General features: G+C 39.8%; 14 protein-coding genes and 1 long non-coding RNA gene across 24 annotated transcripts; 7 read left to right on the top strand and 8 right to left on the bottom strand.

Moving 5' to 3' along the window:
* The first annotated feature begins 7,520 nt into the window (after positions 1-7,520).
* Positions 7,521-10,090, top strand: LOC142371309 (perforin-1-like). Its single transcript, XM_075453956.1, has 4 exons — positions 7,521-8,053; positions 8,156-8,294; positions 8,379-8,590; positions 8,850-10,090. The coding sequence occupies exons 1-4, from the start codon at positions 7,521-7,523 to the stop codon at positions 9,661-9,663; spliced, it is 1,698 nt and encodes a 565-aa protein (XP_075310071.1). The 3' UTR covers positions 9,664-10,090.
* A 4,997-nt stretch (positions 10,091-15,087) lies between these two features.
* On the top strand, positions 15,088-20,099 carry LOC142371280 (perforin-1-like). The gene is made up of 5 exons (XM_075453921.1): positions 15,088-15,132; positions 16,710-17,246; positions 17,349-17,487; positions 17,572-17,783; positions 18,787-20,099. The coding sequence occupies exons 1-5, from the start codon at positions 15,104-15,106 to the stop codon at positions 19,598-19,600; spliced, it is 1,731 nt and encodes a 576-aa protein (XP_075310036.1). The 5' UTR covers positions 15,088-15,103; the 3' UTR covers positions 19,601-20,099.
* Positions 20,100-20,600: 501 nt separating this feature from the next.
* Positions 20,601-25,735, top strand: LOC142371601 (perforin-1-like). Its single transcript, XM_075454298.1, has 5 exons — positions 20,601-20,700; positions 22,827-23,385; positions 23,504-23,642; positions 24,018-24,229; positions 24,374-25,735. The coding sequence occupies exons 1-5, from the start codon at positions 20,646-20,648 to the stop codon at positions 25,233-25,235; spliced, it is 1,827 nt and encodes a 608-aa protein (XP_075310413.1). The 5' UTR covers positions 20,601-20,645; the 3' UTR covers positions 25,236-25,735.
* Positions 25,345-38,834, bottom strand: LOC142371602 (uncharacterized). 7 transcript variants are annotated; one of them, XM_075454304.1, is made up of 24 exons: positions 38,683-38,834; positions 37,614-37,661; positions 37,440-37,463; positions 36,938-36,997; positions 36,812-36,844; positions 36,493-36,567; positions 36,315-36,398; positions 35,901-35,930; positions 35,630-35,674; positions 30,419-30,481; positions 30,257-30,304; positions 30,095-30,157; positions 29,398-29,451; positions 29,108-29,140; positions 28,988-29,023; positions 28,819-28,878; positions 28,461-28,505; positions 28,144-28,185; positions 27,942-27,968; positions 27,594-27,668; positions 27,288-27,320; positions 26,990-27,028; positions 26,506-26,562; positions 25,345-26,270 (listed from the first exon to the last, which is right to left on the bottom strand). In XM_075454304.1, exons 1-24 carry the CDS (start codon positions 38,747-38,749, stop codon positions 26,266-26,268), a joined length of 1,146 nt encoding a protein of 381 aa, XP_075310419.1. In that variant the 5' UTR covers positions 38,750-38,834; the 3' UTR covers positions 25,345-26,265. The 7 variants fall into 7 exon arrangements, with proteins under 7 accessions (XP_075310419.1, XP_075310420.1, XP_075310414.1 ...); XM_075454305.1 differs by having other exon boundaries at positions 36,938-36,991; XM_075454299.1 differs by lacking the exons at positions 35,630-35,674; positions 35,901-35,930; positions 36,315-36,398; ... (4 more) ...; positions 37,614-37,661; positions 38,683-38,834 and adding an exon at positions 32,519-33,353.
* An 8,948-nt stretch (positions 38,835-47,782) lies between these two features.
* cox6a2 (cytochrome c oxidase subunit 6A2) lies at positions 47,783-49,104 on the top strand. Its single transcript, XM_075453495.1, has 4 exons — positions 47,783-47,910; positions 48,292-48,367; positions 48,621-48,763; positions 48,861-49,104. Exons 2-4 carry the CDS (start codon positions 48,292-48,294, stop codon positions 48,948-48,950), a joined length of 309 nt encoding a protein of 102 aa, XP_075309610.1. The 5' UTR covers positions 47,783-47,910; the 3' UTR covers positions 48,951-49,104.
* An 818-nt stretch (positions 49,105-49,922) lies between these two features.
* armc5 (armadillo repeat containing 5) lies at positions 49,923-55,751 on the bottom strand. 2 transcript variants are annotated; one of them, XM_075453494.1, is made up of 8 exons: positions 55,499-55,751; positions 54,846-55,237; positions 54,727-54,757; positions 54,519-54,629; positions 53,191-54,076; positions 52,321-53,093; positions 52,035-52,167; positions 49,923-51,855 (listed from the first exon to the last, which is right to left on the bottom strand). In XM_075453494.1, the coding sequence occupies exons 2-8, from the start codon at positions 55,224-55,226 to the stop codon at positions 50,403-50,405; spliced, it is 3,768 nt and encodes a 1,255-aa protein (XP_075309609.1). In that variant the 5' UTR covers positions 55,227-55,237; positions 55,499-55,751; the 3' UTR covers positions 49,923-50,402. The 2 variants fall into 2 exon arrangements, with proteins under 2 accessions (XP_075309609.1, XP_075309608.1); XM_075453493.1 differs by having other exon boundaries at positions 54,846-55,751.
* Positions 55,752-56,063: 312 nt separating this feature from the next.
* LOC142371335 (uncharacterized) lies at positions 56,064-57,705 on the top strand. The gene is made up of 2 exons (XM_075453986.1): positions 56,064-56,252; positions 56,530-57,705. Exons 1-2 carry the CDS (start codon positions 56,159-56,161, stop codon positions 57,132-57,134), a joined length of 699 nt encoding a protein of 232 aa, XP_075310101.1. The 5' UTR covers positions 56,064-56,158; the 3' UTR covers positions 57,135-57,705.
* A 306-nt stretch (positions 57,706-58,011) lies between these two features.
* LOC142371879 (putative nuclease HARBI1) lies at positions 58,012-60,612 on the bottom strand. Its single transcript, XM_075454620.1, has 3 exons — positions 60,186-60,612; positions 59,476-59,707; positions 58,012-58,721 (listed from the first exon to the last, which is right to left on the bottom strand). Exons 1-3 carry the CDS (start codon positions 60,498-60,500, stop codon positions 58,012-58,014), a joined length of 1,257 nt encoding a protein of 418 aa, XP_075310735.1. The 5' UTR covers positions 60,501-60,612.
* Positions 60,613-60,970: 358 nt separating this feature from the next.
* Positions 60,971-64,871, bottom strand: elob (elongin B). Its single transcript, XM_075454468.1, has 4 exons — positions 64,782-64,871; positions 63,482-63,616; positions 62,390-62,498; positions 60,971-62,243 (listed from the first exon to the last, which is right to left on the bottom strand). The coding sequence occupies exons 1-4, from the start codon at positions 64,782-64,784 to the stop codon at positions 62,131-62,133; spliced, it is 360 nt and encodes a 119-aa protein (XP_075310583.1). The 5' UTR covers positions 64,785-64,871; the 3' UTR covers positions 60,971-62,130.
* A 379-nt stretch (positions 64,872-65,250) lies between these two features.
* LOC142371147 (uncharacterized) lies at positions 65,251-70,911 on the bottom strand. The gene is made up of 12 exons (XM_075453758.1): positions 70,759-70,911; positions 69,444-69,645; positions 69,260-69,292; positions 69,052-69,170; positions 68,650-68,758; positions 68,389-68,421; positions 68,259-68,291; positions 67,920-68,153; positions 67,380-67,483; positions 67,009-67,174; positions 66,881-66,916; positions 65,251-66,710 (listed from the first exon to the last, which is right to left on the bottom strand). The coding sequence occupies exons 1-12, from the start codon at positions 70,821-70,823 to the stop codon at positions 66,702-66,704; spliced, it is 1,143 nt and encodes a 380-aa protein (XP_075309873.1). The 5' UTR covers positions 70,824-70,911; the 3' UTR covers positions 65,251-66,701.
* Positions 70,912-71,313: 402 nt separating this feature from the next.
* rusf1 (RUS family member 1) lies at positions 71,314-75,347 on the bottom strand. The gene is made up of 14 exons (XM_075453664.1): positions 75,023-75,347; positions 74,860-74,937; positions 74,660-74,774; positions 74,509-74,554; positions 74,371-74,403; positions 74,179-74,284; positions 72,952-73,053; positions 72,657-72,727; positions 72,370-72,554; positions 72,188-72,245; positions 72,047-72,111; positions 71,850-71,960; positions 71,690-71,755; positions 71,314-71,590 (listed from the first exon to the last, which is right to left on the bottom strand). The coding sequence occupies exons 1-14, from the start codon at positions 75,170-75,172 to the stop codon at positions 71,505-71,507; spliced, it is 1,272 nt and encodes a 423-aa protein (XP_075309779.1). The 5' UTR covers positions 75,173-75,347; the 3' UTR covers positions 71,314-71,504.
* Positions 75,348-78,455: 3,108 nt separating this feature from the next.
* LOC142372151 (uncharacterized) lies at positions 78,456-81,884 on the top strand. The gene is made up of 3 exons (XR_012768191.1): positions 78,456-79,067; positions 80,326-80,558; positions 80,858-81,884. It is a non-coding gene; the product is annotated as an uncharacterized LOC142372151 (long non-coding RNA).
* Positions 81,215-93,836, bottom strand: prr14 (proline rich 14). 2 transcript variants are annotated; one of them, XM_075454986.1, is made up of 10 exons: positions 93,572-93,836; positions 92,238-92,425; positions 91,392-91,554; positions 91,236-91,295; positions 90,548-90,588; positions 87,452-90,358; positions 87,229-87,370; positions 86,926-87,035; positions 85,077-85,145; positions 81,215-83,183 (listed from the first exon to the last, which is right to left on the bottom strand). In XM_075454986.1, the coding sequence occupies exons 2-10, from the start codon at positions 92,378-92,380 to the stop codon at positions 82,892-82,894; spliced, it is 3,927 nt and encodes a 1,308-aa protein (XP_075311101.1). In that variant the 5' UTR covers positions 92,381-92,425; positions 93,572-93,836; the 3' UTR covers positions 81,215-82,891. The 2 variants fall into 2 exon arrangements, with proteins under 2 accessions (XP_075311101.1, XP_075311102.1); XM_075454987.1 differs by having other exon boundaries at positions 92,238-92,347.
* Positions 93,837-94,388: 552 nt separating this feature from the next.
* Positions 94,389-97,898, bottom strand: cd2bp2 (CD2 (cytoplasmic tail) binding protein 2). Its single transcript, XM_075454363.1, has 7 exons — positions 97,807-97,898; positions 97,441-97,519; positions 96,100-96,232; positions 95,655-95,812; positions 95,006-95,573; positions 94,836-94,921; positions 94,389-94,725 (listed from the first exon to the last, which is right to left on the bottom strand). The coding sequence occupies exons 2-7, from the start codon at positions 97,513-97,515 to the stop codon at positions 94,615-94,617; spliced, it is 1,131 nt and encodes a 376-aa protein (XP_075310478.1). The 5' UTR covers positions 97,516-97,519; positions 97,807-97,898; the 3' UTR covers positions 94,389-94,614.
* Positions 97,899-99,332: 1,434 nt separating this feature from the next.
* Positions 99,333-103,205, top strand: pheta2 (PH domain containing endocytic trafficking adaptor 2). Of its 2 annotated transcripts, XM_075453864.1 has the most exons (5): positions 99,333-99,689; positions 100,264-100,340; positions 100,875-100,963; positions 101,063-101,363; positions 101,846-103,205. In XM_075453864.1, the coding sequence occupies exons 3-5, from the start codon at positions 100,883-100,885 to the stop codon at positions 102,247-102,249; spliced, it is 786 nt and encodes a 261-aa protein (XP_075309979.1). In that variant the 5' UTR covers positions 99,333-99,689; positions 100,264-100,340; positions 100,875-100,882; the 3' UTR covers positions 102,250-103,205. The 2 variants fall into 2 exon arrangements, with proteins under 2 accessions (XP_075309979.1, XP_075309980.1); XM_075453865.1 differs by lacking the exon at positions 100,264-100,340.
* The last annotated feature ends 355 nt before the right edge of the window (positions 103,206-103,560 follow it).

The following is a 103,560-nucleotide window of genomic DNA, read 5'->3' as shown; positions in this document are numbered from 1 at the left end:
TTCAGGAGTTTGCCAGGTTCAGATATGAGAATTTGGGTTCTCATGTGTTATTGCTGCTTGCTCCTTGGTGTCTAACTCTAAATAGCCTTTGGCAAAGTATATTAAATAAGCAAGCAAGTGAGTAGAAGCGATAGATGATGTTGGTGCATGGTTAATGTTAACTTAGCTGCTGACACACTTTCCCGCAAAGCTGACTAAAGCATGTTGTTGTTTCAATAAAAGTTGTAATGGTTACTTTTCCTAGAATTTAGATTTATTAGTATACGAAATAGACAGTGAGTTAAAGTATCAGATCAAACCCTTTGTCTGTGGAAACGTCCACCTTTCCAATCGATGGACATACTTTTTTTAAGTAAACCATGAGGTTCAGTTGAGAGAGTACACTCAAAGTAATTCTACCACACTGGTAATTACAATAAACTAAGAATTCAATTAGAATATTTTGTTGTCATGGAAATCAAACCCCAATCCCAGAGAAGACAACGAAACAGAGCAGGAAATCCAACATGTTTTCTGCGTTATTTGAGCATCTATCTCATCTGGAGTGTTTTTACACTATCAAGGCATGACGGTGATAAGAGCTGAAGAAGAAATAAAGAAGCAGTTGTCCATGCTGCCTGCGTACAGCTTGCTACGTACTTCAGTTTGGTGCCAAAAACAAGATAAAGTAAGGAACCAAGAACATTACCAACTGTTAGAACAAAGCAACACAGCAAAGTAACACAGAACATTTTGCTTTCATTTTTTTTGCAAACTTTTGTGCCTCTGTTCTTTTAAGTGTTCAAAATGTTTATGTTTATGCATTTAGCAGACGCTTTGATCCAAAGCGATTACTGCATGTTAAAATATTGTTTTCATAAAGATCTCTGGCCTACATTTTTACCTCTACCAGAGGTTACATTTTGAGCAGCAGCAACATAAATGGAGGGATTAGTCTCTTTTCCGAGTCACATGTTTGACTACAGTCCAAAAATAATAGTCCTATAATCTTTCCCTTGAATTTCAAACAACCACAAACAGTGTCATCAACGGGTTAATTTAGCTGCTATTACTCAAAAATAATGCACTCGAAGTTACAAGTTGCAGAGGAGCATTGGCAGGCAGCAGGTGATGACTTGTAATCCTCTTATAATGAGCCACAGGGCACATCTGGAGGATCTGTGAACATCTGTCTCTCTCATTTTTCCAATGTGCAAAGCACTGTTAGCATCGTCAGACTCTGTCAATGTTATTTTTTGGCCAATTTAACATGCCCAATCGGTGTCAGGTCTGTCAGTGAGAGAGATCAATCTCATCTTAAGAGGGGAGAGGGCAGCAACAGAAAGCTAGCGGATCATTTAACACGTCACACAGGCTCTTCAGATGACTCAAGAGAGACCTGCTCTGTGCTAAATAGCAGTGCTCATCTCAGTTTGTTTGGCAAACAGGGATGTCAAGGCAGTTAACTCCACATGTGTTGAGGGTCTCTCCTTCAGTCATGAGTGAGGGTTAACTCACCAGTTAAGTCACTTTTTCAGCTCTGAATGTCTTTTTTAGCCCTCTTGCTTGTGTTGTGAGCACATGCAGTCTGTTCAGCCCCAGTTAGTTTCAGGCTAACTGCGCTTACAGAACATGCTTACATGGCTCGCTGGCTTTCCCTGCCTGCAGCTGACATGGGCCGCAGCTTTAAGCTATATGGCAAAACATGCAGATGAACGGCAAGAATGAATCTGTGGAGTGAATGAAGTGGTGAAGAGTGTGGAGTTCCTTTGAGTTTAGTTTGCTTCACACAACATGTTTTCAGATGGAACAGTGGTATGTAGAACAGTGAGGGTTTTACATTTAAAGTTTCGCCTTACCTTGCAAATCAGTATGCAGATGTATGAAAAATAAAGAGTGAGGTCTCTGCTTAATGTGGCCATAAGGCACATCAACAGAAAGCAATGAGGCCACAGTGGAAAGAGTTAAGCGATCTACAAATCTTTTGTTTCAGGACTGGTTGCTGTGGTTATTTATCTACCAATCTCAACCTGCTCTTTGTTTCCTTTGATAGATGTTACAGATAGCTGTGTGAATATTCATAAAAGCAACCACCAGATTTAATGTTGCTTCACTTGTTTTTATTAAACAGATTGTACTGCATTGAGTTTTAAAGCCATTTCATTTTCATATGTTTTAAAAAAAAAAATCATACAAACATGAAACAAGGAGTCCTTTTCAGCTCCAGTTGGCTGATCTACACACTGTTCTCATTTTCAGTCTAACTACTCTCCACTACTGGGAATGGCTGTTTGTAGACTAATTCCAAGAGTCTGTATGATGTGAAAATATTTAAAATGTTTGAATTATAGATTAGGTTGGGACCTAAGACCCCTCTTCAAGTTTGTAACTTGGTTGTATTCTTGCCTCCTCATCTTGAAATAACCAGAGTCCTTTGGAGTGGTTATTTTCTTTGGTGTCTGAACACAGAAACATAATGCTTAAAGATGCCAGTCAATCGTTAATCTATTCATTAATTCAGCAGTTAACCGTTTTATCCCTTTCAGATAAAAAACAATGAACATTACGCTCTCTCTCGGTTATGATAAAGTTCTTGACCTTGTTAACAAGTTCATGTTGTGTTTTTTATACACCAGAAGATATCATCAGCAAAACAAGATCAAATTAAGCCAATTTTCACCATGAAACTTTTGTGTACCATAACAGTCTTAAAATAAAAACGTGATTCAAACGGGCAGGACTTCATATGCAGCTAAACTAAGTGAATTTAATTGATATGGATATTAATTTGATGCAGTGTTAATGAGAAATCTGTCCTAAACCCCTCTCTTAGTACAGAGGGTAAGTGTAAAAAGTTCTTGCAGTTGACAGTAATGACTCTAACGGTCTTTGTTGCAGCAGAGGAGAAGAAACTTCGGTCTAAACACGCTGTGTTGTGTAGAGGATGTGTAGGACTGTAAATAAATAACGGAAATAGCTTTTGGTTAATGCATACTTAATCTAAAATACACAATCAGCTGTTTTGTCTTATTCACATTAAAGACAATGGGATTTTTTTTTTCTCGGACACAACTTCCTGTCTATCAACGACTCTCACTGCAACAGCAGAGTCATCTGAATATTTCTGTTGGTGACAGGACCACAAGTTTTTACAGGAAGTCGGTATGTATCACGTAAAGAAAAAAAGCACCCTGCAGTGCTCGTATGCCCCTAAATATTCTCTTAGATACCATGTCACGAACTGGTGTGTTTGTCAGGCATTCAGTAATCAAGGGGGATTCAATTCAATTCAATTCAGTTTTATTAATATAAAACAAATTACAACGAATGTCATCTCAAAGCACTTAAATTATCCAATTGGAGTTCAGTTCATTGTAATCATAATCCAATCGAATCCAATGTGTTAAGAGGCATGTTAGAGGCATTGACTAGATTTTTCAGAAGCAGCTTCATTGTGGTGTTTTCAATTCCAACACCAGCGCCACAAGCAATATGCAGTAAATCCTGCAGGTGCTTATTTGGCTGAGCACGCTGCCACAGAATCCTGACATCGTCTCATATTCGTTAGACTCTCTGCATGAATTATTTCCTAAAAACACAAGCGAGAACCTGCGCTCAGACATCAGTCATTACATCTTGGAGAAAGGTCTGTGGAAGTTGTGCAGGGAAAGTTATTGGGCAGGCATCAAAGGATCACTGCATCTGCCAGCAGCACAATGACTAATTTTCCTCTTTAAAAAATAACACAAAGAACTTGTGAGAGAAGTGATTCACAGATGAAGAGATCAGTTCTGGCTCTCTAGACACGGGTTCCCCGTCAAAGATCCTCGTTCTCCTTTTTAACGCTGAGACAGCAATAACCGGGAAAAAACAAAAAAAAACTAAAACTGTTAATGATGACATACGTACTGCAATCAATTTAGCTTCACTCTGTTCCTGTTGATGCACTGGTGTTAAAGTGTGAAAATAATCAAATCAAATCATCAAAATCAAATCAAATTTATTTATATAGCACATTTCATGTACAAACAATTCAAAGTGCTTTACATAAAATAAAAGCATTGCAGCAGGGAGTGTAAGAAGCATTAAAAATACATAAAAGAATATAAAGAGAAACAAATAAAATCATTTAAATGAATTTAAAAACAAGCAACAGTCTAGATAAGTTAAAAGATATTTCATGCATAGACACATGAGAACAGAAATGTTTTTAACCTGGATTTAAAAATGTCTACATTTGGTGAAAGTTTAATCTCCACTGGCAGTTTGTTCCACTTGTTAGCAGCATAACAGCTAAATGCTGCTTCTCCATGTTTAGTCTGGACTCTGGACTGGACCAGCTGACCTGAGTCCTTGGATCTAAGAGCTCTGCTGGGTTTATATTCTCTGAACAGATCACAGATTGTAAACCATCAGCAGGCTTTTAAAATCTATTCTGTGACTGACTGGAAGCCAGTGTAAAGATTTCAAAACTGGTGTGATGTGTTCAGATCTCTTAGTCCGGGTTAAAACTCGAGCAGCAGCGTTCTGGATGAGCTGCAGATGTTTAATGCTCTTTTTGGGAAGTCCAGTTAAAAGAGCGTTACAGTAATCGAGTCTACTGGAGATGAATGCATGGATGAGTTTCTCCTGGTCTTTTTGGGAGAGGAAAACTTTAATTCTGTTGATGTTTCTGAGGTGGTAAAAAGCTGCCTTGGTGACAGCTTTGATGTGGCTGCTGAAAGTCAGATCTGAGTCTATCAACACTCCGAGGTTACCAACTTGCTCAGTGATTGTAAGGTCCCGAGTCTCAATATATTTACCAACGCTGACCCTCTTCTCTTTGCTACCAAACAGAATGATCTCAGTTTGGTCTTCATTTAATCGTAGACAATTCTCTCTCATCCAGGTGTTTATTTCCTCCAGACACTGACACAGTACGTCTGCTGGGCTGCAGTCGTCCGGTGACAGAGACACATAAAGTTGTGTATTGTCTGCATAACTGTGATAATTGATGTTAAAATTCTGCAATATCTGACCCAAAGGGAGCATATACAAGTTAAACAGAAGAGGTCCAAGAATTGACCCCTGGGGGACTCCACAAGTCATGGCCACTCGCTCAGATTCATAGCTGCCAATTGTAACAAAATAACTCCGGCCTTCTAAGTAGGACCTGAACCAGTTAAGGACCGCTCCAGAAAGTCCAACCCAGTTTTCCAGCCTGTGCAATAATCACATTACCTTTATTACTTTTTAGCTAGCAAGCTGAAGAGCATTACCTCAAAGTTCTTACCTAGCCTTGAAGTTTATAGACGTACCATGTAAAAACAAAGTATTTAAAAAAACATTACTACTGTTCTCTAGGTACAACAGGTATGCTTCAACCTGGAACTATCGCGAAAGTCGATGTAATGTAATGTTGTACGCACAGGGCGTGAGTCCCAATTGATGCCAGTGTATAAAAAGGAATGACATTTTCACAGTAGAGAGCAAATTGTGGCCCAGCTATACGATTAGTTTTCAAACGTTGTTCCATCTAACTCAGGGGCACTTTACACGGAAACGAAAATGGGTTTAAAACGCAAAACCTTTTTGCGGATGCACTATATAGTTTAGATGGTAACGGCGTTTTGGGGGCATGAAAACGCAAAAAAGTGAAACCGCCCTCCAGAGTGGAATTTTTGAAAACGCTCCACTGTCGCGCCACCGTGTAAAGGATGAAAAACGCAAAACTGCATTTCTCGTCACATAAAACTGACGTGACAAGCATAATAAAGCGCCAGAAAACCGTGGGAAACACATCAGTAGGCTATCAACATGTCCGTCCCTGCGGACTTTCAACTCGCCTTAGGCGCGGTAATTGACGTTCAAGAGTCATTTCATCAGATAACAGCAATGATGTGCGAGAGTAGTAAAGGACAGACCAAAAATATGAACTACGTTCTCGAAATTCTTGAAGTTCATAGCAGGGGACCTAGCCATCTGGCGTGTTTACTGCATCGATAAATATGAAACGTCACACACTTTTGCGTTTTGGTTTCAGATCGTTTCCATGTAAAGTTAGCCTCAAGTAAAGAAATACACGTCGCAGATGTGGTTTCACACTTAGGGTGATAGACTGAACCCACGTGTGATCAAAAACAGGTTGATTTCCCATCAATCAACCAATGAAAAAGGAGTTTCAACTTTACCGCTGTGACCTTCCCCACACCCTGTCCTTGAACTTGTGCTTAAAACATAAACGAGCGCTACTTGTGCACGCAGTCTGATTAATGCATGCATCAGGCACACATCAAGCAAGGTGAGTCCAATTTTGCTAATTTTCAAATATTCTCGTCTAACTAACAATGCTACTTACAATTATCTTTTCATATAACACTCCAGCTACGGTGCGCTTTACAGGGAATTTAATAATTAAAAGCAAATGAGATAAAGAATAATATTCACAGTTTTAAAAAAAAACATAAGCTATATAACTGTGTTTACAAACAGAATTATAAAAAAGCTAATTTGTTAACATCCAAATCAGGATCCACCTTAGTGACCTGGTCCGATTTTAGAACAGAATTAGAGGTAGCTGCTCAAAATTGTAAATACAAGAGGCCTCGGGACAGACCCCTGGGGCTCTCTGAAAGGAACATGGGCTGTCTACAGGGTCTCAGCTGTTTTTCTGAGTTGCCCGTCTGTTTCACACTGATTTTAAATGTATCCATATGTTTTAAAGACTGATATAAGAGTAAATACAAAGTACAACTGTCCATTGCCAGGAGAAAACTCTGATCCCAACCTCATTCCAAGTGTATCAGATGCGACTGTAAAAACCAGCGCTGCATCAAAGCAACACAGATGAAAACTCTGTTTAATCTAATCATCACATTAGATCGGGTTGCCCCATATTGTTAAATTTTAACAATAGGATTTCATGATATTTATCTGGCAAGTCAGAGACGTTTAAAACAACTTGGTTTAGCTGAGGTAAAACATCAGGTCTTATATGGATTCTTGTCCCAAATTACCAGGTGACAACTGCCGCTCCTATGCTTCCCCAGTTCATGACTTTGAAAGTGTTTGATAGCAGGAAAAAATAGTGAATTTCTGACCGTGTGTGTAACATTTTGTTTCTATGACAGTTTTATATTTGGCTGTGGAGCTAAAAGAAATGATCATTATCAAACATGAATACGTGGTTTGTAGACACTGCTTCGAAAGCGGTCGTTCATCTCAGATTACTCAGAGCCGATGGGATCAGTGAGTGAAGTTTAAAACTGGAGAAAGAGAACATCTGTAAAAAGCGAGCGGTTGATAACGACTAAAATATCAGAGACAACTCCTCCAACCATACTTAAAATCCTAGTACAATTGCATGTCAGGTGGACAGTTTCAAAAGTGCAACAGCGTTGTTAAGTGCCAAAAAACAACCTCAAGTGGGGTGAATATTTGGAAAAATATATATACATTGGAAACTGAAATATTTTTGTCCTGTATTAAGTCATGTCCAACCAGCAAAGGCATCTCTTGCTCAACTAAGAATGTTTCTTTCGATCGTCTCTTTTGACAGGAGCATGATCCTTTTGAAAGTGTGCATCTACGCTGGCCTTCTGCTCTATTTCCTCCCGTGTACATGTCAGTCATGTACAGAGGGAACAGCCAAACAGTGCCAAGATGCACAATTTGCTCCAGGTTCCAATTTGGCTGGGGAGGGCTTTGACATAACCAAAATGGAACGTAAAGGGGCTTTTGTGCTCAACATGGACGAGTGGAAACGCAAAGATAGAAAATGCACGCTGTGCAGCAACCCATATCTGGAGAACACACAACAGAAGTTACCCCTTTCTGTGGTGGACTGGAGGGCCAAACAGTCCTGCAGCGCCAAAGTGTCCTCTAAACTTCACAAGTCCAGTGAGTCTCTGGTCACTTCCAGCTCCTCTTCTGTTGAAAACAACTGGAAGGCAGGTTTAGATTTTAGTGTAGCAAAACTAGGTGCCTCACTGATGCTGGCTGGAACCAATTCTAAGCTGGCTGATTACTGCATGGAGAAAACAAAGAACGACAAATTCAGCTTCACAAGCCTCAGCATGTCCTGTGAGTACTACAGGTAAGAACATAAGGACCTGGATGAAATCTTTTTCCACACACTTGAATGTTTAGAGAAAAAAGCTCTACTGTTAAACTCTCTTTGCTGTCTCCACGAAAACAGCTACAGAGTTTCCAACACTCCCAAGTTGCACAACGAATTCAAAAAAGCGGTGAAACAGCTTCCTAAAGTCTACAGCCCAGAATCCAAGCAACGCTTTTACAAACTCATTGACAACTTCGGCACCCATTACATCACCAAGGTAAAGGAAATAAATGACATGCTTGGATTTAACCACTTAAACTTTGCAACTGATGGAAAAATGTGTTTGTATTTATCATTCCAGGTGAAATTGGGAGGAAGTGTTCAATCTGTCACCAGCGTCCGTCAGTGTCAGGCCAGTCTGCAGGGGCTCAGTGCGGAAGAGGTGCAGACGTGCCTCAAAGTTGAGGCATCTGCTACCATCAAAGTAACAGTATCAACTGAGACTAATCACTGCAAGAAGGACATAGAGAAGTCTGATAGTAAGTCAGCGTTCTCCAGCCTCTTCAGCGACAGGTACGCAACATTTTTCTCACAGTCTTTGTCATGTTTTCAAATCATTTGTACCTCTAACAAATGAAAATACATCATACTACAAAATGGCAAAATCCTTCATTTTCAGTCTCTGTGCATATCAGTTCAGAAAGATTAAGTTATTGCATCTACTCCCCTGCATCAGACGATTTCAAAGTTAGACCCCTGAAAGACACTGGCCTGTCTGCTCTTGTATGAATTATTTCTGGCTCAGTTGCTGAAACAACTCTTTCTTCAAAAGATTCACAGAAATAAAGGGGGGCCACACCACAGAGCCAGACCTCCTCTTCTCTGCTAACAAAAACCCATCAGCCTACAAGGAATGGCTGCGCTCCCTGCCGCGGAATCCTGACATAGTTTCATATTCCTTAGACTCTCTGCATGAATTATTTCCTAAAAACACATCAGAGAGCGAGAACCTGCGCTCGGCCATCACTCATTACATCTTGGAGAAAGGTCTGTGGAAGAATTGCAGTGAAAGTTGTCGGGCAGGCATTAAGAGCGACTCAAAGGATCACTGCGTCTGCCAGTGCCACAATGACCCCGCTGTTAACCTTGATTGCTGCCCAAAGCAAAAGGGGATGGCACGGATCATTATAACAGTACAGCGGGCCTCTGGTCTGTGGGGAGACCGCACCACGGCTACAGATGGTTATGTGAAGGTGTTTTTCGACAAAAAAGTTCATCGTTCTCCGGTCATTAAAAACAACAATAACCCTCAATGGGCTTTTGTTGTTGACCTGGGCTCCCAGGTTCTGTCTCCAGAAAACAAATTGAAATTTGAGGTTTGGGATCAGGATAATAACTGGGATGACGACCTGTTGGGAAGATGTGAGCAAGTTTTGACTGCAGGAAACCAGACAGATTTCTGTAATCTAAATCATGGCCAGCTGTTCTTCAAATGGGAAGTGACTTGTGCTCCAAGTCTGAGCGGCAGTTCATGCATGCAATACAAACCATCTCCTATGAATCAGAGCCTGAAGAAGTTTTACGTCTCCCGTCATGCCCATCCTATTCCAAAGGCCATCCTGCAGGAAATGGGTGTGTTATTTTGAGTAAAAGCCATAATCCATGATGCCTATCAGCATTAAAATTGCAAAAGGCTACAACTTGATATCAGAAAACATCTATCACAGCTTTTAAGTTGACTTAATATGTAAGTTTTACCTTATTTGATTGCAAGAAAAATATAAACGGTTTTCAATATAAGTTAGATTGATTTTTATTAAGAGTTTATCTGATTCAATAGGTTCTGTGGGTCAGAGCAACTTTTACTTTCTAATTGATTTCTGCATTATGATCAAATGCTATTGCTTGCCTTTTTTAAGCTTTTAGTCTTGTGTTTTCATATTGTTGCCTTCTGGTTTAAATGATATGTGATTCTCAAGAGAGACGCCAAATCGAATAATGTGGTTTTATGCCCTTGCATTTGGGTTAGGGTTATTACTGTCAGTATTACTGCTGTATATTTCCCCTTAATGCTGATGCACATGCTTAAATGTATGTTAAGCTTTCATTTATTACTCCTCTTACTTTGTAAGATTCATGCTTCGTTCACTGTCAATTTTCACAAGTTAACAAAAAATAAAATGTGTTTAGCATCTTAAGATGTTCTGGTACTCATGAATGTTGTTCTTTTTTCTGAATGTGTCTCACTTTAGACCTCTCACTGTCAGTATTTAAAGCTAAAATGGCCTCGACCTTTGCCTCCAAAAAGGCTAACTTAAGTTTTAAGTGTCCAGCTACTTTGGATTGGGAGATTTTATTTGATATTTTATTAAACCTTGATCTAACCTGGAGATAAAGTTAACAAACTGACTATTAGAGTGTGACAGTTTCTTATCTTCACTCAGTATGGTTCAAGCCCACCGCCACTTCAGAGAAATAAGAGGTTTGTGGTCTCCGTTTCGTTCCTGACTGGAAAGCCGGCCTTCACTTCATATTTTACTTTGAGTTTGTCTGTGTAGGAAGGATGTCAAGGCAGTTAACTCTACCAGTCACCAAAAGAGCTGGATGAAAATTGTTAAATACTCCAATGGGATCACATCCCTTTGCTGAATGCAGATTTAAAACTGTGGATCCAGACTAGAAAAGAGGACACAAAGTATCCAAGGATACATATAAATGCAGATTTTTCATTGCAGGATAACTGGTCGTCTCAGTTACTCCCTTTTGTTGTCAGGAGATCTGTTTTAGACTAAGCTAGCTGTCACTAAAGTCTCATGATGGCTGGTTGTATATTCTGTGTTAATATTCACCGGACCGGCGTTACCATTTCCTTTTGTTTGATTCCTTTCACTTCAAATATTTGTTGAGATTAATTCACCCACTTGTTCATTTCTCATTCCCATGAATAATGATAATCAGTATTCCTCACATGTGTTGAGGGTCTCTCCTTCAGTCATGAGTGAGGGTTAACTCACCAGTTAAGTCACTCTTTCAGCTCTGAATGTCTTTTTTAGCCCTCTTGCTTGTGTTGTGAGCACATGCAGTCTGTTCAGCCCCAGTTAGTTTCAGGCTAACTGCGCTTACAGAACATGCTTACATGGCTCGCTGGCTTTCCCTGCCTGCAGCTGACATGGGCCGCAGCTTTAAGCTATATGGCAAAACATGCAGATGAACGGCAAGAATGAATCTGTGGAGTGAATGAAGTGGTGAAGAGTGTGGAGTTCCTGTGAGTTTAGTTTGCTTCACACAACATGTTTTAAGATGGAACAGTGGTATGTAGACCAGTGAGGGTTTTACATTTAAAGTTTCGCCTTACCTTGCAAATCAGTATGCAGATGTATGAAAAATAAAGAGTGAGGTCTCTGCTTAATGTGGCCATAAGGCACATCAACAGAAAGCAATGAGGCCACAGTGGAAAGAGTTAAGCGACTTTTCAGAAGTATTCACACAAGATCTGCAGTGAGGCAACTTTCTGGATGATTATGTAGATTGTTGCACCCCCTGTATCCAAACACCTGGTTGCTTTATTTACAGCCTCTCTTTCTTTTATTGGTAGCCCATTGATCAAAGCTGCCAATTCTGAGACTTTCCTCCAGCCGACAGTTTGGTGACATGAAATGCAGATTTTTATATGTATTGAGCAACCAGCTCATGAACTGATAATTAAAAAAAACATGACTGTACACAGACAGACATCATGTGGAAAACAAGTAACAAGTTATCTACAAATCTTTTGTTTCAGGACTGGTTGCTGTGGTTATTTATCTACCAATCTCAACCTGCTCTTTGTTTCCTTTGATAGATGTTACAGATAGCTGTGTGAATATTCATAAAAGCAACCACCAGATTTAACCTGTTTTGATTATTACAGATTGTGCTGCATTGAGTTTTAAAGCCATTTTATTTTCATATGTTTAAAAAAAAATGTCATACAAACATGAAACAGGGAGTCATTTTCAGCTCCAGTTGGCTGATCTACACACTGTTCTCATTTTCAGTCTAACTACTCTCCATACTGGGAATGGCTGTTTGTAGACTAATTCCAAGAGTCTGTATGATGTGAAAATATTTAAAATGTTTGAATTATAGATTAGGTTGGGACCTAAGACCCCTCTTCAAGTTTGTAACTTGGTTGTATTCTTGCCTCCTCATCTTGAAATAACCAGAGTCCTTTGGAGTGGTTATTTTCTTTGGTGTCTGAACACAGAAACATAATGCTTAAAGATGCCAGTCAATCGTTAATCTGGGTTATTTGAGAGTCAGTCCAAAGTAAAAATGTTGGCTGAAACATATCTTTAAAGGCCAACATTCAATGATATCCTGTTCAGCAGTTAACCGTTTTATCCCTTTCAGATAAAAAACAATGAACATTACGCTCTCTCTCGGTTATGATAAAGTTCTTGACCTTGTTAACAAGTTCACGTTGTGTTTTTTATACACCAGAAGATATCATCAGCAAAACAAGATAAAATTAAGCCAATTTTCACCATGAAACTTTTGTGTACCATAACAGTCTTAAAATAAAAACGTGATTCAAACGGGCAGGACTTCATATGCAGCTAAACTAAGTGAATTTAATTGATATGGATATTAATTTGATGCAGTGTTAATGAGAAATCTGTCCTAAACCCCTCTCTTAGTACAGAGGGTAAGTGTAAAAAGTTCTTGCAGTTGACAGTAATGACTCTAACGGTCTTTGTTGCAGCAGAGGAGAAGAAACTTCGGTCTAAACACGCTGTGTTGTGTAGAGGATGTGTAGGACTGTAAATAAATAACGGAAATAGCTTTTGGTTAATGCATACTTAATCTAAAATACACAATCAGCTGTTTTGTCTTATTCACATTAAAGACAATGGGATTTTTTTTTTCTCGGACACAACTTCCTGTCTATCAACGACTCTCACTGCAACAGCAGAGTCATCTGAATATTTCTGTTGGTGACAGGACCACAAGTTTTTACAGGAAGTCGGTATGTATCACGTAAAGAAAAAAAGCACCCTGCAGTGCTCGTATGCCCCTAAATATTCTCTTAGATACCATGTCACGAACTGGTGTGTTTGTCAGGCATTCAGTAATCAAGGAGATTCAATTCAGTTTTATTAATATAAAACAAATTACAACAAATGTCATCTCAAGGCACTTAAATTGTCCAATTGGAGTTCAATTCATTGTAATCATAATCCAATCGAATCCAATGTGTTAAGAGGCATGTTAGAGGCATTGACTGGATTTTTCTTTTCTGACATAACTGTAGGATGAACATCAGAACACATTGCTGGCTGCTTTGTCCAAATAACAGAGGGTTCACAGAAGCAGCTTCATTGTGGTGTTTTCAATTCCAACACCAGCGCCACAAGCAATATGCAGTAAATCCTGCAGGTGCTTATTTGGCTGAGCACGCTGCCACAGAATCCTGACATCGTCTCATATTCGTTAGACTCTGCATGAATTATTTCCTAAAATCACATCAACAAGCGAGAACCAGCGCTCAGACATCAGTCATTACATCTTGGAGAAAGGTCTGTGGAAGCAGAGGCGCACCTTGTCAACAGGCAAGGCAGGCAACTGCTTGGAGCCCCGAGCCACTAGGGGGCCCCCGAGAGCTGAGGTGCATTCAATCAAAGATTGCCTAGTTACTTTATAAACTGTCTCAAACAGTGGCGAACGTTCGTGGTGAACATGTTTTCTTTGAACAGTTAAATTTAAATTATTTAGTCAAAGATTGTCTAGTTAACATGCCATTCTATAATTCCAGAATTGCATTGTTGACTTCGTCAAACTCGCGTCAAGTTCCACTGCAGGCTATGTTCGCGGAGAACTAGCCCCTCAGAGTGTTTGCCAGAAATTCAAGGCTAGTGGAAAATAAAAACCATACTTATGAAATCGATATCATGAACAGCTTTACTTGTCACAAAGAATCTTTAAATGAACACAATTATGATTGGATGGCCAGCTACACCCGGTAGATAAAAAGCAACAGGCGAATATCAAGTGCCAACGTAGACAACATAGTCTTTTTTAGTTATTTATTTATTCTTTACATGTATATTGTAAAAAATAACAATAAAATGAGGTTTTATTTCATATATTTTTCGTTGGTGTCAGATGTTTTGGTGACGAACACTGGTCGGTAGGGCCCCCTAGGATTTTTTTGCTTGGGGCCCCCACAGACTCTAGAATCGCCCCTGTGTGGAAGTTGTGCAGGGAAAGTTATTGGGCAGGCATCAAAGGATCACTGCATCTGCCAGCGCCACAATGACTCATTTTCCTCTTTAAAAAATAACACAAAGAACTTGTGAGAGAAGTGATTCACAGATGGAGAGATCAGTTCTGGCTCTCTAAACACGGGTTCCCCGTCAAAGATCCTCGTTCTCCTTTCTAACGCTGAGACAGCAATAACCGGAAAAAATAAATAAAAATAAAACTGTTAATGATGACTTACGTACTGCAATCAATTTAGCTTCACTCTGTTCCTGTTGATGCACTGGTGTTAAAGTGTGAAAATAATCACATACCTTTATTACTTTTTAGCTAGCAAGCTGAAGAGCATTACCTCAAAGTTCTTACCTAGCCTTGAAGTTTACAGACGTACCATGTAAAAACAAAGTATTTAAAAAAAACATTACTACTGTTCTCTAGGTACAACATTTATGCTTCAACCTGGAACTATCGTGAAAGTCGATGTAATGTAATGTTGTACGCACAGGGCGTGAGTCCCAATTGATGCCAGTGTATAAAAAGGAAATTACATTTTCACAGTAGAGAGCAAATTGTCTGTCCTGGGACAAAGTGACCACATGTGGCCCAGCTATATTTAGTTTTCAAACGTTGTTCCATCTAACTCGAGTAAAGAAATAGGTGTTGCAGTTGTGTTTTCACACTTAGGGTGATAGACCGAACCCACGTGTGATCAAAAACAGGTTGATTTCCATCAATCAACCAATGAAAAAAGAGTTTCGCCTTTACTGCTGTGACCTTCCCCACACCCTGTCCTTGAACTTGTGCTTAAAACATAAACGAGCGCTACTTGTGCACGCAGTCTGATTAATGCATGCATCAGGCACACATCAAGCAAGGTGAGTTCAATTTAGCTCACTTTCAAATATTCTCATGTCTAACTAACAATGCTACTTACAATTTTCTTTTTATATAACACTCCAGCTACGGTGCGCTTTACAGGGAATTTAATAATTAAAAGCAAATAAGATAAAGAATAATATTCACAGTTTAAAAAAAAAAAAAAGCTATATAGCTGTGTTTACAAACAGAATTATAAAAAAAGTTAATTTGTTAAAGGAGAACTGCGATATTTTCAACATTAAGCCTCTTTTATGAGTCGTCTGCAATGTTTTAGAACCTCCCTCACCGCTTTTTTGATGTTTACTGCTGTCTCCGGTATTTGCCTAATTTTGATTCTTCTCAACCTGCTTCAGAATGGCAATTATGGTGCATGTCCTAAAAGGTCCGAAAAGTTGCTTCTGTCGTGTTTTATTTGACATTTTGTACTGGATGTTCGTTGATATTACTCCGCCACCGCTAAGAAAATAGTGCGAGCATGAACGAGCTGCCAAATAAAACACGACAGAAGCAACTTTTCGCAACGAAATTTGATATGGATTACCAGTGCACACCAGTAACCACTCCGGTGAGTTGATGATTTTGAAAACTGACGTTTATGGTGCTTTTACGGTACTTTTAGGACATGCACCATGATTGCCATTCTGAAGCAGGTTGAGAAGAATCAAAATTAGGCAAATACCGGAGACAGCAGTAAACATCAAAAAAGCGGTGAGGGGGGTTCTAAAACATTGCAGACGACTCAGAAAAGAGGCTTAATGTTGAAAATACCGCAGTTCTCCTTTAACATCCAAATCAGGATCCACCTTAGTGACCTGGTCCGATTTTAGAACAGAATTAGAGGTAGCTGCTCAAAATTGTAAATACAAGAGGCCTCGGGACAGACCCCTGGGGCTCTCTGAAAGGAACATGGGCTGTCTACAGGTTCTCAGCTGTTATTCTGTTGCCCGTCTGTTGATCGGGTTGCCCCATATTGTTAAATTGTAACAATAGGATTTCATGATATTTATCTGGCAAGTCAGAGACGTTTAAAACAACTTGGTTTAGCTGAGGTAAAACATCAGGTTTTATATGGATTCTTTTCCCAAATTACGAGGTGACAACTGCCGCTCCTACGCTTCCCCAGTTCATTGGCTGTGGAGCTGAAAGAAATGATCATTATCAAACATGAATACGTGGTTTGTAGACACTGCTTCGAAAGTGGTCGTTCATCTCAGATTACTCAGAGCCGATGGGATCAGTGAGTGAAGTTTAAAACTGGAGAAAGAGAACATCTGTAAAAAGCGAGCGGTTGATAACGACTAAAATATCAGAGACAACTCCTCCAACCATACTTAAAATCCAAGTACAATTGCATGTCAGGTGGACAGTTTCAAAAGTGCAACAGCGTTGTTAAGTGCCAAAAAACAACCTCAAGTGGGGTGAATATTTGGAAAAAAAAAATATATATATATATATATATATACGGTATATATAGGAAACTGAAATATTTTTGTCCAGTATTAAGTCATGTCCAACCAGCAAAGGCATCTCTTGCTCAACTAAGAATGTTTCTTTCGATCGTCTCTTTTGACAGGAGCATGATCCTTTTGAAAGTGTGCATCTACGCTGGCCTTCTGCTCTATTTCCCCCCGTGTACATGTCAGTCATGTACAGAGGGAACAGCCAAACAGTGCCGAGATGCACAATTTGCTCCAGGTTCCAATTTGGCTGGGGAGGGCTTTGACATAACCAAAATGGAACAGAAGGGGGCTTTTGTGCTCAACATGAACGAGTGGAAACGCAAAGATAGAAAATGCACGCTGTGCAGCAACCCATATCTGGAGAACACACAACAGAAGTTACCCCTTTCTGTGGTGGACTGGAGGGCCAAACAGTCCTGCAGCGCCAAAGTGTCCTCTAAACTTCACAAGTCCAGTGAGTCTCTGGTCACTTCCAGCTCCTCTTCTGTTGAAAACAACTGGAAGGCAGGTTTAGATTTTAGTGTAGGAAAACTAGGTGCCTCACTGATGCTGGCTGGAACCAATTCTAAGCTGGCTGATTACTCCATGGAGAAAACAAAGAATGACAAATTCAGCTTCACAAGCCTCAGCATGTCCTGCGGGTACTACAGGTAAGAACATAAGGACCTGGATGAAATCTTTTTCCACACACTGGAATGTTTAGAGAAAAAAGCTCTACTGTTAAACTCTCTTTGCTGTCTCCACGAAAACAGCTACAGAGTTTCCAACACTCCCAAGTTGCACAACGAATTCAAAAAAGCGGTGAAACAGCTTCCTAAAGTCTACAGCCCAGAATCCAAGCAACGCTTTTATAAACTCATTGACAACTTCGGCACCCATTACATCACCAAGGTAAAGGAAATAAATGACATGCTTGGATTTAACCACTTAACCTTTGCAACTGATGGAAAAATGTGTTTGTATTTATCATTCCAGGTGAAATTGGGAGGAAGTGTTCAATCTGTCACCAGCGTCCGTCAGTGTCAGGCCAGTCTGCAGGGGCTCAGTGCGGAAGAGGTGCAGACGTGCCTCAAAGTTGAGGCATCTGCTACCATCAAAGTAACAGTGTCAACTGAGACTAATCACTGCAAGAAGGACATAGAGAAGTCTGATAGTAAGTCAGCGTTCTCCAGCCTCTTCAGCGACAGGTACGCAACATTTTTCTCACAGTCTTTGTCATGTTTTCAAATCATTTGTACCTCTAACAAATGAAAATACATCATACTACAAAATGGCAAAATCCTTCATTTTCAGTCTCTGTGCATATCAGTTCAGAAAGATTAAAGGAGAACTGCGGTATTTTCAACATTAAGCCTCTTTTATGAGTCGTCTGCAATGTTTTAGAACCCCCCTCCCCGCTTTTTTGAATTTTACTGCTGTCTCCGGTATTTGCCTAATTTTGATTCTTCTCAACCTGCTTCAGAATGGCAAGTATTGTGCATGTCCTAAAAGGTCCGAAAAAGCACCATAAACGTCCGTTTTCAAAATGATCAACTCACCGGAGTGGTTACTGGTGTGCACTGGTAATCCATATCAAATTTCGTTGCGAAAAGTTGCTTCTGTCGTGTTTTATTTGACATTTTGTAAATCCCATTGAGTTCTCTTGAAGACTGGATGTTCGTTGATATTACTCCGCCACCGGTGTGGAGTATAGCAAGTCAGATTCAACTGCTGAGCGGAAGTTTATCCACGGCTGTGAGGTGGTTAAGAAAATAGTTCGAGCATGAACGAGCTGCCAAATAAAACACGACAGAAGCAACTTTTCGCAACGAAATTTGATATGGATTACCAGTGCACACCAGTAACCACTCCGGTGAGTTGATGATTTTGAAAACGTTTATGGTGCTTTTACGGACCTTTTAGGACATGTGCCATGATTGCCATTCTGAAGCAGGTTGAGATGAATCAAAATTAGGAAAATACCGGAGACAGCAGTAAAATTCAAAAAAGCGGTGAGGGGGGTTCTAAAACATTGCAGACGACTCATAAAAGAGGCTTAATGTTGAAAATACCGCAGTTCCCCTTTAAGTTATTGCATCTACTCCCCTGCATCAGATGATTTCAAAGTTAGACCCCTGAAAGACACTGGCCTGTCTGCTCTTGTATGAATTATTTCTGGCTCAGTTGCTGAAACAACTCTTTCTTCAAAAGATTCACAGAAATAAAGGGGGGCCACACCACAGAGCCAGACCTCCTCTTCTCTGCTAACAAAAACCCATCAGCCTACAAGGAATGGCTGCGCTCCCTGCCGCAGAATCCTGACATAGTTTCATATTCCTTAGACTCTCTGCATGAATTATTTCCTAAAAACACATCAGCGAGCGAGAACCTGCGCTCGGCCATCACTCATTACATCTTGGAGAAAGGTCTGTGGAAGAATTGCAGTGAAAGTTGTCGGGCAGGCATTAAGAGCGACTCAAAGGATCACTGCGTCTGCCAGTGCCACAATGACCCCGCTGTTAACCTTGATTGCTGCCCAAAGCAAAAGGGGATGGCACGGATCATTATAACAGTACAGCGGGCCTCTGGTCTGTGGGGAGACTACTTCACGGCTACAGATGGTTACGTGAAGGTGTTTTTCAACAAACAAGTTCATCGTTCTCCGGTCATTTGGAACAACAATTACCCTCAATGGGCTTTTGTTGTTGACCTGGGCTCCCAGGTTCTGTCTCCAGAAAACAAATTGAAATTTGAGGTTTGGGATCAGGATAATAACTGGGATGACGACCTGTTGGGAAGATGTGAGCAAGTTTTGACTGCAGGAAACCAGACAGATTTCTGTAATCTAAATCATGGCCAGCTGTTCTTCAAATGGGAAGTGACTTGTGCTCCAAGTCTGAGCGGCAGCTCATGCATGCAATACAAACCATCTCCTATGAATCAGAGCCTGAAGAAGTTTTACGTCTCCCGTCATGCCCATCCTATTCCAAAGGCCGTCCTGCAGGAAATGGGTGTGTTATTTTGAGTAAAAGGCATAATCCATGATGCCTATCAGCATTAAAATTGCAAAAGGCTACAACTTGATATCAGAAAACATCTATCACAGCTTTTAAGTTGACTTAATATGTAAGTTTTACCTTATTTGATTGCAAGAAAAATATAAACGGTTTTCAATATAAGTTAGATTGATTTTTATTAAGAGTTTATCTGATTCAATAGGTTCTGTGGGTCAGAGCAACTTTTACTTTCTAATTGATTTCTGCATTATGATCAAATGCTATTGCTTGCCTTTTTTAAGCTTTTAGTCTTGTGTTTTCATATTGTTGCCTTCTGGTTTAAATGATATGTGATTCTCAAGAGAGACGCCAAATCGAATAATGTGGTTTTATGCCCTTGCATTTGGGTTAGGGTTATTACTGTCAGTATTACTGCTGTATATTTCCCCTTAATGCTGATGCACATGCTTAAATGTATGTTAAGCTTTCATTTATTACTCCTCTTACTTTGTAAGTTTCATGCTTCGTTCACTGTCAATTTTCACAAGTTAACAAAAAATAAAATGTGTTTAGCATCTTAAGATGTTCTGGTACTCATGAATGTTGTTCTTTTTTCTGAATGTGTCTCACTTTAGACCTCTCACTGTCAGTATTTAAAGCGAAAATGGCCTCGACCTTTGCCTACAACAAGGCTAACTTTAGTTTTAAGTGTCCAGCTACTTTGGATTGGTAGATTTTATTTGATATTTTATTTAACCTTGATCTAACCTGGAGATAAAGTTAACAAACTGACTATTAGAGTGTGACAGTTTCTTATCTTCACTCAGTATGGTTCAAGCCCACCGCCACTTCAGAGAAATGAGAGGTTTGTGGTCTTCGTTTCGTTTCTGACTGGAAAGCCGGCCTTCACTTCATATTTTACTTTGAGTTTGTCTGTGTAGGAAGCCGGCTCATCCAACTCATCTTAATTCAAACTGTCAAACCTACTCGCCCCCCCTGCTCTCAGAGACCACTGTCACCTCACCCCCTCACCACCTCCTGCTCCGCTTTTCTGATTGCTAAACCTTACCACCGATGTTCATGCAAGGCAGACAGTTTCCCTCACGTAGCTCGGACTGTCAAGACATCGGTGAGTAGTTTCTGAAGTGCTCAGTAATATATTCTTTATCTATGAATATACAATGTCAGCTATGTTGACTACTGATAATATTTTAGTAATGTCGCAGTTGTAAAAGGAAGACTTTTACCTGGATAAAACTTTCCACTTACAAGACCTGAACTAAAAATAGTTCAGACTAATTTAATGTGTTTTACATAAACAATTATCTCCTGCTAACATTTATTAAGGCTTTAAATGTTAGGGAAGGTACTATCTAATAACACTGAAGGGTTAAGGAAGATTCTGATCAATATGTGTGTTGTGAATATATTTATCTCAGGATAATGATTGAAAACTCTCTCTGTCAGCTTCTAACTTTCTACTCAAGCACCCCCTTTTGGTAAATGCTGAGATCAGCATCTTGATGTGCAAGTTAGCTTTTACAAGATTTTCCTGAACTTAATGCTCATACAGTGTGTTGCACTGGATAGATATTACTTGTGTTTACCGCCAATCAATGTTCTTTGTGTGCCTTTTTTTGCTCTTCCTTTTTCTGAAATAGTCATTTTTAACCACAAGTGACCAGTGTAATTTGAAACATTCATAAAACACTGCATGGTCTGATATTAAACAAGATAGCATTATTTTCCAACTCCAAATCATTAAAACTTGATGCTTATCAGATCTGATTATAGCTCATGTGGTAAGTCTCAAAGTGAGGGCGGATGTGGTTGATGAGCTCATTTTATCTGGAAAGTGTAACTTGAACAGAAAAGCCAAAAATTGCGAAACACCTGTAAGAAACTCGTAAACTCCACAGATGAAAGGCAGCAGTCAATAAAATAAAGGGTGGTTGTATTGGTCCCTGACATTTTGTGCGCATATTCTGCTGTGAACGATAAAACTCAAACTTAAACTTAACGGCTTGAGTTTCAATACAACTTCAGATTGACTGAGAACATCGAATTTGCAGTAATATTAAGCCCGAAGAATCCAATTTGCCTTAATTGGGAACAGTGTCTAAACATTTTTAAGACATCTTTAACTGAAAATGTTTATTTTTGTTTATTTAAAATTAATTGCCAGAGAAGTAACTGTAAGTTGATGCTTATCGCTGATGTCGTCCCTAATATTCAATAAAAGTTCCTTTACTGTCAAGTGCTACAAAAACCAGAAATATAAACTTGTGCCAAACCATGGGCTGTTTCAAAATGTGTAAAGAATCAGGGAATTAACTATTATTTATCAGAAAGCTCCCTCGTTCTTTGCATGTTGAGGGACACTTAAGAAACAAAGGCATGTTGTTTGAAGCACTGATAGAAAATGAGGACGGACGTCGTGGTCACGTTTAGCTGGAGAAAGTTTTTGGTCATGAAGAACTTGAGGCCCTGACAATCTCTGTGGTGTAACGTGTTAAAAGCATTTATTTTTCTTCAAACACAGAATGGGATGATTCTTTTTAAAACTAGAAAATATAAACGCTAGCTCTGTCGCTCACAACTGAGACTGATACAAGATAAGATACAAACCACCACTGGATTGCCAAACGTTGACTTTGGCAGCCAGTGTTTCTTTTAACCACAGTTCTGTTTTAAACTACACTTATGGGTGCCATACTCGGGCCCAGGTCCGAGTCCCGGCCTGAGGCCCTTTGCTGCATGTCTTCCTCCACTCACTCTGTCCTCCAGCTTTCAAATAAAGGCCTCTCATGCCCAGAAAAGCTTTTAAAAAATCAATCCAATTACACTTGGCTAATTACTGTAGCCACAACAACAAACATCCTCTGCTTCAACTAAAGTAGAAGTCTTTATTGTCGCTATACAAATACAGCGAGATATCGTCTGGAGCAAGCCAACCAATGAGCAGAGGAGAAAACAGTAGATAAAAGCAGTTAAATATATACTTAAAAGATTATAGAAATGTACAACACATATGTAAAACTAACTAATATATCAATCAAATATACAAACATACCTAAATATTTACAATCACAAGGTGCAAGGTATAAATAAAGTCATCTGTACTTAAACTTAATCTGACACTCATATTGACTGTATTGAACAGGCAACTTATATAAGTTGTGGATTTATTGTGTGCTAATGAATTGCCTCGTTCACATTTTTACAGCTGAAAAATATGCGTTTTCTTTTTTTCAGTTTGCATCGTCCAACTTAACAGCAGCATGTTCCTGGTAAATGTATGGCTCTGTGCAGGCTTCCTCCTGTACTTCCCTCAGTGCACATACGCGTCCTGCACACCGGGGACACCCCGACAGTGCCAAGAGGCAGAGTTTGCTCCAGGTTCCACTTTGGCTGGGGAGGGTTTTGATATTACCAAAATGGAACGTAAAGGGGCTTTTCTGCTTGACATGAATCAGTGGAAACACAAGGATAAAACCTGTACACTGTGTAGCAACCCCTATCTGGAGAGCAAAAAGCAAAAACTTCCTCTCTCAGTCGTGGACTGGAGGGCAAAGCAGTCCTGCAGCGCCAAAGTGTCCTCCAAACTTCACAAGTCCAGTGAGTCTCTGGTAAGTTCCAGCTCGTTTTCTGTGGAAAATGACTGGAAGGCAAGTTTAGATGTTGCAGTGGGTGATAAAAGTGGATCGCTGATGCTGGCCGGAACCAATTCTAGGCTGGCTGATTACTCCATGGAGAAAACAAAGAACGACAAATTCAGCTTCACAAGCAACGGCATGTCCTGCGAGTACTACAGGTAAGAACATAAAGACTCAAATTAAACTTTATCCCACACACTCCCACGTTTACAAATAAGTAAATAGAATACTGTTACATACTAATTTCATACTGGTTTCCTTTTTCCATGTAAACAGCTACAGAGTCTCCAGCACACCAAAGTTGCACAAGGAATTCCGCAAAGCAGTGAAACAGCTTCCCAAAGTCTACAGCCCAGAGTACAAGCAACGGTTTCACAAACTCATTGACAACTTCGGCACCCATTACATCACCAAGGTGAATTAAAGCAGCAATGCTATCAAAAACATTAGCTCATCTGTGATTCAATGGCAGCAACATGTCTCATAAAGTTAGAATAGGACCATGATAACAAGTCAGATTTAGCTAACAACAGAGCAGTTTCAGACCAGATTTTGAATGAGCTGTGGCCCAGAAGATGGTGGTTCTTCGAGGTAATGTTCACATATGGCTTCATCTTTGCATGATAGAGCTTTAACCTGCATTTGTGGATGGCACAGTAACCTGTGTTCAGTGATTTCTGGAAGTGTTCCTGAGCCCATGCAGTGATTTTAACTGAGTGTCTTGGAAGTTTCATTACGTCAGAAAGTAACACTTTTGGTAAACAGGATCCGTTCAAATGTGCCATTATAGGTGAAGCTGGGGGGAAGTCTTAAGTCTGTGACCAGCATCAGGCAGTGTGAGGCCAGTCTGCAGGGCCTCAGTGTGGAGGAGGTCCAAATGTGTCTGGAAGCTGAGGCCTCGGTGAGCACCAAAGTCAATGCAAAAGCAGAAGCCAAGCACTGCCAAAGGGACAGTGAGAAGAGGGATGATAAGAAAGATTTTTCTGATCTCTTCAATGACAGGTACAGAAAATTTTCATTCATATTTTATAACATCTTTGTCATACTCTACGGATAATCTTCCTGAAACAATAGACAATATTCACTTCTTTTAACTCAAGAAAAGCCCAGTTGGCTCAGCTGTTAAAGCACTGCTCTCCTCAACAGGTTTACAGAAATAAAGGGGGGGCACACCACAGAGCCAGACCTTCTCTTCTCTGCTAACAAAGATCCATCAGCCTACAAGGAATGGTTGACTACAGTACCACAGAATCCAGAAATAATCTCGTACTCCCTGGATTCACTTCATGAGTTACTGCCTGCTAACACCCCTGTCAGGAAAAACCTACGCTCAGCCATCAGCCACTACATCCTGGAGAGAGGCCTGTGGAGGAACTGTAGTGATCGTTGTCAGGTTGGTATCAAGAGCGACTCAAGAGATTCCTGCGTCTGCCAGTGCCACAATGAACCCACTGTGAACCAAGACTGCTGCCCAACCCGTAAAGGTATGGCACGGGTCATTATAACGGTACAGCGGGCCACTGGTCTGTGGGGAGATCACACCACGGCTACAGATGGTTATGTGAAAGTGTCCTTTGGTGGAAATTTTGTTCAACGCACTCGTGTTATTGTAAATTCCAATGACCCACACTGGAGCACGGTTGTCGACCTGGGTCTCCAGGATCTTTCTTCAAAAAAAACTGTGCGGTTTGAAGTTTGGGATCAGGACAGTAACTATGATGATGACTTGCTGGGAGAATGTGAGAAGGTTGTGTCCGCTGGAGTTAGGGTGGATGTGTGCCCTCTGCAGCATGGCCGGCTGTACTACAAATGGGAGGTGGAATGTGTTCCAAGTCTGACCGGAGATTCATGCACGACCTACAAGCCCTCACCCATGAGTCAAAGTCTGAGGGGGCTGTACGTGTCCCGTCACGCTCATCCTATCCCAAAGTCCATTTTGGTAAAGATGGGTGTGTTTGTGGATGAAACGACCTCAGTGAGGAACCAGAGTGTGACAGCTGAGATTTAAAAGGGATGTAAATCACATATCTGTTTGACTGACGCTTACACAGCACCACATTTCATTTAATTAAGTTTGTCAACTTTAATCCAAGCAAAATCTTTACCAATCAACTCTCAACTGACCATGAACTGATTTTGTTTGAGTTTAATCTGGATTTAAATCTTGAAGCGTTTGGCTGTCAGTAATGATGTCAATAATAACCAATTTAAAGAGAAAAACCAATGTATGTGTGTTATCATATTAAAGAGTAAGTTAAAGATATATGTGTAGTATATTCTGGTCTTTAAGAACATGGTAAATTAGTATGCTTTGGATGAAGTTTCTGCAACTGAGTTGCCTACAGTTTGCCTTTAATTATAAACTTATATATCTCTTGTAACTGTTATATTTAAAAATACTTTCAAGCATTTTATTGTGTCTGCAGACACGTGTTTTTTTGTGTGTATTTTAACCATCATATGATATCATGCTGTGTCTATTGTTTATTTATCCAGAATAAAAGCAAAACTTCTGAACTTTTGTGGCATTTAATCTTTCATCTCAATACTTTTGCTTTTGGTTTGACTAGTAATGTTCAGTTTGAAATACACAGTGTGAGACCACATGAGACAGGAAGTGAAAAGCTTCCTGTGCAACGAAAAGGTTTCATTGTGTGTATTTAAGAGAACAGTGTGTTCAGGGAAATATGAGATCAATTGTTTTGACTCTGAAGCTTCCGTATAACCTAAGTTGACAATATAATTTATTGGATAAATACAGTAAAATCATAATGCTAATCTTGATTTTGACACATAGACACACATCTCTTGCTCTTTATCTCCCTTTATGTTCAACAGTCTCCACCTGCTGAGGCAGAAATTAACTGTTTGGGTACAGCTGGTTTTGGTAACAAATATTCACTTACAGAGAAATACGAAAAGACAAAGAGCACAACAGGACAAATAGAGTAAAACACACACACACAAAAAAGCACTAAATACGCATTACACTGAAATCATTATGGAGATGGTCCACTTGAAGCTGAACATCATCTTATTTAGCCTGGTTAAAGACAGAAGCACAGAAAAAGGGTGTGAAACACACAGATGCTGAATCACAACCAAATTTGCACAAATGGAGAGGAAATTACACAACAGTCAATCCTTATACACCACCGGCTGTTATATTCAGTTTACCTCGTCTCTTGTGATACATGTTTTGGTTAATCAGCTCAAAAAACCTGCATACTGGCTCTTTAAGTTCTACTGAAAATAAATAAAACTTCCTTTATTCTCACCTTTGTATCCGTTACCAAGGCCGGCGTTAACTCCACCATATTTGCCTGTCTGCTCTCCTGTGAGAGTTAAAAACAACCCAGTTCAGTGTTATAAGGAAGGAAATGGAGGGAATATGAAAACTAGGTTTGACAGACACATTAAAACTTCCAGGAAAAGAGTTCTGGCTTGTATTAGAGGACTCGGCTAATTCACAACGCACGCTACATACCCATAAGTGGGAAATAATCCATAATTCATTTAGCATGGAAGCCGTGTAAGTAGAAGAACATGAGCACATAGCGCATGTTACAACAACAAATTGTGAGTTTATTTTCCTTTGTTTTTTTTGCTCAGGATGTCCCTTTAATATATGAAGAAAACTGGAGCAAATCATGCAAGACAAAGCAATATTACGCAAGAAAACAAATCTAATGAAATCCCCAGAAACAACAAAGCAAGAGGAAGTTGATCATGAAGCAGGAAGTCTCCGGTTTTCTGGCTTACCCAAAGCATCATGAGTTAGACCAAGCTGTGCACCATAACCTAAACAAGAGATAAGACTTTAAAAACCAAGACAGGAGGCAAATGTGTAAAATATGTAAACGTTATGATTTGGTGCATTAAGTGTAACTAATGTTTGCAGCCAATAGGTGAGTTATGCAAAGCTTGACAGTAATAAAGTATAATTATTTCTGTCAGGCTCATGCATCCACCTCAGTGAATTGTAATGTGACATGCTGGTGGGATAAAAGACATTCAGTGTGACTGTTCATGCATGCAAAAAAAGTGTGCATGCATCCACCTGGTTGCGGAGCTCCATAACCTGTTGGAGTTCCTGAAACAACACAAAACATGGAGATATTACAACTGGGTGAAGGGTCATACCAGAAACACACAAACACACGAAATATTCATTTTATCTTAGATCACCAGACACAGTTGATTTTACTTTGTTTTTCTTATCTGTTCACATTCACATATGTTATGGTTATCACTTCAGAGGGCGTGTGCTGGTTAAAGAACAACCGCCCAACACCCCACAGCTGTGCCGTTTTCCATCGCAGGCAGCTTGTCACACGTTTGCTCATGCGATTTCACACATTCTCACCATATTTGTTGGCGGCTTTGGTGCCTTGAGCACCAAGGTTGAGCTGCTGAGCAGCATACGGGTAGCCACCATCACCTACAGAAATGACAAACAGTTGAATATGTTTTAGTTTTGTACCATTCAAACAAGGACTACAACATTAAACTAACATGACGGCATTTCAGTTTACAAGTATGGTTTAAATTATTCACAACAAAGTCTATTAATGTTTCTGTCCACTTTATAAACTGGGTCACTTGAAATTGTGCTCATAAGCTCATTTCACAGGCACTCTAGTTAAGTTGGTTTTCATGCTTTTATAACCCCATTTTACAAAGATTATGGCAGCGGGAATCACGGGAGCATTACCATAAGGAACCTGAGCAGCTCCTCCTCCTGCAGGAAAAAAGGAATCAAATATCACTCATATCAGTCATATTTCTCTCTTGAGAACCTGCCAGTTTTCTGCTATCGCGTGTGGTTCAAGTCTGACTCATGTGCGAGAAGCCACATTGATAAAAGTCTGACTAATAGTGTGACAGAAGGACGTGGTCATGTCAATGGCACTCACCGTATTTACCGCCATTTGATTCCAGTCCTGCATCAAGTGCTCCTGAAATAAGATCAGAGGTTGAGAATTTATAAAAGACAGTGTTTGCTGTTTGTGAAATGAAGATTATGTTCTCATCGGCCCATATGCTGGCTTACTCCAAACATCTCTAAAACATTTACATGTGACTACATGGGACTGACACATGGGTAATAGATAATTGTAATTTGAATCCTTTACTTTTTAGTCTTTACTTATAAACCTGATTGTGTCTTTCCCTCTGTTGGTTTATTTTTGAGAAGTGTGTTAACTTTGTCCTTCACTTTATCCATCCTTACCATACACCCCCTGAACTTGTCCAGTATAGCCTCCTGTACCAAGGCCTGAAAATATCACAAAAAATGATCAAATGTAAGTTAAAGCCCGTTCGAGCAGTGAGCTGGTTAATAAGATACCTTCAAATCAAACTGAATTCAAGCGTCTACAAGAGCAGGAAATCAGAAACCACCAGATTAAACTGGCCAGCTTCTTTGAATCAGATACGATAGCTACACCCAGTGGACAGACCACCACAGTAGCTATATCAAGCAGACAGACTCTCATTTTTCAAGGTGTCATACATATTGTATGCCGCAGGTTAAGCAGCTATGGGTTAGTGCCATCCCCTGACAGAGTTTTTCAGCAGGTTACTGTTACCTTCACTCTTTCCTGCTTTGTTCTGTGCACCATCAGCTAACTCTGCAGGGTAATCAAGCCCTGAAACATAGTTCTGATTAGCACTAATTATGCTTTTGATCTGATGGGTCATTAAGTACATTGAGTTTCCAATTTTGCCCCAATTGATTTTGTTTCAGAAGACACTCACCGGCTCCATAACCGTCACCATATCCATTCCCGTAACCTGTTGAGAGAAGGTGCTATATGGTGAAACAAGACTATAGATGAAGGGAATATTCATGAGTGCTGTGCATGCATGCTACAAAACCTGTTGACAAAGCTTTTGCACCAGCATCTCCACCTACAATGAGAAGAGAACAAAGTCTGTCAACACAAAGCCTCTTTTCCTGAATAAGACAGTGACGGCTTTGATGCAGGCTGTGTTTGACAGCAGTCAGAATGAAGAAAGACCTCCTGTCATTGCAAATTGACAATTGCTTTTCAAGGCCAAAGCTTTAGTTTTTCAAAATAAACAGTCTTTGTTTTTTTTCCACCGTACACAATCATATTGCGGGAATCTCAACTTCTCTGTGCGCGTTGTGATGAGCTGCCACTTACCGAAGCCATTACCTGCTGCAGCACCATGGTATCCTGTTACTCCATCACCATATCCTGTGATAACACATGTTCAAAACATAAAGTATGATCCACACACTGAGTTCAATGCAGATAAACACTATTTTTCTTTGGACAAATATGAAACTATATCATAGGAGAATATTTCCTCCTGTTCTGAGATTTCAGTTTCTGTTTAAAGATGAATAAAGTGATTCCTGAGTAATCACTTGTGAGTGTTGTGTTTTTATTTTTTGTTATTACTCACACTAAGGAAAAGGGAGTGACAGCAGCCGTTTCTGCCGTGACTTTCAACGGAAGCAGAGGAGGAGCTCAGGCAGTGCTTGCTGTTGCACAGGCAAATGATTCGTTTACAAGGCAAAGTAGGAGTAGTAACCCATTTTTCTGCTCTCTGGCTGTGAGTCCATGGCCCAGTTCATGTTCTGAACAACAAAAGTCTCCTAACAAGTGTCTTACAAAGGGTTTTCTGACCAGCTCCTGATTTTGCAATGGATCTCGGGATCTGTGAAAGGGGTCCTTAAAGGCAGCAGCCAGTTACCTGAGAACATAGACTGGAAATGCTGGGAAATATCCATTTTGTACATGAGTTTTTAGCTTTGCCCAAATACGCTTAACTGGTATCAAAAGTGGGGAGGATGGAGACAGAAATATAATTCCTCAGCCTCACCATTTGACTTACCTGCAACACCTTGAGGATATCCACCCTGTCCAAGAGCAGCGCCAGCTGGGACTTGAAATTTATCTTGAGGAAAAAGAGAAATGGAGGTTTAAATATAAAACACCTTCTTGCACGTGGACCATCATTCTCATTTCCAGTGAGAGGGAAAAGCTGCACAAATACCTCCAACTTTTCCAGCTGCACCACCCAGATATGTTCCCTGACCCGGACCTGTGGGCAGAACAGTGGAGATATTTATCAAAGATACTGTTCATCTACAAAGTGCGTCCATCTTCTGAAAGTACTGTTGCTGTCAAAGTGTCATGTCTGACTGCCAAACATTACCCGCTCCATAGCCCCCAGTGCCCATGCCTGCTCCCAGGTAGTTTCCTGCTCCACCCATGTAACCTGTGGAGAAATCCAGCAGAAAGCCGGCAAGTTACTGCAGGCTATTCCATACTTTAGATTTTTTTGTCTGATTCTTAGTCTTTTTGTGCATCATTGCTTGTTGGTATTGTTTAGGTCTCTTTTCATTCTCTGCACTGGGCAGTAACTTTTCTGGAGTGGATCCTCAAATTCACAAAAGCAAATGTGAAACCATTTGAAATACACTCCATGAGTTGGAGGTCACCCACACAGATAAACAGTGAGATCTGTGTGACAACACAAGGATGAATGCAAAGTAAACAGAAGCAGATTAACCAACACAGATTGGATGAGGCCTTCATTTCCTCTGATTCCAACTTCTTTGGCCTGATAGCTAAACCAGTTATGAAGAGATCAGCTGCATCAAACAAAAGCAAGAATGAACCATTTAATGCGCAGCTTAAGATATGAATATTGAAAAATCCTTTGTGCACTAACAATCACTGCACTGTGTCACCGTTTCTATATTTGCAACGTTGAACACTCAAAGCATAAAGAATTCAGAAACTGTACCACATATGATAAATGTGTTGCAAATAAAGGCATGCATGAAAGAGGATCTCACGTTCGAATGAAAAAAAACACGTGGCATAGCAGGTTCTGAGACATAATAAAGCATTTGATGTCAATCAGCTATCCTACAGGACCACAGGTCACTACAGCTGCCGGTCCAAAATGGATCGGTCACTTCAGGTATTAAAGTTTCAAGGAATCGAGCAGCTGTTTCATGGTTGTCACCACCAGCTTCATCTTCAGCATGTCCTGAAGACATTTGACTGGCTCTAACTCGATCAGCTGCGTGTCACAGCTTACAAACTCTCCAAGAAACAGTGAAAGATTACCATCTTTTTTGGCTTTTTCAGCAGTATACTGCTTGAGTCACACTCGTAAAACATTTGAGAAGTATGAAAACAAAAGTCAAGGCATGACAGTTAGGATAAATACGCTACAATGTTGAGTGTCACCTCGCATTGTTCCTGTTGATCATTTATCAAGTAATAAAAACATCACAAAATAACTCATCCATTGATGAGCAAGTCAACTAATGTAAAACGATGTAGTTTTTGAACAAGCCATGTTAGTATTTGGGGGCGGGGTTTCAGGTTTTTGCGTATTATTACGATTAAATGCAGCTCATATCTAGATCCTGATAATAAACTTTAATGCACATTTTCTTTTAGTTCATGCTTCATTCAGAAAACAGTCCATTTGTGTTTGAGCTGCTTTGACCAAACAAACATACAAACCTGCGTCAGACCGTCCACATACCAGCCCAGACAGGGTTGGTGAAGAGTTTGCTATCCAAGCCTTCCCTTGTCAGATAATCTTTTATTTAATCACCACAACACGACCATACCTGAGTCTATTTCCAAATAAAATGGCTGTAATGCTTGATGTAGTTGTAATGGGATTTCAGTCTGTACACCTTGTGTGGTGCTTGGGTAAACTTGAGCTGAGGATACAACATATTGTTTCTTTCAACCTGAGACTGATTAGCATTTCCTCATTATTAGTGAAGACAGCACAACAAATACTAACTTTTCTTAAGGCTCCTTATCATAATCTATCAATATGGTAAAAAGATTCCCTGCTCAGATATGATTTTGAAATGATTTTAGAAAAACAACACGTTTTGAAGATGAAAAACACATGGAAATGACTTATTCCAGCCATGTTTAGACTGAAAGTACTTTCATGAATTAATAAGCAATGGTGCATTGCAAATGGTAATAGATACTCTAAGTCAGCATCTGTATTTGTATCTGTATCTGAATTACTTTGGTTCTATTGTTTTTAAAACCCAATAATGTTGTGGGTTAATTGGAAACACAACGTTGGGTGAGTAAAGGGCTCCATATAAAGACTGACAACGCTGTTATCTCACATAAAGGTAAAAATTCAACACCTGAGAAGAAAAATTCCTTTGAGACCCTTTTAGCTTTTGCAAAGTAAAACATTTCTTAAAGTAGAGAGTAGCAAAAAAATATGGTGGTGAATAAGACAAAGCTTTGCTCTTACTTGCTGTGTTTGCATCCCTCCCAGTCTGCCCTGGGATACGGGAAGCTACTGACTTTTTTTCATTATGCTCAGCTTGAGAAAGATGTTTTGCATCTTGACCCTCGGCAGTGAAGCCTTGAGCCTCCTGCTCCAGTCCAACTGATGCGATGCTCATACTTTGGGTCCCACTTGCACCGGGAATCACTGGTTCATTGCGCCGCCCTCCATCTTCAGCAGCAACAGGCGTACGCATTTTATGCACATGGGAGAAGGCACTGCTTCGGACATCTTGACCTTGTGAAAGAGGAAGTTGGTAGGTTCTCACTCCTTGTGCTGGTGGATTTGTTCGGCCAATATGCAGTTCAGGCACTAATCTTTGTGTCCTTTGGGTTCCTGATCTTGAAAGCTCATAACGAGTTCCACAGTTTTTTGGTTTTTCAAATTGATGGAGAGAGGAGTCATAGTCTCTGGCACCGTGTACCTGAGATGTGGCAGGACCCAGATTTCTGTCTTTATCAACAGGCAGTTGTTTTCTTACTGCTCCTGCTGCCAGTGTGGCTTCATGACTTGAGACCGCAGGGTTATTGCGCTCTCCCCCTTGAGCTTGTGAAACAATCAGATCGAGGACTTTATTCTGTTTATTTAGAGGCATCGTGGGTTGAAGCCTTGGTGACTGAATGATTGGATCGAGGCTTTTGACCTCAGTTCCAGCATGTAACTCTGGAGCAGTGGGACCAAGCACACTGCTTCTCCTAATGTCGGGCGTTTCGGGTCCAAGAGTTCTGTCTTGTTTTCCGTACAAGTGACCTAGAGCTCTGCTCTTTTCTCTCATAAGATCTGGAACAGGTTGACCCAGACTGGCCACCTCAGGTCCACCCAAATCTGCTGCAGGCACACCTGGCAGAAAAATATCATCATGCATTCACAACTTCCTGGCTCAGAAAGAACAGTGTTTTTTTTTGTTTTTGTTTTAGGTTAAACATCACACTTACTTTTCTGTATCTTTGTATTACGGCTACTTTGAATTGGCTGAGGCGTGCATCACAACATGCAAATTTATAGAATTCATCATCCACAGAATAATCACTGCCTAAACGCATGTAACTCAAAAACCCAACAGAGACAAGTCCAAAATCTTTGTGGTCTAGAGTTAGTCCAGTTACAAAAGGCAGAGTTATAACCTTAATTAGGAACTGAGACAACAGAGCCTAACCCAAAAACAAACTTTGGAAGTAGCCTACAGCAAACAGTCCTTCTCATTCAGTCAGTGCAACAACAACGAGATGACAACACAAACTGCCATTAAACGCGTAAGTGTTAAAGTAGACACAGACAACACCAGTGTGTGTGATGGACAACTGATACACAAAACACAGTCACTCACAGTTGAGGTAGAAGTTTCAAGAGCAGCTCACAAATTTAAAATGTGAAAACTATTTGCCAGAAACTACTAAATTACAGTTTTTCAAACATAGTTTCTTTCATCATCATACACTCATCATACACTACATGTATTGTTCATATTATATATACTGAGAGGCAGACCAGGAACAACACACTGAGCGTATCATCTTAATTTAACTGGGATATTCCATGTCAATTCAACCGTTTCGTTTGTAGTTTCAACTCTAATTTTTTTTTATTTCTTGCTTATGTTTTTCTGGTGAAAGGTGATGTCAGAGCTGTTGGAAAATATCTATCTTGCTATAGCCACCTTTGCAGATATAAAAATGTCACTTAAATGACAAAGCAAGGGCTTTGGAAAGCTTTCTGTACTTATATCTGTTTTACTCGTGGGAACACAAAAGTACTTTGTCTCCAACACTCTGATCAGTTTTGTACAACTTGGATTTTTGTCAGAAAAAAGAACACAAAAACACGTCAGAACACACTTGTTTAAACTCAGATGTGTGAGTGAATTGTTTTTATAGTAAATAAATAGATTATTCAAAGATATTCAAACTTTTTAGAATTTCCCTTTAATTTTCATTGCCAGGGGTTGTTTATGGTGGCAGAAGCTATACTGGCTCTAAAATGAAAAGTTCACATCTGGCAAAATTTCAACAGCAACAAAATATTGCATGTGGAATACAACATCTGTACGTTTTGTCACTTGATGCTAATCTAACTGAATAAAACCTCATTTTCGCACATCTAAATATAACATTTCAGATCACTTGAATAACTCTAAAACGTATAAACTGTTTCATGGAGATATCTGTAACTTCTGTGGCGTCTCGTGTTTTACGTTGTGTTCCTGGTGTTTATTGTTTGTTTCCCTCCCTTTGTTAAAGTGGCTGCGATAAATAATTCACCTTTCACTAGAATATAGAGGAGAACAAAGTCGCAGTTTTTAGGTGGGAGTTCCCAGTTGGCCTGACATATAATGTCACTCCTAACCTTTTTTTTTTCTATGTGTATTTTGTTGGGTTTTTCAGTAGCTGCATTCAGTTCTTTAAAACCACGATCAGCACTTTTAACTCTAGAAAAATCGACCCAGATTCATTCACAGGCCAAAGATGAAGCACAAAGAGCTGGGATCTCATGCAATGTGCAACACTGACAAACACACAAAAAAATATCATCATTTGAGCGCACACAATGAAATAATAACGCTGATGATTATATTATAGTAGACAGATGTGAATCCATGCATATAAAACAAATGTGAATATACGTCAGTGAATCACATGACGGCAGTTTTTTTTATAGGTTGCAGACAAACAAAGACAGACTGTGACACACAAAGACCACAGGCGGAGCTGGTGATGACTTGAAATTAGTTATTGTTGCTTGGATGCCTGATCAGATATCAAGTAAACCCTCTGTCACTAATTTAACTAAACATGCAAACTCACAGAGAAGACCAACACTGACAAGATGGCCAGAGTATTACAGACAGTAGGAAGCAATTCTAAGATAAAAAAGACCCTGAATTCAGTGGAGCAGGATGTTAAATGACAGAGGTAGAAAGATACTGGGCATGGTTCTGCACGGGTACCCAATTACCATAACATGTGATAAGCAATCCCCTCGGTGCAAGGTTTGTGTTTGTGGCAAAAGCTATGGTACAGAATATCCAGAATAATCTAAGTGACGGGTCCTGAGATCAAGACATGATTCATCACTCACCTGGTCGTACTGCAGGATAGTTCATGCCTCCATAAGGAACATATCCTGTGAAGCAGACAAAGAGGCTGATTAGTCTCTAAACCAACCAAGCACACACTGTTTTATTAGAACACTGAGATTCAACCTGTCTGACATGCTAAAACAGAGCAAGATTCAGAGTTGAGATTTATCAACAATGTTCCAAACAGGCAGAGGTTCAGAAAGTATTCACTTTCATTTGTAAGAACAATTTATGGAACAACATCATGGAAAAAGCTAGATGATTACTAACCTGGAACAGGGCCAAGGCCAGCACCATAAGCTAGAAAGTGACAAAAAGACAGGGTCAATTTGCATTCTAAAAGCATTTATTTGACTGATCATGAAAACTGTGTCTGTGTTAACTAAATCGTTGCCAGGGTTTCTAAAAAAATACTTTAAAGAGAGAACAGAACGCTTTGCACAGAAGAAATGAAAGACGTAAGTTTCAGTGGTTCAGCACCTTTTACCAATCAGACTGCAATCAGCAGCAAAACACTCAACTGGTCCTCCATTCGTCTACATACAAATTTTCATTCTTCCAAATGCCTGGGGAAATTATGTAGATGAAGAGCTTTTCTGCTTTTTTTTTTTTTTTTTACTAATCTGACCCAGATCTATACTTCCCGGACATGTTTATGTCTGTATGAGATATCAAGCGTCTTACCACGCTTCCCTCCCTGACCCAAACCTAGTCCCAGGCCATTTGTAAGTCCTGGCCCCATTGAAATTCCTGTGCCCAAATTGGCCCCTGCAACCACAAGAAAGAGGTTTGAATCAATTCAAATGGTTTAAAAACAGTGATTCGTGAATTAATTTGTTACTGTGAGGGTAAAGGGATGTACCATAGGGTCCCTGGGCTCCATATCCACCTTGCTTCAGGCCTGTTTTCCCTCCTAATCCAAGAGATCTGTACCCTCCTGTGAAAGCAAAGAAGAACACAGTTCACCTGAACAGCCAACGAACATGCTTCAGAATTAAGAGCAGTTGACTCTCTGCAGAACCTCATCCCAAATGGCTCCGAATAATATTCTAATATTAACCTTTTTAAGCAACATACATTATCATGAATGAGGCATGAAACTAGTCCTTTGTATCATATTTGCTCTTTGCCAGTTTCAAATACTGCAACATTTAAAACATTAGGATTTGATCATAGCTTACCGACACCAAGGGCAGCCGCGGGGTAACGTCCAACTGAGAAGGGAAAAAAAAGAAAGAACACAAACCTGACTCATCTGTGGTTAAAGTTTTATGAGATGATGTTGTCATCAGAAAAGTTTGACATACTTCCAGTCTTCATTGCTTTGGTGCCGTAGCGACTCCCCAGTGCTCCAAGGGCACCTGCAACTAAGAAGAAAGTGAAACTGTGAACTTTATCACTCTTTTCAGACGTGCATTTGTACTCAAGAGCCTAAAATATGCAAAAATAAGAAATATACACATCCCTCACATTCATCAAGTGTATTACATGTGAGCCGTATGGTATAGGTCCATCTAATGTATTAACATTTCATTTGAATCATGAAGACATACAGAATTTTAACACATAATTAATTCATGGACAGGTTTATGAATCTGCCAACACCTGATCATATGCACATCGTATATGAAAGAATAAACACTTCATCCGTATTCATCCACAAGCCTCTGAAATAGTCAAAAATGGAGCTGCTGCTATAAAGCTTTATTTGTCTGTTTGTGAATGTTTGGAGTCATTTTTTGGTGGCATTTGTTTTTAAATGAGCTATATGAATAGATTTGACTTTCTAATGCTTGGAGAAAGACTGACCTCCAGGTTTCATTCCAACGCCACCTGAAGAAAAAACAGAAACCGACACAGAAATGAGAAATGCAGCCACCTGTGCAAAATGCACAGTGAATACTTCAGAGCTACTCAGCAGTATGTCTATGGGGAAATAACATTGTTTCCTTTTGAGAAGATTAAATAGAACAATATTGATACCTCTAGCTGGCAGCATTCTTCCATAGGCCACGCCCTGAGGTCTGACCCCTGAAAAAATAAAAATAAATACTTGGTGGTGTCAATTTCACAGCTTTATTCTAACACTCTAAAATACAGTGTGTACAAGCAATGCAAGAAGGAGCAAGAAGTTTAACATTTCAAGAGGGATTGTTACATTATTGGTGCAGATTTAACTTTAAGATTTAACATTATTTTCTCAATCAATTTGCTCCATCTCCATCTTCGGGTTTCACACCAAAACCATTGTATATTATTCTCCACAAGTAGTCAAGAGACGCTATAAATTACTTGAAATGTTTGCCAGTTACAGAGGAAATGCCTTTTGAGGGTCTCCTCATCACTGTATCCTGACTCAGCAGCAGGATTATGGAGAGACAGGCAACCATTGATGGAGACCAGCGTGCAGTGACAGTATGGAGCCTGTTAGTTCTTCTCACGATCCGCTGTCAGATTTTACCTGCATCTGCCACCCTTTCATCACATCCTTTGATTCAGTGAAATTAAAGAATATACTGTAAACCGCAGTGTCTTGGCAGGGATGCCTAATTTTGGAGCCAACTGCCCTCATAGTGCAGTGCTTTCTCTCTCTCTCAGTCTCACGGACATGATATCTAACAAGTAAGTGGGAGAGAGTCACCAAAGACGCTGAGCCATCAAAGCTTTGACGGAGAGATTGGACTGCTGTTGACAGATGTGATGTATACTCTGTGATCTACTTATTTTATCAATCAAAGTCACAAACAGTAATAGTTCAAAGTTTGGTCGCATAAAAAGTTTAGCAAAGTTTAATATTGTTCCTTTTATACCAACATGTGTCCTTTTCATCCAACAGAATTAATTTAATTCCTACATACAAAAGTGAGAATTGCATCAATCAGATCAGATAAACTTATTTCTTTAAGTGATTAAATATCATGTGCAACAGCACATGATCTTAAACCAGACAATCCAAAAATCAAACATAAAAAATATCAAGTCCCACAACCATTTCATCATCATTTCAAACTTAAGTTTTAAACCTGTGCTTATTTTCATCTGTATTTCTTACCGCCTTGCAGAGTTTCCTCAGCCAACCAGAGAACCAACAAGGTCTGCAGCAGAGCTTGAAGCAGCATGATGGAGCAGTCTGGGTATTTTAAAATGACTGGGAGAGAACCAGCTGACGGATAGATAGACAGTGACAAAACTGGTACTCAAAGTATCACCGCCTCTAATGTCTTATATATTTCTGGTTTTTTTTTTCTTTTTTCTATCTGATACACTCCCACTGACCAGTCCTGCCCTCTTAACACACACATTGGTCTGACTGGTCAGTGTGTTTCCATTAGCTGAGAATGCACGCACACACACACACACACACACACACACACACACAAGGGAACTGTGTATTCGTATTTTCTCCGAAAATTTAGTTTATCCCCAAAAATCTCAATACTTGGCACGTTGGAATGCAGAAAATATGATCTAGTACTCCCCACCAACTAGTTCAGGACTGAAGAAGCCTTTTGGATGAGATGTGAAACATCTTCAAGATCCAAAAAGAAGTCCAGTTGTCCTTATTCAAGCTCTTATGATTACCATGACCTGGATGACTGAGAATCTTCATCAACATCTTTTTGGGTTGCAAACTAACTTTGAGCTATGATATCTTACCATCGAAAATATGTTTGAGGCAGCAGAAATCATTAAAGTATCTGATCATTCAAAGCAGTCTGTCCAGGATTGTTTTGTGAGTATATATTGAAAGATTTCTGACGTATAGGGGATTGAATAAAGGAAACAAAACAACATTGCTAAAAACAAAACTAATTATTTTCTATATTTCTAGAATATACGTTTAATGTGCAGAATTACAGTGTGAAGATCAGAGAATAATATGCCAGATAAAGCTGAGGATATGCATCAGTGGACTGAGTTTGCAATCTTGATGGTGAAAAGCTTTCTCAAAGTTTGAATTTGTCTAAACACAGAGGCTACAGACCGTTGTTGGGCTGGTGAGGATGATTCATAATTTGAACAATCCCTTCAAAGATGCTTCGTGTTGAAAAAAAAAAGTTTAAAACGTATAAGCTATTAACAGAATTAGAAAAAACAATAGTTATTAACTGAAATATACAGCTCAGTAACCTTCGAGACGGACCGCATTTTACTGTAGTTCCACTTTGTACCACTAGATGGGATGTGAGTCATCGTAGTCTCTAATCTTCCCTTAAATAAACAGAAGAAAAAGAAGAAGAAGCTTTGAAACTTCACTACCAAACCCAGTGTTTCCCAACCCTGGTCCTCAAGGCACACTGCCCTGCATGTTTTCCATGTTTCCCTGCTCCAGCACACCTGATTCAAATGAATGGGTCGTCCTCAGCTTTCTGGAGAGCTTTAAGACCTGACCCAATTATTTGAATCAGGTGTGCTGGAGCAGGGAAACATGGAAAACATGCAGGGCAGTGTGCCTTGAGGACCAGGGTTGGGAAACACTGACCAAACCCCACACAAAGAACTGACATTCAAAAGCAAAGATACAAAAAGTGACCAAAAAAAGAGCCAAATCAAGAGTAAATACTGTTGTTGCTTTTCTTTTTCATCATTTGGACGTTAAAGGACTTGTATTTAATGCAGAAATTGCACTTTTAATTTGAAAAGGCTGCGTTGTAAATGTTGTGGATGCAGCTTATGTTGTAACTATAACTTTTCTCACAACAGTACTTGATATGCAAAGCTGTTTTGGAAGGGAAATCGAGTTACTGACTGAATGTACGAATCTTCGGTGCTCTCTGGCAGATCATCGAACATGTTAGTGTAGCAGAATTCACTGCTCAGATTTTGTCTTTGATATACTTGAAAGGTGATTTTGGTTGATGGGGTTGTGGTAATAAAATCTGGATTTTATTAAAGCAGAGTGACTGTTCGACTGCATTAACATACAGTTTTGCTTTCTGTTTTAACAAAAAAAAAAAAACAATGCACGCCATCTCTTGTGGTTATATGTTGTTATTGGCTTCTTCCTCCAATGTGTACTAGATGTGAACTGTGAAGCACCTCATTTGACTATAGTTTAGCATATAAATGCAGGAGTGATTTGACTCCCAACTGCATCATGGGTGTGTTAGTCCAGCTTAGAGAGCTTTGATTTCACACAATTTCAGTTTGACTAACATGCTGACATGCATTGTAAAAGTCTTGTTTTGTTCTGACTAACTCTGAGCAGTTAGATGAGGTCCTTTGGATAAATGTTAATCATTAAGCTATCATACTTAAAACCAGCTTAATGGCTATCACAAACAGAGTTTCCATTGTAGTTTAGTGGAAAGATATACTACACATTTATCAGGTGATTCTGATGTCCCTCTATTAGGATTCCTTTAGCAACACTCCAGTGAAACATCAGAGGAACACATGCAAGTGTTTTTTCATCCTAATGATTCTGTTCACATGATGGAAAGCAGCAGGAACAACTGTTTGCAGCTTCATAAAGAAAAAAGACTTGAACACACACTCAGTCAGACTCTAAATTCTCACTCAAAGATTTTTTTTACGAATGCAAACACGGCGTCATTGTTTTGGGATACAAAGAAAGTGAAGACAGAGTAATTATAAAACGCTTTTTCCAAGATAATTAGCTCACGACAGATGAGTTTCAGATGTTTTTTCTCCAAACATACTCACTCGCTTTAAGTGCTTTACACCGCTATGCCTGTTTTTTCGTTAAATGAGCAAACATCCCAGCTGTTAGAGAGAAAATGTGGAAATGAATGGGAGCATGCAAGCTGAAAGTGTTTATGTTGTTAGAATATCCTCATTAGAAAAAATGAAAATTGCAAAGCAAATATGACATCATTATTATTTTTCTATGTAAATGTGTGTGCTGTGGGAGCATTTGCATAAGGTCCTGCATAAATAAGGGAAAATTACGCCACAATAAATGTTTAATGTACGAACATGCACGCTCCATACTGCTGTAGAAATAATCATCAAGGCTGTGACTTCAATCAAAATGTCATTTTGAGGTATTTTCATTTAGTTTTCTACAGAAGAGCATTGTAATCTCTTTGAGTTGTCTGGGGAAACATGGCGTGTTTCTGCAGTCTGCTGATATTGTGTATAAAAGTATTTGGTCATGGTTGCATCGCCAGTCTTTAGGGTCATCTTTATATTGAATACTGTGGGAGGTCCTTTGTATGTCAGCCATTTTTTAATGCAAAGTTTATGTCTTATCCTCGGGCACGACATCGCTCAATGCAAACGTCTGCCGAGAAAACCACATATTATGATTAAACTTTGAAAGGAGCCACTTGTTTTTATGCCACCTTAGGAAAACCGTAGTCACAGGTGAGGACCACCAGATCGTCTTCCCTGGTGGTATTGAGCATAAAACAATAACATAATCCCTGTCTGACTCATGACTCCTTCGCCCATGATTCACCGCTAAACATTTATCTGTCACGCATCTGTCTCATCTATAAGGAGCGTGTCAGTTCTTCAAAAGATGTCAAAGCTTTGGTTGTCAGAGGTAAGAAAGAGTTGGTGGTACAGATTGTTGTTTCATTTATGTAGAGAAGAGTAATATATCATTGGTATGTGGCGACACATCTGGATGGCCCTCTCACTGTGGTCCTCCATATTACAAACCCTTTGCACCCCAGATTACACATAAATAAATGAGACTGTGTGTGGACTTGTGTGTTACCCATTTATGTTTTTTAAGGACAAGAGAGGAGTCCTAAAGTTGGCCTCCAGGTTGCTTGTTGGTTGAAGGCGGACGACAAGATTAAGCATTTTGTTTTGTTTGTCAGACTTACCAGAAAGGCTTAACAGAATTATAAAGATATGCTTTATTATGGTTTTAGACATGAGGGAATGTGCGGAATAAACAGATGGTTCTTTTCTGGAGTCAGTACAGGCCAGTTGTTTGGTTAAATGTTATCTAAAGTGTTAGTGTTGAGTAATGAGGCAACTGGCCTGCTATGAGCTGATCAGTAATTTGATCTCTGTGGTCATAAAAGCCAAAATAGCGCCTGTCCTCTATAGAAAAAACTGTAGCTGTCATAAAACCTTTCAATGAAATGCTCAGTCAAATGTTAGAAATGCAGTAAACCACGAGCTGTTCCTGTACCGGTCGTTATTTCATTTGCATAATGAGTGCACTAAACTTGAGCAGTTTCATGGTGAATAAACACCTAAAATCTGATAGTTTTATTTTCTTTGCCAGGGGACTGGAACAGCAGTGTTTATCGGAGGTTTTATGCTTTTCTTCTTCCAGTTGGGAAACATAGTGGGCCACCTCCAGGGGGCTTAATATTAGTGTTCAGCTCCATGTAGCATACAGACCAAGGGGAGACGACAAAGACCTACAGAGCTTTTCTAGGCAGGTGTTCAAGCTGGAAGTTACAGAACAGAACATGTTGAGGGCTGAAATCTGTTAACATTAGTTCAGCCTCCCAGACAAAACAGTACATTGTTGCTGCTGAAGACATTACAGACACTTTGAGACTTTTGAAAATATTCTCCTTGCCAGAACAAAAAATTGGTTGTTTAGTCAAATCTAGCCATGAGAGTGATAAAGAGGAGGTTGTTGTGTGGGGAACCTTCTTCAAGTCAAATGTAGAAAATTATTTAAGGGGGAAATTTAAAATATGTGGCGTTTGATCACTTTAAAGACAAGCTGGTTGATGGGAGCTTCTATTATTTTCACACAGCTGGCAGCAGTCTTTCAGCGCTATACAACATTTACACTGACACGAAGAGTTAAATATCAAACTATGTCTCATATTAAGTTGCATACTGTAAAACTCGGGAGTTGCACTTACATTAAGCACAGTTTCTGTGTCAGATGGTGAGTAAAATTCCAGTGTGTGACAGCCCCTGCACTTTCTCTGTCTGCACGATGTCGGATTGTGTGGTGGATAGTTTCCACTGTAGAGAAACAACACTAAATCAATTGTTGTCCTATTAAATGTTTAAGTGTCTGCAGCCTGAGTCACTCCACAAGTGACTCACCATTCCACTGTACAACCCTTAACATCAGCAAATTAGCTCATATTAGACTCAGTTCTGCTCTGTTGTATTGTATCATCTCATATCTTCACTTCCATCTTTCCTTTAACGATAGCAAAAAAAAATTATCTATATGAATTAATATTTTAGGTTCTGTATATTTCTAAGATGTTTTTAATGATAATGTGTCTGTTTTAGGGTCTCTGCCTGCCTATAACTTCTTCAGAGGATCTGCATAACACACATCGGAGAAATTATTACCATGGCATTGTGAATTCAGTAAAGAGCTCAAATGTGAGCCTCTCTCAAGTGTCTCCAAAAAAAGAGAGAGCTCCGACTTTACGTGGGAAAGACGGGACAGGACCTCTGAAACTGGCAGACGCTGCTTTCCTGTGGTCTGACATCACACACACTTACTGCATGGCTGTCTTTTTCCTGGCATGAAATATGCACAGACTGTAAAGGTATGAGGGGATGTTTTGAAGGGCATAACCAACTGAATTCCATTGAAAGTCTTTTTATTAGCAAAGCATTTACCCACATGATTTTGATTCATTTTTTCTAAGGATGGTAAACACTATGTTCTATTGTGAATCAATTAGTTTGTGGGATTTGCATATCATTGCATTCTGTTTTTATTTATATGTTTCTCACTAAGCAAACCTGTTGGAATTGGCGTCGTATGTAGAAGCAAAGTTTGCCCACATTTATATTTCCACATCATTCAGTTTGTGTCTGTCGTGCAGACTTTGCTGTGTTGAGTCTGCAGCGTTTCCTCCTTCTGCTGTGTGTAAACGGCTCAGACAGAAAAACAGTTGAATTGGTTCATTCTGTACATGGCTGTCAACCATCCTGCAATAAAAAGCAGAGGGATTAATCATAACTAACAAAGTTTATAAAGCAAGAACTTGAGTTACTTGAATTTAGGCCTTCTTAGTTCTAGCAACACATGCAAACTTCTGTGTGCCTATTTGTCAGTGCACCAAGTCTTAAAGCTGAGATGGCGTTTCACCTCTCCCCCACAAAAACACACACAAAAAAGTGCTAGACGTTCAGGCAGGCTGCTTGCATGACTGGCTGACATCACTGTTGGCGCTTGCTACTGTTTGCACATCTGCCTGAAGCTGTCCAGGCAGAGATGACAAAACCCAGTGTGAAAATTGACCTCAGGAGAAGAGAAAAACACAGAAAAAAGTGGGGGGGAAATCTTATTGTGAGGAGATTTAACTGATAAAAAATCAAACAAATGTGCTTTTTTAACCTTTTAAAGTTTCACAAGAAACTCGACCAAAATTCAAACATGTCATATACAGTCACTGCAGCGGTCCATATTAATAAACTCAAATCTAGAGGAAGGAGCCGCTCTGCAGATATAAACATATACAACTCAGATGACAAAGAACAAGGCTCTTAAAGGTATGTGTCAGAGTAATATTTCCTCATAGCAACACTACCCCATCTGGTGGACAGCCTGTCTTCATCCACGTATCACAGCTGTGCTTCATGTACCACTGACAGCCCCAAAGCTGAATTTTTCCACCTCCCATATTACCAAGATGTCCTTTTCCACAAGCATGTCTCTTTTTTTTTTTATTTCTCCAAATTATCTTTGAATGTGGACAAAGAACTTTGTTTTAGCTCCATTTGTTGAAAAGACTAAAAAAAAAAAACTGCTTTCCTATAGATTGTTTTTATTCATCAAAAATGCAACAGTGAACCTCCACCCCAGCTAAACCCACTTTGGTGATTTTCTTTGTTTTTCCACAGTTTTGTTTTTACTTTTCTGTCCTCAAAAATCAGCATAATATGCACGTTCCCCTGACTTTTGCACACATCTGTATGTATATATAAATTGAGTTGTTGGTGTCTTGTTCTCCATAAATCTCCCTAAATCACATAATTAAGTTTTTTATATTAAAATATTCCATCATAATAAAACATCTTCTATTTCCATCATATGTACTGTCCTCTTATGACATTAACTGTTAGAATCAAACATACTTTTAAAAGACCTATATTAGGCATCAGTGGGTCTTGTCTGGACAAAAAAAAATAGACCAAAAATGGCATTTAGCAACTAATCTTGAAGATAAACTGGATACCAGTAAACTAATAACCAGTAAAATCAACACTAATAAGTCTTATTTGATCAAGGGTGTTCTTGACTGGTTTAATTTCACTTTGTACATTTAAATTATGTGTCCTCTTCCATTGTCAGAGTCAGTTATGGTGTTCCACAGGGTTCTGGATTGGGACCAATTCTGTTGACTCTATACAGCATGTATAGATCATAAGGGAGCATCCCTTTGGGCAATATCATCACAAAACATGGTATTCATTTCCACTGTTACGTTGTTGACATTTCATTTATTCACATTCTATTTATATATGCAGCCTGGCTCGTCTTGGTACTACAAAAGCTTGGATATCCTTTAATTTTCTACATCTGAACCCAGACTAAACTGAAGTCATTGTTCCAAGAAACCTCATATATTCACTTTTAAGACTTATAGTTACACTGAATGGCATTACTTTGGCCTCCAGTTCTCGTTTATTTTCATATTTTTTCAAAATGAGGATTTGTGTTTTATCACACACATCAAATAAGTCTCTAAAGTGGCTTTCTCTCATTCTCTCTCAAAGTGATGCGGAAAAACTGGTCCATGCATTTATTTAATCTAGGCTAGACAACTGCATTGCCATTTTAGCTGGACGTCCAAATAATCAAAAGAACATAGTGCGAATTACGGGGGGGGGGTTGACTCCGCAATTACGACTTCACGAAAAGAGGTACAAATAACAGATTGTGGGGGTTGAAACATTTATCTTTCTTATCTGTAATCATAAATATTACAATACATAGTATATTCCATATTGATGCCAGGAAGATGCTTGTAATAAAATGTCACACACCACCCCTGAAGCGGACTATACCATTTCATTGTCCGTCTGCATGTGACTGGCACGAGTCCAACTCGGCGCGTACACGAAAAAAAATTCGCGCCAGAGTGTTAGCAAGTGGGCAAGTGTAGATGAATGTAAGTAGCTATCTAATTAGTTTAATACACTTAAGTTTCTCAGTTTCAGAATTATATTGTGTCAGGTGACTTCAGACAAATGCTAATGTGGCTTTTCGTCATGTAAAATGGCATAATGTGAATGTTAGCTTACTTGTTATTAAATGTTAGCTTACAGGTTTCACAGTTGCCCTCTTTTCGAAACCACATCAACTTGAATTGACAGTAGAAATATAAAACTGATGTTTGCGTGTTATTTGTGTATTAGCGTAGTACATCATATTATATTAAACTACTATATAATATTGTTTAATAGGCTTTTGAGTGGTGTTTTAGATAGGCTGGGTGACAGGGAGGAAAGGTCAAGGTCACGTTTATTTATAGAGCACCTTATAACAACCTAGGTTGACCATGAAACATCAACAGCATCTCTATTTCTAAGACTAAACTTAAAACTTACCTCTTTGAAAAAGCTTTTGTTTAATTCACTTAACTTTTGCGCACTACTTCATATGATTTTAACCTTTTTCTTGTTTTATTGCTGTTTTACTGTTATTTATTGTTAATTGCCTTATCAGAGTGGTCTTTTGCAGTAAAGCGGCCGTGGCTCAGTGGTTAGAGTCCAATAACCCGGAAGGTTTGGCAGGTTTGATTCCCACTCTCGCCACTCAGTAAAGATTGGTGGAATTGACAGCTGGAGGGGTGTCAGTCCACCTCCTTGTCATGGCCGAGGTGCCCTTGAGCAAGGCACCGTACCCCCATGCTCACCGGGCGCTGTGAATGGCCGCTCCAGGTTGGCATCTGTCTCTGAGTGTGTGACCATGTGCCAACCTGGATGGGTTAAATGCAGAGGACAAATTTCATTTGTATGCATGTGTGCATGACCAATAAATCTGATCTTAAAGTGTTCTTATATTTTGTTTTATTCATTGCTTGTGTTCTTTTTTGCATTATAAAGCTTGAAAAAGTGCAATATGAATAATATATAGATAAAGATTGACTGGTTGATTCCTGACTTTCTCTTTTCTCATTGTAATGCGGGCTAAATGTCCTCTACAGCACCTCCTTCCTCATCAACACCGTCACATATCTGCCCGCCTTTGCACTTGACCAAATATAAACTAACTTTCTTGGCTGAGCGACAGATTGAAATAGGGAGGAGTCTGATACTGAGAGTTCAGCTTAGGACAGACTGAAGGACAAACACTCGGAAAGGAGGATTTGTCGAAAAATAAGAGAACAACAAAGCTCACTGCCTGCCTGAAAAAGTAAGTTTTTACCAGAATTGACCATTTTCAACAGGTGTAGGGCTGATAATTCCACAGATAAACTGCTAAACTTGTAGACCTTGCTTCAATCTGGGTTTACTCCAGTTTCCTTTGTTGACGGACAAATGCTCAATCAAAAATATCTAAATAACTTTATACAGATATTTCAGTTTTCATGTTATCATTTTTGCTATTTAAGCGTTCATTTTTGTGACACCGAGTAAGCATGGGTCAATTTTTGATTCATGTTGCACCTCGCTTTCAAATGTGTTGACATTGTCTTATCGCACTCAGCGGGTCAAAAAGCGTGTCAAGTTGTGAAAGCTGTATTTATATCCTCAACTCCTTTAAAACTCTTTGAATTCTCCTACTCTTGTGCAGATGTTTGTGTCTCCTGCCACCATGGCCGCTCGTCGGGTGCTTGCTGCTGCGTCACATTCAAGCCACGAAGGAGGAGGTGAGAGAGTCTTTACTGACCCTTTGAACCAAAACACCAACCATGTTTCGAAGCCTCCAGATTAAAGCGTATGTACACTAAAGCACCGCTAAAAGGCATAGGTTGATTCTTGTTAAACATTAACTGAACTGTCTGCAGAGCTGGCAGTCAGCCTGCACATCTATACCCTGACGAATCACCAGGAAGTTAAACAAGTGCCCATGCTCCATGAAGTGCTTCAGTCACATTCTTTTATTTGTTGTATTTTCCACAGCGAGGACCTGGAAGATACTGACAATTGTTTTGGCTTTTCCTGGCGTGGCCGTCTGCATGGCCAATGCATATATGAAGATGCAGGCACACTCACACGAACAACCAGAGTTTGTGCCATATCCTCACCTGCGTATCCGTACCAAGGTGAATCTCAGCGCCATTGAATTAAAGTCCTTTTTGCAACTCCTTTAAATTATTCCTTTGAAATTAAATAATAATACACTGACATTAATCTTTCCAGAGATTTCCCTGGGGTGATGGAAACCACTCTCTGTTCCACAACTCTCACACCAATGCTCTTCCTGATGGCTTCGAGGGTGCCGATCACTGAAAGGATCGGTCATTTCTCTCCGATGTGTCCAGCTGCATGCTTCAAACGCCAATCTGCAGTGTACTTGTTTTAATTATTTCGACCGAATGGAAAGGCAGTACCACCATAAAGCAGAAGCACCAGGAATAAAAAAACACTTTGTGTTGTATTACAATGAGAGCCACTTCATTTTTTATTTCAGAGAAGCATTTCATGTCATCAATACTCAAAATGTTCGGGTGCCTGTGGGCACTTGCTGTTGGGATGACTGCTTTACAAGTGTTAGTGTTAAACCTCAACCTTTTCTATTTAACTACCGGGGTTACCAAAATCTATATGTTACATATATATGGATATGTGTTTGTATGTGTAAAGGTGAGAGCTCTATTTTCCTTTAGGACAATTTCTTCTATTGAGTTACAACCATTAGCAATATAGCCTATACCGCCACCCTCTGGCACACTTTGAAGCAGGTTTACTCACTTCTAACAAGCCAATGCATGTCCGACTCGTTTCTTTTTTGTGGCTTTTCAAAACAACCCCTTCAGATTTGCTTCACTAGTAAACGGAAACCTGATAAATGTATCTATCTCTGTGCTGGAGAAGGAAAAAAAGGAGACAAAACTGTCAGCTATTTCAGAGGAATGTCAGATCATTTAAGCTCTCAGCTGAGCTGTCCAAGCTTAGCTGCAAATGCAACGGCAGCACTTCAGCCTTGTGCCATGTTGAGCGTGAACATCACTACGTCCAACCGAGTGAGATTACCATCAAAAACTGTTTTAGACGAAGCACCAGGGTGCAAGGTGGTAATTCAGATATGATGCCGAAACGTTCAGTTACTAGTAGCTTAATGGGAAGCAAAAACAAATAAAAAATGTAAACACTACCAGTAGAGGAAACTCGTAGATTGTTCTTGATGTCCACACAAAATGGTCTGAGTTGACATTTTTTGTCCCTTTTGGGGTGGCAAAAACAGAAAACTGAGAGCAGAGGGATGTTCCAACAATATATTTAGTGGCATAAATCTATATTGGACAAGTGAAACTTATACTGCGTATATCTGCTATTCCATATCATCTCTTATGTACAATTTAAACAACTTGTCTTCTAGACCAACCCTGAAAAATCCAGCTACATGACATTTCTCAAAACAACTGGTGTTATTCATTTTAACTGAAAATGAAAATAAAAATGCCATTAGAAAAGAATTAAATGAAACAAAAATATAACAAAAGTATGCCGTGACAGGACAGGCTGAAATTACCTCATAACTCAACTGAAAGCTTAAAAAAATCTGAAAATAATCCAACGCCTCTGTAAGACCTGAAGAAATTCATCGTTTTACAGGAATTCATGCGGTTTTTTGTAAAGGTAAAACAATGGCAACTCTAGAAGCTCACTAAGTCGGCTCTGCCCCACACTGGCCTATGAACTTAATTCACCAATCACTTCAGTCAAAAATGTCCCTGCTGTTCAGCTCAGGGCTGCGGAGGCCACGCTTAGCAGATCCTGTTTCAGAGTCTCTGTACAGTCCGCCTCTCTGGCTAGTCTGCGAAGGCAATCCCCAGCAACGGAGGAGGACAAAAATGGTTTCGGATAGTCCACACTGCTCAGCAACAAAGACAGGCAGGTCCGACCCAATGCTGGATAGTTGTATCGCTGGGAAAACCAGTACAACTGGGGGAGCAAAGCAGCCAGGGCCTCAACTGCAGCAACAGCTTGAGAGGAAGGACGAGAGCCCTCAGCAGGAGATTTCAGAAGCTGCGCTGCACCTTTCATCACGTTCTTTGGTCCTAATGTCAACTCTTCTGGATAAAGTGACTTGTAAATTGTTGCAGGGACCGATTTAGAAATAGAGGCGACTCTTTTGATTATGTTTTTGTCTAAAGCTGCTTTAACTTTCTGAACCGTTCCACCAGAAGAAGCTTTCTTACTCTTTGTTTGCTGTTGGGAACTGTTCAGTTTCTTTATCTGTCCAGTCAGCTCAAGCTCCAATGTTCGAATAGCCAGGTTCTCCTCAGCAGACTCGGGGCACTCGAGCTCCATTTTAGAAACAGTCTTTTCGGCGCCGTCATCTGTGGGAGCCGGCGCACCTTTACAAGGAGGTTTTGTCAAGCAGGAAAGGAGAAGCGACACACAAAGATCTTCCAACTCTCTTTGTAGGTCATTTACCAAGAAACGGCAAGCTCCAATCATCATCTCACCTAAAGGTGTTTTCTGGAAAATGAACTCTTGCGTTGAGAGCTTTGTCTCATTCTGGCAGATACTCAGCCCGTCAAGGACCAATGTGTCCAAAATCTGACACCGCCTCCTGCTCCCTCCATCCTCTTCGCTCGCTGTTTCTGTGGCCTTGCCGAGGCGACATCCATGCAGGTAATGCACCACTGGTAGCAGCATACCTACACTAACATCTTTGATATGAATGGCTTCTTCTGCATTGGCTTGAGCTTCTCCAAAGCCTCCTCTCAAAAGAGCCCTGAAGTATTCAGAGCCAACTCCATCGGAGCCCTCCAGCCCAGCCACAGCCTCCCTATTGGCTGGGACCCGGGTCCCGTCATCCAGCAGCAAGACCAGGTCAAAGTTTGAGATGCCATAAGGACATATGTCAGCAAGGCGAAGCTTTTTCGAGGGAGGGGGTGAATCTCTGTCACTGATCGACTGAATCATAGCTGAATTTGTCATTTTATGGGAGAACTGTGTTTTAGCAGTCAGAGCAGACAGGCTTCCGATCAAGAGAGAGGAGTACAGAGAATGGGGCTGAGCGATCAAACCTGAGTGTTGGGAATTAAGCAAGTCAAGAAGCAGTCGTTCACACTCTGCAGAGTGCTCTTCATCCACCTCATCCTCAGCATCACAGCCAAGGGGCTGCAGAGCTAAGAGCAGCCCACCACTATCCAGAAGAAGCTTCTTCAACAGGGCTTTGTTGCTGTTGAGAATAAGAAACTTTACAGCACTCACATTTGGCCACTTTATGAGCTTTTAAACAGCATCAAGGTGCGTAAAATTAAGGCTACAGTAATAACTACAGTAAGCAACAAATCCTCCACTGACCAGAAAGCAATCTAAATATCAACAATCATCATATTCTCTAACACATGTACTCACCTGCTGATGAATGGCAGAGAAAGTGCACAGTTCATCTTGTCAGACTCAGAGCCACTCAGCATCACATGTGCAAGAACACCGGCACCAAAGCCCGACTCACACTGCACACGCAGGTTATTCAGAAGAGCAGCACCTACAAAGTTGCCACACTATTACAGACTGTTCCCCGTTTTGTGACCATGTAAAAGCTTGATGTTTGATTAAAAGCATCAACGTCCTACTAAAAATAATGAATGAACCCGTTTTATAAACAACAATAACAACACAGGATTAAAAGACAACTTACCCAGCTGTTTAACTTTGACTTTCACTCGGTCCGTCTGCCTTTCCTCTCCCTTTAACCCCCCTTCTCTCTGGCAGAGAAGCTGTTGAATTAGCACCACAGAACCGGTTCGAACCAGCGCCTGCAAACAATTTGGGTTGCAGCTCAGCCTGCAAAGCAAACGGAAACACCTGCTGCTTGGGTCCTGATGCTGTGTGAGGTAGTAGAGCAAGCCGGACATGACGCCCGAGTTGACCAGAGCGGCACTTGGGTCACTACCGTGGGAGAAGCGTGACAGCAGCAGCAGGATGGGGGACTCGGTTGTCCAGGGTTCGGGGTGATAAGGGTGATGGTAAGCCATTTGTCGGGACACAGAGGGAGGGGTTTCAAGAGTGACTTTAGTCAAGCAGGCTGCTGAATGAGACCTTCTCTTTTTCTGTGGGGAGGAGAACTTTGACGGAGAGACAGGTGTTTGGGTTGGTTTATTAGGAGGGGTGAAGGTGGAAGAACTGGTCTGGTTCTGAGGTGTGAGTACACTGGAGGGCAGTTGATCGGTGACCCTGCCTGAAGATGAGGAGAACACAGGGGAAGGCTGGGCTGCCTTTTTGACAGGAGCAGATACAGCAGAGGTGGATGATGAGGGGTTTTTAAGAGAGGAACTGGAATATGGGTTTGGGGAAGACGTTTGAGGGGATGAAGGTGGTGGGACTTGAGGACTCCCCCAATCCCCATCCACACCAGAGGAATCCAGCAGTTCCCCCTCTGAAGATATCAATCCCTCAGACAACAACCAGGACCTGGAGAGAACCATTGCAACGCACATAAACAACATAGCATAGCGGGATAATGTCATTATTCACTGAAAAAATGTGTTTGTTAACTCATTTTCCTTACCTGAGACTTAAAAAGCTTGATGAACCTTGCTCCCGACCAGGTTCCTCCCTCTTGTATCCTTCAGGTGGTGGAAAGTCAAAGGAATCTAAACCCGGGGAGTGTAGAAGCTCAGTGGAAGACATGCTTGAGGATAAGCTCACATCTAACTTCTCAGCTAGCTGTTCCTCTCCTCTGGTGAGCTTGACTAGTCGTGTGACAAGAAGAGGAACCAGCCCGAGCTCCTGTAACTGTTCCATGGCAGATTCATCAAAGACAAAGTCTACACAGGCCAGAATAGCTAGTTTGGAAAGCGGGTAACTCTGATGAGCAGACAAAAAGCCAACGAGCACCTCCAAACCGCCGCTGTCTTTCACTTTGGCCCGGTTCACTGCCTCTTTGCAGCACAAGCACAGAGCCTTAAGGAAGACTCCGGACTTCAGTGGATCCTTTTTAACCTCTTCAACAAATTTCTGAATGACCCCAAGAGACCCCACGAGAGGGCGCAGACACCCTTGGGAGCACATGTTGGCCAGTGTTTTGAGTGCAAGTTCTTCAAAGGATTTCTCAGAGTCGCCTGATGCCATGGCGCCAAGCTGAGCCAGGACCCCAGAACGGGACACGTCCCTGGCACATTCAACACCGCAGCCCCTGGTCAGCTCGTGGAGCGTCTTAAGTGCTGCCCGCCTCAACCCCTGGGGATATTCTGGAGCAATGAGAGGGGCGAGGGCAGATAACGTCCCTTGGGTGAGCAGTGATAAGCGGTTTGAGGGTGTATCTGAGAGGTACAGAAGGGCACGAGCAGCTGACTGAGCACACTCCAGCTTGGGACAGTCTGTGGGTGGAGCAGCTGTGGGAGAGGATGGGGCAGAGGGCAGGGACACACATAGGAGAAGAAGAGGAACCCCCCCTGTGTGGAAAAAAAGGAAGAATTATCAATCAAAAGATAAACAACAGAGGAATCAGATTAATAGAGCAGAGTCATGCATCATTAATCCACCAATTATGGATAAGCAGAGCAAAAAGAAACATAGATCATACACTCAATAAAATCTCTCCACCTATGAAAGCAATTTGTGGATAATACCGATAACTCAAAGTATGTAAACTTGGTTTATTTAGAATTTAAATATTACACCTGCCTAAGAAAAATGAAGGTTAAAATTAGAATTTGTGTTGTGGAGACTGTTACAACCGAGTGTGTTTTAAGTAACTTTAAACTGAATCATTAGTTTGAACAACCAATGCTCTAAACGTGTAATCATATCACATAAATAAAATGATTTGTGTCTTAGTCCATGCATGATTACCATTTAATGAAGCAGAGAGAAGGAGAAACATTTGATAATTACCAGCAGAGTGGATGAGGGCAGCGCTCTCTGGATCCGTGGCCAAGTTCCCCAAAGCCCGGGCCGCTCGGTTCTGAACCGTCTCAAAGGTCCCATTTTTCTTCATGATGTCCACTGAGACAGTTTAGAACATTTTTTTTTTTTTTAGATAAAATAATCATAATATTAATCAAGAGCCAATTTTTTTGGAATCTATGTCATCACCACCTACCCACGATATTTATTCCATCCAGTTTACGAACCTATAGTGAAATACATCGTAAATGTTAGGATACTCTAAAAAAAAAAGACCGTGATTAAAGACATGCACTTCTATTAATTTCATCTCACCTCCACGCGAGTCTCGAGTTCAGTGCAGCAGTTGGCCAGGATGCTGAGAGCCAGGTCCAGAGTTTTCCTGTTGCACTCTGGGTGTTTGAGCAGGTTCAACAGGGGTCGGAGGCCGCCATGACCTCTGAATTTGGCAATGCCATCCTTACCACCCTTGATGTGCTGCATTCGTATAGCAACTAGAGCTCGCCACTGAGAGATTTTAGACCTCTTATCCATTTCTTTGCCACCACCAGAATCTGCCAGACGTTCAGTACCTGATCCAGGTTTGCAGAGGTGAGCCAAGCACCAGCTCAAAGAGGACTCTGGTGATGATGGTTGCCCCTCTTTGGACGGTACTTTCAAGTACTTCCTGTCACCTTTTGCAGGTGATGCAGCCATGTTTCCTCACTCTATCAAGCAACGGATAATTTTAACTTTCCTTTTCTCTGCTCAGAGAAATATTATACACACCCTGGCGCATCACTGCACACTTCAAATGAAATACTGATGACTTAAATGGCATATCGCTTTACTTTTAAATGTTAGCTGATTACTCGGGCAGTGAAAGTGTAAGCTTTCGAAATTAATCAATTTTCTTTAAAAGTGTACGTTAATTATAACAAGTGGTCGGAAACTACAGATACCGGCAGGAAAAACGAAAGTTGTACCACCTGACGCTGCACTCGCTGATGGGAAATGGAGTTCCCAGCTTCGGTCCACTCCCTAAAAAACAGGCCTACATCCTGAGAAGACTAAACACGCGTTATTCTACGTGGTTGACGTGTATTTGCTCAATATAATACATTTTTGTACATGAAATGGCGAATTAAAGCTCTATTTCGTCAATGTTTTGTTACCACTGGTCGGATAAATTTTGTGAAACAAAATGCAATCGCCTGTATTAGCCGCTAACGCCATCTTTAGCCAAACAACAAAACAGGGGCGGTCGCGAGAGGGAGAAGGGATTGAAGAGGTAGGTCGTTACACATATTCTGGGATTTGTAGTTTAAATTGTGTTGGCTTTTCGTAAATTTCCCTTCGTCTCGTGCCATACAAGAACTACACCCCCCAAGACAACGATTAAATGACGCTTACGTCAAATACGTTGAAGCGTTCGGGGATTGTAGTTTTTTAAAGGGTTGTGAATACACAAAAACCCATTTACGTCAACCAAATCGGACTACACTTCCCAGATAGCTAAACAACGTTGTAAAATTCATCGTTTTTTTCGACGAGAGAAAACACATCGGTGCCTCTGAAAGGTTGTTAAACTCCGCGATAGGCATACCGCTGATAAATAACTTCAGTTTTAATGCTTTTTGTTTAACAGCATGGAGGTTATCGAGACAATTGTCATACCAAACACTGAAGTGGAGGGAAAGGAAACGGTCGTGTCCAGTATGGACACTGATAAATCAAAAGCAGGTTCGTATTCACAGTCTGAAGTTAATCAGGTTTCATCCAGTCATCGCCTGATGCGAAGAGGGCCTGATGAGCGTGCTGCATCTGTCTTTTTTGCAATATAATCAAATACTCAGTTATCAGTTACATGAACCATTAATATCATATAGCAACTTTCAAATATTCTTTTAACTAAATAAGTTGTCTTATAAAATTATCAAACTTGGGGGAGGAGGAGCAATGTTAATTTCCAAGGTCATACATTTATGAACCTTAAAATGCCTTGCCTTTCCATCTCTAGAATTTATTTGGACGCTGCAAGCTACGTGGCACCTTGTCAATACCCGGCTGGAGATGGATCAGGCTTTTGACCAGCCAGTGTGTAAGAAAAAGAAACTTTGGGAACTGGTGGCAGAGAAGGTGAACGCCAAACTGAGGGAATCAGAGGTCACCGACATCACTGTGAAGGCGTACGAGTGTGATCTCAAGTGGAGAAATATGCTGGCCACATACAGGAAGAACGCAGAGAGGGCCAAGCGTCTGGGGGCGGCTAGCGTCCACTGGGAGTTCTTCAAAGTCATGCACGAGGTCTTGGGTAAGAGCAGGGAGGAGATCGAAGCCCAGCGCAGGACCAAACTCAGTGAGACAAGAGTGGGCAAGGCCATAACCAGCAAAAGGTTTACCCCGATCCTTCCTACACCTCCCATAACGGCTGCTCCCTGCTCCAGCAGGCCTCCACAGGACATACTCCAGCTGTACATGGAGCTGCAGGAGAGGAAGATGAACATGTGGGCACAGCAGAAAGCACTGGAGGAGAGGAAAATAGAGGCCATCAACAACTTGGCCCAGGCTATCTCCAGCCTGGCTCAGAAGAACAGCACACACATGTCAAAGGATGGACATTAAACCAGAGGAGATGTGTGGTTTGCTCACACCAAAAACTTTTATGATACTGCGCAAAGGATAATGGTTCACGTAAGATTGGTTTCTGGAATGTGTTTACTGTGCGAAACTAAAGAGAAATAATGACAAACATCCGACCGTCACTTCACCAAAGCAGAGACAGTCTTGATATATTTTTATAGAAGGCCCAGAGATGATGAAAATAAGGCCATCAGAAAAAAGATGACTGGTATATTGATACTTATGAATAAAGTGTGTCATCGAAGGCATGTATTGCATAGCAGTGCTCTCCTTTGACTGTTTTATGTTGAAAAATGTACCACCCTCCATGTTCAGTGACCCCTAGTGGTCAAAGTGGGAACTGCAACACATCTTCCTGACTAATCACTACATACCGAAATAAAAACTTATTGGCATGACTGTTACAAACAATATGGACTTGAAGTGTTCATGATGTTTAATCCCTGTTCCGTGCAGTAATCCACCCTGCAATATAACCGACCTGTGTTAATTGCCATTACAATAATAAAAGTGTCAATTGGTCTTTGATGCAGTTTACAGCTTTAATATCATAATCTGTGCTAATTTTATTTAATTAATTAATTTATATTATGACAGCTCTCAGTTATACTAATATTGGTAAATTTAATACCTTTGATTATCTCAGATTAAAGTCATAGTTGTTGTTAACTAAATCTGTTACAAATCAAGAATTTTTAATATTTAGTTCTTATATGAAAAATGTGATGAAACTGGATGCAGTTTTGAAGTTTAAGTTAAAAAATAATAATAATACTACTGACATACCTCATGGGCACTGGGAGTGTTGGCATGGAAACAAATTCAGAAAGTAGTATTATGTTAAAAATAAACTTTTATTTCATTCATTTTTAAACAGCAACTCTGCAATGGTGTCACGTCTACATATACCCTCCTCATCTTCTTCCCCCTGTCCGTCATGGGTTAAGGCTCCGTCTTTCTCAAACTCTCCTCGCACCTCTTGTCCCATGTTCACAAACACATTGTGTAACACACAAGCGGTCAGGACAACAGCTCTCGCTCTGTCATAGTTTCCAATATCCAGATATTTGAGTCTTTGAAATCTGGCTCTCAGGTCGGCAACAGTCTGATCGAAGATCTGAAAATGCTCCTCCAGGGTTTTGTTAAAGAGCTCCTCTTTTGGTCCGTAACTTCCTCTGTATGGGGTTAAAACTTGTGCGGTTAGAGGGTAATCGGCTCTGGCCACGATGCAGGAGCCTGACGGCATCAGCTCAGGCTGCTGTTTGAGCCTGTCACTCAGAGCCTTGCCTCTGTCCACATCAGATCCTTTGCTGATTCTGCAGTGTAGAAACTGGCCAACACGATTGCATACAAGCTCAAGGTTTAACCAAGAGTCTGGGTGGACGTCCTTCTTCATCCTCTTCACCTCAGGTGCTGCGCTCTCGATGTCATGTCTACCCATAGGCAGACGTATAGGGATCTGTGTGTGTCCCAACACTCCCAGGACCTGGGGGACACCTCGCCCCTCCTCCTGCTCATCTTTTCCAAGCAGATGGGAAAACGGGAAAAGTGCCGCCTCAGCCTCTCTGCCTGGAGAATAGAGAAGAAATACCACCGCCAGTTAGCATGGACATCTTTTTACCTTGACACCAGAGGTGGGAGAAAGTCCCTATGTTGCAAGTCCAAGTAGAGTCTCAAGTCTTTGCTCTCAAGTCCAAGTCCTAGGATTTTTGTTTTCGAGTCCCAACCAAGTCCTAACAAATCGATTATAATTAATGATACGGATCATGACCACACCTCAATTAAGTTGTTTATATTTTATTGTTAATGTTCTGCCACTTATTCATTTGTTTATTTTTATTAATATTGTGTTTAGATGCTTCGTCAATATAAGCACTGCCTTCTTGTGCCAATAAAGCTATTTGAAATTGAAAAAAATTGGGTGATATCTTTAGTATCTTTTTTTTTGTGTGTATTGGCATTAATTATCCAGCCAAGACTGATGACAGGAGTGAAGTTCAGGCGGCGTTCAGGTGTCACTGACGGCTGGGATTTCTGGCTGGTTGCTACAGTATTGATGCGACAATTTAAAAAAATATTTTAATATTTGTGCTTGCTGCATGTGACTCGACTCGAGTCCAGAGGGTTAAGTCCAAGTAGAGTCTCAAGTCTTTGCTCTCAAGTCCAAGTAGAGTCCAAGTCTTTTTTTGATTTGGTCAAGCAAGTCTCAAGTCATCAAAATCGGGACTCGAGTCCAAGTCAAGTCTCAAGTCTCGAGTCCAAGTCCCCACCTCTGCTTGACTTCTTCCAACAAGTCTTCCACAAAACAGCTAAATCAACCTACCAACTGGCCACCTGATGTGCTTGTCCTCCAACGTGTTGATGTGCTCACAGAAGGAGAAGAAGATCCTGTGGATGTTCCCTTTCTCCAGCTTGAAACGGCGGGACACAGAACGATAACTGACCTGCTCAGAGAGCAGCGTGAGAGACAGGAGGACGGTGTGGGACAGAGACAAGCGGGCCCGTCCGGCCATTCGAGCCCTGGATTTAGAGCTTTGAAGTAGGTCTGAGATGTACTGGTGAGACACACACAAAAAAAAACTTATTGTACAAATCATTCAGTGAATTGAACGATATAATCACATTAAATTTCAAGTCTCAGGTTCCTCTAAAAAGGAAATGGTTTCATCAAAGTTTGAGTGAAAGATGTCACTGCTAAAACAGATTTATTCACTTTTAGTATATCTTCTCTGGCCACCTGTGCCTCTTACTGGTGGCATCTCACAAGATAAAGAAGTAATCATTTAAAGCCGAGTCACCAAGAATCAAATATTTTATAACAACATTTTATTTAAAAGGAAAAAATGCTATTTCAGTATCTCATTCAGCATTAACATCTCAGTGCAGATGTCATGATAGTCTTTTTCTATGAGCAGTTCAAACAGCTGAAGTCAAAGTATTAGACTCCTTATTACTTATTACTCCTATATACTTCATCAAAACTCAGATTTCTCACAGGACTGCAGCATGACCAAATTCAAACGCTGTAATTACCTTGACTGCCTCATCGTCCACAACATCCAGCTGTTTCTGGGACTCTTCTGCCCTTTCCCCCGCGGTGCTGCTTACTGTTGCGGTTGTTGTGTGTAGAATTTGAGGCCCCACATTTGTTTGACTTTGCAATAACTGTACGTAAATAGTAGGTGGAGGCTGCGTTTTAAGTTTCGCGACGAGATCTGACTCCAGGATCTCCTCCACCGCCTGGTCCAACCGATGCTCCAGCTCACCCGCTGACAGAGGCTGCCATTCCCGCTCCACCATGTCCAAAACGGCTTTCCCCGCCGATAAAATATAATCGCCGACGTCCATTTGTAGTTAAAGGTGAACCAGTTCCGTCTCTGCCATTTAACGCCGGAGGTTTAGCCCAACAACAGTCGGATTTTCGTTTGCTAGCAGCACAATGCTAACTGTGAGCTCATGTTTGCTGCGTTCAGGTACTTACTGAAAAATTTGCAGAATCCATGAGACGTTGAGGAACCGTGGGGTGCCGTATTTGTCAGACTTTGATTTGTCTTCCACTTCCTAAACAATTACAACGTGTGTATATCAAACAGTCAACAGAAAAGGAACACTTTGAATCATTATAAAGCATAAAAGTCAAAACATTTCTTTGGTTCAGCGAGGGATTAGCAACAGAATAGACATTCAAAATAAGCAGCAATGATCTGACATTTTCAGAGAACAAAAACAATTGAGAGATTGAGTTCTGCTTTATAGAGAAGAAAAGTCAAGTTACACTATTTAAAGTTTAAGATATCAATTACCACAATACACAGAGGTGATAAAAACTGTTTTTAATTTCAAATCAAGTGCTAACAAGTGCAACTCTGTATGTCCCAATGTTTGACAGGTTTAACTTTCAAGCATGTTTTCAATGCAACATTTAACGGTTTCATTCAACACTCCCAGGTAAAATCATACATTTTAATGAACTTTCTAAATGAGAACCCCTGTTCCCTAATTTGATGTGCAGAAAAAAAAAGTCTATTTCACCTTTAAATTAAGGGAGGGAAAGAAAAAAAAGTGTACTTATGGTGTAACAAAAAAACAGCATGGAGTAATGGGGTACTGATTCTGGGGTAACAATGATTCAAATGGCCCTCTGCTAGTAGATAAAAGTCATAACTTAGCATGACTTACTGCCTGTTGGTGCTTATGTTCATACTTATTTTAAGCAACTCAAGCCACTAACCAGAGCTGCCATCTCCAAGATTTCATTGGCTGCAACACAATACTGGACACAGAAGTTGGTCAGACCCCACCACTTACTGTGTTCAGACCTCTCTGAGCAGCAACACGATGAAAATATTAATTACTGATTGGCAAAAGTACAGAGGAATTTTCATCATATCACCCGCCGACAAGTGAGTACATTTTTATTTTAGAAATATGTTCAAAACTTATCAAACACAGATGGTAACTTAGAAATTCACAAAGTTCTAGCAGTCGTTGCAACACGTACATCTGCCTCAAAGGGCAAAACAAAAAAACTTGTTAATCCTGATAATAGTTTAATGAAGAAACACACAAACATAAAGCCTAAAAATGTTACACTTTGTCCACTCTGACTTTTAAGCCAGCAAAAGTAAGGCGGTATCAACCCTACTCCAAATAAAGTCTAAAATTCATTAAATAAGTTCAGCCATTACCAATCCCATGGATGACTGACAGTGTTGTGACAAGTCCGCCAGGTGTCTCCCAAGGGTACTGTGTGAAATTATACGTTTATCTGTCACTCGCTCTCCAATTTCAAGACAAATTAACCACTTTAAAGCTCCCTCAAATTTGCAAGGGGCATCCGTGTTTGTAATTGTTGGAGATCTGTCGTTCACACTGGAAAACTTCAGCCGCTGAGGCATCACTTCCCAAAACTCAACCCCTCCCTCCCACTGCGTGTCCTCCCTACGACCCCCTTCGTGTCCCTCTCGTGTCCCTTCCCTCACTGCACGGCCTGCTCGTTGGCTGTGCTGCCTGAATCCTGCGGCTTCATGACGTCAGGAAGCTCTGGGGGAGTGGAGAAAGACTCGAGCCTCAGCTGCTCAAATGAATCATCTGGGAAAATAACACAGACGAAACGGACGTTATGAGACATAAGACAAGCAGACGGTTATCCGGACAAGCCAAAACAAAAGAAAAAAGAAGCATGAGCTCAAAGTGTGAACGATCAAATGAGCCTGACCAAAGGTTGACAAACTCACCACCGAGACGAAAAGCTAATCCCACCGTGGCTGGAGCCTGAGGTCGAGCCGTTTGATTTGTGAAGCCACAATTTCCAAGAGTTTGACTGTCATTAAGCAGCACATCATCCTGAAAAAAAAACAGAGTCTGCCGTTTGTTCACTACACCGGTTATAGTGCACATTATCAACTAATTCAGAGTTCTTTTCAAAATCCTCTGATGAGCTTTAAGGGATCGAGCTGTCGGGTTTAAAATTCAGTATTAAGCGACTCTCTGAAGAAAAGGTTCTGGTAATGAACTCTGAATGTGAACAACAACGACAAAGAACAAATTTAAAGAAGAAGTCATTATATTATGATGGTCCATTTTAAAGAAGAAAAATAAATTGTTAAACTGAGTAAAATGAATAGTTTAACCTGACAAATAAATGCAACGATAAAAAAACCTTCTGAAATACAATATTAATATCATCTGTATTGGGATTAACTATTTAAATAGCTTTTGATTTTTAACATCTTTTTTTCTAATTATTATTCATTATTTGGTTTAGGATTGGAAAGAAGTTTTGAATACGATCAACAACTTCATCAAGCTAACACAGATGTCCCAATTTTTAGTTTTTGTCTGAAAAATGGCCTAAAACCTTAAGATATTAAACTATAATCATTTTTCACACAGGACACAGCCCTGAGAGGCGAATACCCAGACAACTTCCGTGTAGTAACACCACAAAATTCAAGATTGAGGACATAAATCAACAAAACCTCAAAGCATTTATGGTAAAAATGTTTGCACAGCAACTGTGAAAAAAGTCTAAACTTTTCTCCTATAAACTCTACAAATCTCTCAAGTTTTCATATTAAAAAAAATAAATAAATAAAAAAATCCTATTTGATAAGTTGGCATTTCAGGGCCATATTTACTTTGTAATAAAAAATTTAAAAAAATGTGTTAAATTATTTTCTAATAAAATGATTCAACAGTACAGCGAATACTTGGAAAACAGACACATATATGTTGTTTAAAATTAACAAGTCGGCCTGTAAAAAAGTAGCAACAAACCATGTGAGAAATTTTTTTGTCTGAAAGATGTTCCAGGTAGTTTATTTCACCTTATAAAGCCTCTGATCTTCTGGTGGCTTCTTTAAAATGCCTTCCACAATACGTTTCAGCTCATAGACTGTGGTGGACTCTTTGGCATCTGTGAAGATGGTCGTCTTGTGACGTCGGATCATTAAAAACACATCCTGAGTGAGAGCAAGAGACAGAGGAAACGGCAGGAATGAGACACCGATGACTTGCAAAGACATTTACATCACTGAAATTCAATAGCTGAAAATGCTGCTTTCCCAAACAGGCTGTATGCAACTCATTCATATTTAAGACACTGGATTGAATTGTTTCAGATTCTTCTGAAGCTAGAAAATAAAATTGCATCCCCATTTCAGTTCAATTTTATACACATATTCCCTGGAAATGAGATGAGCTTACTTTGTTGCAAGCACATGTGATGTACAAAAAGAAATCCCCAGAAAGTGACTCATGTCATATATGTGAACAACACTAAAAATATGAACAAAGCAGGGTTAGTGCAACATAACAGATAAGTTAATACAAACTCTAAGGTGTCAAGTTCCGTTGTACAACAATATATTAGAGACATTACAGACACAAAGTGGAAGTTAATGGTAGTGACATCATTTTAGTGAGGTATTTTTCTTAATTTTACGACTTTGTCTCATCTTTACGCCTAACTGGGCGTTTTAAGAGCCACAGTACAGCTGTTGGCTATCGTCATGACGATAGCTTAGCTGTTGCAGTGCTAGCCAAAGCTAGTCGTTAAACCAAATATTAGCCAACAGTAGCTCTCTAAAAACACTGGGCAAAGAAACAAGAAACCCCTCCCCAGTCTACCAAGTACTCAATACACCAATCTTGGGACCCATCTAAGGTTAAATAACTTAACTCTAATCAAACATTTCCATCTTAGTTATTTAATAGATTAGACTCTTAGTCCGGCTACTTAGCTTTCTTGTGGCTAGCTGGCTACTCGATTAAATAGATTTGTGACTTTAGCTGTCAGGAATTCAAAACTAAGTTAAACTCTATGTCCTTTGTCTGAAGTCATCTCTGTTGAACTCGCTGTCAACTTGAGCACTATCAAAGACAATCCCCAGCTACCGTGAGCTGGACAATTGACGTTACCCAAAGTAGCGGAAGCTAGACAGTGTTAGCACTGGGTAGCTAAACACAGACCTAAGATTTGGAATAACGGCTTAATGTCAAGCGTGGCTAAGCTACAAACAGCGGACATTTTACTACAAAGCGAAATGTTAGAGGACTAACAGACGTCAGGTTTGGTTAGTCACAAGGTCCTTTACACTGTGAGCTCCAACTGTCTTTCTCACTCACCATTTGTTGCGGCTGACTGCATGCAGGGAAAAAAAAACCTTCACTGCAGCGACAAATATGAGCTCACAGCAGCATCTGACAGCAAGCTGCAACTCCACAATCTACCAGCTGGTGGCAGTGCAGGGTCCTCAAACACTTCGTGCAGGCACGATTTAGAACCGATACGTGATATGTCGTGCATATGAAATAATATCATATAAAAACTCGTCTAGTTTGAATTTGTCACAGACCACATAATATATATATATAAAGTGTGAAAATAGCAGATTCCATGTTATTGAAACCCTGCTGTTGTCCTGTTTATCAGAAAAGTCATCTCAAATCTGGGACAAATTAACTTGAACAGCTTGATAAAACTTAGTTTGAACAAAAAAGTCTTTTTTTTTTTTTACACAACTGCAAATGCTGAGTGATTACAGGTGAATTACAACCTGTTCGCAGATTATGGATCACATTAAACAAGCCATGTTGCTGCTCACGGTAAATTAATTTGGATGATATTTTAATTTGTACAAGAGTATGACCCCCAGCAAACATCCAACATGGTTATTACTACACTTGGAGGATGTTTTTTTTGGCTTTTTTACTCTATAAGAAGTTCAAACACAGATGTGACGCAAAACAATTTATTAGCCTAACATTCTGGCTTTGTCAAACATACACTGATTTTTTTTTATCTTAGATAACGTAGGGGAAAAATATAAAACCACCTTGTAATTTGCAGCACCACACATTTTATGCAAATGGGCGTGCAGTTAAAACATAAGTGTTTGCAGAGCTTTAAGAAGCCACACTGACTGATTGGAGGAGTGTTAGTCGACTGAGGAAGAAGCCAAAGAAAATTTCAAAGCGCTATGCTTTAAGACAGAAAATACACTCCAAAGGAAACTAAAAACACATGGGCAGAAAAAGAAGTCATTGCTTGTGATTGAACTGTAATAAATCAGCTGAATGAGTGGGATTTTCATCCAAAAAAAGCCTAACATAAATCATTACTAACACCTAAACAGTGGGCTAAAGAGAGGCAGTCATGGACTGTGGATGATTGGATGAAAGGGATATTTAGTGATAAATCACCAATCAGTGTTGGACAAGGAGATGAAACTGGAACCTTTGTTTATTAATACTTTGATCCATTTTTCTCATTGCACCAATCAAAAGGAGGCTCGGTCATGCTGAGGTCATTTTTCAGCATGATAATGCATCCTGGTACATTATATCACAGTCTATGGCCTCAAAGAATTCAGCCCATCATAAAAGACTCTGCAAGAAGAAAACCAAATACGACAGTCTTATTCATCTTTTACCAGGTAAGTTTTACAAATCCTGAATGTTCAGATATTAAATGAATTAGTTTTGTGTCACATCTGTGTTTAGCCATGGCTTAGTGACTAAATCATGCTTTTATTTCTTGCTAGAATCAAATCCACTGTTTTAACTGTTTGACGCAAACACTCAAGACATATTACATATGAGCAACAGAGCAATGTAGTATTAATCACTCTCAAGTAACTCGGCACATTTTGGACTTTAACCTGATTTGTTTCTCGTTTGTCTTCAAATACTGGTTAAAAAAATAAATAAATCCACACTGAAGATGTTCTACAGCATTCATGACGCACTGTTATACAATGTCGAGAAATGAAACAACATTCTACATTCAAAGATATGATGTTTTTCCACTACTTCAATGCCAAAAATAACAAAAACACACTGTTAAATATCTTCAACAGGCGGAGAACTCCTGTGATTTTCTTTGGGAGAGTCGAGGATGCTGAAGTTGATCTAGTTTCTGTCCACAAACTAAACTTCTTATCCAGATAAAAGCATCGGGGCTGTAATCGTCTCATTCTGACAACAAAGTCACACGTTCCTTTTCATTAGTTTGCAGCTGAAACGGACTCCAGTTTGGTTGCAGAGTCAAATGACCTGAAAATAACAAGTGAGACAAGTGGTATGTTCCTGTTAAGTGGCTTGAAAAAGTTCAATATTCAAACATTTTTGAAACTGCATCAGAATTCAATGAAATTTTCCAGAGGAATTCGAAAAACTTTGATCATATGAAACTATGGAACATACTTACACAGAGAAAAACTTACCACAAAAACACTCTCTTGGATCTTGGAATAAGTATACTATGGAACAGAGGTAAGAACAAAATGGTCATTTCATCATATATGTGTCAATAAAATTTTGTTCTATTTAAACTCAAGTGTCCAAAACTTACATTCAGTCCTCTGGGAGATTGAACAGGCTCTAGTCCCTTACAGCAGAGTATTGAAAAAGGCCTCTCCTTAGTCTCTGGATGCTCTTTGAAACACAGACTGAAAACTTTGGCAGGCAGGTACACATCCCAGTCAGCTGCATGCTCGTCTGTTAGATCACAAACTATCCTGTTGGGGAGCCACAGTTTGAGGAGTTGCAGTGTTTAGATGTCAGCGTGATACAGGAATATTCATTCATGGAACTTAAAACCAAGCAAGGGTACAGGGATGAGATCTCCAGATGCATAACACTACAGCGTCATGAAAAAAATGAAAAGTGGTGTAAAAAATACAAACTGTACATAAATAATACCAAAGCATTGTCCATACAGACCTGTCAATCATCTGCGGTGTGATCAAATCTGCAGTGCCTGTCTGCTGATGATAAACCACGAGAGCAACGGAAACCTTCAGCTGATCGTTTAGCTCTCGGTTGATCTAGTACAGGGAGACAGTCACACATCACATCAATGTGAGACACGGGACACAATGCTCCATGAGTTCATCACGTTAAAATGCATTGTAACAACTTGCTGTGATCCTCTGCTACTGTCCTGGACAATGGCATTTAAACTGTTATAGTTCATTTAACCATGAATTCCATGTGAGATGTATGGTTCCAATGAGAAAGTTATGACTTGTTCTCGTGTTATTGGACAATTCAAGACCAATGCAGGTAAAAAATATTGATGAGAACAATATGTGACAACAACTATTAATCCAGTGACACTCCGCTGACGAGACACTGGAGTTTGTGTTGCTCCTCACTTCTGAAAATCTCTGTTTGCAAACTGTAACTGCACCTCTGATGCTGCTGCTGTGAGACCAGATAAGCAGCTGAATCACATTACATTACATTCACCAATGCGCTCACTTTGTGGACGATGTCATGAGGCAGTCTGGAAAGGATTCTGAGCGGGTAACCAAAGTGGGCGATGATGTCTGCGATGTTCTTCGCTACATGTGAAGGAAGGCACGACGGCATCGGTACCGCCTCCACCCATTTGGAGTAGTAGTCCGTGAGCGTCAAAATGTATTTGTGTCCGTTTAGGGTTTGAGGCAGTGGCCCCCTTACATCCAAACCGAGCCACTGCCACGGTTCGTTCACCTGCAGCCAGAAGATTACAACGTACAGTCGCATCGACAACTTTGATTTACAGTTTGTGGAATTATATCCAACTTCCTAATGATCATTATATTATCATAAACCTACCTCGATCAGATTTTCAGAGCCTTCACAGTCTGTCTGTAAAAATGATAGAAGAGAATGTGATTAAATTCACTCTTCCCACAGTGTGCCTTAAGGCAAAATATCAAATTTTAAAATGATTCTGACAACTTACCCTGAAAACATTATCTGGAGCCCACTGAATACTCTGTTGAGTCATATGACAAAACACAGACAGAAAAAGGGACAATTTGGACATAAATACAGATACAATTAACTAAATTGATCAAAGTAAGAACCTGACCAAAGTCGTTTTACCTGATGTGATACCACAAGTGTCAAGCTAAGCTCAAAATGAACATTTACACCAGTGACATGCCATGTTATCAAACAGATGAATAGATAATAAATCTTCTTGTCAAACATGACCACCGACCTGTGGTACACAGTAATCTCCATGAAAGAAATGTGGGAATGACTCGATCTTCATTAGCCCCTCATCAACTATGACTCTCCATTTCTCCGCCTTTTGTGGGTCTGCGTCTCTGAGCAGAAAAACAGAAAAAAACTAACAAATCAAAGAGGAAACAAAACAACTGTTTTTCAAAGTAATAAACAGTGTAAAAAATACACTGAACTTGCACTTATTTGATGGCAGAACTTTAAAGGTGAACACAACATTACCCAGTAAACATATCATAATTGTTCACAATTTACTGAATAAAGACATCAAATCTATAGTTGAGATGTCATGCATTTATTTATGTTTCTTCTTGTGACATTTGCAAATTCTAAATGTTTCTGAAGCTATAAGAGCTCCTTGTGGGTTGTTACATACCCTGAAGGCTGTTGTTCTGTCTGGCTGAGTTCTTTGTTCTGGCTGCTGTTTTTTGCAGTGGTGGGAGAGGTCGCTGCAGACTGAGCCGACTCTTTCTCTGAGGCTTTAGCACCAGGTGGCTGGATTCACAACACAATGTGTTTAGATGTTTGTTCTTCAGAGGTGAATAAAATCATTTTAAAAGTTACACAGAGCAGTACGGTCTCACCTTGAGCCTTTTACGTTTTGGGTTAACAGAGGCCTGTATCAATGGGACAGACACAGGAATATAAACATTATTTTAGTAAAAGTTTTTGCAGAAGCATGAGCCTTCCAAAAGGTTTAAGACTTTATTGTCAAACACTGTTAAACTGGAGCCGTATTCATTTGGGAGAAGTACAGTAAACACAAACCTTTTTCTTCTGTGTGTTGTCGGGGGATGAAAATATGGTGGGCACGGCATCTTCTCGAAGTGTCACGCTTTTTGCTGTTTTGTCAAGGTACTGCTCCTCAAAGTGATTGCTGCACAGCACAGAAAAGCGAGTTGGAGTCCAGTCCTTCCACTTCATGTTTGTAAGCCATTTCTTAAGTTTTCTGGGATTGTATAGGGGAAACCTAAAGTAACACAAAGCTTGTTAAAACAGCCATGGCCATGCAAAGTACAAGTCCAAGCAACACTAAAAAAAAAATCATTATTCTAGGATCCAGTCCATTTTTTATTCTTGAAAAAAAAGGGGGAAACATGCTTGTTCAGGTGACGTACACAACCCGCCAACTTTGAACAGTATTTCTACTACTTATAAGCCAAAATTTTCCACCAAATTGTTCAGAATGGACTTATTTATCACACAAAGGAATACTTCTAATAATAGTTGGGTATCACATTTGTATGATTTTTTTTTTGCTCATTCAAAGATAGTGTGATGAAAGGCTAAAATACCAAAATTCCTTTTTTATTATTATGTTTTTTGTTTCACTGATATTAAAGGTACAAAACAAAACAAACCAATCAGCTATTGGCAAGCGGCAAAATGATCATTAATAACATCGGTGTCGGCCCACAGTTTCACAGTCATTCAACCCTACTGAAAACGATTTTAAAGTAGGTAAAAATCTGGCCAATTTATTATATCTGTTAAAAGTCCTCTTTTAAAATTCTGATATGTTATATATTATGCTGAAGAGTTCACAGCAGCATGGCCTGGTTTTGTAGATGTAAGCCACATAATGTTATTCTTTTTCTTACTTACATGTGATATTCTGTCATTTATAATGTATGAAACTTGCTTTTTACGGGTTACTTGTCCAAAAGAATCAAATGTATACTTTTGTAAAGGAGAACATATTTTATTTCAGTGCACTGACTGTTAATTTCCATTTCTTTCAATCATAGTCTGAACTCAAATGGAAAGGATCTGCCCAGTGAACTGAGGCTCTTTTTTCATTACTATATCATAAATAAATATAATACATGGAGAAATGTCTGCCTCCAAAATGAACCACTCCATGCAAACAGAAAGGGACTAAATTACTACAGTCCAATTCTTTCACCAAAGGTATCTAACTTTTCTTAAATTTGTAGAAATTAGAATAAGCAGATATCTCTAAATAAGTCATACTTGTACAATCCATGTAAAAACTTTGTAATTTAGCTTTACATCAAAAATCTAACCAGCTAACTGTTCTTTGTCTGTAGGTAACAATTTATTACTTAAATTAACAACTTACTTAAAGAACTTAACATCTGAATCGTTTGCATTCTCGCAGTTGTAGGCACACGTATACCTTCCCATTTATACCAAAAATTAAGAATCTGAACCCAAACAAACTAGTTTGTGTTTATGCTAATGTTTAAAGAACGAAGTGTGTTAGCAACAATGGGTCATCTATATCCGGTTAAGATTTTCAAAATAATTACCAGTGTAACTTTTGACGAAAGAAATCCGACATTTTTACATTTTATTTTGCAGTATGTGCAAGCTTTTTACCACCCATGTCAAGTGTTTGTTAAGTACTTGTATGAAATCACTCAATTAATTTTCAAAAGAACGTGACTGCTCTCAAATATTAAACAGGATGTCTTAATTTGACACAACCGCCTTAATTATGGACAGTTTTGCTTCTTCTTCTTCGCATTCTTTGCTGGCAATGAGAGTTTGATGCTGCCCCCCTGAGGGTGGCGGTAGTCATTGAATGTATGTGATGGGCTATACTGTAAATAGATCAAATTCTTTCATGAGTATAAACAAAATAAACCACAGCAGGTAGTATTTGGACACTGGCCACTTTTTTGTATTTTTTTATTAGAAGAAACTCAAATTATTCCTGTACAATTTTTTTTTTTTCAGTCTACATCATAGACATTAAAATGCAATGAAAGAAGAACCCTAATTCGGGTTGCCTTCTTTGGGCTTACATGTTAACCTGTTTAATAAAAATTCCACCATGTGATATAAACAACGATATGAAGCAGCTCAACTGCTTTTTGTTTTCCACTCGACTCTCCACTCATCCCAGTCCAGCAGAGTTCTCTTTATGTCCCATCCAGCAGCTTCAACACCTGGAGATTACATCAGCAGAATCATGCTAATATTGGTAAAATCATAAAAACAGTAGATAAAGTGATATTGTAGGTCCAAACTACTTTGCCTGAGCGTACCTTTGAGAAATGGATGAAAATGTGCATCCATCAACTTGTGACTTTCATGCACCATTTCCCAGTGGCCTTTCATTTGAGATAAAAAAAAAAAGAACATGCCATTTATATGATGCAATATTCAAACATGACTTTAAAGCAAATGAAGGAGGTAAAGGCTCACTTTGCTGCTTTGTTGGGCAGTTCAACATGCTGCTGAGCCACACAGCCTGACACACTGCTCTGATTTCATCACGCACTGATGCTTCTGGTCCCAAACAAACACACACGCAGCCTACAAGAAAGACAGCGGGATTAAAAAGAAAAACAACTTTCAAAGTATGTTAAATAACAGCTGTTTTGTGGAGGAAGGTGAGATACCATTTCTGATTCCTATGAGGTAAGGCATGTTGTTTTCCTTCAAAGCCAGATTCAGATCCTCCAGGCTACAAAATGAGCAGAGTTATACAAAACTGTCCTGACCTTTAAACATGAGTAACCAAAGATGATTTATGTAGTCACCTCTGTACAACATCCTGTAACCTCACTCCGAGTTTGATTGGTGCAGTTTTTCCAAGCTCTATAAAAAAAAAAAAAAAGATATTTAAAAGCATAAATAAACTACAGATGTAACAACTTTAAAGTGCCACTACAACAGGTGCATTAAAAGCAAGTAAAAGCTCAACAAATGTGTGATTACAAACCCAAGAAAACCGGTTCTCTCCGATTGGCCTCTGGTGGACTCAGGATTCGTTGGTCCCTCAGGTACTGCTGGAACACAATCGACAGCCGGGCCTCGTTGAAAGTTTCCATGACAACTGAACGCACAGCCTTGTAGTTGGCAAAGAGATGAAGGACGGTGAAGAGGAAGAAGAGGCTGAGAGTCAGTCTGAGAGGCAGAGAGAGGGAGGTTAATGGAGATTTGTGCATTTAAAAACAGACTCCCACAGTTAGTGTTCACGCTCCCCCGACGTGTTGGTTTGACACTTACACTGGGTTATCTGTGACAAGGGGAATGAGTATCAAACTGACCAGCAGTCCAGCCAGATTCACCAAAGTCTCCTGTAGGAAATAAAAAAAATAAATCTCTCTCCATAAATATACATATATGCCTTTAAAATGACCATCTTATTAGAATTTAAACTTCTCTTCCTCTCCAGTATATTTAAAGAATAGAAGATATGCGTGGACACAAACGGGAGCTTTGCATCTGAGCATTTTCAGGCAGTATCATGTGGTCACAATGGTCTCCCTCATGTTTACAGCAGCTAACAGATCACAGTTACCTGACTGCCATCTTTGGCAGAGATGTCAGCCATGTTGTCCCTGCGAGCCTGATGAACAGTCAGAGCAGCTCTGGTGGCACCGCCTGCCACTCCGACAATAGACTGAAAAAAGGACAAAACACTTGAAGAACTGCCAGGGTCCGTTTGCATCTTATACGGCAGATGACTTTATCACTTAGCTGGCAATTAGTTTTAACTTTTGTTTCCATTTCATATCAGAAATCCAATGTCCCCAATACAACACAGGGACTCAGCATACCCAGTTCCTGCCTTTTTCTGCCTCCTGGCCTGCAGAGAACCATATAAAATGCATGTCCCTGCAGGTGGTGGGTTCATAGGGCAGCAGCTACACATGGTTTTTGTGGGCTGTGCCCCCATAGGTCAAGGCTGGCTCCATAACAGATGCCGGCCTCTTTTATGGACAAGTTATTGCTGAACCTTCTAAGCTGATTCAGCGTGAGGAGCTCAAGACATCCAGTAAAGTGGTTGACATAGTTGATTAGAGTGCCTTCTGTGCCCTCGGGGTAATTCCAAAACTCAAAGGAGGGATTATGAATTATTCTTGGTCTTGAAATGGCCCTACATATCCTGGGAGGATCTGGAAAATGTTGCTGAGGAGAGGAATCGCTAGAATACCCTGCGTAGTCTGTTATCACTGCGACTGGGATTAAGATTTGTAAATCTGTCATTCCCACATTTCTTTCAAGTAAGAGAAATTTGATGATAAAGATTAAATGAAACATTATAAGGTATCAATGTTTAGGCCAGCAATTTCCAAACTTGTGAAACCTGAAAATCGAGCTAAAACATTGCCACTTGTACAATGTATTTTCAGGTTCAAAATAAAAATAATATGCCCACTTACATTGTTTTAGTAGAATTTTTGTTACAGTTCCTCATGGTTAAAATTACCCAATAACTTCTGAGCAAAATCACCAATGGATAATCATATAAATTAATTTTAAGAGCTAAGAGATGTATAATCTCTTAGCTCTACTTTTACTTACACCATGGAGAAGCCCTGGTGAAGCATCTTTCTGAGGCCTGAGGTGTCTTTTTTTGTGGTGTAGAATAGTCCAACACATTTGTTTAACAATCAAAATGATTTAGCATAGGTTGGACAATTCTAATTCCAAAGTTTCACTAAATTATTACGACCTATTCAGCTCCAGAAAAAAACAGATCAAATTAACCTTAAATGTATCAGAGCTGACTATTTAAGAATACCTTGAATATCCCTGCAGTGCACACAATCAAAGTGAAGCAAGCAGGAAAGTAGGGAGCCACGATTTCCATGAACATGGCAAAGTCATTGAGAACGTCAGCAAAAAGTCTGGTGGGAAAAGGAAAAGAAAGGATGATCACTCAATCATCGTTAAACTGACTGGATAAAGCAACTCTTCCAACTTTGGCACATACCTCCATTTTTTTGCCTCAGAGTCCAGCTTACTCCTAGAACGCAGACAAAGAAATTAATCTTTAAAAAAGTGTTCCCCCTCAGAGGAGGGAAATTAAGATAAAGCTTCCAACACTAACAAAGCACAAATATGAGGCTACCCTTTCTGCCAGGCGAAGAGGATTCTCCCCAACATGCCAGTTCCATCTGCAGGCGAAACATTTGTTTGCAAGTGACTCAAATGTCAATATAGAGCACACAAACTATGAATGATTAATGTCACTTTATAGTATATTTTAAAGGGGGTTTCACCTCTTAATAACCAGGTGACTGTGGCTGCTGCCACGGTCGCTTCTTGGTTTCCAACGCCAACACCTTTCAGAGACGCCTGAGTTGCCAGAGTCCCTGAGAGGGAGCTGGAAAAAGCCTGCAAGACATAAAGAGCGCAAATGGAGTTTCAATCTGCCTGATGATCATCATCTCTGTGGTTTTGTTGGGTGAAGTTACAGCACCTGAAAAGTATCCCAAAACTGGTACTGCAGGTAATCATCACTGACACTGTCTGGATAGCCTTGAGGCAGAAAGACACTCTGAAATAACAAGTTAGAATATCAGGCTCAGAGTGTATGAGCTATAAATCAGTGCAGCAACTATGGAAATGTAATAAATTCTTACTTTAAAAACTCCAACAACAACGTTGCCTCTTGATTCACTTTCACGTCCATCCCTCCTCCTCTCCATCCCTCCATCCTTTGATAAATACTTCCAGCACTGTGTACTGCCATATCTCTCCGTGGCCAAAACAACCCCTGCATTTTTCTCCATTTTGGACTGTTCGGAGGGGCAGTCAGAGGAAGACTAACGATAATAAAAAACTGAACGATGCTACAGTCTAACATCCAGTGACATATATTTGCTTAAAACACACTTCAGAGGAACATAGCTCACAGCCGACGTGTCATTCTCCGATGTTGTGTTTTTCTTTTTGGCATTTCCGGGTTCAATTCCGCCCTCACGGCTTCGAGACTTCTCATTGGTAGATGGGGAGTTAAGGGCGGGGCTCCAAACATGCTTCTATCCAATTGAAAACACGTTCATGCAAGCGTGTAAGAATGACTATTTGGACTTTTACCCTTTATGTTATGTTGATAGAATTGACTGATTTGGGAGTGTAAGTAAACCATTTTCAGATCTACAATTTTCTTATAACACATTGTTGTAATTTTTCTCTTGACTTAAAGTAAAATAACAGCATTTCACAACTTCCTTTCATTTTCATTTTTCCATTTTCTGAAAAATAGAGTATTTATTGTGATTATGTCTAATTATAAAACGGCCCCTGCTGTTCCTTTCAAGTGTGACAGAGTTATAGATTGACAATTTAAAAAAACAAACATACATTCAATGTACATTTGACAAAAATAACTTATAAAATAATTTTTCACAAACAAAACATAAATGTCAAAAACAGAATGAGGAAAACTGTAAATTGAGTGAATTCATTCTACTTTTTGGCTACTTTTAATTTGAATCTTAACAGATTTATGACTATTCACAGTTCATGCTGGTATAGGACACATTAAATAAAATCAATAAAAGCATAATGAATAAATAAATAAAATCTGTATTGTTGATATGGAACAGGTCAGGAAGCATAAAGGGCAACCATAAAGTGCATTGGTAATTTTAATGGGTGCTCCAGAAGGGAAGGTAAGGACACTTATTGCTCGCATAATTCAGGGATTTTTTATGAGCAATCTACAGTAAATTAACAGATCTGCTTGATTCTACACATAAAGGTAGAGAGGGTGTCTGCTTCCTGAACCCAAACTGACAGCTGGCTCCACAGAGAGGGGCCTGATCACTGAAGGCTCTGCCTCCCATTCTGCTTTTAGAAACTCTGGGAACCAAAAGTAAACCTGCAGTTTGAGAGCGAGGTGCTTGGTTTGGAAAATATCCAACAATGAGATCTTTAAGATATGATGGAACTTGTTCATAAAGAGCTTTATATGTGAGGAGAAGAATCTTAAATTCTATTCTGAATTTAACAGGGAGCCAATGAAGAGAAGCTAAATCTGGAGAAATATGATCTCTGCTGTTAGTTCTCATCAGAATTTTGGCACAACTTGGATCAAGAGTAGGTTTGAGTAAAGGTTTAAATACAGCAAGCTTAAAAGTCTGTTGTGCATATCCTGGTTCTAAAATACAAGCTCAGAGAGATCGACTGGACAAAAACAAATCAGGTTCTAAAGATACTTCTAAAGCTGAAGTTCTTGATGACACATCAGTGTTATTGGTTAGTTCAATTTTTGTCTTCATTTTTTAGAGGTTTTCTGGATTTGCTCCTCTTTTATTTATAGATTTATCTGATTCGGGTGGGAAGCTGCAGAGAAGTGTGTACGACTACAACTCTGTGTGCCGCTCTCAACCCTGGTTAGTCTTGTTTTTGGATGACTAATAAATTCCATAATAAATTCCCATCCATAGTGGATCCTGTGACTCATCATCAGACCAGGTTTTCCCCAGAAAGATTTCCAATTATGTATGGAGCCCACATTGTTTGCTGGACACCACCCAGACAGCCTGGGGTTGAAGGAGGACATAAACATGTCATCATTGGTCAGACTTGGCAGGGGTCCAGAGAAAAATTACACACCACTGCAACATTCATTTTAGTGACCTCCAATTGGCGTAACCGAGTGTCAATACCGCCAACGTGAACAACTATTTTACCGTATTTACACTGAACATGAGCCAGCAGTTGTAAAATTGATTCTACATCGGCCACTTTGGCCCCTGGAATACATGTGACTATGGTTTTAGAGATTATTGTGGAATTTAGGAGGACCAGGAATGAGTCAAACACAGATACCTTGAGGCAAAGCAGTTCGCTTGAACAACAGACTAGACTAGTTGCACAACACTGAGGGTGTTCACAAAAAGGAACAGAGCAGATTGTAGTTCCTGAGAAAGCTTAGGCGCGTCAGTGTTTTCAGCAATATGTCGCATATCTTCAATAAGTCTGTGGTGGAGAGTGCAGTCTGCTGGGCAGCAACATCAGACCAAGTGGCTCAAAGAAACTTAACAAACTGATAAAGAAAGCTAGCTGTGCTGGGAGCTGCTCTGGAGTCCCTGAAGTTGACTGTGTGTGTTCAGTCATTCCTGCTCACAGCAATAACAATAAATAAAACATGAAAAAAAAATTGGGTATTGGTGATGCATCTTTTCCTTTCATTTTGGCACCAGATTCTTTTTCTTCTCCTTCTGTCTCTGTCACAGAGAGTCACAACTTCAACTTTTCTTTGACCCAAAAGATAAAGACCCAGGTTTTTCTTTAGTCCTCAAGTATCAACTTGAACCTGAGGGAAAAACATATAGTCATTTCATACATGTTGGATCCAGTTGTGGCTGCATGGCGGTGTGCTGAGTGGTGGTTAAGCCTGCCACCCTACAGCAAAAAGGTTCCTGGTTAGAATCTCATTTGAGGCATGTAATCTCTGGGTACTCCAGCTTCCCCCTACAGTCCAAAAACATGCGTGATGAGTCAATTGCGATACACTGGCGATATGTCTGGGATGTCCAATGGCAGCTGGGATAGGCTCCAGCTACCCATGACCCTAAATTGGACAATGTTGGTGTAGAAAATGGATGGATAGATCTGATTGATTGATTGCTTTGTATTACTCACAAAAAGCTCTTCACAGCCATGGAGTCCAACTACATGTCATGGCGAAGTATTTTTTATGCTCCAGAGCCTGACATGATAGTAATGTTCCCAAACTGTTCTTAAAATAAATATGAATCCACCTGACGTCATACATTACAGTTAGATGCATATCTCAGGACTGTAAAGCCATTTTGGATGGAAACGTCAGAGCAGGTCTCGCCCATGTTCGCCCTGAAGGAAGAGTCCTTTATTTGAACAATGGGCGGACTCATCACTGAAAAAATGCATTTATGATGTCATCAATCGCTGAGTCAAGGGGAGTAAATATGTCTTATCTCGGGGTCAGAGAGCAGAGGAATGGCAAGAAACCAGAAAAACGTGTCAAATGAACACAAATAATTCAAAATGCTGTGATTGTTTCAGCTGTGAGAGATCATGAAGGTTTACTCAGTGGACTCAGTGAGGTCACCCGGCTTGTGTCTTCACCCCACGGCAAGACAAGTGCTGACACACCTTTCCCAGCTCCTCTGGAATGCGTAATGGTTAAGAAGAGACGTTTGTAACACAGTGCGGCGTTTATCACCTGTGACTAACAACGGCTGAGAGCACGTCTTACCAAACACAAGAAACTTTCTAAGGGAGCTAAAGTTGTAGAGTGAGGGAAGAGTGAGACAAGTGTGGGAGGAAAAGAGAACAACAAAGACTAAATCCTTGCCAAAAATGGGCGTGTAGTTTCACATTGAGTTTCACAGCAAGCTCCCCTTCCTGTCATTCAGCAACCAGGCCGGCACTGAGCCTTCACAGGTCACCTTTCCGAGCCGCTTCTGGTATTTGGATAAACGTGTGGAAATCTTCGCTGAATCTTTCGCATCTAAAGGAGGAAGCCTGAAACTGCAGTTGTCATCTGAAAGTGGGATATTTCTAAGAGCACAAGAAGATAATTCACCTGCATACCACCTTTATTATCAATAGATAACTGGACACACTTGGCTTGGCAGGAGTGAACTCGGATTGAGAAGGGGATTCACAGCAGCACCTTTTGAATTTGGCCAGGTTTGTACTTTAACACACCCTTGAACTGGGCTTCATTGAGTTAAGGCATTTTGTTTGGTCAGATTTATTCTATTATCCCTAAACTTAGTGTTAGACCAACAACAAGTTTCCCGCTTAGTGCACTGATACTATAAGCTTTATTAATTAATGAGCCCATGTTTGCTGTAGTAAATTTGAGGAAACAAACCAGACTGTTCTTGCTGTTTACTATAAATGATTCACAGGACTGTGTAATATTACATTATCAGCTGAAAGCAACACTCTGCTGGGACATTTTTTCAAGTTACTAAAAAATGCAGACTATGCCGGTGTGCCGTGTAGCTTTTTGATCAAATCAGAGATTAGATAACTTTCAGGTACTGTCTTCAATATGCCATGACAGCTTCTCAGCCAATCATACAAGTTTTTCAACCTTTTATTTAGTTAAAAGGGAACACTGCCAGTGTTAAACCATTCAGATGGCACTTTCTGTTTCATTTAGGATATACACTGGCCTCAAAAACTACAACATATTGTCTTGACATCCTGAGTAACGTGCTTAGACTTGTAAGCTATGCTTTTTAAAACTGTGTGAAGTGGGACGGTTTTCCCCCTTGCTGCTAAAAAACAGGTCGGTAACCTTAGTGGCTCAGTAATATGGACAGTAACAGAATTTCTCACAAGACTTTAGATCAATTTTGAACTCTGATATTCCCTCTGGGCAAGTATTGGCACCCAAATTGCAGTTGAACAGGTGTGTAACCAGACTCCATGACAATGAACACTATCATTCAAGTTCATTCTGTTGTCTATTTAACACAGACAACAACTCAGAACAGTAACTTAGCAAAAAGACAAGAGCTGTACCATCCTTTGTTACTTTGATCCGCCCCAGTTTAATAGTAATCAGTTATTACAGTTATTACAGTTTGACTGTGGAAAGGAACATAAATACTGTAAATCATAGGAGGTTATATGTAATGAGAGATAAGACAATCCTGAGACTGTTTGACTTGTTCTGCTTGAATACTTTCTGAGGTCTATGTCCGCATACCAAACAGTAAATGACTTTAATGTTTACTAACTACCAAGGCAGGATTTGGTCTTACATAATGGTTGAAACTATTTTTTTTTTTTTAAACTCAATTTATCTTGAAAAACTGCAATTAACAGCCAGACAAATCCTGAAATTGTTCTTTGCTTTGTGCATATTACTAAGTCAAAATGTTTCCACAAAGTGGAGCTAACCTAAGCTTCTTAAACTCGTGCTCCTTTGCAGATATGTCAAACTCGCAGCACACTAATGCAACAGGGGGTGAGGAGATTCCGTTGGCCATCATAGCAGGAGCAGGTGATGAACAAAACGACGCCACTTTCACTAAAGTGAGCGGCAGAATTGGAAGGGTCGCCGCATCCTGTTACAAAAACAAGCACCAGAGGACCCTGGCCTACTGCAGCATCATCTGCGGGTGCTCCTGCATCGGAGTCAAAGCTCTCACTAATTCAGTCAAGGTATTCTACTATTCTATTTTATTATGATTATTAAACAGTTCAGGGCAGCTTTTAATGGCAACAAGCTGATGGTCTGAAAGTTTAAAAGGAAGCGTTTGCACATAGAAGGGTTGCGTTATGGTCTGTTACATCACAAGTTGGGCAGAGTTTTGGTCCTACTTCCTCTGGGTACAGCACTTCCTTTCCTGTAAACCAGGGACACACATTATTTGCTACGATCATTTCACCTGTCAATAATGGATTCAAAGCTTGAGTAAATAATGATTGAAACTCTAAGCTGCAACTACTTTCTTTCTCAGGCTGAGCTGACAAAAGATCCAGAAGCTGCTGCCAAGTTTTCCCATAAGGCGAGAAGATTCGGCATCATCTCCATCTTGACGTGGGTTATCATTCTGGTGTCAGTTCCAATACTAACCGTGCTGATCTCATATCTCGTCACATTGAAGGAGTAATGACACGAAAAAGAAAATGTCAAGTGGTGCCGCTCTTCTGCTTTTGCATCTTATGAGGAGGCGACACACGGGACAAAGCTGCAGACCAATGACTATTCATAACGAAACGAGAAGTTACAAGAAACACCAGACTGCTGGGTCTGTTTACTCTTTCCCAATCGCTCATCGTCTTACAGAAAAAAAACAAGTACTCCAGAAACCGTCTACATGTTTATCAATCGTGTAATATTTATTCAAACAATATACGAACAAATGGAAAATTACAAATCTAAATGAAAATACAAATCCAGCATTAACTGTAGTTTAAACATGACACTATAAGATACAAATGTAGTGCTTTGGGTGAGCGGGATTGTCAGCATCTTTGAAGGTTTTCCACATTTTGACCACACACACTAATTAAATATGTTTAAACTTATGTAAATAATATATTTGAGTTTATATTTTTTTTAAGAAAATATACGTAGACGATCCGTGTTACGACGAGATTAAAGGTGAGGAGATGTGGAAAAACCCAAAAGATGCTGAAAACTTTCCAGCTTTGCACTTTCATATGAAAAGTTAAAACAAGGATGCTCCAGTAACGGCCCAGTTCTTAGTTTAACATACTCATTGTTACTGCATACAGTTGCAAATACTACTGAACCTAATGAGCGAGTCTGAAACTACATATTTAATAACAAGGATCGGGTCTCTACTGGAAACTAAATGGCACAGCTTCACCAGGACACGGACATTTGCCTCTTGATGTGCCAACATTATTGTTATGATTGCATTGTTACTTTATTATTGTCAAATGTATACATATGCTGTACTTTTATACAAACATTTACACAAAGCATTTTATAATAAAATGAAGTTTTTTGTGCTCAGAGTTGCTCGATACGTTTGGACATGCTGTCACGCAAAGACGGAAATGATGATTACACCCATAAAAACACGTTTTTTTTTTTTTTTTTTTTTACAGTTAAGGCAACTTCATTTACATTTGGACAAAAAAAAAAAAAAAAGAAAAGCAAGCAAGTGAACAAACCACACACACAGAGGCACGAAATATTACAGCTGAAACATAATTATAAACACCAATAAACAATCCAGGGAGAACCACAAAGGAAAACATAGCAGTGGACACTTTCTTTCCTTTAGAAATCCTCCCGGGAATACCTTGTTGTCTCCACATTTTATTTTTTATAAAAACAGACCCCCAAGGTCGTGAAAATAAAAACTAAAATGATGAAACAAGCCAACAGGCCTCGCCCTGAGCAGAGGAAAATGGTGCATGCAGTCCCAAGCCGTTTGTAGACGCACTCGATAGCACATCTGTTGTGAAATTGGTTGTCGCGAATGCAAATCTCTTGCTGGCAAATTTTAAAATCCTCCTCAAACTTGAATTGAAAAGAAATAGCTGCCCTCCTGAACAACTCTACAAAGAATACTACCAAGTTAAGTTGTTTTCTTTCAGTGCAACAAATCTGATGGAATCAGCATTCTTATTTCTGAAGACAAACACTAAAGGTAACAAACGTACAAATTTATCTACACGGAGAAGGAAAAAAACTCAACGATGTGAGAATACTGTACAATCAGAGAATCTGCTTTTATCTTAGATGAAGAGGGGCCGAGGGGATAAACGGACAGCAGCTGCTGTATATGACGTACGATTATTTTCACCACCATGTTTCTGACCGATACATTTATAGTGCTATGGTGTACAGCTATTAAATTAGCAGGCTACCAAACAAAAACATAATAACTCAATTAGAGCTCATCACCACGACATTTATACCCCAACGTGAGCCAAAGCTGGCAACCTCACGTTTACATAAAAGTATCATCGGTTCATAAATTGCTGCCAAACAAGTGAAAATACAGAAGCTGGTGTCAGCTGTCTTTCTGATCATTTATCAACCACAAATTCAACTGATCGAGCTTTGTGCAGAGCAGCGAGTCCACGTCCTGAACGCTGAGGGGCGGCTCGTCTTTCGGGAAGCCTCCTCGTCTCGTCCTAGAGGAGGAATTACCTGCTTTTCCAACTCCGACAAGAGGTTTCTTTGGTTTTCTGACTTCCCCAACCTCCAAAAACTCCAGAAAACGTTTGACACGCCTCTGGCCAAACCAGGACTCGGAGCCATTTTTGCGACTGAGAGGCACCTCGAATATGGTTTCCAGCCGGCTGAAACACAAGTGATGAAGACAAATCAGCGAGTCGGGTCAGTCAGTCAGTCAGGGAAAGAGAAAATTCTCCATTCAGCATAATGAACCCTCTGGGGTCAAACTGTATATTTGCCCTAAATGCTTTAAAAAAAAAAAAAAAAACTAATTAAATCAGATCTAGGCAGGAGGAAATGGAGGAACTCATCCTCCTTTAAAGTTTCTCTGCAGAACTACATTAACAGCTGATTTCTTAACTTGCAGTCTGGAGTTTGAGATAAATTAGATAGGATTTCACCCATAAAAAGAGAAATGAGGCCTTTAAGCAAGTTTTTATGCTTCATCCAACATAGAGCTTTCTGATTGGTCACAGGTTCAGCAACATGACAAATGCATGCAGAGCAAATAAACACGAGCGTCCCTGTGTGCTCCCGGTTTTTATTTTAATCCAGCTGACCAGGCTACTTCAAACTTAGGAGGCGTTCGGTGTGGATCTGAAGAGGTGCTGAATATGGTTATAATTTTCATTTATTGGCTCCAAGTTGCTTCAAGCTTTTGAGTCAACTGACAGAAAACCAGATCAATCAGACAGGGGATCTACTCAAACTGTTCGTTGTGTTACGTAGCATTCGCCATCATGGTGTTGAGCTCAGTACAGTAATGTGTGTTACTTTTGCTTCCCAGACTTATTCTGAATATATACGTTTTCTTAAACTGTAGAAATCCATACATATACACAAATGCAATGTTGTGAATGGACACAATAAAACTGCGTCATATACTCTGTCAAATTTGAACCAAAAGAGTTAGTTTCCAACGAACAAATGTGAAGTGAACGAAGCTCTCCTGCAGCATTAAACCCTTCTTGTTCTTGTCAACAGTGAACGTATCATCATGAACTGCGCATGCTCCCGTGGAAGCCACCACACTTTATGATCACTTCTGCACCACACAAAGATGGAACTACAATAAATACAAATACAATAGGAAAGTAAAACATGTGGAGGTGCAGATGTGTAGAACTACGCATTAAACAGTCTCACAGCAGAAACGGAGGAAAAACTGGCAGTACTTGGCAAATCCAGGGTTCAGAAGACGGCTTTAAAGGATTTAGTGAGTCCTGCCAGCCGAGTCTTTGAACAGAACACCTGTAATGCAAGCTGAACTTTTGTTTTAACCTTGACTCATGCATCAAGTAGGATTTTCATTGAGTGTTGGGTTCCCTCCCACAGCCTCTGGGCCGTTTTCATTGTTTCTTTTAGAGCTATTTCACTTGTGAAGACCCCTCCACTCCACTAGTTGTCCCCATCTTTTTTGTTGTTTTTTCCCTTTAGCAGGGAGTAAGGCGGAGGGCTCATCAGGTGGATTGAGCCACACCTGGGGCTTGTGTTCTAAAAGCTCCGCTCATGTCAGTTTTCAGTGATAATAACAGTTTTAAGGGTTAAGTAGCATTTAAAGCCAACAGAATTACTGTCAGGGCTCAAATGCTCTTTGTTAAACACGATCACATAAAGTAGGTTAAAACTAAAAATATCCTTTTTTAAAAGAATTGCTCAGTTGGCCAAGATGCCTATAGCACAATAAAAATATAAGAAACTATGAACCAATCTGTGTGAACTGAATTTTGAACAAGTTCCTGTTCTGAGTGAACTTGCACAACACTGCACACATGTGGCTGAAAGAAGCCGTCAGGCTCAAAGGACACTGCAGCAGTTCTTTTTAAAGCAACTTAAAGGCTCTGGTCTGGATTTTCAGGAACGAAACACAAAGCGCGGTGTCAAAAATAAAGCCATTTTTCAGTTCCAAAGTCTAAAAAGGGAAAAGGTGGTGAAGGTGCTATTTAAGCCGTCTGGCTGTACATTCAAGCCTCACATTTGTTCAGCTTCTTTAACATTTTTATCCACGTTGTGCTTACCTCTCCGGGGGTTTGCTGAAATTCTTATTGGTGTAAATTTCTTCCAAGCTGAACTCCTTCTTCTTCAGCCTGTATTTCAACATAAACAAAGCAAACAATGCTCCAGTTTGAGTATTGATCACAAAGTGCTCAGACCACCCAAATACAGCTGGATCTGCCCTACTTTCACATTGTAACCACATATAAAGGATTAGAGAGACTTGCATATAATCTAACAGAGCTGCACAAGACTGAATCTTCTGCAAATCTGTGTACTTTTTTTCTACGATTAAATGAAGACAAATCTGAGATCATTCTGTTTGGTAGCAAAGAGAAGAGGGTCAGCGTTGGTAAATATCTTGAGACTCGGGCCCTTACAATCACTGACCAGGTTCGTAACCTCGGAGTGTTGATAGACTCAGATCTGACTTTCAGCAGCCACATCAAAGGTGTCACCAAGGCAGCTTTTTACCATCTCAGAAACATCAACAGAATTAAAGGTTTCCTCTCCCAAAAAGACCAGGAGAAACTCATCCATGCATTCATCTCCAGCAGACTCCATCACTGTAACGCTCTTTTAACTGGACTTCCCAAAAAGAGCATTAAACATCTGCAGCTCATCCAGAACGCTGCTGCTGGAGTTTTAACCCGGACTAAGAGATCTGAACACATCACAGCAGCTTTAAAATCTTTACTCTGGCTTCCAGTCAGTCACAGAATAGATTTTAAAAGCCTGCTGATGGTTTACAAATCCCAGAACGGTTTAGGCCCAAAATACATCTGTGATATGTTCAGAGAATATAAACCCAGCAGAACTCTTAGATCCAAGGACTCAGGTCAGCTGGTCCAGTCCAGAGTCCAGACTAAACATGGAGAAGCAGCATTTAGCTGTTATGCTGCCAACAAGTGGAACAAACTGCCAGTGGAGACATTTTTAAATCCAGGTTAAAGACATTTCTTTTCTCATGTGTCTATGCATGAAATATCTTTTAACTTATTTAACTTATAACTGTTGCCTGTTTTTAAATTCATTTAAATGATTTTATTTGTTTCTCTTTATATTCTTTCGTGTATTTTTAATGCTTCTTGCACTCCCTGCTGCAATGCTTTTATTTTATGTAAAGCACTTTGAACTGTTTGTACATGAAATGTGCTATATAAATAAATTTGATTTGATACTTTGCATGCGACCAAGTGTTCAGCCGCACACTCAGCCAGTTACCTTCGACCTCAAGAGTTCTTTAAAACTTGCTGCGAGTTGTAACGACATTTCTCTGACTTTCTTTATGTACTTTATCACAAATCAATTATATTTACCTTGCTTACATCAACACTAATGTACAACTACTAGTGCCAGGTATCTCCCCAACAAGCCAAGGGAAGAAAGCCAAGAAGCAAAATGTATACAATTTATGATTCTTGTATCTTTATGTCGTAAAGAGTGAGTTAAAAAAAAAAAAAAAGACCCACAGAACAGATGTGTGGGCAATAAACACTTCTGAAAATGCAGCGTAATCTGCAACCATAGAAAAACTCAAAAATGAATGTATACCCACCCGGGTTCATTTCAACATTTCTGCTCCGTCTGGTCTTTGTCTCTGATAAGAATTTATTTAAATGAGCAAATAAATATGTAAAAGTACATGTGATACCTCTATATTTACTCTGGACACTTGTTTCCGGTGCTTACCTTCTATCCTGGTGCCAAGATTCCTAATGTGTTGAACACATAGCTCAGACAAATGCCGAATACTGCTCTACTGCTTCCTCTTTGGTGTGAAACATTTTGTACTCCCACCTTAAGTCTCAGCCTCTCAGATATACTTTGGTGGTGATAACGACCTTTGTGCGGGTGGTCCTACACACATACCTGATGGGTTTGGGCAGACCCATGGGCGTCAGGTTGGTCTGAGGTTTGGGCAAGGTTTTCCGGATTCTGATAGATGACACCTTTCCTCGTTCTTCATGCTTCCGCACAACCTGTAAGAAGAACAAGGCAACAGACCATTTTCAAGACTGTAAGACGTGATCGACACATGCATCCATGTGGGATTTTAGATTTAAAAGAGTTTCAAGCAAAGACAGAGACCCTACAGAAGATGGTAAACATCCTTTTTCCACAAATAAACAGTTCACACCTACGAAAGGTACAGTTATTTAAATGAATACGTACTTTGATCTCAGAATCAGACAGAGCCTTTTCCTCTCTCAACCCAGCGTCTTCAAACTCAGGGCTGGAGGAGCTCGTGTCCTCACCATCATCCTCCTCTTCACTCTGTTGTCTCCCCTCAGTCTCACACTGCAGGGGGTTCCCACTTTAAAGAAGCAAGGCTATTATCAGCACAGAATATGACTGGCGCAGGAGAGCTGACTGGAGATTTTAAAAAGTGTGTTACCTGCTATTTGAACCCAAGGGAGCAGTAGAGTCAACAGAACCGGGAGGATGCCATGTGGAAGAGCTCAGTGGGGATGTCGAGGAGGAGGAGGAGGAGGGAGGGGTAACATGACCGGAAGCACTGGGATTGGAAGGAGCTCCTTTGCAGTCAACTTTCTTGGAAAGGAAAGCCAGAGGGCTCAAAAGAAAGCAAGAGGCCAGAGCTGATAGGTAAGTGCTGGGGGAATGTGTGTGAGCAGAGGACATCTGCTGGGCGACGGGGTCATATGGGGCAGATCTTCTGGAAGGGTAAACTTCCTTCCGAAGGCACAGAGGGGCGATCTCCCTCTCCACCTCCACACTGCAGACCGTGTGTCGGCGAGCCCGCCGCGAAGATTTCTGAGCATGAGAGACAAAAGGACTGTGGTGGTGGTGGTGGTGATGGTGCGATGTGGGAGTCTTGCTGTGATGTGGGGAATGCAAAGAAGTCCAGGGTGTGTTGGGATGGAGGGACAGGATCTCTGGGCAGGAGTAGCTGCGTAACAGGCGCCTTGAGAACTCTTTTTCCCATGAGCGCAAGTGTGATGCATCCAGATCTGCATCCTCCATGGTAACAGATTTAGGCTTTTCTTCACCTTTACATTCCCGTCTCTGCAAAACTCTGCATCTTCTCCTTTGGTTATCTGCCCTCCTTCGCTTAACATTAATTCGTCTTGTGCTCGATCTGCTGTTTGTTTTACTGATTTCAGCATCTGTGAGAGGCATCTCATCTGTCATGGAGGCAGATACCGGTTCTTTCTCATCTGTAAGCGGCTCATCTTCACTGTTTGATTGTACATTAGAGTGTAAATGAGGTTGGAAGGGTGATGGGACAGGCAGTTCAAAAGGTGTCATTTCAAAATAAACAGGGTCCACTGAGCATTTACCTTTGACATTTTTAGACTTCTTTTCTTTGGCTATCAAATGAAGGTTGTGCACACCCTGTTTTGATTCTTGAGTTTCACTGGACACTGAGGAGCCAACAGCACCTCCAAGACCATTTTTGGGTCTCTTGGTCACGAGGCTCAGTCCTTTAGTTAAGTTGTTTCTTTTTTGAACATGCTCAGCGGAACTGAAATCTGCAGCAATGAGTTCACTCGGCTTAACTGACGAGGTAGACACCAAAGTGCTGTCTGATTCAGTCAGTGAACTTGCATGATTGGGCGATTTCCTTTTTAGTAGTTTCTTATTTGCTATCCTGCACTTGCTTGTGCAGGGTAGCTGCATTATATCAGGACGGACAACAACTTCAGATAAGGGCTTCTCTTCAGCTCGTTTTGTGGAGGTGATTGCCACAGTCGTTTCAAGATCCATGCAGTCATCGTTGTTTCCATCAGGTTTGCTGATGGCTGTCGTCTTCAGTCTTTTGCAGGAACTATTGGGCTTTACTCTGCTGCCCTTTGAGTTGCCCTGTGACACACAACTGCTTTTATCAAGGGAGCAAACCAACACAGAATCAGGGGGACTTTCAGTCTGGGCGATAATCACCGCTTCATCTATTGTACCAAGAATTTCATGCGTCGTCTTTCCTTTCCTATTTGCTCTTCGTGACACAACCTCTCTTTTTTTAGTTTTGATTGTTTGTTCCTCATCCGAAATGGTATTCAACAACGCAGCTCCCCTTCTTTGTGTTCTCTGCCCCCCATTAATGTCATCGTCTGAAGCCATGTTCATTTCATTTATACATGAAAAAGCTGCCATTCTTGTTCTCTTCACAGAGTCTTGGGGATCACAGCTGAGTTTCAGCCCCCTCTTTGCTCGCACTAAACTCGAGACCAAACACATTTCAGAGGTTTGCTGGCACTCCATCTGCTGTGTGTCCAAAGTAGGTCTCAGTGAGGTTTGTTTCGCACTGTCACTTGGGCTGCTCCTGAGGCTTTGTCGAACAACGCAGACATTTTCCACACTAGCACCACCATCTTCACTGTCAGGCTGAAGACAGCCTGCATCAGACTGGGAGTAACATACTGAGGAAGATAAAGACAGCGTTTTCTTCGTGTCACTCAAATAACTGTTGTTTGATTGAACCAAAGTCATCTGAGAAGGTTGCTTGGCACTGATCTCATGGTCAGACAGCTGCTTTTTGTATTCGGAGGTCAGAGGCTTAGAGTTGACCTTTAATTCACATCCATTTCCTTTAAGTTTTATGGGCAGTGATTCCAGCTGGACACTCCACTTCTTATTCTGGTATTCCACAGCGCTGGATATCTTTGACTTGGACTTGCGCGAGGCACTTATTTTGGCAGAGGGCCGCAAGACTCTGGAGGAACTCAGAGTTGACCCAAAAGATTTAGAGACTTGCTCAGAAACAACACAGGGTGCTGGATTGTGTGGTAAAGGCACTAAATCAGGTAAGATTTTTTCCATCTGATTTATTGCGCATTCAAGAGCCCGCTCAGGCCGGTGTGTTGACAACCCTTCAAAATGCAGTTTTTTAGAATATTTCCGAACAACATTTTTTGTTCTTTTTGTTTCTTCATCGTCAGTGAGGCCCTCTTGATTCGTTTTAGGGCCCCGATTCTTGTTCTCCTCTTTTCCGTCTGGCTCTGATGATTCAATATCAATTGCTCCTTCAGCCTGTAGCTCACAGTCCCCGAGTTTTTCAAAATGATCCGTGGACAGTGGAGGGCTATTGGCTCTGAAGAGTTTAACTGGAGTCATAACTATCTCAGTAAAACTGGCCATCTTTGATTTCAATGACTGAAACAAGGGACCAATCACCCATCCCTTCGGGGCAGAAGCATTTTCACCAACGTCCCTAACAGGCAAGTCATCGCATGTATCCTTGTCAAGTTTAGCTGCATCAAGATTCTGTTTAGTCTTTTCTTCAAATAGTTCAACTACAGGGAACTCGTCAGTTTTCTTCTGCAGGCTTATTGGGCCATTTTTCCTATAATATTAATGAAAAAAAAAAAAAGACATTCAAACACAAGTGAACATAAAACATTGGAAAAACTGCTGAGACATCACAGTCTGAATAGTTTCTTTTTTGCTTAATTCAGTTGTAAAATAATGAATGAATTAAATACTTCAGTAACACTTGCCCACTGACCACTTAACTGAAAAACACCACACTTACAGATTGTGTTGCTCTGCAGTAAAACTGGCATCACATCCATCCTGCAAAATAAATCAACCATATTTTATTTTATAGTTTATACAGTAAGTGGGTGCAAAAACAGCTCCGCTCCATCTGCTGCTGAAATAGTCAAAAACACAAATCACAATCCTGCTACTTCTATTCATAAAATAAAAATGTTTTCAGAATAAATATTTCTAGCCATGTTTATTGTAGTTGCAATAACACTTAGTCACTTTGTTATTGTGTTCATTCTGAAAAACTAGCAATGGTTCACTTCTAGTTGAAATAGTCAAGTTAAAGTTTATTTCTATAGCTCATTTAAAAACAACCAATACGAACATAAACATCATTAATAAAAAAATAAAATAAAAGACAGTGCCTCTCATTCTGTAGTGTCAGCAGCTTGAGCATTTGTAGGTCACATTAAGACACACATTGTTTGTTTGTGTCAGGTGCAGCAGACCGTAAAGGAGGATTAAAGCAATTAACCCTCCCACCCTTTTGGAAGAAGCTACAGTACTACAGAGCAGCTTCTGTACACAGAGTTCAGGCAATGGTGGCTTTTAAACATGAGAAATGCTATCAAAGACATGGAAAAGCACCGTGTTTTAGCTTGCCTCTGAACATATCTCCCCAACAAAAAGGATGCAATGAAGAACGTGAAGCTTGTGGAAAGAAAACTGACCTCGATTGGCTTCTCCTGCACACTTTCAACTCTAAGCTGCTTGAACTGTGACTCCTGCACCTACAAATAAGAAAACAGATTAATGCAGACACTCAATCTCAAGTCAATCTATTACTAATCAGGTTTTGAACAAGACTGGAAAGTTAAACTTTATACCATAATTGCATTCTCCCTTTGTCTCTTTGTGAGGGACGGATTTTGTTTGGATGGTTTCTGGGCGGCTTGGCTCTCTGAGTTATCCTGCTTTTTCGGAGTCTGGGCTCTGATCCCTTGAATGCGACCACTCCTTCTGTGTCCAGATTGTCCATCATTTGCAAAGCTAAGAATAATAACAATAACAATAATGAGAGAATAAAAATGAATTGATATATTTGCCAACATTCCGCACTTTCTGTAGGAAAATGTCCCTGTTTATGAGGAACAGCCCAATCATGCTGGTATCAAAAATTGAAACAATTATGTAATAGATACCCAAGTTATACTTATTCTTTATGTAGAAATCTAAAAATTTTAATTGTGATTGTATTAACTACTAGCTAATCATTAAACCACAATTGCCATCAAATCCAATCTAATTGCTATCCAACCATTAAAATGAGCAAAGTCATTTAACTAAGTATTAACAAAAAAAAAAGCAGTCTCCAGCTTAGGTGCAAATACCAACATCTACCTGCCAGAACATCACAGATCCAACAGCTGTTGGTACTGTGAAAGCTTGGAGAAAAAAAATGTCCTCAGAGTTCTTTCACTTCAAGTGAGGTAAACTTTAGTTATATTCAAACAAGCATAGTATAGTATACCATATTCCCGAGGATAAAACTGGACATCTAAAGCCACCGGAATCAAGTAAATTCAGCAAATATATTCTATATTGTTTGTAAATTGGTCAATCTCCCTGTTTGTATATTGTTTCTAAATCCATCAATCAGTTGAAAAGCCACAAATCAAAAAGGGAAAAATATACAAACAAAAGAAACTAAAAAGGTGCAACGACAACTATACCTGGGAGTGATGGAGGAAAGGAGGAGGAGAGGTGGTGGAGGTTCAGTGTGGGGAAGTGCACTACAAACAGGGTTGGAGGGAATAGCATCGTCATCCATTGGACAAACTATCTGAGGGAGCAAGTCAGAGGGATAAGTCAACATCCCCTTGCTCTGTCATACGCTCTTTTCCTTCTTGTCTGGCCTTTTCTGTGAATAAAAACGAACGAAAAAAAAGAAAAAAAACATGCTGGGTATCACATCAGAACAAAATCAGTTGCACTTCCTTTCCCTAATTTCTGGATGGGGAGTTTACTCTGAAATAAAGAATATAAACCAGTTATTAGTCTGCGAAATTTAAGAAAATGAGATCTGGCTTCACCTAGACAACAATCAAAAACAAGAAAAAAAGTTTAATATAAACCATCTAAAAAAACTAATAGTAAATAAAAATGTAGGTACACAGTTCGCTAATAATGAAAAATAAACAACACAACCGAGAGGATAACCCATTAAAAGATCATTTCCACGATGCATGGTCAGTGTGGGTGACAGAATACTAATCACAGGATTTAAAAATAAATAAATGCATTTCAAAAAAGGCTTTACGTCCGTTTCCTAAACGTCATTGTTATTTATTTTGTAATATCAAACACATTTATTGTATTTTTGGGCGGGTGAGGGTCTGAGTTGATGGACAAAACATTTATAAACATTTTAATTTACCAAAGCTGACTTAATTTAAGACTAGTCCCGTCAAATCGCTATAACAGAAATAAGAACATTAAGGGGGAAAACAGCTCGTGGCCGTCATCACCGGTTATTTTGATTGGGACACAAATCGTTCACTCGGCTAAGGAAAAGTTGTTGTGCTTATGTCTCAAAACTTTTCCAAGATGTTGAAATTACAACTTAACCATCTCAAAATGTAAGCAACATTCAGCACAATAACAATCTCAGTGAGTACTTGTGGGTAATTGGAAGCGGCGGTTCGCTCAAAATTGTGCGTGGTCTACTTGCTGGAGGGAGCAACCTCGCTTTTCAAACTTGGATTTATGGACTGACTTGAGGTAATATTACCCAATCTCAGCATATGTTATGATCATGTAGTGAATAAAAACCCTTCAAATCGGTGGAAGCAGAGCTTTGCAACTCCGTTAATGCTGTATGATTCGGCTAACCCCTAAAACGTCATCCAGAAGGTAACAGTTACTGCGCCAGGTAATAGTCGTAGCCAGGATCTGTCATTTTTACGGAACGCTCAATATTTTCCACAGGTCATATAGATAAACCCTCGTTTTGTAGTTTGCATGCACACGGTAAAAGTAGCTTGAAAAAATTTGAGGGAAAACTTACCTGTAACGTTTAACTGGATTATTCAAGATTATTCCGAGCCCCCCGTAAGCAAGACATGCCGGACGGACGGCGCCCTACAGCGAGTCGCCGACGTATCCGTTTCTAAAAAAACCAACAAGCAGACAAGACGGATCGTCCAATCACCGTGCGAGATATTTTTCCGCCTTGTCGATACACGACCAATCAGGAGACAACATTTAGGGTCGAAAACTGAGGGCAGCCAATAGGAGCACGCCGGAAAATACCTCATAAAAGATGTTGTCTTCTTCTACGTCCCCGAATGACCCACGATGTTAAAAGACCCCGGTTTTTAAACATTGTCCTATTTAACGTGTCACCACCCTTTTAAGATACATTTCTAATAACTTTTCTTATATGAGCAAAGACATTCTTATCATTTTCATATTGTCTGATTTTATATTATTCATTGCTTTTTAGGATTTCTTTGGAATTTAGTACTGATTAATCAAGTTTAAAAAAAAAAATCTAAATTACTGTACTAAACGCGACATATTTGAACACACTATGATGTCATCAATAGTCAAAAAAACCCTAAATGTTAAATTAGCACCCATGATCTAGATGTTTTTCTTCTATGAATTGACACACTTTGTGTATTTGTTCCCCGCATTTATCACAGAATCAGACAGTTTATATTGTTGATATTGATCTTTTGGTGCTCTGATCTGACTAAATGGACTGTGTTCTATTGGAACTGATGTCCTTTTTGTATAAATTTAAAGCTGTGTGCAGGTAGTGTATATCTTAAGATTTCTATAATGCAATGAACAGAAGACACAAAAATATCAGCCACTGCTGAGGTTTAGTGGGGGTTTGATTTAGTTCTCAGGAACTAAAACCTAATACCACCACAGAAATGAGCTATTTATTTAAAAACGACGTGCAGAAAACAAAGGCAGTGTAAAGATGATCAATCTGAAACAAACACCCTGATAGTAAAGACTGAGAAAAGATTACAGGTCAAACATAGGATGCTGAATGGTGATCACGGTGGTAGTGATTCGTTCACTGCTGGATGTAATTCATGTATAGAGCTCAAAGTCTATTCTTCTGGAATTGTAGAACTGAGATCCCACCTGATCCACTCTCCTGCAGTAGACCCCGGTGTTGAAGTAGCCTTCATCCACCCAGCCCTGGAAGACAGACAGTAAGAAGATTAAAGCCCACCGGGGGAGGACAAATTCACAACTCAATTAACTCGTAAACGTAAAAGGGTTTACTGAAAACTTTGCAGAAGAATTACCTGCATCTGTTGGCTGGTGAAGGGGCCGTAGATTTCTGATTTATCCACATTTTCCCATTTGTACTCCCACATTACTTCATCACTCACTGAGAAGAAGACACAATTGGATTAAACAAAACAGATATTATGTAATATCTAAAGGTAAACACTTATAAGTGAGACTAAGTAACCTCTTTCGTCTTTTTCCTCATCATTGTCACCAATCTTTTCATCAAATTTATCAGCAAACATGTCAAGCTCTTCTTCTTCCTCTTCGTTGTCATCACTGGATTTCTTCCCCACAGCTGGCTGCTTGCTGTGCATGCTCTTCATCTTATGGGCCAGTTTTTCATAGGTTTGTTGATAGATTTCAAACATCCCAGATCCAACCAGTCTGTCAGCTAAAGCCGTGAGCTTATCAAGCTTTTCTGTATCCCTTTTGGTCTCCTCTGTGACTTCGTTCTCTACTCTCAGCTTTCCCCTCTTTCGTCCTCCAAGGCCTCCTAACCGACGGAGTGCTGCAGCAACTGTTTCTCCGGGCTGCAACAATTCAATCACAGCTTCTGTGAGTTGGTGCTGTGTGAAGGATGCCAGGGGGTCCTCTACAGGCTCCATCTCTACCTCCTCTTCCTCTTCTTCTGCCTGCTGCTCTTCTCTCCGTTTTTCCTCCTCTGCCTCATCCTCATCACCAGCTCTGCGTGTCCGTTTGGCTCCGAGACCTTTCTTCTTTCTTTTTAAAGGCTGCTCTTTAATTCTCACCTACAAGAAGAAACATATTTTTTATTACAAATTGTTTAGACGCTTTCACAAGTGAAGCTTATGTCCCTGAAAGGCAATTACCCAGTCTATGTTGTCAAGCCAGTTGTCTCTAATCTCTTTTTCCTTTTTGATGAAATAGTTCCCCTCTGAATCAAAGTGTCCTTCCTGCATTTCTTCTTCCAGGTTAAAGGGTGTAATTGGTACTCCCTCATCAAAGTCAATTGTTGCGCCTTCTTGCCCTGAAAACAAGAAAAAGTGTCATTGTATTGAAATAAGCTACAAATATTAAGCATTGATTAGTCAAAGCACTACTTTTCAAAACATATCTACTTGGAAGAAGCAGAGATGAGAGACTTCAGGCTCCTTCCAGTTAAAAGCTGGTTTCCATGTTTGAATAAATAATAAGAAAATCTGCACATTTTTGCACATCAATATGTTGTCCAAATGAAAAAACATTTGGACAAAAAGTAGATAAGACCACTTATCAACCATGCACCGCTTCATAGTTAATATCAACAAGACGTACCCTCCACATCATCACTGGCTAGGATATCATATTTGCTGGTCTTTTTTTCCTCTCCTTCATCCTCTTCATCGCTGTCGAGGGAATGTTTACCCTTGAACCTGGAACCCGGTCCACTCACAGCCTCACAGCTTTTCTTCAACAGTTAAAAAAGCAAAAAACATGACATTACTTAGGAGTAAATATGATACAAACATCCCTTTTTCTGAAAAAGATTGTTTTTCCTTGCAGTTGAAAGTCTAATATATTATCGATCATTGAAAAATTACTTTAGTTTAAAAATCAAGTTATTCTAATAGGAAGAATCATTCAATATTTTTTATATTAGTCTTATAAGACAGGTCCATTAAAAAAAGCTAAACAATAAAAGATGTGAGATTGAAAGTATCCTGAAGATAACCAAAGCTACTACATTTAATTACCAATGTGGTTACCTTGTTTCCTGAGTCAAGACAAATTACCAACTCTACTAATACAATGATTTGTAAATCACTCAAATCCTAAATCTAATTGAAAGTAGCACAAAGACAACATATCCAATGCTGAAACTGGGATCTTAAATCTTTCTCTGAAACATGCTCTTTTTTAATTTGAGCACATTTTAAAAAAAGAAGACAAAAAAGTCAGGACAGTGAAAAAGTTGCTGCAGTTATTAGAAGAAAATAAGAGCCTTTATTTATTGTATTCTCTGGTTCATAGTGTGTCAAATGTTCTCAGTGGTTAGTCTGGAAGTCAGACGGGTCATTCACTCTGAATCCTCTATCACAGAACCAAGTTGTAAAGTGTCCAGATTTCCACAACACAGTTATTGCACCCGAAATAATCTTACTTTGCGAAACACTATTTTTTCACTTACTCATGCTGCCTTAAAATTATCAAACTGTACTCATTTTTCAAAGACTCTTATTTTAAACCTTATCATGTTAATTTTTTAGCTTGAAAATATAATTAATCCACCACTTTTTAAGCTTTTTCAGTACTTTATTCCTACTTTCACAACTTTTTTGATAAACAATGGGATCCAAAAAAAAGCAAGGATCACCTGCATTAAAATATATATATATATATATATATATATATATATATGCAACAAAACAAACAAATAAGAACCATTGTGAACAGAACTATATAATACTTAGTCATATTCCTGGTGACTACTCTGTGGTGTTAGTTCAGTTTGCAATTTTTATAAATAAAATGAGTTAGAAGAATTCTGTTTGAAAAACAAAAAAAAAATTATCCCCGACTTTCTGATGGCTCCATATAATATTTTGCTCAAATGAAATGACTGAACTGACATCACAACATTCTGCTCATCCTTAATAAAAAACATAGCTGCACTACCTTTTTATTGGGGCCGTCGTCTTCCAGGTCAATCTCCCCGTTACCGTCCTCAAAGGTGACTTTTCTTTTCGACATTGCGCTAAAAAAAAGCCAAAAGACCAACTGTTTTAATCCCGTAGCACAACCGAGGCTGATCTGAAACTCGAGTTAGTAGTATTATAACACCTCCGTCACCACAAAACTCATGTTAGCTTCGTAGCTCAAATTTTCGCCAATAACAACAACGCACCGCGCATATAGCAGAAAAACTAAAGCGTTTATCAGTTCAAATTAATCATATCAAGTAGCTAAGCATAATTTTCATACACTTTCAGAAGAATATAGAATATCAAGAAAACTGTTAAACTCATAAAACGTGGTAAAAACCTGTTTGAAATAATTCAAGGAACGTTCGTTTTCGTTTCTTGTTCGTTGGTTTTCTTCTTCTGTTATTTTAAATACTTTGTCAACAGTGCACGACGCACTACCGCCGCCACTACCGCCGCCACCTGGTGAGGAGGGTATGTTGCATTATATATTTATACTACTGACGTTATTTTGATGTTTTCAAACAGTCATCTAACGAAAACATCCAGTTGGCTCTATTATTTTATTATTATCATTATAATCATTAATATTATTATTATTATTATTATTATTATCATTGGTAGAAGAAGTAGTCATATTTTTGTAAAACACATAGTTTCTTTCGTAAATTTGTACCATGAGTTGTTCCTATACTCTGCCTTAGATAAAAGTAAAAGTGAATATCTAGGTATTAAGAGGCAAGGATATTTCGTTGATTCAATCATTCCTTATTCTTTTTCTATTTTGTATTAAAATAGTTAAATAGTTCATTTGATTAAAAAAAAATAGCCCTCAAGAGTTTAAGCAACCAGTTCAAAGTTCCGAGTCATAAACATCATTATACAGTACTGAATGTAATTTTTTTCCCACGATAATAAATCATCCATATGATATCCAGAAAGAAAACAAAAAGTAAAAAAGCTGCTATTTGGGTTTTCTAGGTGTCTAAAAACTCTCTTTTCCTCAGTGGTTTTCACTGTTCAGTTAATATTTGTTTACATATGATTTAAAATTTTGCTAAATTGATAATTTGTTAGGTCTTACATAAAGGAATCTACAGGTAATATATGTTCGTCCTTAGCCTTATCATAATAGTTTATAAATGAGGGTGTTGAAGCTTGTCTTTCATCATGTGACATCATTCAATAAGTTGAACACGATTATGGTATATGATGGTAAATCTCAATGATACTTATGATTATTTGGGAGTTAATTTCCAAAAATAACTGTCTGAATTCTGAGCTCTGTAGCTGAATCATCTCCTGACATTCATTTTTGCCTATCATTAAAATAAAGATAATCTCGTTTGTATTTGTTCTTTGATATGTTTCTTTTTTAGAGAGCCTTTTAAAGGATTTTTAATGAAACCAAAACTCAAATCCAACAATACCTGAGAAAGTGTGACACTATAAGTGCAGCAGTTTTATGACTTTGTGGAGATTGTTTGTCATTAACATTAAAATCAGAGTTGTTTCATGAACACATGTAGTTTTTGCTGTGAAGTTTATATAGTGCCCATTCTAGCTGACTCCAACATGCTGCATAGGCTCTTGATGTTTAAATACTTTGGACCATTTTAAATTCAGAATTCCTTGAGTTGTGACTGTACATGAATAGTGACTATAGTGAATATACACAGTAAGCAAAGACATGTAGAAAATTTCACTGAATATCTTCACAACATCTGACTAAATCGCCATGTTTCTATCTGAAGAATCACCGCCACATACCATCAGAGACCACATAAAACTCATCTGATATGAAGAATGCAGAAGTGAGAGAGCTGAGACATTAAACCCCACCTCAACATTTAGCATCTCACTTCCAGGTAGCTCTTCTTGACAGTGAGGCTGGTTTCGACTGCTTGATTCAGCTGGGTTTAAACCATCCGCTCAAGGCAGACTCAAGAGAGACTATAATGTGTCCGTATATTGTTACCAGGAAGTGGGTCGAGTTATTTATATTTCAACACTCGTCCTTGTACCCGTAGGAGAACCAGTGATAGTAACCTGAAACTAAATATTCAAACATGATCTGATGCTGGTTGAATCAACCTGGCGGAAAACAATTGGCTTCGCATTGAGGAACCAGAAGAATCAAAAGAAAATACTTGTGAATGTAAATAATGTCAGCACTGTATGGGAATGTAAAGTGACCTCGCGTGGGATTTAAGCCCAGTAGAGGTAAGTGTGAGTCACTGTTGTCTGTTATCTCACTGCAGTCTTAGTCAGTGGCCAAAAATAAAATTTGAACTTTGACTAAGAAAATGTACTTTCCTTAACTCTATTTCTGTCATGCTCACAATAACTGTTTCACTTACATCTGTGTGTGTCGGTCTTATGAAATCTATTACATTTTCTGTGTAAATGCCCACTTTATTTGGGGTAAACAAGAAGTGTTTGTAAGTTGTAGCTAAAACTATGAGGCGGGTGTTGCTGATGTGGATGTATTTTGATCAATCTCACACGCAGTCGCTGTAGTTCCAAGTAAATGAGTCAAGCCATTTGAAAGGTTCACAGTATACATTGATTTGCAGCCCTTTTTCTAGGTTTACATGAAGCTTGAGCCTCACCTGTTCAGTTGCTCGTTAACACAAACAGATAATCACATGGCCACAACTCAATGCATTTAGAGGCTGTGGCGCAAAAAGTGGGTATGCTCTATATGCAGCGCTGCACTAGAGGGGGGGGGGATTGTATGAATTTACTTCAAATAGTCTATTCTCTCTTTTTTGTAACGTTTCTCTTGGCTGCGCAGCCTCCCGTACATGTCTGTGGATTATCATAAAGAGAGGAGGATGGATTTTGTCTATAAGTAAATAATCAGGAACTCTTGTGAGTATTATATATTTTATTTACATATAAACATTGAATTATAAATATAAATGATGAGTCGCTCTTAATACGCAAAATGCCTCTCATAATTCATTATTAGTAGGCTAATTGATGAACATCCTGCCGCTGAATATGTGTTAAAAAAAAGAAATCAGAAGGAAACCTGCAGAAGAAAGTCTTCTAACAGCTGTCTCTCTGTGTTTATTTGCATTTAGTGGGAACATTGATACATTAAGTACTAACTGTTGTTCAGATGTTGTACATTTTGCATTTAATGACAAATAAAAACAAGAATTATTCCCGAAAACATGGAAAGTGTAATGTTTACAATAAACTATTAAGTCTTTATAGGCCATACTTGATAAATAAGATTCATGGGGGGGGGGGGCGCCAGTCATGCGTTTGCATACCTCTCAGAAAGTGGATAGTTGCACCCCTGGCTGTGAAGTTTTGGGAGTATGAAACAGTCTACATCTCATTATTTAGTTTTACTGTGAGTACATTCCTAACATAACAGGACTTTCTCTTTTATAGGGGTGGGAATGAAGCTCCATGAGAAGATTCTGACCCATTACTTATCATGCACCTCTCCAGTAGATAAAGAGGGATATCTCTACAAAAAGGTTTAAGAAGACATAAAAAAAAAAAACTCATTGCAGATCAGTTTTCATTATGTTGTGATGTGCAATAATCCCTCTTTGCTCTGATTCATTTCTTGATAGAAAGAGCGAAATGCCACCTACCAGCGAAGGTGGTTTGTCCTGAAGGCAAATCTGCTTTTCTACCAAGAGCGCCCAGCTGACCGGCACCTGTTGGGTGTCATCGTGCTGGAGGGGTGTGAAGTCCGGCGCTCAGAGTCTGATGGACAGTTTGCCTTCTCCCTAGTGTTTGGGCCTGGACTCAAAACGTACAGATTTGCAGCAGGCGATCATCAAACTCAAGAGAGTTGGATGAAATCATTGCTCTCAACCAGCCACTGTTACCTCACCGCGCTAGTGAGAGACCTAGAGAGGCAATATGAAGGTTTGTAAGGAGTTCTCATTTCTGCAGATTGAGACCTTTTCCTATTTCAGGCTGTTTTTCTTTTACTATATTTAATATATGCATCCATTGCTGTTGATTTTTGGCTTTGACCAAAGATAATCTTCTGACCACCACTTCTAAAACCCACTTGAGACATTAATCTGCTTAATACTTTAAAAAGAAAAAGAAAGTTTTGGCTTTTGTTGCTTCACGCAGTTGTAAGACACCCAAGCTGAGAATATCCACAGACATAAACCCTTGTAAAACTGCATATTGTCATCTTTACAGCATATATGAAACAAGAGAGACAATCATTTTGTTGATGGAGCCAAACTTGTTGTTCCTCCTTGTTGCCAGTGATGTGCTAAAATAAGCTGACAAGCCACTGTTGTACAAAAAACATGAGAGTAAATGGGATTATCTGTCACAACATATTGTAATATATAAATATATGGTGACCTTTTCATGTCTCGTGTCTGCAGAAGCTAAACAGCAACAAGGCCCTGGTAGATCCTGCTCCTCTGTCAGTGCCCTCCGCCCGTCCACGAGCAGCTTCTTATTCTCCGCCCATGGAGCAATAGCAACAGTCAGGGAGGGGAGAAGCTTCAGCGCCAGTTCTGTTTTACCAGCACTTTCAGTACCAGCTAAAGTGGTGGCTAAAAAGTCCCCCAAACTGTGGCCTAGGAGAAATGCTTATGTCACACCACTCAATGGACCGGCACCTTTGTATGGCGAATGGCCTCTGGTGGGGTCGGATCCACTTGATGAGTTCAGCAAACTTCATGATTATTATGGCCAAGAAGTGAAGAGAGCCAGAGAGGAGTGGCTGAGAGGCCGACAAACACAAGAGGACCGCAGTGATGAAGATCTCATCGACTTAGGCTGAAACAAAAAGAGCAAAAACGATTCTTTAAGAGGAACTGAGATGACTCATGTGTGTCAAATAGGAACTGAAGCCGATGTGTTATTTCAAATCTCTCCACAGAGTGTGAGGCCCAGACAGCTGTTCATGTGCTAAAAGTTAATCCATTTCATAGTTTAAATGTTAGATTCATTTCACAGGAAGTGGAGATGAGATAAGATGGTCGTTCACCGTGAGATACACATTTCACACTGCACACATGAGAAGAAACATAGGTTCTGTGGGTGTCGGCACATTTGCATCTTTTGGATATTTTCCAGTGTGCAACGCATTTTCATTGCCTTTTAATTTTTAACAGGTTAATTACATTAACAATTCATCTGCTCTTTTTTAAGAGTTTAAGGAAACCATGACAGTGTGACGGGAAGTAATCAGAGCACGTTATCCATTTCTTGTTTTTTTTCATGCATCAAACCTGATGCTTATCCATCAAACCTACTGTTTGTGAGGGAAGCTTCACAAGCTTCCTCTGTAGCGTAAAGATTTAATGCAGTATTAAGCAAAGAGTAATATACGCAGTACTTTTCAATGCATAAAAGAATAAAACTGGTCTGTTGGAGTAATTAGTTGATTCGTGTCCTTTTTAGCTAGTTGAAATGCTGACACACAACCTTTTGAGATGCTGTTGTTTAAAATAAGAACTCAAAGACTGATTTTACACAAGATAAAGATGCTGCAGTGATAAACGAGTTAAGTGGAGTTTTAATGATTTATGTAGGAGGCTTTTTATCGTGGTGATATTTCTACCTGCCATAGTGAAAGTTTGCAAGTTTGTAACTGTGAGCCATTCTGCATTCTCAAACAGGAGAAGTTAACTAAAATCAGACATAATCTGATTAATGGAAATTAATGAATTGAAGATTTTGTATTTTGTTTGTTTTCTTTGCTTGGAAACCTATTTTGAATTGGCATTATATGAATTGGACTTATTGGATTTAAATTAATTTGGATTTTATTCAATTGTAATATCATTAAAATTAATTGGATTTTAACTGAATTGAAGTGGACTGTATCTTTCAAGTGCCTTGAGATGACCTTTGTTGGGATTTGGTGTGAACTAAATTTAATTCAATTAAATTTAGTTCATAATCTGCCATTTTACAGTTGTTTACACCATGGAAGGATGAAGAAAAAGCTGTCAGATTATTTATTTTGTACTCTGTACTCTGGAATTGTTAGCTAATCAATGTAGCGATTGACAAAACATTAACCTGCTATAATTTGGGAGTGTATCAGACAAAAAGAGACATTTCTACAAGCAGATTTTTCCTTTTT

This window comes from Odontesthes bonariensis, chromosome 21 (assembly GCF_027942865.1).
Source record: "Odontesthes bonariensis isolate fOdoBon6 chromosome 21, fOdoBon6.hap1, whole genome shotgun sequence".
In the NCBI taxonomy this organism is placed as follows: domain Eukaryota; kingdom Metazoa; phylum Chordata; class Actinopteri; order Atheriniformes; family Atherinopsidae; genus Odontesthes; species Odontesthes bonariensis.
The sequence above is the reverse complement of the archived record's forward strand: the minus strand, read 5'-3'. Positions and strand labels throughout refer to the sequence as shown.

Coding starts and splice junctions, on each gene's coding strand:
- LOC142371309 (XM_075453956.1), top strand. CDS start 7,521: ATGATCCTTTTGAAAGTGTGCATCTACGCTGGCCTTCTGCTCTATTTC. Junction 8,054..8,155: donor ATGTCCTGTGAGTACTACAG/GTAAGAACATAA, acceptor CCACGAAAACAG/CTACAGAGTTTCCAACACTC. Junction 8,591..8,849: donor TCCAGCCTCTTCAGCGACAG/GTACGCAACATT, acceptor TTTCTTCAAAAG/ATTCACAGAAATAAAGGGGG.
- LOC142371280 (XM_075453921.1), top strand. CDS start 15,104: ATGCATGCATCAGGCACACATCAAGCAAG. Junction 15,133..16,709: donor TCAGGCACACATCAAGCAAG/GTGAGTTCAATT, acceptor CTCTTTTGACAG/GAGCATGATCCTTTTGAAAG. Junction 17,784..18,786: donor TCCAGCCTCTTCAGCGACAG/GTACGCAACATT, acceptor TTTCTTCAAAAG/ATTCACAGAAATAAAGGGGG.
- LOC142371601 (XM_075454298.1), top strand. CDS start 20,646: ATGTTCATGCAAGGCAGACAGTTTCCCTCACGTAGCTCGGACTGTCAA. Junction 23,386..23,503: donor ATGTCCTGCGAGTACTACAG/GTAAGAACATAA, acceptor CCATGTAAACAG/CTACAGAGTCTCCAGCACAC. Junction 23,643..24,017: donor GCACCCATTACATCACCAAG/GTGAATTAAAGC, acceptor GTGCCATTATAG/GTGAAGCTGGGGGGAAGTCT.
- LOC142371602 (XM_075454299.1), bottom strand. CDS start 33,329: ATGAGAGAAAAGAGCAGAGCTCTAGGTCACTTGTACGGAAAACAAGAC. Junction 29,452..30,094: donor ATATCCTCAAGGTGTTGCAG/GTAAGTCAAATG, acceptor GTGTTATCACAG/GATATGGTGATGGAGTAACA. Junction 28,879..28,987: donor TGGTGACGGTTATGGAGCCG/GTGAGTGTCTTC, acceptor ACTATGTTTCAG/GGCTTGATTACCCTGCAGAG.
- cox6a2 (XM_075453495.1), top strand. CDS start 48,292: ATGTTTGTGTCTCCTGCCACCATGGCCGCTCGTCGGGTGCTTGCTGCT. Junction 48,368..48,620: donor TTCAAGCCACGAAGGAGGAG/GTGAGAGAGTCT, acceptor TATTTTCCACAG/CGAGGACCTGGAAGATACTG. Junction 48,764..48,860: donor ACCTGCGTATCCGTACCAAG/GTGAATCTCAGC, acceptor TAATCTTTCCAG/AGATTTCCCTGGGGTGATGG.
- armc5 (XM_075453493.1), bottom strand. CDS start 55,226: ATGGCTGCATCACCTGCAAAAGGTGACAGGAAGTACTTGAAAGTACCG. Junction 54,758..54,845: donor AACTCGAGACTCGCGTGGAG/GTGAGATGAAAT, acceptor ATTTCACTATAG/GTTCGTAAACTGGATGGAAT. Junction 53,094..53,190: donor TCAAGCTTTTTAAGTCTCAG/GTAAGGAAAATG, acceptor GGTTCTCTCCAG/GTCCTGGTTGTTGTCTGAGG.
- LOC142371335 (XM_075453986.1), top strand. CDS start 56,159: ATGGAGGTTATCGAGACAATTGTCATACCAAACACTGAAGTGGAGGGA. Junction 56,253..56,529: donor CACTGATAAATCAAAAGCAG/GTTCGTATTCAC, acceptor TTCCATCTCTAG/AATTTATTTGGACGCTGCAA.
- LOC142371879 (XM_075454620.1), bottom strand. CDS start 60,500: ATGGACGTCGGCGATTATATTTTATCGGCGGGGAAAGCCGTTTTGGAC. Junction 59,708..60,185: donor TGGACGATGAGGCAGTCAAG/GTAATTACAGCG, acceptor GTGTCTCACCAG/TACATCTCAGACCTACTTCA. Junction 58,722..59,475: donor GCACATCAGGTGGCCAGTTG/GTAGGTTGATTT, acceptor TCTATTCTCCAG/GCAGAGAGGCTGAGGCGGCA.
- elob (XM_075454468.1), bottom strand. Junction 62,499..63,481: donor AAGATCAGAGGCTTTATAAG/GTGAAATAAACT, acceptor TTTTTTTTTCAG/GATGATGTGCTGCTTAATGA. Junction 62,244..62,389: donor ATTAGCTTTTCGTCTCGGTG/GTGAGTTTGTCA, acceptor TTATTTTCCCAG/ATGATTCATTTGAGCAGCTG.
- LOC142371147 (XM_075453758.1), bottom strand. CDS start 70,823: ATGGGAAGGTATACGTGTGCCTACAACTGCGAGAATGCAAACGATTCA. Junction 69,171..69,259: donor CAAAACGTAAAAGGCTCAAG/GTGAGACCGTAC, acceptor TTGTGAATCCAG/CCACCTGGTGCTAAAGCCTC. Junction 66,917..67,008: donor AATCTCCCAGAGGACTGAAT/GTAAGTTTTGGA, acceptor TCTGTTCCATAG/TATACTTATTCCAAGATCCA.
- rusf1 (XM_075453664.1), bottom strand. CDS start 75,172: ATGGAGAAAAATGCAGGGGTTGTTTTGGCCACGGAGAGATATGGCAGT. Junction 71,961..72,046: donor CCTCATAGGAATCAGAAATG/GTATCTCACCTT, acceptor TCTTTCTTGTAG/GCTGCGTGTGTGTTTGTTTG. Junction 71,591..71,689: donor TTTTCATCCATTTCTCAAAG/GTACGCTCAGGC, acceptor TGTAATCTCCAG/GTGTTGAAGCTGCTGGATGG.
- prr14 (XM_075454986.1), bottom strand. CDS start 92,380: ATGTTGACTTATCCCTCTGACTTGCTCCCTCAGATAGTTTGTCCAATG. Junction 90,359..90,547: donor ACTGCAGAGCAACACAATCT/GTAAGTGTGGTG, acceptor TTAATATTATAG/GAAAAATGGCCCAATAAGCC. Junction 85,146..86,925: donor GGTCTGCCCAAACCCATCAG/GTATGTGTGTAG, acceptor GTTGAAATACAG/GCTGAAGAAGAAGGAGTTCA.
- cd2bp2 (XM_075454363.1), bottom strand. CDS start 97,515: ATGTCGAAAAGAAAAGTCACCTTTGAGGACGGTAACGGGGAGATTGAC. Junction 95,574..95,654: donor GGCTTGACAACATAGACTGG/GTAATTGCCTTT, acceptor TTCTTCTTGTAG/GTGAGAATTAAAGAGCAGCC. Junction 94,726..94,835: donor TCACCAGCCAACAGATGCAG/GTAATTCTTCTG, acceptor TCTGTCTTCCAG/GGCTGGGTGGATGAAGGCTA.
- pheta2 (XM_075453865.1), top strand. CDS start 100,883: ATGAAGCTCCATGAGAAGATTCTGACCCATTACTTATCATGCACCTCT. Junction 100,964..101,062: donor AGGGATATCTCTACAAAAAG/GTTTAAGAAGAC, acceptor ATTTCTTGATAG/AAAGAGCGAAATGCCACCTA. Junction 101,364..101,845: donor CCTAGAGAGGCAATATGAAG/GTTTGTAAGGAG, acceptor TCGTGTCTGCAG/AAGCTAAACAGCAACAAGGC.